The sequence below is a fragment of the Peromyscus leucopus genome, chromosome 17 (genome assembly GCF_004664715.2).
Source record: "Peromyscus leucopus breed LL Stock chromosome 17, UCI_PerLeu_2.1, whole genome shotgun sequence".
NCBI classification, from domain to species: domain Eukaryota; kingdom Metazoa; phylum Chordata; class Mammalia; order Rodentia; family Cricetidae; genus Peromyscus; species Peromyscus leucopus.
In genome coordinates, this window is record NC_051077.1 from 47,126,637 (window position 1) to 47,248,532 (window position 121,896).

The 121,896-nt window shown below is 41.8% G+C and overlaps 1 protein-coding gene across 1 annotated transcript; it reads right to left on the reverse strand.

The window, feature by feature from the left end:
• Positions 1 to 19,331: 19,331 nt before the first annotated feature.
• Cpe (carboxypeptidase E) lies at positions 19,332 to 119,280 on the reverse strand. Its single transcript, XM_028881020.2, has 9 exons — positions 118,608 to 119,280; positions 52,285 to 52,481; positions 50,409 to 50,576; positions 36,168 to 36,285; positions 33,769 to 33,951; positions 31,111 to 31,250; positions 23,977 to 24,076; positions 21,321 to 21,439; positions 19,332 to 20,014 (listed from the first exon to the last, which is right to left on the reverse strand). The coding sequence occupies exons 1-9, from the start codon at positions 118,804 to 118,806 to the stop codon at positions 19,916 to 19,918; spliced, it is 1,323 nt and encodes a 440-aa protein (XP_028736853.2). The 5' UTR covers positions 118,807 to 119,280; the 3' UTR covers positions 19,332 to 19,915.
• Positions 119,281 to 121,896: the final 2,616 nt, after the last annotated feature.

The following is a 121,896-nucleotide window of genomic DNA, read 5'->3' on the forward strand; positions in this document are numbered from 1 at the left end:
TAGAGGGAAAATCCAACCAGTCCCCTTCACTTCTCACACCAACTCCAAGTTCACATTGTTCCCAGTCCCACCCTGGCCTCTGCTCATTCACCAAAACTACTCAGATCCTCACTGAAGGGGCTCTTACTCCTAGTTGTGGTTGATTATAAGGCAACAATACAAAGGTCTCCAACTGGGAAGCTTCCACTGTCTTCAGGTTGTTACCTTCTCAGCTTTCATATATGACAGAATACACAACACATTATCAGCCAGGCAAGCCGACCCAAGTCTCCACAGGCAGAATTTTATTGAGGCCTGACTCCTTAGGCATGAATGACTGATTGATTATCTGCACAATAGAAACTCAACCTCCAGGTTGGCCGCACAAAAGCCCAATCCTCAAACCACATGGCTGGTCTTTCTAGTGTGACTAGATCCCACCCAAAGCTGTGAGCCATAGCCAATCCCCTCCCCAAACAAAGACAATCTTGAATTTTTCCCCACTTATATCCCCTTTCTGCAATTTTTTTATTCAACCCTGGCATTCAGGTACACAAATTAAACATTTATTGATAAAATTAGTCATAAAGAAATTTACTCAAAAACAGTTCTTTGGTACATATAAAATTTTACTACTTACTAGAGATGATAGAAAATTTGCACGCTAACAATTGATATGCTTTTTATTTTTACAAAAAGAATTACCCACCACAGAGAGCTGATGTGGCTGCTTCCAGCCAACCTGGAAATACAAATTATTTCCATTTTGACAAATGACCTTCGTGATGTGATTCCAGATTGCACAGAGGTCGGCATCCTCACCAGTGTGTCGGTGCAGAGGAGAGTGGGTAAGTTCGCAAGGAGAGGACGGCTAAAGCGTACAACAGTTCCTGCAAGAGAAGACTATTCCCCAAGGCCAGTGCTGTTTCACTGAAAAGAAACCCGGACACTAAGCAGAAGGGCAGCTGTGTGTCTTCATGGGTGTGGCCCGGTGCCAACCTGTCGGAAACCTCATCTGCTCACTTAAGAGAGGGGAAACGTGAATGTGAAATACGGTTTTTGTCTGCAATTTAAAGAGACAAACAGACACGTTTCTAAACAAAGGATCCCTTGTGTTTCAGAACTGTATCCATCAAGGCCTAACAAAGAAGAGAGGACACTTGGCTGAGAGACTGAAACAAAGAGGCAGATGGGCTAAAGGAAACAGTGAAGAGGGTGCTCTGTGGCCAGCCCTAGCAGAGCCGTGGCTGGCGGGCAACAGATGCTGCAGGCTTAAACGGAAGAGAACAGCTAATTCACAGAAGCTGGCAGATTAGAAACCCAGGAAAGAAACACTGTCTCACCTCCAGCCTCTAACCTATGCCCTCCATGGACCTCACACACAGAAGTCTAAAGACCAACCAAAGAGGCATAGATGCAACCCAGAACAGAGCAGGTAAATTGGAGAGTAATTACTACAAAGACCTTTCACGTTCACCGTTACGTGGGGATGTACGATATGTCACCGCTGGCTTTGGTCTGGTCTTTTAACCACCCAGGTCTGATCGACCTAGCACAGTGAACTGAGAATCCTTATGCTTTGTGAATATCCATCCTGGATATAATCTAGGTCATCTTTGAGTGGTCGGATATTTTTTTAAATCTTCCTTGTTCAAAAGTTGGAAAGAAATCATTTTGTGAATTTAAATCTACTGAAAATGGAATCTCTTATATCTGACTTACCCATGTGTGATTTCCCTGCAGTTGTTTTTTTTTTTTTTTCCTCTTTAACGAACATCTTGACAACACTGATAAGATCGTGCTCCATCAACACAATTTTGCAGAGAGCCCTGGTAAAATTTAATGAGTCATAAAGCAAAACAACATGAATATAGGAAAGGGACCTGTGAGGATAGGGGTGGACAAGAGTGAAAGAGCCATGAGAGAGGGCAGCATCAAAATCATCAGAATGAAGCGCATACATATATAAAATTGAATAGAACAGATTTAATTAATAAAAAATCATAAAATTCAATTAATTAAATGACTTCAAAATAAATTTGACTTGCTCTATTTCAAGACTACTGACCCCTAAAGCATTTCAAGATATGAACATCTACCCTTTTTTAAAATCACATCACCTCTGTAGTGGGTTAAATGGGGGTCTTCTAAAAAGATGTGCCCATTTTCTAATCCCTGGGACTCAGGGCTGTTACCGTATTTGAAAGGGGTGTTTTTGCAGAGATATTGAAATTTGGAACCTAGATATGAAGAGATTCTCCTGGATTATCCAAGAGTGCCCTAAATCCAGTGATGCAGGTCCTTGTAGAGATGGAAAAAGAGAAGGTACAGACATAGAGAGATGGCACAGGAAATAAGAACAGCATGGCTTCCATGCTGTCTCCACAAGTCCTTGTAGTATTTACCCCATGATAAGTAGAACTGTGTCCCAAAGAAGGATATATTCAAGTGCCAGTCTCTAACGCATGAACTGTGACCTTATTTGGAAATAGGGTCGTTGTAAATGTCATCAATTTCAAGTGATGTCATATTTAATTAGTGTGTCCTCATCCAATGACTGGCATCCTGATAGAAAGAGAGAGATTTAGCCAGACACAGTCAGAGAGAATTCCATGTGACTACAATGGCAGAGGTTAGAGCCATGTGTCTACAAGCCAAGGAAGACCTGGGGATTGCCAGCACCAGAAGTTAGGGGCCTCCCTTTGAGTCTTTGAAGGGTTCACAGCCTGGCCAATGCCTTGACTGCAGACTTCCAGTCTCCAGAAACATAAGAGGATAAATTTCTGCTGTTTCAAGCTTTCCACATCTGTATCAGTTTGTTACAGGTGCCCTGGTATGGTGATATTTTATTTGTACTGAAACGTGATTTTATTTGTATGTTAATAAATAAAGTTGCCTGGTGGTCAGAGCTAATAGCAAGCCATAGCAGAAGTCAGGCAATGGTAGCACAAGCCCTTAATCCTGATTATATGACAGGTGGATCTCTGTGTGTTCAAGGACACCACCAGCATGGAGACACATGCCTTTAATCTCAATACCAACTATAGAAAACCCGGAGGTCTGTATAGATGGGGAGTGATGAGGAGGTCATGTGGTTGGGTTTACAACCAATGAGAAGGCAGAATAGAAAGTCAATAAAAAGGACAAACACACAGGAAGGAGGTCTCTTGTGGAGGGAAGGACAGGAGAGGGCAGTGAAGGGTAAGGTTTTTAGCACTTAGCTATTACTCTGACCTCTTGGGCTTTCATCTCTGTATTGGCTCTGTGTTTCTTATTTAACAATACAGTTACATCTACACCCTGGAAAAATAAAGACTGTGTATACAATACATGTAGAACCTATGTCAGGATCGACATGCAGATGTTACCACGTGTATTACTTCTCTCTCCACTCAGACAAAAAGCAAGTTAGAAGATGAAAAGTTTGTTCTGGATCATGGTTTGCAAGAGTACAGTCTACCACACAGCAGGGAAGGCATAGGTGGGAATCGTGAACACTGGCTGTATTGTGCCACACACAGGAAGCAGGAGATGGATGCCTGTGCCCGACTAGATTTCTCATTTTTTCCATCTTACTGGATCTGGGATTCGGCCAGTGAAAGGTCCCTCCCATATTCAGTGAGTCATCTCAGATAAACCTTTCCAGAAACACCCTCAGAGATACACATAGAGTGTGTCTCCTAGGTGACTCCAAATCCCGCCAAGTCGACAATAAAGAAGAACCGTCACATCATCCCACAAAACAAACACCACACGTGAAAAAAAAAATTCCCTCCAGGTGTTATAATTTCTGTAAGGATGATTTGCCCTTTGAAAAGGACAAGAGACAGTAACACTAAGATCCACTAGTGTTGCCGCTGGAGAGATGGCTCAGAAGCTGTGAGCACCTGCTGCTCTTCCAGAGGTCCCAAGTTTGCTTCTCAGAACCCGTGCCAGGTGGTTCATATTACAGTTCCAAGGAATTCGATTCCTTCTTCTGGTATCTACAGACACATACACCCACACCCACATCACCACATCTCTCTCTCTCTCTTTCTCTCTCTCTCTCTCTCTCTCTCTCTCTCTCTCTCTCTCTCACACACACACACACACACACACACACACACAGAGAGAGAGAGAGAGAGAGAGAGAGAGACTTTCTTAAAATGATCCATTAGTGTCGTTGATAAATGTTATTGGTCTGATGTACTTGGTAATACAATAACAATTCTATCGTTAATTTGTATTTTTTATGATTTTTTTTAGAAACTTTTCTAAAACCAGCTAAACTCTAAAGCAGCAATTCTTAGTCAAAAACTCTTTTGTTTCCCAGTAACCATTTGTCCATGTCTGGGGGCATATTTGATCTCTACAACCCAAAGAAACTACTTGCATGTCACCTGCTGCCGCAGAAATGCTACCAACCATCCTACACAGCACAGAAGAGCAGAGAGGAGAGTTGTCAGTATTATCAAGGATGAAAACCCTAATCTAAAGGACTATCAGCCATCCTACACAGCACAGAAGAGCAGAGAGAGTTGTCAATATTGTCGAGGATGAGAACCCTATCTAAAGGAATTTGTGTAAGAAAAAAAATAACTTGTTGATTATTATGTTGGGGGAATATTTTTACTGATTATTTGGGAGATTCACATGAGACACCCTAATCATATTCACTTTCTAGTCTTCCCAGGTCCACTCCTCAGCTCCCCTTTTGACTTTCCCCAAAAGAAGGAAGAAGAAAAGAAAAAAATATACCAAATTCAATTTGTGTTACCCATATACTCACTGGAGCATGGTGAAACTCCCAGTGGCCAGCCCCTTAAAGAAAACTGAGTCCTTCCCCACCCCCACCCCTGGCAGAAGTCATCAAGTGTGGAAAGCTCTACATCAGGATCCCTATCACAATTTTTATGAATTATCTTCAATGGCTTCCTGTCTAGACTGTTTCTTTGGGGTGTGGGTCGTAGGGGTAGGGGAAAGAGGTTTTCACGGAAATAAGTCTTCTATGTTTCTCATTCTCAACAGTGAGTCTGAAGTCATGGATACCACCGCAAAAGAAACTTCCTTGCACTTTACAGTCAGCAGCAGCATGGATCATGAACTTCCACATGGTTTCTGGAAGCAGTATAGACCACAGACATCCACACAGCCTCTCTCTGTAGCATGGACCGTGGACACCATCATGGCCCTCGGTGGCAATACAGGCCACAGACATCAACATGGCCTTCAGTGGTAACGCGGGCCATGGACATCACTGGCACCAACATGACACTTAATGGCAGCATGGAACACAGACATCAACATGGCCTCATGGGGCAGCACAGGCTATACACATCAACATGGCCCTCAGCAGTAACATGGACTATGTACATCAACATGGCCTCTAGTGGTAACACAGACCACTGGGCATCCACCTGGCTTCTGGTGGTAGCACAGGCCACGGACATAAACATGACCTCCAGCCACCAGCACATCCCTCACTGTAGCAAAGATCACAGATACCAACATGGCCTCCAGGTTATACAGATCCTAGAGGTCTTCTGAGGAGTCCCAATCCAGAAAATGAACCATTCTCCATCTCAGATATCCTGTCATTGCCAGAGCCAGGGCGATTGTGAAGCTGGGAAGCATATTTGGGATCAGAGCCTGCACACGCAAAGTCCTGTTCTTTGACCGCTATGGCCTCACTCTCCCATATCACACCAAATAGCCTGTTGTTAACAAACAGAATTTATAATTGTAACAACAATGAGCTAATCCATGTGAACTGCAATGAAAGTTATTAGTAGAATATGCATGAGGCCACATCTCAGAGATGCTAGATGACGGATTTCACTAGAGACCACATACGAGGACTTCATGGTCTGCCTCAAATTTGTCACATAATAGAGTACCTTTGTCTTTGAACTGAGCATGTGAAATAGCACTAAAGACAGGAAAAGAGAAAAACCTAGCAGGTGAGCACAACACAGTTTCTGCCCACAGTAACTCAGCAGTAAAGTTAACTGTTACCATCAGGTTGTCAATGTGATTGCTGCCAACCAAGTCCTAGGTGAGTCCCATTCATCCCACCTCTGCTTTGCCCCCAAATAACTCATAACCTTTCCGTGTTGGCGTTACCTGATTCCATGAGATCTCTGGGGAAACAAATCTCTTGTCTTAGGCAACAAAATCTAAAAACAACTGAAAAACTATTTTCATAAAAATGTATGAAAATGAAACTAGAAAGAGAATGGAGATCTTATGCTCCTTGAATTGTCAAATATGACCAAGACAGATTTCTATTCTCTGTCTGTCTCTCTGTCTCTATTTCTCTCACTGTCTGTCTTTCTCTCTGTCTCTGTCTCTCTGTCTCTCTGTCTCTCTGTCTCTGTCTCTCTCTCTCTCTCTCTCTCTCTCTCTACACACACACACACACACACACACACACACACACACACACACACATATAGTGCTTTGAATAAAAATGGTTCCCATAGGGAGTGACACTATCAGGAAGTGTGGCCATGCTGGAGGAAGATGTCTCAGTGCTCAAGCCAGGTCAGTGGCCCACTGTCTCTTCCTGCTGCCTGTGAATCCATATGTAGAACTCTCAGCTCCTTCTCTAGCCCCGTGTCTGCCTGTATGCTGCCATGCTTCCCTCCATGACAATGATGTACTAAACCTCTGAAACTGTAAGCCAGCCCAATTAAATGTTTTTCTTTGTAAGAATTGCTATGGTCATGGTTTCTCTTCACACCAATAGAAACTAAGACTATGTAAATAGAGAGATGGACAGATAAATTTATGATAGAGAGATAGAGATATAGATAGAATTATACACACACACACACACACACACACACACACATTTAAGAAAAAGAAAAGGAGATGGAAGATCTCTATGTACTTACTTGGTTTCATCTTTATTTGGCCAGAAAAAGTTTGAATTTCTCACTACCCAACCATGAGTCTGAGAAGCACTTATATTATTTTATATAAAATAAGCTGTTTCCATGATTGTATAAACATACTTAAGTGTGTTTAGCTTATCCTAAGTCTTTTAAAAACACAGACGTCTACTGTCCCTAAACTGTGACTTTGTCCAGGAAAAAGACACTAGTGGATTATGTGTGCCTGATCTCAGGGGAGGGTCTTTCATTTTGTTTTTTGAAACTAAGTACGTCTGCGAGAACTGCTGGTTCATCAGATATCTCTGAGGACTAAGCTAAGAGGCTGAGGTTGGATTTCAGTCCTGGTGTGGCTCTCTCCAAAGCTGATGCCCTTCCCAGGGCAGCCCATGCCCTTCCCAGGGCAGCCCATGCCCTTCCCAGAACTCATCATACTGCCAGTTTGCAGTCTGCTCTTGGCACCTTGGTCTCGACTAGGAAAGGACCGCGGGAGCCATTTCGGAAACTGTAGGTTGCTGGAGTAAGTAATCCTCATAGACTCTGAGGTTCTGCCCAACCCTGCTGGGGCTAAAACCTGAAAAGCCATTTGCTTCTCTCACCAGGATCTTCGTCTCCAGTGACCTTCAAAACAGATTTGAGGTGCAGGAGAGACGGCTCATTCGGTAAAGGAACCCAGAATTCAGTTCCACAGAACCCACATGTGTGGAGCTGGAGGCCCCTCCTCCCCGATGATAGACAGCCTTGGCTTCACAGTACTCCTGTGTGTTTCATACGCACAGCAGTGCATCTTGGGTTTTAAACAAAGAACGCTGTGCCACCTGCCGCTTTAGTCAGACCCCAAATCTCACAGCGGTGATTTAGGAGACCCAGAGAAGTCATCACAACTCAAATACAAAACCCCGATAAGGTTCATTATTTTTCACCATCTCGCTCTTTGAATTTAAGGTTTAAAACCAACCAAGGTGAAAGTGGGAGTGAGGTTTCTAAAGCAGAAGACGCAGTGGGTGACTGATGGGGCTGGCCACCGTGGCCCTGCCCCAGATATCCCCATTGCAAGAGCAGGGAACAGAAGTGGGTCTGGCAGGGTGGCTCTGACTTTTCAGAAATTTCTAGAATAGCTGTAAGCTGATGTAAGAAGAATGAGCAACTGTAGTCAGAGAGTCCACTAGAAAATTCTAAGGAATGTCTTATTATTCAAGTCCGAAATTTGACCCTCAAACCAGTGATGTGGCTGCTCATAAAAGGGCCTACCATTATCCCTGATATGAGCTGTTTTAGGGTAATAAACCAGCGGCTTCTTGGGAATTCACTAAACACAGTGTTAATTGTCAGTTGGTCCATGAATAATTTGAAGCGAGGGAGTTTGCCATGGTTTAACTTTGAAAAAGAGGCACACCGCAAAGACTCAGTTTCTCTCAGTTTTACAGTTATGACTGGCGAACATTCAGTGTCCATAGGTGCTCATGAAGAAAAACAGGGAGAGACAATGTCCATTATTTCTTGGTGATGAAGCTCTGATTTTATTTAAAGTTCACCTTGGAGCGCCTTTGTTTAGATGTGTCCTGCTCATCGCCTGCCATACACTCCTCCAGCATTCTCTCTCTCAGCAAACACCTGCAGGCAGACATCCACATTCCAGGAACCCAGAACATCTGGACAAACTTCCTTGTCTTATACCATTTCGTCTCCGGTGGATGCTTGGGTGACTGTTTTTCAGAAACATCATTATCCAACAAATTTAATCTCTCTCTCTCTCTCTCTCTCTCTCTCTCTCTCTCTCTCTCTCTCTCCATAATATATATTTAATATATATATTATATATATTTCATATATATATATATATGAAACAGGGATATTTAAGTGGAAACAAGAGAGAAAATTGGTTTGTTTTGTTTTGAAGCACGCTCACTCTGTAGCCTAGGCTGGCCTGGAACTCAATGCATAGTCCAGGCTGACCTCAAACCTACAGGGACCAGCCTGCCTGTCTCGGCTTGCCAAGGGCTAGGACCACAGACATGAGCCACCACGCCCAGTTCTCTCTTTTTTCAATTTTTTTCTGTCTTAATATTAAATAGTACACAACTACAGATTAATAAGTAGAAAACATGCATCATATTTTCATGGTGCGTTCAAGTGCGGCTGTGAGTGGCACTCAGGCTTGTGACTAAAGGCTTTTATTCTGCATGAAATCCCACCGGTTTCCTTATGTTGCCCTCCCTGCTGTTCCTTCGAGGCTATTGGCAGACTCGTCAAATGTGGATCCCTGAACTCAAGCTGATCTGAAATGGGGACACTTAAAGGGAACCAAGGACGCTTTATAGCCGACCATTACACCACATCACTTTTCCAGTCAGGAAGCTTTTCACCCCATGTGGAAGCACTCCCACCCGCGGACCTTCAGCTTTCTAGATCAGGCCCAGTTTCTTAGCATCAAGTCCTGTCATTTATTCTGTAACTATAAAAATGATAATGTTCCAGGGAATAATGAAATGGCTCAGCCAGCAGTGTGCTCGGCACACAAGCATTAGGACCTGGATTCAGATTCCCAGCACTGAGAAGGGAGGAAGGGATGGAGGAAGGAGGGAGGGAGGGGAGGAGGAAACCTGGAAGTGGTGCTTGTCTGCAAACCCAGGGCTAAGGGCACAGACAGGCAAATCCCTGGGGCCTGCTCTTCAGCTAGCCTAGCTCAGTCAGGGAGCTCCACATTCAATGAGAGAAATGAGGGGGGCAGTAATTGAGAAAGACACTAAAGTCAACCTCCGGTCTCCACTCATTCTCACACAGAGATGCATACGTGTGCACACACATACACACACACACACACACACACACACACACACGATAGATAATAATATATTAATATATCTGTAAGTGAGAAGCCCATCCTGATAGAGGTGCTAATAATAATAACTTTGATTGCATTTTGAGTACATGTCATAGGCAGTCAGTTTCCACTTACTGATTTATTTAACATGTACTGCACAGCCCAGCCAGCCTGCTTTCTAGACTATACAGTGAGCAGAGCTTCACTGTGCATGGCTGTGAGTGTCTGACTTTGTCTTCAGGTCTTGTTGGGATGATGTAAGTGCCTGGCCTGCCCTGGTAAATCCTAAAACATGTCTGTCTTCAGTAAGTGTAACGTCTGTGTCAAACATCACCATTTCCACAGGGGAAATGGTTGAGCTGATTAGATTCACAGATATTCTCATGGTAAGAAGCAATGATACAAGACATGGCACCTACTTAAATGCTGTTTCTAAAGCATCTTCTTTCAGAATAGGTTATAAGGGTTGCCTGAAACCAGAGTATGCCCATTGGCATCTGTGAAAATGTCAGCTGGATCCATTAAATAGAAAAATAAAATCTCTAGGTCATAATAAGCAAGCCAGGATGAGCTCAAAGTCAGGCTGACAGGACCTTTAATCTTATACTGCTATTCATTTACCAGCTTACTGAGGTGAGGGCCTTCAGTTGAAACTCCTGATTATTTTCTTTATTAGTTACATGAGAATACTGAAAGAGTTCTTTCCATAAAAGGTGGTCTGAAAAGAGTGCATTTCAGTGCTCTATATGGAATGTGGTACAAGATACCTGCTCAGTAATGGTGAAGAACATAAAGATGGTGAGGACAGTGATAGACAGAGGTGGATGCTCATGAGGACGCTCCCAGTTATGAAGATGACAGTGGTTGTTGAGAGGGTGAGGATATTCATGGTGATGATGATAAGGATGACGATAACCATCACAGCTATGGTTGTAATGCCTCAGATCAGGACAAGATGATTTTACAATTCCAGGAAGAGAACTCAGCACCTAATAATTACTGAATAAATCTTCAAAAGCAGAGGGGGGAAGGAAGAAAGGAAATGAAGAAAATACAAAAAGAGCCAAAGTAGTTTAAAATCATAAAGAAGAAAAAAAAAACTACAGGATCCTTCTAAAATTTTAGAGTTTCTGTAGCTCCTGACATCAGGATAGCTTTCAACAGATTTCATCGATGTGATTTTGCTCATCAGAGTCACTGTTACAGACTGTGTCCAACATCAGCTTGTATCACTCTGGTGGCCTTTACCCTAGATAAGCCAGATATTTGCCCTGATTTACAAACACTGATTCCTGGAGAATTTTGAAGTGATATAAATTAGTCACATAAAACTTCACATACACCCTACACTGGAAACTCAAGTCATTATTGAGTCAATTCATACGCACAGCAATCATGTAAAAGGAAGGGGGAGGGGGCAAGTAGGGAGGGACAGAGAGGCAAGGAAGGAACTGGAGCATTTATAAAGACCTAGACTGCCATTTATTTTAAATATATAAATATCTAAACCAGAATGTCGTGTATTTTCAAGGTGAGACATGAAAGTCAGGAAACATTCTATCTTGACATTTTTGAGGCAGAAATACCAAATGCCATCCAATTGTAACCGCAGAAGACAATCCTCATGAGAGCCTTGAAAAGAGAAGCTGAGCAACATGTTGGATTAAATAATTTTTTTTTAGCTTCCCACATGAAATCATGGGAAGATTTCAGAGGCTGTCTGTATAAATAAAATATGAATACCAAAGTTCAGAGTCCCGTCTCTGCAAATAATGTTTCTCTTTGTTTATGTAAAGAACTGGAAATCAGTCTATGTTGCTGTTCCCTGCACAGTGATGTGTCTGGTTCTCATTGTCCATGAGAAAAGGAAGTTCCAAACATGTTGTTGAATTAAACTCAGTTTCCCAGGCCCCTGCCTTTCTGAGTTTTGTTACCTAGAGCAATGTGACTTGGCTGCCTTTAGCCCACATGTGTGTAAACCTTCACTTTGCATCTCCATGTCCTTGACTGCAGCAACCTTCCCTTAAAAACCACATCAAATACCTTAGTTTATTTTTATTGATGCTAAGTTCAGCAACAGTATGGAAAAACATCCCCAAATGACCTATCTTCCAGGTTTATGTTTTTTAGTGAGTTTTTTGTTTTGTTTTATTTTTGTTTTATTGTTATTGATCTGGTTTTTTTTTTTGTTTTTTTTTTTTTTTTTTTTTTTTTTTTTTTTTTTTTTTTTTTTTTTTTTTGACACAGGGTTTCTCTACCTAGCTATAGCTGTCCTGGAACTTTCTATGCTGACCTGGTTGGCCTCAGACTCTCAGCGATCCATTTGCACCTGTCTTCCAAGAGCTAGAATTAAAGGTGTGCATCACCACAACAAACTCATCCAGGATTATAATAAGAGAAGTAAAACATTTGAAAGAGGAAGATAATGTTCACAGTTCACTTCTGTAAAAAAGAGGTAATGCAAAAACTACTAAAGTGTTATGACCCTGAGGAGTTTAGGGGTTCAACATGTAAGATCCATCTCTTCCATTCCTTCATTTAGACCCAGCTGGAAAATAGACTAGGTAGATCCCTCACACAACTTTATTACTGATAAATTATTTAAAGAAATTATAAGCTCTACCAATGACTCTATTAATTCTCTGTGCTCGTCGGTTTGCTTCGCCATGGCAGCACTAGTACCCAAAGCTTATACTAGCTTTCCAGGGGAAGCTTGTATCTAGCTGCTGTGGAATAACCTTTCTGTACACTGTGAATATTTGTTGCTGTGATTGGTTTAATAAAGAAGCTGACTAGCCAATAGCTGGACAGGACAAAGTTACGTGGGAAAGTCAAATTGAAAATGCTAGGAATGCATCTTCAACAAATGGTTCTGGCATAACTGGATGTCAACATGTAGAAGACTGCAAATAGATACATATCTGTCCCATGCACAAAACTTAAGTCCAAGTGGATCAAAGATCTCAACATAAATCCAGTTACTCTGAACCTGATAGAAGAGAAAGTAGGTAGTAGTCTTGAACGCATTGACACTGGAGATCATTTCCTAAATATAACACCAGTAGCATAGATAATAGCAACAATTAATAAATGGGACCTCCTGAAACTGAGAAGCTTTTGTAGGGCAAAGAACACAGTCAATAAGACAAAACAATAGCCTACAGAATGGGAAAAGATCTTCACCAACCCCACATCTGATAGAGGGTTGATCTCCAGAATGTGTAAAGAACTCAAGAAACTAACATCAAAATACCTAACAGTCCAATTAAAAAATGGGCTATAGCACTAAACACAGAATTCTCAACAGAAGAATCTCAAATGGCTGAAAAATATTTAAGGAATTGCTCAACATCCTTAGACATCAGGGAAATGCAAATCAAGATGACTCTGAGATACCGTCTTATGTCCATTAGAATGGCTAAGATTAAAAACAATGAAGACCGCTTATGTTGGAGAGGATGTGGAGCAAGGGGAACACTCCTACACTGTTGGTGGGAATGCAAACTAGTATAGCCACTTTGGAAATCAGTATGATGCTTTCTCAGATAATTGTGAATCAATCTCCCTCAATACCCAGTGATACCACTCTTGGGCATATACCCAAGGAATGTTCAATCTTACCACAAGGACACATGCTCAACCATGTTCATATCAGCATTATTTGTTTTTTGTTTTCTGTTTGTTTGTTTGGTTGGTTTTGGTTTTTTGAGACAGGGTTTCTCTATGTAGCTTTGCGCCTTTCCTGTAACTCACTTGGTAGCCCAGGCTGGCCTCAAACTGACAGAGATCAGCCTGCCTCTGCCTCCCGAGTGCTGGGATTAAAGGCGTGAGCCACCACGCCCAGCCTATTGTTTGTAATAGCCAGAACCTGGAAACAACCTAGATGCCCTTCAACTGAAGAATGGATAAAGAAAATATAGTACATATACACAGTGGAATACTACTCAGCAGAGAAAAACAATGACATCATGAGATTTGCAGGCAAATGGATGGAACTAGAAAAATATCATCCTGAGTGAAGTAACCTAGACTGGGAAAGACAAACATGGTATGTACTCACTCATAGGAGGATACTAGATGTAAAGCAAAGGATAGCCAGACTGCAACTCACAGCTCCAGGGAGGCTAGCTAGTAAAGAGGACCCTAGGAAAGACACAGGGATTACCCAATGATGGAGAAATAGATGAGATCTACATGAGCAAACTGGGTTTGTGGGGGTGGGGGTAATGGAGGGCAAGGGTCAGGGGAAAGAGAACTTAGGGGAATGGGAGGTCCTGGCTGGATCAGGAACAGAATGAGAGAACAAAGAAAGAGATACCATGATAAATGAAGACACTATGGGAATAGAAAGAATCAGAGTGATAGAGAGGTCCCCAGGAATTCACAAGATGACTTCGCTGTAGACTACTGGCAATGGTTAAGAGGGTGCCTGAGCTGACCTACTCTGGTGATCAGATGGCTGAACACCCTAACTGTCATGACAGAATCCTCATCCAGTGACTTATGAAAGCAAATGCAGAGATCCATGGCCAAGCCCCAGGCAGAGCTCCAGGAGTCCAATCGATGAGAGAGAGAGAGGATGGATCATATGAGCAAGAGATATTGAAATCATGATTGGAAAAAGTAGAGACAAGTAGACAAACTCGTGGAAACACATGAACTGTGAACCAATAGCTGAGGAACCCCCGTGGAACTGGACTAGGTTCTCTGTATAAGTGAGACAGTTGTTTAGCTTGAACTGTTTAGGGGGCCCCAGGCAGTGAGACTGGGACCTGTCCTTAGTGCATGAACTGGCTTTTTGGAACCTAATGCCTATGCTGAGACACTTTACTCAGCCTTGGTTCAGGGAGGAGGGGATTGGACCTGCCTCAACTGAATGTACCAGGCTCTGCTGATTCCCCAAGGGAGACCTTCCTTGGAGGAGGTGGGAATGGGGGTGGGTTGGGGGGAGGAGGCTGGGGGATGGGAGAAGGGAGGACAGTGGAATCTGTGGTTGATATGTAAAACAAATAGAAAATATCTTAATAAAAAGAAAAGAAAAAAAAAGAAAATGCTGGGAAGGAGAAAAACAGAGTCAGGAGTCAACAGCCAGTTGCAGAGGGAACAGGAGATAAATGTGCCATGCTAATAAAGGTACCACTACATGGCAGAGTGTAAATAAGGAATATGGGTTAACTTAAAATGTAGGAGCTAGTTAGTAATAAGCCTGAGCTATTGGCAGAGCATTTATTAATATGAGTATCTGTGCGGTAATTTGGAAGCAGATTCCAGGACAGAAGAACTCTGCATGTATATGCCACCCAAATGCTCAGCAAGAATTTCCACATAAAACCTGAGAAAGCTTAAAAAAGGATTCTAGACACACAAGAAAGGAGTCAAGCACACCTTCTTAATAACTACCTTTTCTCAGTAAGCTCTGTTTGCTAGAGGCAAGCAGAGGCACGGATGGCTCCTTTAAGATGCAACTTCCTGACTCAGTGCTAGTGACAAAAATAGGCATGGCTCTTTTAAGACGCCCTGCTAACAAACACTTAAATGGGGCTCATGAGCAGTGGGCGGCACTCTACTTGTTGGTGTCAGGGACGCAAAAGCTCCCTAGACTTGGGGTGGTAAACGTGGCTCCCACCAGTTCCTATGCCATAAAGCTAAGCTCTCACATACCAAGAGGTTTAAAGGCTCTTGGTGGTCAGAAAAAGATAGAGATGTGCAGTAAAGACAGATTCAGATTAAAAAATAAATAAATAAAAACCTCTAAATGGGTTACAGTGTGTTTAAAAGTATACATAAAAAGTATACAGTGTGTTAAAAAGAAAGAACATATGCAGTTATAGGTTAAAATATAGTTTTAAAATAATAAACTCCTTAAAAAGGAGTAAAGTACATAAAAGAAAAAAGTGATGTAAAGATGGAAAATACACAGGGAGTCTGGATACTGTATGTTATTGTGTTGTCTTTTGAATTCTTTGACTGCTGAGGAAGAAGCAATAGCTGCTAAGAGGCATTGATTATGAAAGCTGCTAAATTAATCCAACCTATATATTTTTAAATATCTTAACTTCAAAATGGAAGTAAAAGTTATGTTGCTTTGGGAGAGAGGTTATGCTTTTATTACCACAGAAAGTAAAAGGCTATGGATCCACTGAAAGTTAAAGATGCTGAGGAAGGTTTGATTGAAGATTCCCTGAAAATCCTGGCTACAAACATAAAGAAATAAACCTAAAAGAACTATAAGACATGTGATGTATATTTTACCTGCTCAAATATAAGACAAAAAAAATCATCATTTTTCGTGCTGACTGGTGTACAATGCACAGTCTATACTTGTATTATGCAGATATGTACATTACCTTTAAAATTTTATGCATCTTCAGAGCAAGGGGACCAGACAACAATGAAAAAAGATGGCCCAGGAGATCCAACATTTCAAAATGCCTCTGATACAATCTTCTCAGAATTCTGCATTCAGAACAACTTCAAGGGTGCTGGCTGAGATGATCCAGCTTCACAAAATACTTCAGTCAGGACTTGACCATAATCCTGAATTTTCTCAGGGTCCCCCAAAGTTTACCAGCACCCCAAATCAACAAGAAGTGGTCTAGAAAACTACACTCACATTCCCAAAATATTGGTTATGGGTGTTTGTTATCATTAAGGGGGTGGGGCTGGTTACAAGTTGTTATTTGTAATTGTCAAGAAAAAAGCTGAACAAAGGAGATTAAATTCAAGGATCTCTTTCTGAAAAGAAAAAGGGGTGCTATGAAATGATAGGATAAAAGGGTAGATTATTGAATCTACTTTTAAGCCAAAAAAGCAACTACTATTCTTAATTTTTTTTACATTGGTATGAATTTATGCATATTGATACAAATTTAAAGTTAACTTTGTCTTATTGTATGTATGTTTCTACTCAGGTTACGGTATTATGTTTATCCAGTTCATTTTAAAATGTAACATATAATTTAAAAATACAGATTAATAGTCATCTATAATAGTCAAAGTTATTGTCATTAGATATGTTTTCAAGATCATACAGATATGTTTAGATAGGTAAATGGTCTTAAAACAATCCAAAGACCTACAATAACCTAAGGCTTTTCATGACAGTGATTCACATCTGCTCCTGGCAGCACCAATCTACTTCAGAGAAGATAATGGGCATCGAAGAAACTTTCCCACATACCTCAGGTATTGATGGGGGGGAGTTATTACATTGTATATTCAACATGAAATTTCCAAAGAATAAGTAAATATATGTGTGCAAAGTTTCAGAATTACACAGACTAATAAGTGCAGTACACCTTTTATTCTTCATCACTTTTATGACAGTGTTGCTGGTGTTGTTTGGGTGTGTGTTGTATGTGAGGTATGTAGTCATGCCCAGTTTGTGTGGTGCTGGGGAATGAAAAGATAACTTCATGTGTGCCAGCAAGCACTATACCAACAGAGCTACATTCCCAGCTACAAATTCCAAGTTTTTAGCAATAATATTGGAGGTTGTTTCTTTCTCTAGCACCATCTAGCATGCCCTGTTATATGGAAACCCAAACAGTAGAATTTTGAATTTCCTTAGAGTTCAGCCCTGGTTTTTTTGTTTTGTTCTGTTTTGTTTTGTTTTTTCTAACTCTAAAGGCTCCCCCTGGGAGATTATATGTACTTGAATGGTTTTAGGGATCATCTATATGGTGTTGACTCTAGTCCACAGATTACCGAGAGAGCACTGAACTACTCCAATGGTCCGGACATAATTACCGTGCTCTTGTCATTCTCAAAAGTGTCCCATCGGGATGATTAAGTTATGAACCCACTTTGCCATGTTGCTGGTCATATCCACATCTCTCTGTCCACTCTCAAATCCCTTTTGGAAACTTTTAGCATGGAAAAAAATCCAGCCATCTACTCAGCACCTCCATTTGTCTATCATCACACACTTGACCTTTGCTACATTGAAATAGCTTGCTTCTCACACTTCCCAATATGCTTCTTTACATGAGGCCACATAAGAAGCACCCAAGCGTCAAGCCATCTCTAACAGTAGCTGTCCCTCACCATTCACACCGAATCCTCATTCAGACCTGTCAACTCTACTTATGAAGTACACTGCAAATCCACTCATGTCTTATCTTTACTCTCACAACCTTACCTAAGTCACCTCTTTTGGATCCCTGCAGTAGACTCCTACCTGGTCTCTGTTCTTTCTTCTATATCCAACATAGTAGCCTGAATGGTCTTTAAAGTATAAACTAGGTCATGTTCCTTCCCAGTTAAAGAATATTCAGTTAAGATCAAAATCCTAAATCTTCAGTTCTACTCTATAAGATCACCTGTCCCCTAAGTTCTTCCCACGAACCACAACTCTCTGCTGCTGGCATTGTTCTTGGTAAGTCCTTCAAAAATGGTGTTCTTTCCTATTGTAATGCTCTTTTATCTGTGGGACCCATCCAACTGATAGACTGTTAGATGTTCCCACAGTCTGCATTCTCCTCACCTCTAATACTGCTAGATGACATTTCCCAGGCTCCTTTGCAGTTAGGAATATAATTCTAAGCTTTCTCACCTCTCTGGTTGTACTGCTAGACTAAATTTCCCAAATTCCCTTGCAGTTAGGAATGCAATTCTAGGCCACATTGTTTAATCAGTGTATAGCATCCCCAGGCCTACTGGTGAAACCGTACTCACATGCTCCTCTGGATGTTTCCCCCTTTCCCAGGCTGTGCTGAAGAAGACTACCAATGCAACTTAGGTAGACACCCCAAGATGATGGCATATCTTCCACAAGAATAAGCCATGGACTATGGTCTCAGACAGTGTGGAGAAGAGCCACCTCATTTACGTCTTCTGCTCAGAAGCGTTTTTGCTTCTGCTTATCAGAACTGTTTGATAAGCATTAAGTACACCTTCACTTTATTTAAGCCACTAACTGTTATTACCATAATAGTTGCTGTTATTTTAACACAACTTCTACCTGGAGCATTAGCCAACCCCACCACAATCACCAGCAGCACCACACATGTGCATGCACGTACTCCCATACTCCGTCTCCTCATTGTTCTCACGCATTGTAAGTCCGGGTTTGTGTGCATTCAGAGGCCATTTCTTTCATTCTGTCTCATCTAAGATGCTCTATCATTCCCTCTCTCCACATCCTTTCATTTTCCTCATCACAACCCACAATTACACAATAACTGTGTAAATATGTATTCAAAGTCTGTGTCCACAACTGACCCATTAAGATCCATAGAATCAGGGGGCTCGAGCCATACATAGCTCAGCAGTTAAGAGTGTTTATTGCTCTCAGGAGAAGCAGAGTCGTTTCTCAGCACCTATGTTGGGAGGCCACCAATAACTCTAGCACCAGGGAATCTGTAGCCTCTTCTCGCTGTTGTAAGCCACTCAGGTGCACAAACCCACACAGAGACACACATGTATAGACATAATTAAATATAAAAATAAAATCTTTTTTTGTTAAACTCCATGGAACCAGAACCTCAACACAATAATGCACTCAAAGCCTCCACACCGCTTGGCATGAATTTTTTTCAAGGTAAAAGTTAAACAAACAAGAAGCCAGTGTGAAGAAAATACTTTTTTTTTTTTTTGCCACAAAACCACAGTACTAGATGAAAAAAAAAATCATAGAGAAAATGAACACCATGGTATTTTTTTAAAACCTTTATTCATTCAGAATGCAATTCTGGGCCAATCTGCAATCAAGACAAAACCCCAGACTCTGAAGTGGCATTAACAGGCTGACTAATGAAACAATACCACTCTTTAAAGCACAAGCCGGAAGTAGGTTTTTCACTCCGTTCAAAGCCACTATGAAACACGTACATTTTCTTCCCAGAGGCAGTGCATTAACAGGATCATGCTCAGACAAGCGAACCAGCACAAGCGACACAGGACAACTTATACAGAACTATGCAATTCTGGCAGTACAGTGCTCAAAACTCCAGGCTACTGTTGGCTTTTTTATGGCATCCATTAGGGGACATTGTCACCAATTCCATTAAAAGAGCTATTTTTTTAAAGCTACATGGAGAAGCGAATGCCAGTTAGAGAATGAAGTAGATGAAGACCTTACATTTATGTCTGCGTATATTTAAGTAATATCAATTACTGCTCAAATGATCGAAAACAAATCAGTGTTAAATAGTAACTTCACACGATCTAAAATAAAAGAGCCACGTTGCATCTTACTACGTTTTATAGATAGATTAAAGCAATTAGTTCGAAGCCTTTCTTAAAAATTTAAAGTCTCTGACATCATTTTCCACCACTCCATCAACTCTTCCTTCTCCTCCTCTTTTCTTTCAGAGAAAGACTCCAGCTCAAAGTCAACCTGAGGAGGAAAACCATAACAGATTGCCGTCAAATCGTTTATACAATTAAAAAGGCAGTTCATAGCTTATACAGTGGAATAAATTCAATCTAACCCCCAAATTAAAGGAGTTTTTTTTTTAATCTTTACTAAACATGCTTTTATAGAAACAAAATTCAGAAATCAGTTCTGGTTGGTATGTGCTTAAATCCAATGGCTTCAAAACAGCTACAGTTTCATAAAACCCATACCCATCCTCTTCCCCTTGAGGGAAGTCCTTTGTCTCATGAGCTCTTCCTGTTAGCCTTGAATGTTGTCCTGGCTGGGGTTTGAACTAACAGACTACAGCTCAGTGTGCTGGTGACTTGTCTACAAAGTGCTGTTTCTCAGGTGATGAGTTTGTTAGAGACCCTCAAAAACACAAAACGAAACTGCTATCCTGGTGAACAGAGGGACAGGGTGCTGGGCTCCTTCCAGTCTATGGAGAACCTGCACACATAGAATGCTGATCTGGTCACCGTCCCCACCCAGTCCTCCTCCATTTCCCAACCTACTTGGAACTAAGTGTTTGAAGTTATTTGGGTGTAAGATCACACTCTCTACATCCTTTGGACTATTTGAAAAACTATGGAGGATAAGAGTTGAACCTTTCCCAGCCTGTGCCTAGAGGTACCTGGTTTCCAGCTTTCACTGATCAACTCTGCTTCCTGCCTTTCACAGTCCACAGCCTTAGGTACATATACACACAATCAAATTTAATAAACCATTTTCAAAACTCAAGATCTTTTGTTTGCAAAAATAAGTGTTTGGAGGGGAAGGGGCGTGGATTCCAGGTAGCTGACATGTCTGTGGGACACTCTGGAGTTTGGAGATGCAGCTCTGGTACTCACACTTGGAGGGCAAGTGCATTCCTGCTGAGTTATCTCCCTGACCCTCATCATGTATTCCTAACAGATGCTAGATAATGCCTAAGATTATCTTACTGGCATTTTTCTAATATATAGAGAGTAAAGCATCACGCCGGATGCTACAGATGGAAAGATAATTGGAACAGAATCCCATTTATGTTGAAATCGAAGTTAGAAAACTAAAATTAATATTTTAAGTATTGTTTTGTGTTCTTATGAAACTCTTCAAGAAGCCAGAGACCATGATGAAGTCTTATTAGGTCTCAGCTTTCTCATCTGTTAAATGGGGATAATAATGGCACCTACCTTGTAGGGCTACAGTGAAGATTAGATATAAAGTTTTTAAATATGTTTGACAGTGCTGGGTTCTCATTAGATTAATGATGACTACATTCTCAGCTATTCTCATGACTACTTACCCCAACGGCAGGGCTGAAGGGAACTGCCACTTTCTTCGTTATTGCCAGGTAGCCAGGAGCTGAGGCTGTAAGTTTATAGTTTCCAGGCGCAAGCAATCGCCAGTAATCTCCATCCTTAGCTGCAGGGAGGGAAAGAACATCAAAGCCAGGCACACGTGTGAAAGGGTGGTCTCAAGAACTAAGGATGTTGGTAGTTACACCAACGTCGTTAGCTTGGCTGACTTTCAGCAAATCCCTGGTGAAATTCTAGGGGGAAGAGTGCAAATGTCTTCCCACAAACCTCCTGTCCTAGAGCTGGACCAGAGGCACCCAGGCTAAATATTTAATAAGCCTCATCAAATATGAATCTTCTGGTCACATCAGAAGTGCCATGGGTAAGAAGAAGTATAAAATCTCCACTTGGGCATCGTATTTCCATTCTTACCACGTAAAGAGCTCAGGTCCCAAGAATCTTCTAGATCAATGTTTCACAAAGCATAGCCCCAAGATGACCTCATTAGAATCCTCCAGGTCCTTGTTAGCAATTTCAAGTTTGAAAGATTTGCAAGACATTGGTCTGTCGTGCCATTCAGGAACTACATCTGGAATTCTTAAGCAGAGCTATGATTCAATCTCATTCACTCCCCCAGGTTTCTTCTAAATCTAGACTGGGTCTCATAGGCCCTTACATTGAACTCATGCGTGGACCTTAACCCACCTGTCTTTCTCCCTTGATCTAAGACCCACTGCAAACTATCAGCCTTGGATATTTTCCACTCTGTACTCTGCTTACACCAATACAGCTGTGAGAAGCTTGGGCAAACATGGAGGGTGACCAATTTCCAGTCCCTAAACACCATCCTTGCTCCGGTAGATGGTGGTAGCTTTCTTCTGTGCCTCCCGGACCCATCAATCTCCATTGTCTGCATCAGCTCTGCTCAAGCTCAGGTGCATGTCAATCAAACAGGGAAGTTGAGAAAATACAAGATCTGATTGACTAGCTCCGAGGTGAGGCCTTGGAGTCTGCGTCCCTAACCCGCAGGGTGATGCTGAAGCCTCTAAGGGGTCCACACTTTGAGTAACAAGGGTCCTACTGGGTAGTGCACTCTCCATTTTGCCTCTGCCTCTAAAACATCCCCCTCACCCCCACTCCCAATTGGTGCTGCACATTATTTTATCATTTAAAAAAAAAAAAAGCAGCCAGAAAAAAAAATCCACTAAATCCCCATCATCCTGCATGCCCAGCATCTCCCTTCTGTTAGTAATGCGTTTATCATTTGTGCTTTATAGCAAAATTTCACTAAAATGTCAATATCTTCCACCACTCAAGGCCCTTTCCCTAGTCTTCCCAACTTTACCCTCACACCTCACTGTTGATAGAGATTTTGTCAAGAGTCTCCACGCTGCCAAATCCAATGATTCACTCACAAGGGCAATCTTACTGGGCAGCTTTGATCCCTCTCTCTCCCTCTTGAAGCATCTCTGGGTGCCCAGGACAACACCCCTCACTTTCCACGTTAGAGTTCATTTCTAGTTCCTTTGAATGCCCTTAGCCTCAAAAAGGCAATATTGCTACAGCCCAAACTGTAGGATAAAAGATCCAAGCTCACCTCCAGGTTTGAAAACCCACCCGTCCCTGGGCTTACCTCAAACTCAGGACTTGAAATCTCACCAGTCCCCACCCTGGAAATCTCCATCCTGGAAAAATCCTCCACCCCAAAAACCCTAGCTAAACCTGTCTGCTGCTCAGTTCCCTGCTGTTTCTCACCCAAGCAGAGTCAGCCATCCTCATGTGTCTCTCCCAACAAGTCTCTTGTGTAAGATTTGTCACGAGGGAGGTGTGACTTGGCTCCCGACTACCTGGGTCCCCTTTCCTTCAGAGCTGTGACACCTGGGTTGGGGATTTCCCTCCAGAGCTGCAACACTTTATTGGGGAAAACTTTCCCATCGGAGCTGCAGCGCTTACAAATCCTCTGTCCCATTCCTTACTCCTTAGATTAGATGTCCCCCACAGTTTTGCATCGTGGAATGCAGAGAAAATAGTATTTCTGGAGTTAACAGAACAGACATCTTATGGCCAGAGGGCATCAACCACGCTTGCTAGGGGTGCAGGGGAGTGCGATCCTGGCCTGGCTTCCAGAATGCTTGCTGGAGAAGCATTGTGAGACTTGGTGGCATAGTGATGAATGTTGTTGAATAAATCTATAAACGAATTTTATAGGACAATGGGGCTTGAGGGGGAGTTTAAATAATTCTAAGGACCGAGAAGAGTGTTCTTGTTCCTATCTTTGTTACCTTGTTGAAGGATTCCAGTGGGTGATAAAGTAAAGTGAGCTTAATGGAAATGCATACGGGTTACTCAGACACCCCAAATGCTGGGAGTTTAACCTCCACAGATCCAACACGGCAGGGCCGCTCGGCGACTGCCCCGCTCTGGGGAAAGGGCGCCATCTGCTGGCTCGAGATTTCCGCATGCCGCGGACTTCCTGGGTTCCACTGTTTATTCCCACAGAACAACATGGAATTGGGGGCCAGAGTCGGTAAAAAGGCAGATGAGCCAATTAACTGCTATGCTTAGAATTAGCATATAATTATAATTAGGATAATTGTTATGTTCATTTTCATAGTGCTTGCCTCCAGATCAAGGCAAAATTAAAAAAAAAAAAAAAATACCCACCCGAAGTGATATCGTGGTCTATCCCATCCACGGAGATGGTTGCGTTGGCAATCGGGTTACCTTGAAGATCGCGGACAAATCCTTTAACTCCTCGGTGTATCTGTGAAGGTCAAAAACAGCCAAAAAATTTATAACAGAAATGGCTTTAAAATGGGTTGCATATCAAGCAGCTCCTTGTTTTCTAGAATACATTGTAGATCCTCATTGTTTAAGAAACGGAACAGACACAAACCGCCAGCGAATGTTTGTGTGCGTTCTTTTCTGGGCTTTCCCTCAAACAAATGAGAAGTTACCTTCTGAGAATGGATGTCATGTTCTGTGTCACACAAAGATTTTGAAGGACATTCGGAACAACAAGAAAGCCTGTTGGATTTGTGACATTTTAGCCTCCGCATATTTCAGTATAGTGTCTCTTTTACAAGCAAGGTCGTCTCCACAAACCTTGTATAATGCCAGTTAGTTGACAAGTGTATCACATCCTATTAATGCTAGCTGAGCTGGAAGAAAAGCTGTGAGCTGTGCCTGCCTTTGCATCAAGCTCATTAACAATACAGTTTTGACTGAAAACTAGGGCGTGATAGATCAGGGAACTCAAAGACTGAAAATCGGATAGCAATTAAGGATGGAGAGGAAAGGGCTTCTAGTGAGAATAATCCCTCTTAATTAAGTCAGCAATTAATTGCTGCGATCTGAACTACAAAACATCTTTTATAACCTTTATAAGATGACTTACCTAAGCCTGTATTCTCGTGTATGCATACAGATACATGTGTGCAGACACACCGCCTGTGGAGGCTAGAGGTGTCTATCTACACACCTGTTATCCCAGGTGGAGAGAGATGGAGGCAGGAGGACCAGCTTAGGTCATCTTCAGCTACAAATGGAGTTCAAAGTCCAGCCTGGGATACATGAGACCTTGTCTCAAATAAGCAAAGTGTTTTGTTCCTGAGATAGTTATGCATTTTCCTACGGAGCACAGAATAAATCCCAGGCGTCCCTTTTATCATTGAGAAGTAAACGTGGCCGTCATGCATGCTTTTTCCAGTGAGACGCCCTGGTTCTCTGCAATAATTTTTGCATTTTTTGAATCTCTGAAGCTCTAAAAAATAGTAAGTAATTTTTTTCCTCTAAGGATAATTTCTAACTTTTCTTTTAAAGCTGTGTATGTCAGAAACAATGAATGACTGTTTTGATGGCGACTAGTTTAGCGAGAGGAGAATAAATACATCTTAAATTTTTGTTTAGGGCCTAGAGAATCTCTTACTTTTGTTGTTGTTGTTGTTGTTTGTTTGTTTGTTTGTTTGTTTATTCATTTCTGAACCAGTCAACCAAAACTGAAATACTGAAAACCATTCACTTGGAGCCGGGAAGCATAAAGGGTTAGGTTTCTGAATGGAAAGGAGAGCAAGTCATTCCTGATCAGACAGACAGACAGACAGCAGAGAGGAATATATACACAGATCACATAAAGCAGACATGTTACAAATCTGAAACTTCCTAGCAGGGCTGAGGGATTTCTGTTGAGGACTGATAAACAAAATTCAAAGCAACCCTGGTTTGTAAAAGAGGGATGGCTTGCGCAGAAGCTTGTCCGTCTTGAGATACTGTCATTTTGACATTACAGATTTTTGTGAAGCTTCAAAGAAATGAAACTTTTAATTCCCTTATCATTGAAAAGTAAGTCGTGCGATCACCACAGGCACATGTGATTAGTCTGTGTTCAGCACAGATATGGGGGGGGGGGGTCCAAAACATCTTGACCCCACAGCTGCCATGACAGACTTAGAGGCCCAGACACAACTTCTGTGACTGGCTTACTGGCTGGCAACACCCGAATCCAGGAGTAGCCATGAGCTGACCCCACCTGGGGAGGATCTGCATCTAAGGGGAAAGTATCTGACATTCCAAACATTCCCAGCATCTAGACAAATGTCAGCCAATCAGGATCCTGAAGCCTAGAAATCCCCTCACCCCAACCTTTGCTATGATAAAAACAAAAACACCCTGCCCAGGCTTGGGACTCTTTGCTCTCACCACTGAGTTGGACAGAGAGACCAAGCTTTGAGCTTAAAATAAAGGCTTTTTGCTTTTACATGTGGGATTTGGTCTCTGTGGTGGTCTTTTGGAGGTCTGCACAATCTGGACATAACAATATGCTGAGTTAAAGTTCATGGCTTTTTCTGTTTGTACCAACCACTTGGGACTTAGAATATGCAGTGAAATACATATTTAAATAATAAATGCCTTTCCCCATCTTAGACTTATTGTGTGTGTGTGTGTGTGTGTGTGTGTGTGTGTGTGTGTAAATTTTTGCAGATGTGATCTGCCATGTGGGTACTGAACCTGGGTCCTCTGTAAGAGCAGCAAGTGATCTTAACTGCTGGCTATCTCTCTGACCTCAAGCTGAAGATGATATTGAACCCTTCTGTTTTTCTCTAGACAGAATCTCACTATGTACCCTGTCAGTCCTGGGCAACACTGGACTCCCAGAAAGCCCCCTGCCTCTAAACATCTGCTTATATATCAATTATAAGTAATTTTTCTGAAATGTCAATGTTTTACTATTCTTTAAAGTTTATTTATTTTTTCTGATGTAGAAAATTTTCTGTTTGAAAACTACTGCTGTAGCAATAATAACAGAAATGTCGCAAGTCGTCATAACTGCGTAGACGGGAATTTAGACTGGAAACCGCTATCATTTTACATCTTTTGCAAAGAAAACCACGAAGCTCAGATTTCACTGCGGCTTGAATAATCTGCTTTGCTACTCTGGTCCCCTCCTGTTTTTCGTGTCTCCTCCTGTGGCAATCTCTCCCCAGACTTTAGGACATCTCCATTCCCCATGATACAAAGGCAGATGCTCTGGGGTTCCTAAGGTCTATTTGGATCAGTCGCATTAAACACCTCTGTGGTGTCAATCACCCAAATTGCATGCACACTGCAGATTCTGGAGTCATTCCCTACAGAAAGTGAAAGCCCGGGACAGGACAGGAACTCATTGTTCAACAGGATCCTTAGATGGTTTTGATTCTAGTGCTTTATGAAGCAAGCAGTCGAGAAATTCCTTGAGAATTTTTGAGAAGTCGGCTGTTCCAAAGCTATTGAATGGGGAGCTTTTCTTAGCCAGCCATTGACTCTAATTAGCTTTACAATCCTAGCTCCTGCAAACATCCCTGTTAAAACTCTACAGGAGCTATCCTCTGTAACAACGACAAAACGAGACCTAATCACCTCTTTGGCAGGAGGTGGGAACGGAGGCCTTACTTAGATTCAGGCCCAGCTGTTCAGTCCCCAATCAGCACCATTGTCAAGAAAATGATTACAGCAGAGAACCACTGGCAGCTTTCATGAGCTTTCCTCAGCCCTTGATTCCTAAGCTGGAGCATCCCATGGTACAGCTGAGTGAGTGCTTTTATCATGAAGGCCTCTTCCTGTTTCTACACAGCCTACGCCACAGCGCTGATGCCAGATCGGAGCAAATTCTCCTTCCAAATGTCCTGAAACAGCACCACATGACTCCATTCCTTCTGTTCTCAGTTCACCTCTACCATCAGATGTGTCCACATCATTGAAAGGACAAATACCCTTTCCTAGTAGAATGGGTTTACGATTTATTTAGCTTTGAATTATACTTTTTCTGAAGAGGTGAGTTATGTTATTTATTAAGCGGCGCTGTTTACCACGAGGCACAACAAAACCCACTCTAGGAGTTTATTAAGGCAAGGGAATAGAAAGGGTGTGCATAGGCCTATGGGATGACTGTGCAGGAAGAGAGAGAAGGAATAGGTAGAACCCGCTTTTATAGGTACCCCACACATGCGCATATGGGCTTGCATGGTCATGTGTAGGATCCTTTAAGGCCCTAGGATGACTAAGCACCTTGCCTGACTACTGGACAACAAAGGCATAGTCATGTAGCTGGGGGAGTGGCTAGGAATTCTAACAAGTTAAGTATCAGCAGAACCTGTTTTTTAACTGTTGCTCAAGGTGATGATCTTACTGGTCATAGCCATAGGGAATCTTACATACAGCTCCAAGAGACTTTTTCTAAACCCCTATGACTGAGTTAAGGAGACTTCTGTGCCCACCCATTATAGTTATCCTTGTAGTTAACCTTTATTTCAGCAGTTGCATCCTCTCGTGATTGGGCATTCATGTTTATGACTCTGCTATTTCAGACCCTTCTGAAGGAAGGCCCCAGGGTTCCTGGGATATGAAAGTGGCTTTATACATTTCTGTTGGGAAAAATGGTCAAAAGAGGTATAAATGTTTAATCAAGAAAGCATCCTTTGATATCTAAGTGGAGAACCCAAAGAACCCATCTGACTTCTTCTACCAAAATAAATAAATAAATAAATAATAAAGGAAAATAAAACAGTTCATTTTTTTACCTCAGAGAAACAGCTCTCCTCAAAACATTCTGCAGGCATTCCTACTAGAGTTATTCTAAAGTCAGTATGGCTCACTATTCTCAAATTTTATTTATCTAAAAACATTAATGTTTACATGCAGCAGAAAACTGCTATGTTGATCTCTTTAAAAAATCTTATAGAATAGGTGTTCTTTACTCAAATCCATTATTGATGAATCTATTTTATGAATCCCTTTTGATAAGGTATTGTATGATTATCTGATATGTGTCAAATAATCCCTAAAAATGTTCTCTTTTAAAAACCATTGGTTTTAGAGCATAATGGTGCACACCTTTAATCCTAGCATTTGGGAGACAAATCTCTGAGTTTGAGGCCAGCCTGGTCTAACACAATGAATTTAAGGCTAACCAGAGCTACATAGTAAGATTCTGTTTCAAATAAACAAACAAAAACAAGCATTGGTTTTATGTGTACATTTCCATATGTATTTATAGTCATAAATCACTGATTGTGAGTTTCAATTGTCCACTTGATACAATGCAGTATCACCTGGATTAATGAGTCTTAATGAGAAACTGCCTGGATCAGGGTGGCCTATGGGCACAACTCTGCCAGATTTTCTGGATTGTGTTAATTATATTGATGTAAGAAGTCCCAGCCTAAAAGTGGGAAACACTATCCTGTAGCTTTGGGTCCCAGACTCTGTAAGAGTAGAGAAACCAAGCTGCATACAGATGCATGCATGCATCCCCTCTGCTCTTGACTATGGACATGAGTAGCTTTTACACAATCCTTCAGCCTAACTTTCTCACAATCATATGCCATGACCTGGAATTCTTAGACAAAATAAACCCTTTCTCTCCTAAATTGCTTATATCAGATTATTTAGTCACAACAGCAGAAATGAATCTAGGGGGGTAGCTAAATGTTTGTTTAAGAACATTTGTTTCTATTGACTCAGTTTAATTAGTCTAGACTGTCTGGGGTGTGTGAAATAAACAGCATTCTAGTAGACTGCGGATGAAAATGGCCATATAGAGAATAGAATTTGAAGATAGTTGAGTCACTGAGGGTGAGGAGTGATGTCCTGTGGTCTGTCCACCATTACTTCCTGGTACCTATGGTGTTTTTTTTGTTTGTTTGTTTTTGGTTTTGGTTTTTGGTTTTTGGGGGTTTTTTTGGTTTTTCGAGACAGGGTTTCTCTGTGTAGCTTTGCGCCTTTCCTGGAACTCGATTTGGAGACCAGGCTGGCCTCGAACCCACAGAGATCTGCCTGCCTCTGCCTCCCGAGTGCTGGAATTAAAGGCATGCACCACCACCTCCTGGCAGTGATATTTTATTTGTGCTGAAATGTGATTTTATTTGTATGTTAATAAATAAAGTTGCCTTGAGATCAGAGGTAAAAGCAAGCCATAATCAGAGTCAGGCAGTGGTAGCCCAGGCCCTTACTTAATCTGATCACATGGCAGGCAGAGTCTCTGTGGTCAAGGACACAGCCAAGCATGGTGACCTGAACCTTTAATTCCAGTACTAACCATAGAGACCTGGAGGTCTATATAGACAGGCAGTGACGAGGAAGTCATGTGGTTGGGTTTAGAGCTAATGAGAAGGCAGAACAGAAAGGCAATAAAAAGACAAGTCACACAGGAAGAAGGTCTCTCTCTCTCTTTCTCTGGGGAAGTGATGGTAGCAAGGTGGTCAGATAAGGTAGTCATGGCTCTTGCTCTGATCTCTTTGGCTTTAACTCTGTATTTGGCTCTGTGTTTCTTATTTACTAAGACTGTTTAGAATTTCATCTACGGGTCCCAGCATCTGTATATACCATAGAGGGGACAGCAATGCCACGGCTAGTCCAAGCAGGTAACTAATAACTAATTTCATTTCGACAGACTGTGGGATACCCTGAAATTCTGTACCAACATATTGCAAATGGCCATGGGTTTTTTTTTTTTTTTTTTTTTTTGGTTTTTCAAGACAGGGTTTCTCCGTGTAGCTTTGCGCCTTTTCCTGGAACTCACTTGGTAGCCCAGGCTGGCCTCGAACTCACAGAGATCCACCTGCCTCTGCCTCCGAGTGCTGGAATTAAAGGTGTGTGCCACCACCGCCCGGGCCGCAAATGGCCATGTCTTGAGAGACTGCTACAGCAGGACAATTCTAAGACAAGACTTCCTGGATTCAATCTTTAGGGCATAACCTGGCAAAACTGATCAACCTCTTTGATCTCAGATTCCTTCTTTGTCTAATTGTCAGTTGAGGGTGGTGATTGAGGTGATCTCATGTGATTCATAGAATTACTGCAAGGATCCACTACATAATTATTACACATAAGGCATTCAGAACAATGCCTGAAAAATACTAAGGGCTCAGTCAATCATCACCTGAGATCCAGTTGGGTCTAGTGAGAGGTGAGTGAAGCTTTCAAGGCACAAAAGCCAGGAGACTCACTCAGGCACTAGTCCTACACCTGCTCGTAATCCTGGCTCTGCCTGGGACACTTCAAAGGCCCAAGGCGATCAGCTAAGAGACTGTCTTAAGATTGTCCCTTTGACAGTTCTCCAGTATAGTCAGTTCATACTGAGCAGTCATGAACCATAAAACCTATGGCAAACAAAGTCTAACTGAGACACTACAGACACTTGTTTCCTATGGTGGCATCTCCATTTGGATTGCCCCCACACACACAACAAAACCCCTTTTATGAGTCCAATATACTACAGGGCTAAAGACTGCTCCATCAGCCAATGCCAGATACTGGGTTTACCTGCTCCAGGTAGCTGATGAGGGAGTTTTTGTTGTCTTCCCAATAGCTTTTGAGGGTCTCTTCAGGTGGGAACTTCTCGCAGCTGAGTTCCACAGTGATCTCGAAGCAGTTGCTGCTCAGGTAATTGAAGTCTTGCATTCCTGCCCAAGCACCAAAGGGAGAGTCAGTGTGTACACGCAGTGATGATAACTCTGCATATGCTGTCCTCATCGTCTAAGCACCTAGGTCAAAGACTGACCCTGTAAGACTCTGCATGGAAATTTCCTCCTAGGAGGGAACCAAAAACATGCTCAGAAGACTCTTGTTTTAAAAGCACAAACTCTTGTGTCTTAAACGATCATTTAGTTTAAAGCATCCGTGTCATAGGTGGGAGCAAAAGCTAGATGCCATCCACATTCCACGGTGCTCAACAGACTTCAGGAAAGACAAGCTGAAATACTGTATTCCTTGACCTGGGAAAGAAATGGGCATCCCTCTAAGCTGCCTTCCTATGAGGCAGGAACTGGGAGAGTCTAGTGAGGTGACATGACATGCTATTCTCTCCTAAACCCAACCAAGACCAAAGTGTATTCCTGAAGGATTAGGACTCCTAGTATATGATAAATAAGATATATCATAGTATATGATATATAAAATTATATATTTATTCAATAAACATGGCATATCTACTTTGTCTTAGACATAATGTTAATTATACTGCACTAGACCACAGAGAAGATTTGATACTCAGAATAATTTTATTAGATTATCATTCAGATTCACTGAGGATGTTGTTGCCCATTAGATTGCTTTCCTGGAGTCAGAGTACCACCCTTCAAATTGCTGTGTTGGCTGCTAAGAGCTGATAATTGTCCTCACTCCACCTACTTCCTAGGGAATGGCTGATAAGAGCTACATGGCTTGGGAGATTCTACCTCCAATCCTTCTTGACAGCCCAGAAACAATGGAGCAGCCCAAGATGACCCCCGTCTCTGATGGAGATGACCTTCCTGTCACTTAATCTGGGCTCTTTACAGAGTGCATCTGGCCAAGGCTAGAAGCGTCTCTCTGCTTCTGATTGGGGAAGTGATGCTTTAAGCTCCTGCTTGGACTCTCCACAATGATGGGCTGCAATCTGGAATTGTGAGCCAAATAAACTCTCCTGCTCCTGTGCTGGTTTTGGTCATGGTATTTGTTACAGCAATAGAAATAAAATGATGACAGGGAGCTAAAGATCTTCCAAGCTTTCTTTGGATGTTTACTGGGGGACATAAAGATTGACTAATGTATTGCTATGCTTCACTCTGAGTATTATCAGCACTTTACTAAGACATATTAGTTTATATTATGCAGGTGATACATTGCTTGCTTAGTAAGTTTGCTCCAAAGAAATCACTGAAGAATTCTTTTTTAACCTAATTGATTCCATCCTTGATGCCTGCTGGGTCTCACTTAGTGTTCTCCTGTCTACCTAGATCAGACCTCCCTGTCTTGGGAATAGTACCGCCCACCACAGGCTGGATCTTCCCACATCAACTAACAATCGAGACAATCCCCACAGACTTGCCAAGGGGCCAATGTGATCTAGATAGCCCTTCAATTGAGGCTCTCTTCTCAGGTGATTCTAGGTTATGCCCAACTCTCTATATTGTAAATAAAACCAGCATTATGGGTCAAAGCACAAAATTGCTGTCTAATATAAAATGAAGATATATTACTCTCCACCAGATATATTTGATGTACTCTAAATCTCACATAGACCATACTTCTCAGCTTACGGGGGGTGGAGGGGGAGGAGGAAGAACCAGATCTTATCTGTCCAAATACAAAACATGAGTAAAAACAGAAGAATCAGAATTTAAATTCTCTCTCTCTCTCTCTCTCTCTCTCTCTCTCTCTCTCTCTCTCTCTCTCTCTCCCCTCTCTCCTCCCTCCCTTTTTCTTCTCTCCTCCTTCTTCTTTTTCTCTCTCTCTCTCTCTCTCTCTCTCTCTCTCTCTCTCTCTCTCTCTCTCTCTCTCTCTCTCTTCTCTCTCTGTTTTGTTACCAAGTGAGTCATAGAGAATGTTCCTTAAATTATTAATTACTTTGTATTTATATTTTGCTCTTTATCTCTGGTCGAGGTTACACATCGCTCAGTGGCTGGGGAAATTCGGCAATTACAAGTTCTGCCGAGTGTTCAGCAGTACAGGGGAGGCCCCAGATGCTGCCCCAGCTGTCGGGGAAGATGAGTCCCAACAGCCCCATCAATCAACTGGGGAGCAAGCATTCAAACATATGAGTTTATGGAGGCCATTCTCATTCAAACCACGGCAAGGTCTGCTAAAGACTGTTGTATAGCCTCTAAAGTGTACATTTGCTCACAATGAAAGGCATGCCTTGCCTAATATAAAGGATGCTCTCTTACCGCAGAAGGCTGAGCCTGAAAAGCGGCCAGTTACCAATATTCAGTTTCTAATGTCCCAGTGTACTCCTTCAGATATTAGCACCCCAATTTTTAAGTCAATAAAAACAAAATAATATACAGCAATCCCTTCGCCGAGACAGCTGTAAGTCCGTCCCATCTACTCTGTAACAGCCCAGGAGCAGTGAAAATTCTGTAGATGAAAATCCCTTTCTGAGTCTGCGTGGTAATGAAAGGAAGCCGAGTTCGCACACTCAGAGAGAACCGGGGAACTCACCGCCCGGCACACTGTACCACGCCCCGCCGTTGGTCGTTCCATCCACAAAACTGCTGTCGTCGTCATTCTTCCGACAGGGAGGTCTATTGGGGTTGGACATGACTGGGTTGAAAGAAGAGTACGCTCGGGCCAAGCTTTGGAAAACGGCGTCATCGGGGCAGGAACTGTATTCGTGAGCGGTGCCTAGAAAACGAGTTCACAAGATGGGAGAAAGGGACAGCCACCAAGAACGCTGCTTGTTTTCTGAAGAGTGTTGAACTCCCGCCGATACAGCTTTTAGAAAGGTGAACGTTTTCAGGAAAGATGAAAGTTAAAGTATCGAACAATACACTTAGTGTTTAGGGTGTACGACTTTCATCCCTAACACTAAAACATCGAGATTAGGCAGAATGGCCTATGGCTATACCACCCTAAATGCCCCTGCCTCAGGGGCTAAGCAGGGTGGTGTCTGGTTAGTGCTTGGGTGAGAGATTAGATAGAGTGCATACTCTACTGAAAGCCTCACAGGAATAGATGATGAGGCCACGGTAGGCTGGACCCGAGAAGACAGGAATATTTCCATTAATAAAATTGTTTAATTTAATAAGATGTTGGCTGGTAGGGCACAGTGCCTGTGACACCAGGATTTAGGGGATAATGGCAGAAGGATCATTAGTTCAAGGTCATCCTTGGCAACACAGTGAATTCTGGGCCAACTTGGGCTATGTGAAACTGTCTCAAAAAAATGAAAAATAATTTTAAAAATTCATCAGCAACAATTTTATAAGCATTATGAAGTATTGGCACGTACACGTCCAGCATTTAATTTCAGATGTTTCTAAACTTCCCCTGTGGATGTTCTTTTGATACCCTGTATTCTCACTCATGTGTTATATAAAATGTACCTGGCTGATAAGCTGTCCAGCTAACGGCAAACCACTGAATCTCAACATGTATCTGACAGCGCTGTCTAATCCGACTCTCTTCAAATCTGAGTTTTCAGTCCCTAAAACTACCATCCTGTATGAAGATTTTACCCTTCTGAGTTCTCCAAGAAAAGATCAAAGTGAGAATTTCTCTCTCCCACTTGCTTTGGCTAAAGCTTAACTGGAACACATTAGAGAAAAGTCAAATAGCACTCCACCTTTTTGACACTAGCAGAAGGGGACCCAAGGGCAGAAAGGTGAGAGCACATATGTGTTGGATTCCCACAGCCAGGGTGAAGTGTCAGAGGCTGTTCATGTTGTACATGAACCTAGGTTGTAGAATGTTAATTTAAGATGTGTTACATTTATTTATGCTGTAGAATGTTTGCTTAATGATGCAGAGATGTGTTGCATTCTTTTATGTTGCATTTGTTTAACTCTGTGAAGCTGTGTTACTGTGCCTGTCTAAAACACACGATTGATCTAATAAAGAGCAGAACAACCAATAGCAAAGCAGGAGAAAGGGTGAGCGGGACTGGCAGGCAAAGAGAATAAAAGAGGAGGAGAAATCTGGGAGGAGAAGATCAAGGAATGAGAAAAGAAGGGGCCAGACACCCAGCTACACCGCCAGCCATGGAATAAGAAGGAAAGAAAAGATACAGAAATAGAGAAAGATAAGAAAAGCCAAGCTAAGGCCAGGCATTCAGGAGAAAGAATAAGCCTCTGTCTATATTTATTTGGTAGCTAGATAGCAGGCCCCCAAAAGAGACAAAGAGTTAAAAAAAAAATGGCATTCCAATGTGAGGCTAGAGTAAAAGCAAATCCAACAACAAATCTATCTAATGCCTGTATGCAATGCATTTTACTGAAGGCCAGGACTGACTTTACAGTGATTCTCAACCTTCCTATGCTGTGACCCTTTAATACAGTTCCTTATGTTTTGGTGACCCCTCCTCCAACAAAATAAAATTATTTTGTTGCTACTTCATAACTGTAATTTTGCTATTGTGATTAATCTGATATGCTGGATATCTGATACAGGACCACAAAGGGGTCATGACCCAGAGGTTGAGAACCACTATTCTTGGACTTCCATTTTCCTCCCCTTCTCCTCTCTAAGAGTCAGTTAAGCTCCTGTTTTCCTCCCCCAACCTCCAAAAAAAAAAAAAAAGCATTACAAGCTGCTTCTGCTGCTTACCTCTCTATGCCAGTACCATGTCAAACAGCTGGAGATGCTTATAAATGCAAGCATTTATATGGGCTGGCTCCCTAATAGAGTATGAGGCATAGTGGTACATACCTAGTGTAATGCCAGCACTTGGAAGGCTGAATCAAGAGAATTGCAAGTTCAAAGCCATCTCAGATGGATGAGTAGGATTTTGTTTTAAAGAACAAAACAATAGCAATAAAGAGAATAGTATAGAAATCATGCCGTCACTCTTAACTTGAACCTGCAGGCCTTAAGTCGTTCAGAGAAGAGGGGGAACTACCTACCGCTCCTTGTCTCATCATATGGGTAATTGGCCACAAGGTCTCCTCCATGCAGATTGGCCGAGAGCACAAAGGGAATGTCCATAATCCAGTGGATGACAGCCTTGGTCTCCGGGGCCAGCTGTGTCAAAGAGTAAAGATCACATGAATCAGAAGCTGATAATTGCCATTGGTGACATCACAGGAAAGCCAAACAAAGTACCAGAAATTGCTCGTAATTCAAATATGTTTGGGTTGACTTCATGGGGCAGAGGGGTGGGAGTTTGCCTAGGAGCAACCCTCAACATTCCCAGACTGGTTATGAAAAATGTTTCTGTCAATTTTAAATTTCCTTAAAAGTTCTACTTTGGGGAAATGTATTCTCTCTCTCTCTCTCTCTCTCTCTCTCTCTCTCTCTCTCTCTCTCTCTCTCTCTCTCTTCTCTCTCCCGTTTGAAAACAACATACAAATCACATTGGTGCCCCTTCCTCAGTTTACCGTGGCCCACACAGCCTCATGAACAATACTCAGCAAATCAAGAAAAGCCTGCTGAACCACAAAAATGACGCTTTTCCCCCTTGGTGGTTCAAACACAAAGCAAATTTTATTTCCCGTTATTTCTTACTATTTTTTCCAATTCCCTTCAACTATTTCAGACGTCGTCTTTATGAAAGAAAATAGATGGAGTTCAATTCAGAGCTAACCACAAAAACGTCAGTTTACTTTGGAATGAGCATCTTAAACTTTAAACAGAAGCACAAGTTTCAGGAATTCATGCTGTCTTTTCAATGATTCATGATCTTTCTGGAAGTAAATAAAAAGAAGAAATTTATAACAAAGAATCTGGAGCAAAAAAAAAAAATTCCAACTTGATTTTTTTTTTTATTGTGATGAACCCTTAACAGCAAGTAGACAGACCTCAGAACTCTAAGCACTCTGATGAAAAGGAAAGGTTTTACGGAGATGTGGTCTGTCCTGCTTTTTGGGGACAGAAAATCTAGCTGCATCATGTGTTATATTTTTTTATTGCTGTGCCTGTTGTGGATTATTCCTTTACATTGTGTAAAGATATGTCCCTGTGATTGGTTTAATTAAAAAGCTAAATGGCCAATAGCTAGGCAGGATTTGAGAGGCAGAGAGAACACTGGGAAAAAGAAGGCAGAGTCACCAGCCAGAGGCAGAGGAAGAAAGACCTGCAGGACAAGAGCTAAAAGCCGCAAGCAGCACGCAGATGAATAGAAATGGGTTAATTTAAGTTGTAAGAGCTAGTTAGAAACAAGCCTAAGCTATCAGCCAAGTATTTATAATTAATAATAAGTCTCTGTGCCATGATTTGGGAGCTGGCTGGCAGGACAGAAAAAGACTTCCTACAAATGGTGTCCAATGTTCAGGCACATATTTCTACATAAGACCTGACAAAAACAGCTTCCTCTAAACAGTTTACAGTATGTGAAGGTCTAAAAAAAAGAAAAGAAAAGAAAAAGGATATAGATAGTCATAAAATAAATAAATAAATAGTTTAAAAATAATAAAGTCTTTAAAGAAAGAATAAAATAATTAAAAAATAAGCCACATAAAGATGGGAAATACACAGGGAGTCTGGATTCTATATGTTACTTTGTTGACTTTGAATTTTTTGATTGCTAATGAACAAACAATAGCTGGTGAGAGACACTGGATTATGGAAACTGCTAAATTAAACCAACCTATATATTTTTTTAAAATATCTTAACTTAAAAATGGAAGTCAATGAATATGTTAGGTTGGAGAAGAGGATATGCTTTTGTTTCCACAGAAAATGAAAGGCTGTGGATTGATTCGAGGTTAAAGAGGATCTGGTTTGATTGGGGGAGACCCCCTGAAAATCCTGGCTACAAACATAAAGAAATAAACCTAGAAAAACTACAAGACAGGTGACGTATTGTACCTGCTTAAACATAAAAAAAAAAAAATCATCTTTGGCTGGCTTGTGTACCACACACAGTCTATACTTGTATTAATGCAGATATGTATGTTACCTTTAAAAGTTTATGTATCTTCAGAACAAGGGGACCAGATACCAATGAAAACAGGTGGCCCAGGTGATTCAGCCTCTCAGACTGCCTCTGTTGCAGTTTTCTAAGAGTTCTACATTTACAACAGCTTCAAGGCTACTGGCTGAGATGATCCAGCCTCACAGGCTATTCTAGCCAAGTTTTAACCTTTATCCTAATTTTCTCAGGGTCTCTTAAAGATACCAGCTAATATGAAGCAGTCTAGAGAACACAATGCCCACATTCCTAAGAGGTGGAGTGGGTGGTTTTTGGTCATTTGGTGGGCTATGGGTGTTTGCCATTGTTAAGGAGGTTGGTTACAAATTGTTATAGGTCATGGTCAAAAAATACTAAACAAAGGCGACTAGATTCAGAGGTCTCTTTCTGAAGAGAAAAAAGGGAGGTATAGTATAAAAATGATGAGAAAAGGGGTAGATTGTTGGATCTACTTTTGAATAACCACTAATCTCAAATATTCTACATTGGTATGGATTTTTGGAAATTAATGCAAATTTAAGGTTATTTTATTAGAACATATTATACCTACATGTATACTCTTGTTTAAGATATTGTACCTATGCAGCTCATTTAACAATGTAATGTAAATTTCTAGTCCTTGAAAGTTATTGTTATAAACTATTTAGGATAATAAAGAAATGCACATGTATATGATAGTCAAACTTACAGTCATGTTAGGTGTGTTTTCAAGGTTAAATAGATATACATGGATAGATAGATGGTCTTCAAATACTTCAAAGACTAATAGAATATGGCATTTAAGATGTTTAATAACCTGAAGCTTTCCATGACAGTGAGACATATCTGCTACTGGCAGCACCGATTTACTTCAGATAAGATAATGGGCACTGAAGAAATTCCATGTGAAGTTTGCTTTCAATGTGGCAAAACTAGCCATTTGGGCAAGATCCTGCCATTACCTTGAGTGCTGACAGCATGCTGTACAAACTCAATAAGCAGAACACAAAGGAAAAGGACTGCTGAACTTTACCAAGATAAGGCAAGACAGTCCTTCAAAATACTTGCTTCATAGAAAAGCTTGTAAGACATTCAGCAGGACACACAGGAAAGTGACTGCTGAACTTTGCCAAGACTAGGTGGGGCAGTCCTTCAAATTTTCTGCTTCATAGAAGAATTTGCCAGAGATTCTAAGCCTGTAGGATAAAGATTGGATGCCCCAATGCTGCAGAGGAAACTTGGTGACTGCCCAGGCAGCCAGATGTCTGCCATTTCTGTAGGTTTGGAAATGGGTTGTACTGTACTTCCTGTTTACTCAGGTAATATCTCCTTCTGGGGTCCTTGATGGAGTTGAAGATTAGTTATAGTTGCAGTTTTCCTCAGTTATAATAGAAGTAACTTAGGTACAGAGCTTTGGATTCATCAAGATAGAATGAATAATGGAGCATTTTCTTCGAATATGCCAAATACAAATACACTGGACATTGTATATGCAATTCTTATTTGATGTATCTGATAATTTTTCTTATGGTTTATAGTTTTATTATGTTAGAGTTAAAACCTTTTCTTTTATTTAGACAAAATGGAGAAATGTTGTGGATAATCCTTTACACTGTGTGAAGATATGTCACTGTGGTTGGTTTTATAAGAAGCTAAATGGCCAATACTTAGGCAGGATTTTCAGGGCAGAGAGAATGCTGGGAAGAAGGCAAAGTCACCAGCCAGATGGAGAGGAAGCATGACATGTAGGAACTGAGGTAACAAGCCATGAGCCACATGGCAGCATGTAAATTAACAGAAATGGGTTAATTTATGTTATAAGAGCTACTTAGGAACAAGCCTTATCTATAGTCCTTAACAGCTATTTCATAATTAATTTCATAATTAACTTTCATAATTAATTAATAAGTCTCTGTGTTGTGATTTGGGAGCTGGTAGGGGGGACAGATTAAAAACTCCCTACATGTGCTGTTTATGACCAAAGCTGTTTACACACAGCTTTTTTATTGAGCACTGTACCATTCTCACTAGATAGGCAGAAACCCGTGGCTGTTTCATAGAGCAGAGTGCAAAGGCCAAGTGCCGTTAAGTAACATATACATCCAAATTCATATAGCCAAGGGTTCAAACCCAGGCTACAAAACTTAGGGACCACAATGACTTTAGATTATCAGCTGTTCAGTATTAAATGTATTCTGATTTCCACATAGGCTGTTCATACTTGTGAGAAGTATGAACAATGTAGAAGGTGCCAAAAAACATTTATACAGGACTAAGAAGTTCTGGTGCTCCACACACAGCAGGATAATTCTATCTTACAATTTATTCTGTTCATAAAGACTTAGAAGAGGGCTGGAGAGATGGCTCAGAGGTCAGGAAGAAGCACTTATTGCTCTTTCAGGGAACCTAGGTTTAGTGCCCAGTGCCCATCTTACACTGGGCAGCTTACAACCTCCTGGATTCTGCAGACACTACATGCATGTCACATGCACATGCACACGCACACACACACAATGATAATAGGAATAAACAAAAATTTAAAACAATAAAAGAATTAGAAGACCAATGTTTAAGGATTCTCAATACAAAGAAATAAAGAGGTCTAAGAAGCTGAAAATGTTGATCACCCTCATTGATCATTATACCTTCAAATATGGATGGGTGCATCATTTTCACCCCATAAATGCAAAATTATGTGTCAATCAAAACCAAAAATAGTTGTGCACTATTTTTATTATTTGGCTGTTGATTTTATTCTCTCTATTAATAAATTTGTGATATAGAAAGTATAGTAAAGACATACAAGCTCAAAGAAGAAAATTTAAGTGACTTTATAATTTTGCCACCTAAACACACCTACTGCTAACATTTTGTTCTAGATATGACAACTTGACACAAGCTAAACTCATTTGAGATAAAGGAACCTCAATTAAGAAAACACCTCCATAAGACTCAACTGTAGGGAAGCCTGTAGGGCATTTTCTTAATTAATGGTGGATCGGGGATCCAGCTCATGGTGCTGGGTTCTATAAGTCGGTTTCTAGATTTACTTTTTAAGCCACCTCATATCGGGAAGAGTTGAATTTAGTGTCATGAACTGTTGGTATTTTACTCATAGTAAGTGTTTAACCTCTGAAGTATCTTATACTGTTTACAATGTTTGTAAATAAATGGCTGCCCCCGGGGGGGGGGATGAAAGCAGGTTGAGCAAGCCATGAGGAGCAAGCCAATAAGCAGAACCCTCCATGGCCTCTGCATCAGCTCCTGCCTCCAAGTTCCTGTACTGTCCTGACTTCCTTTTATGGTGTGTAAGCCAAATAAGCCTTTTCTTCCCCAAGTTGCTTTGGTCATAGTGTTTCCTCATAACAATAGTCACCCTAACTAGGATACATTTCATATACCTCCTTTGAGGTTTTCTCACAATCCATTTACTATTTTATTTTTGAGACAGGGTTTCACTCAGGCCAGGAACTCACTCTCGCTGATGATGACTTTGAACTTCTGATCCTCCTACCTCTACTTCCCAAGTGCTGGGCTTACAAGCACGCCAGGTTTGTGCAATGCTGGAGATCAAACCCAAGGCTTACACACACTTGGCAAGTGGTCTATCAACTGTACTACATCTTATACAATATTTACACCTAAGTCATATTTTAAATGTTATCACTTACATGTGTGGGTTTTTTTCTTGCTCGCATACAGATAACAAATGTTTTGTCAATGAATACCTTTCTAAAATAGACTTAGTGGATGAGATTTACCAGAGCATGAACAAGACAAAGGGCTCACGTTCTTCCTCACACATGGATCCTACACAAATTTTAGAATACTGTGTATAGAAATACTTTTAAAGAACACATACCAACATGTGAATAGGGATCACTGGAGACTACAGCACTTGGGTCATTTGCCTTTTTATCTCCACCTGCCTCATCCTTTGTTTATAATAATAGATTCATTTCAAAATTTAAAACTTTAATGAATCTGTTTTGTAACAAGCTCAGATCTAGTCCTGAACACACAAAGTCTCCTGCAGCTGTTAGAGTTTTCCATCAGCTCCATTATTACATATACTTTCCATCAGCTCTATTATTACATATACACTATGGCTAATATGCATGTCACTGTTTTCAACAGCAAGCAAGCAATTCTCATGACTGGTCAAGTTAGAGAGGCGTTCTCTTTGACTTGGAATGGTCTTTCAGCTTGATTAAATGCTGAGAGTTCCAGGGTACTGTGGTTATCTGTCTAACTGATCTTTTCTGTGGAGCACCCTGAAAAGCAAGAGCCTGAAAAATCACACAACTGTTTGTGTCTTCTCTTCAAAAGTCCTATAAATGTGCTAACAATATGGCTCAGAGGGCAAGGGGAGGTGAGCAAGCTTGCTGCTGAGCATCATAATCTGAGTTTATCCAAAGGACACACAAAGCAGAAGGAGAGGACTGCTTTCCAAAGGCATCCTCTGACCTCCATGCACACATGTAAGCCCACACACATACACACACACACACAAATAAGTAAGTAAATATTATTTTTAAAACCTCTGAACCTTTAAAGGTTCCATTTTTAAAGACTTTAAGTAGAGCTCAATGACATGTTCTATAATAAGATGGCTTTGGCATTTAAAATATGCTAAAGCTGTATTTGTCCAGATTCCTTCTCAACTCCAGCCATTAAAGAAAAGCATAACACTAATAAATTATCGGATGTATTTTTAAGCCCTGCTGTTTTCAAGCAATTCAGGCCAAGGCTCACATGCTGAGCTCAAGCAACCACGGAGGCAGCCAAGCAGTGAAGCCCAGGGCCAGATGAGAAATGACTTAGAAGAAGAACTCTGGGAAGCAGGTGGAGACTTTCATTCCCAGAGTCTCAGAAGAATGTGAGAGTGTCCATCTCTGGTGGGTGGACACAGGAACATGGCAGCATCTGTAGGCTTCCTCGGGGAAGAGGGGGCTTTTTTCTGACATTTTACTGTCATACACAGACCCCCCAAAGTTTTTAGGCAGAAAATTCTACATCCTTAAGCCGTGATTTCTGACACACAGAACAAAATCATCCTTGAAAATGAAAGTCTTTTTTAAGGGGCGAAGATAAGATACTATGTTGAAAAAATGGGAACTTGGAAATGAGGACTGTATAAGACCATTAATCAAATACTCACTGAGTCAAATGCTATGTCAATCTTACTGTCAAAAGGGAAGAGGGACAAGAACCAGACACGGGCATTCTGTGTATTAGTTACTTTTCTTTTGCTGTGATGAGACACCATGACCAAGGCAATGTAGAGAAGAAAGAGTTTATTCAGGTCTTATAGTTCCACAGAGTTAGAATCCATGATCAACATGGTAGAGAACACAGCTGCAGACAGGCAGGGCCCCAGTGACACTCTCCTCCAACAAGGGTGCATCTCCTAATCCCCAAACAGTTCCACCAATTGAGGACCAGGTAATCAAATACATGAGCCCATGAGACCTGTTCTCCTTCAAACCACTAAAGATTCACCATTACAAATAAATCTTGCTTATATCGCAGTTAATGAATTAAAGTTGAATTTTTTGCATCGTTCTCTGTAATATAAAAGTGGCATTGAGGTTTTTAAGTGAAAGCTCTCATTTTAAAAGTACATAGGCATGTCTTTTTTTAAGATTTATTTTTATTTGTAATTATGTGTATCTGTGGCTACGCATACATGAGACCAGAAGAGGGTATCATCAGATCCCATCGAGCTGGTGTGACAGATGGTTGTGAGCTGCCCCACATGGAACGTGGGAACCAAACTCAGGTCTTCTGTAAGACCAGCAAGTGCTCTCGACCACTGAACCCTCTCCCCAGGCCCCAGTGGCATTTCTTCATAAGAATGCCCAAAGCAAAAGTATACAAACGCCATATGGCAATCATGCAGGCATGAAACAGGCTTAACTAGAGATAGCAACAGCCAGACTGGCTGGAAACAAGCTCATCTGCACCAAGTTGCCGATCAGACTTCCTGTGAACAGGAGATTCTCACAGTTCTTCTGTGACGGGTAATAGGAATTATTTTACTCCTTTCTCGGAGTTAACAGGCATCTTAATGCACGTACTAGAGAAAATGTGTGGGCAAATATCAGAGCCCAGCATCCACAGTCTCCTTTGGGGCTTACTCCTTATGGCTCATTACACTGGGTTACTCTCTTTCCACCCAGCCTCACTGCCTCCCAGCTCTTCCCGCTCCTGAAAGCAGTTTTCAAGATGAGAAACTATACAGACATCTTTGATTCAGAAGGAAGTTTGTCGCTTAGTACCAGACACTGCCAGAATCCTCCTCCACACATAGCCCTTGTCTCAGACTAGCGCCCCCTGGTGAGCTCAGTCTGTATCCTAAATACAGAATCCTAGCATAGAACTTGGGGTCAAACACCTGGAACTCCCCACCTCCTGGGGCCTCCTCCGGTGTCTCCACACAGGACACATGCCTGTCTGAAGTCCAGTGTGATTTTCATGGGCTCCACTTTTCGGATGTGACAATTCGCTGGTGAGCCTGGTTTGCACTGACTCACATCAGGCCCTCAGCCTACTTCATGTCAAGCTCAGATGTGAATCAAAGCAGGCAATGGACTGTCTGAAGCCAAAGGGTAAGCAATTCTAGAAACAAACAACCGTGGTATCTATACATCCATACAGCTCCATATAAGAAGGCTCACTGCAGCACAGTCACAGAACACAAGGAAAGTCTAGGAGGAGCTGGCTCAGAGCAGAAGCTCACACAGGGAAGGGGGAAGGGACTCGGAGGGAAAGGGACAGTTGGAACAGCAGCCAAATATAAAGACTGTATTATTAGCAAATGGTACATTTGGGGGTATGACTAGAGTAGACAGACCACCAGAGCCAGATTAAGGAGTAAGCCAGCCAGCAGCCTCAGTGTCCACAGGTCATCAGAAGGGTCCTGAAGTTAAGATCTCACTTTCCGAAATCTCACTTAGGAAAGTCCTAAGAAGACACCGATCCGACAGGGCTGACACAGCAGCACTTGGGGATAGAAGCAGGAGGATTTTAAAGGCAAGGCCAGCCTTGGCTACATAGCAAGACCCTACTTCCAAAACCCAAAATAAGTCAATAGAGACAACAAGAAAGAGCAGGAGACCACGGGGCTGAACTAAGCCTGGGAATGGAGGCAGTCAGTGATTTGATCTAACATCTAACATCAAATCACTGGGATATTAGAGTCAATTGCTGATGAGTAGTGATGAGACTGGAAGTCTAAACTTTGATGGCAGGGATGATGGAAAAACAAAAGCTGTTCTGAGGGAAAATATTTGTTTCTAGACCCTAGCTGAGCTTAGGATCCTAGCTACCACCTGATAAGGGGACCCAGTGAACAAGTGAAACAGAAAAGCAGGAGTTCCCTGGAGGTCTGGAAGGAATTGGATGTGTGGAGCTGGAGAATCTTATATAGCAGCTGACCGGACCAATTCGGGGAAGGATGTATGTGCTGAAAGTAGGTAAACATAATGCAGGACTCCGGTGAAGGTTGTGTCTCATCCAAGACAGAGTAAGGAAAGAAACTCAGTGGATTTGAGGAGCAATAGAACTGGTAGGTGATGTGGAATTTTACAGGTATAAATTCCACAAGTCGTGCATGTGAGCCCCTGGTGCTGGGGACGGCATATAAGATGCCTGCCAGCAGAGATTGGAGAAAAGGGGACCTGAGATTGTGGACTGCTGTGGATATCGCTCAGTATAAATAAAATGCTGATTGACCAGTAGCCAGGCAGGAAGTATAGGTGGGACAAGCAGAGAGGAGAATTCTAGGACGTGGAAGGCTGAGGCAGAGAGATGCTGCCAGTTGCCACAATGAGAAGCAGATGTTAAGATACTGGTAAGCCATGAGCCACGTGGCAACATATAGACTAATAGAAATGGGCTAATTTAAGATAGAAGAACTAGATAACAAGAAGCCTGCCATGGCCATACAGTTTATAAGTAATATAAGTCTCTGTGTTTACTTGGTTGGGTCTGAGCAGATGTGGGATTGGCGGGTGAGAGAGATTTGTCCTGACTGTGGGCCAGGCAGAACCAGGAAAACTCTAGCTACAAATGGCACCCAATGAGTTGGCAAGAGTTTCCACCTAAAACCTGAGAAAAAAAGATTCTAAAATGGAGCTAAAAACAGCTTCCTAGTTGTCTCCTCAAGTTAGAGGCAGCTTGTGGGTTCATGGCCTATGTGCAGGCTTGACCTAAGCTATGTTACACAGAGGTGTCTCCAAGCTGTGCACAATGCTGTGTGTTGGATATAGTTTTTGCTAGTTTAAAAAAAAAAAAAAAAAAAAGGTTTCTGGGCTGCACGCTGCTTTGATAAAAGTATAGTCCCACTGTTTCTAAGAGTTGATGGCTCCCAGAACTGGCCATAAATATACCACCACCATGTTGGGAAGCTGAGGTGGGCAGAGCCACCAGCCACAGCGGCCATTTTGGTTGTACAAATGCTTCAGTTTAAAGCAATAGTTAAGATATAAGACAGATTCAGATGAAACAAGACTTTAAATGGTTTACAATGTGTGTAAAAATGTACATAGGCTTGAAGAGAGAGAAAAAATATATACAGTTATATAAAGAAATAGATAGTTTTTAAAAATAAAGTCTTTAAAGAGACAGTAAAGGTAGTATTAAAAAATAAGCCACATAAAGATGGATATTACACAGAGAATCTGGTTTGTGTTGTCTTTGGGATTTTTAACTGCAGAAAAACATTTGATTGTAAAAGCTGTTAAGCCAATATGTATATTTTAAAGATACCTTAACTTCAAAATTTGGATCTAAGGATATGTTGCTTTGGAATGGAGGCTCTGCATTTGTTTCCACAGAAAGCCAGAGGCTATGGATTTGTTCCAGATTAAGATACATCAGATTTGACCAGCTAAGACCCCCTGAAAGGTCCCTGATGACACCATGGCCCAGATCCAACATCCAGAACGGTTTCAAAGCAACTGGCTCACACAATACAGCCTCACAGACTACTCCATAAGCCTAAAATTTTCTTTGTGTCCCCATAAGAATACAGCACCCTCCTCCAGCAGGAAGTAGTAAGAGAAGCTACGCCCAAATTCCCAAATATACCAAGCTGGCTTTGGAGATGGAATTGGCTCACTCTTTCTCTAAACCCAAACATATTGCTTTAAAAAAAAGAAAAAAAAAAAAAAAGGTTGAGAGATTCTTTTGTCCCATATCAGAAGAGCCCTCTGGTGTGGGACAGAGAAAAACCAATATTTTTATTTAAAACAGGTTGATTATAAATGCGACCTCTTTCTAAAGAAAAAAAAAGAGGTATAGTATAGATACGGTAGGATGAAAGGATAGATTAATGAACCTACTTTTAAAGAGCAACAACTTGTTTGAAATGTTTTACATTGCTATGGATTTTAGTTTATTGATACAAATTTAAAGTTAATTTTGTTATACTGTATATATGTGTATATACATATATATATATTTCTACTCTCGTTTAAGGTATTATGTTTATGTAACTCATTTAGATTATAATGAATAATTAAGAAATACAGATTAATAATTAGTCTTCTATGATAGTCAAACTTATAGTCATGTTAAGTTTTCTAGGTATACATAGATATATTTCAGATAGATAATCTTCAAATACTTCAAAGACCTACAGAATATGGCATTTAAATTGTTTTAAAAATTTAGACTTTCTGGACAATGAGACATGTCTGCTCCTGGCAGCACCGATTTACTTCAGAGAGGACGGAGGAACTTTGGATGACTGTCCAGGCTGTCTCTGTCCATTCTCACAAGACTCCTGAAAGTTGCTTGTGCCCTTCTCCCATTTCTCAGGTAACAGTATATCCTTCTGAGGTCTTTGATGTAGTTCAAGACTAGATAGTTGTAATATTCCTTAGTTATAATAAAAGATAAGTTAGATATGAATCCTTAGATTCACAAATATAGGATAGATAGAATATCTTCTTTAATTTTGCCAAATATAAATAGACTAGATATTATAAATAGACTAGATAGTGTAACTGTAATTCTTGCTTGATAATTGTTTTGTTATATGTAATTTTACTATGTGAAAGTTAAAAACTTTTTTTTGAAAAAGAAAAAAAGAAAAGGGAAAATGCTGTGGATATCACTCTGTAAAAATAAAATGCTGACTGGCCAGTAGCCAAGCAGGAAGTATAGGTGGGACAAGCAGAGAGGAGAATTCTGGGAAGTGGAAAGCTGAGGCAAAAAGGACTCTGTCAGCCGCCATGATGAGAGGCAGATGTTAAGATACTGTTAAGCCATGAGCCACGTGGCAACTTATAGACTAATAGAAATGGGTTAATTTAAGGTATAAGAACAGCTAGCAAGAATCCTGAGCCATTAGGCCAAACGGTTTAGATAATATAATCGTCTGTGTGTTTATTTTATAAGTGGGCTGTTGGACTGCCGGGGGTTGGCGGGACTCGGAGGGAAAACTCTAGCTACAGTGGACTATCAACCTCTGTGTGTTCCCCTCTGGATCTTCTTCTTAGCATGCTTTTAGAGGGTCAAGGCAGAAATGCCTACGTGTCCCAAGGTCATGCTTTATGGCATGCACATGTTATGTCCTTCTCCATATAACTACTTCTTGTAATACTAGTCATTTTCTTCTATCTGATCTTTGTGTTCTGTGTTCCTAGATCAATGGTGATTTCTGTGATACAGGAAAGGAGTGAAGTAAATTTCACAGGAAATTATACAGAGATGATCACCCGGGCTGGGGTTAAGGCAGTTATGTAGTTCATGGGAAAGAACCTGCAGCCTGGGGAAGCTTTTCAGGCTTGGATAAACTGTACCGAATGTGTGGTCAACTATAGCACAAGGTATGATGTGTATCAACACACTGTACTCAAATTGGCCATGATGAATAATTCAGTTTCTGAGGATACTCCAAAGGCATTGTGTAAAACTTGAGACCCTAATGGGTATTGGCTGAAGACTGTGGATGGAGTAACATACAGATGAGATGACAAACTAGTGTGGAAACCTAGAATAGGAGGAAAATGGTGGCCTCCACCAAGAAAGGGAGATGACAACTTTAATCCTGATATTTTGATTCTTCCTGGAGGAGTGTGGAGACAATGTGGCAGTGGTTGGAGTGATTGTTACAAGCTTTATTGGGTTCCTAGATTGAAAAGAGCTGCCAGGAAAGGTGAGCTTCCTTTCATGGAAGAACTGAAAATTGGATCAGGTCTTCCTTGAAACTTTTGGGATATAGAAGGACAGAAGTTGCTGACTTGCAGGGACAGATTTCTTGTCTGAGGTCATTGTGGCCCACCAGTCATGGGACTTGGTGTTTGCAGAGGGCTGATGAGGAACCTAGGCGGCTGCAGGGGTCTTGAGGTTGGAGCAGGCTGTGAGAGAAGGAAGTGACTGTCTGCTACATTGACCACTGTTCTTATTTTTACCTTTTTTGCAAAATTGCATGTTGCTAGCCTTTGGGTCAAGTGCTCAAAAGATTGTATAATCATTAATAATAAAAATAGATTATGCTTGCTTTGGTATTAAGTCTGGGATAGTTCCTGTCATTAGTAAAGGATGATGAAGAATATATTGGTGATTTTCTAAGAATAACCTTTGGAATCATGAGAACATTTTGTATTGGGTGATTTCCCCTTTGTTTCTGTTTCCCCTTGCTTATGATAATAAAAGACTGAGGCCACCAGGGCAAAAGCAGAAGCTAAAGGAAGCTAAAAAACTGCAGCAGAGAAGGCTATTTAGCAACTGCAGAAGCCCAAAGTGACCTGTCAGCTTGCAGGAGCACTGTCTCTGAGTCGTTACTGTGCCTTCCAGGTATCCCATCCCTCAGACCCCCGAAATTGCTGAGGCTGGTTCCCGGCACCCAGAAAAGCTGTGCATGTGAGACCCAGGGAAAGCCATGTATGTGAGACCCGAGAAAAGCCGTGCATGTGGGACCTGAGGAAAGCCATGCATGTGAGACCCCGGGAAAGCCGTGCATGTGAGACCCAGGGAAAGCCATGTATGTGAGACCCGGGGAAAGCCGTGCATGTGAGACCCAGATAAAGCCGTGCATGCAGGACCCGAGGAAAGCTGTGCATGTGAGACCCGGGGAAAGTCGTGCATGTGAGACCCGGGGAAAGCCGTGCATGTGAGACCCGGGGAAAGCCGTGCATGCAGGACCCGGGGAAAGCTGTGCATGTGAGACCCGGGGAAAGCCGTGCATGTGAGACCCGGGGAAAGCCGTGCATGTGAGACCCGGGGAAAGCTGTGCATGTGCTACCTTTGCATTTTGATCCACAATTTTCTTCAGATTCTTCAGCAGATGGTTGTTGGGACCGCCTTCTTTCTCATTAACATACACGATCCTGTCCAGGTCCGGAAAGTTCCGGTTCAGGTCTATTCCCTGGGCATTGCTGCGGCCTACGAACCAATCCTTCAGCTCACCTGGCTAAGAGAGACAACAGAGAAGCCATTAGTACATACTCCTACTGTCAATACCTACTTCAGGTCCCCATCATGGCTCTCAAAAATAATTTACTGAGGTTATCTATTACAATCTCCTCCCACACTGCTGTGTTCACTCATGAAGGTGCCCAGTTTAAAATATTTATTATAAACATTTTGAAAAAAAGTATTTCAATGAATGATTTTTAAATTAATAATAATTATGTATAAGAGACGTTTACCAGATTTCAATAAATGTTGGTTCAAACTCACTGATCATAAGTGACCCCTTTAAAATCACACTGTCAACAATTAGAATTGAGTAACATTGCCTCTGTGGTTCACAGCAGCCTGATTTTTAAATATACTAAATAATAAGTAATACTAGGAACTTAAGATGAATTGGACATGAGTCTTTTATGTGTTAATAGCTCTATGCCTCTTACAGGCTTCTTTAAAAAGATGCATTCTGGCCGGGCAGAGGTGGTGGTGCACACCTTTAATCCCAGCACTCGGAGACAGAGCCAGGCGATCTCTGTGAGTTTGAGGCCAGCCTAATCTACAGAGCAAGATTCAGGAGAGGCACCAATACTACACAGAGAAACCCTGTCTCAGAAAAAAAAAATTTTTTTGTTTCAAAATTTAGATAAAACATTCTAAAAGTCTTTAAGATAAAAAAAATCAGCATGAGAGGTGATTAATATGTTTAGAATGTTTAATTGTTATACATGTATCAAAACTTTACACCATAAACGGCATATACAACAACGATGTCCCCCAATCTTGTGCGATCAAAATGGAAGCACACATACACTCTCTTACAAAGCTGTTAGTGCCAGATACAGTGGCGCACGCCTTTCATCCCAGCACTCAGGAGGCAGAAGCAGGAGGATCTCTGTGAGTTCAAGGACAGCCTGTCTACATAGCAAGTTCCAGGACACCTGGGCTACATAGTGAGACCCTGTCTCAAAAAGAACGCCGTTGGTTCTGATCCTGACACTTAAAATGTATAAAAAAAAATTTTATTGTAAACATGAAGAACTTGTTTTGTTTTGTTTTCTGTACTAGTCTTTAATAAAACCAGCAATTAAACCTCGATAAAATACTGATCTAGTCAGGAGTCATTCTTCCTTCCTTCCAGCAGAGAGCGCTATGACACCAGTTCACCCAGCTACAGGCCATGGCAGTAGCCGCTTAGAGTGGTTCTCAGCCTTAGCAATGCTGCGATCCTTTAAAATAGTGCCTCATGCCGTGGTGACCCCCAGCCATAAAATTGTATTCCGTACTACTTCATAACTGTAATTTTGCCGCTGTCCTGAATCATAATGTAAAGATCTCTGTTTTCCGATGGTCTTAGGCCACCCCTGTGCCAGGGTCAGTCAACCTCAAGGGGGTTGCAGCCCACAGGTTGAGAACCACTGCTTTAAAGGCAAATTTACCTGGTCACAACTATAGATAAGTCAATGTTATTTATTTAACAGTCCAACAAAACACAAAGCATTAACTTATTTACAAACTCCCTCAGCAAAGCTTATGCTGAGGAAATGCATCCTTTAGAGTGTTAACTTTTTTCTTACATTTGGGCTATGTCCCTCTCAGACTCTCTGTGATCTCTCTGCTTTATGATGGCGGTATGGATAGACACGTACACGTGTACTAATACATCAGAAAGATGAAGAGGACAGGCCACATCTACCCTGCCCGACACTCACCTGAGATGCCGCCTTCTCAAAGCCGTCGGGGTTCAAGGAGGGCATGATATGAATTCGGGTGCTGTGGATCAGGTTGACGATGGTCTCATTCCCTTTCTGGTACTCGTTACACAGGTACTGGGCCAAGAAAATGAGCAGTTCTCGTCCAACTGCCTCATTACCGTGCATGTTCCCAATGTATTTAAACTCAGGTTCACCTAGAAAACCAAAAACAGATGGGAAGAGATGTTACCTGTGTCAACAAAGAGAAGGCAGATGATACACATGCTGTGCTGGTTGGTTTTTATCAACTTGACACAAACTTAGAGGCATCTGGGAGGAGGGAATCTCAATGGAGAAACTACTGCCATAAGACTGGCTGATAAACAAATCTGCAGAATATTTTCTTGATTAAAGATTGATGTGGGAGGGCCCAGCTCACTGATGTACCACCCCTGGGAAGTTGGTCCTCAATGATACAAGGTTGAGCAAGCCATGGCGCCCAAGCTAGTAAAGCAGCACATCTGCACGGCCTCTGCTTTACTTCCTAACTCCATAGACCTGCCTTGATCTTGCCCTGACTTCCTTTGACGGTGGACTGTAATGATAAAGTGTCAGCACACACACACACACACACACACACACACACACACACACACACACACACGTTGCTTTTGGCCATGATCTTTATCACACCAATAGAAAAAAAAACAAAGACAAAATATATATAGTGTATCTATTAATTTATCATGAATAACCCTCTAGAAAGGAAGTCTAAGGAATCTGCCTGGGATGCTAGAGCTAGCCAGACACCTATGACTCCATCCTTCAGGCCCCTTTGCCTGCTAACTACCTCCTGCAAACTGTGTCCACACACAGTTCCAGTGTGAAGGCCTGACAGCTGGTGTGACTGAATTAGGAAACATGGTCATCAAGGAAGAAATTAAGGTTCAATAGAGTCCCAAGATTCTTGCTGAATTAGATCTGTTGTCCTTACAGGAACATAAGATCCCAGAACTCTCCTCTCTAAGAGAGGCCCTGTAAGGCCCCAGAAGGGGGTGTTGGCCTATATGCCAGGAAGAGAGTCCCAACCACAAACCAATCCTGCCACATCTTGACCTTAGGTTTCTAGCCTCCAAAACCCTGGGAGGGAGTGATCTCTGTTGCTTAGGGCACCAGTGCAGTCTTTTGTGACTGCAGTTTAACCAGGCCCATGGACTAATACTGATAAGATACTCTGTGCCCTAGTAGGCTGTACATTGCACTTTGTTTTCTTACATATTCCTCAGCAAACATCTTAAAGAGAAATATTGTCACCTGTCTCCTATCTGCAGGTGGATGAGCTGAAATCCGCACTGCTTAAGGAACCTGACCATGACTGTACAGCCTATGAGACCAGAATTCAATCCTGGCCTTCTGCAGTAGTTAAAAGTCTATTCTCTCTCTCTCTCTCTCTCTCTCTCTCTCTCTCTCTCTCTCTTCTTTTTTTTTTTTTTTTTTTTTTTTTTTTTTTTTCTCTTCTCTCTCTCTTCTCTTCTCTCTCTCTCTCTCTCTCTCTCTCTCTCTCTCTCTCTCTCTCTCTCAGAAAAGACATGTATTCCACAAATATCCTTTGACTAGGATTTCAGACCATCTGACTGCAGTGACTCCATCTCACCGTGCAAACCTGCTCCGTGTGTCCCCATGTGTTCTCCTCCTGAGTCTATGCTAATCATAATCTAAGGATCAGGTAGGAAATGGGTCAGTGCTATTTATAGCCAGCTCATTCTGTTGTCCTTTGAGGAAGAGTCTATAACTAAACTACCTGCTAGGGACCGGTCTAGGGGCATGGGGGGAGATAAGAAGGATGGAAGATGTTCCCCTTGCTTCTGGCCTTACATAACACCTGTTTTTCTTTCTGTGGAAAGTGTGCACTTGCTACCTTCTCGTACTGTGTGTAACAACTGCATCTGACACCTTTCCTTACTGTGTGTAACATCTGCACCTGACACCTTCCCTTACTGTGTGTAACCTCTGCACCTGACACACCTTCCCTTACTGTGTGTAACATCTGCACCTGACACCTTCCCTTACTGTGTGTAACATCTGCACCTGACACCTTTCCTTACCATGTGTAACATATGCACCTGACACCTTCCCTTACTTTGTAACATCTGGTTGGGGCACACAAGAAACCACTGAAGGGAGAAGGGAGGACAAAAAAGAATAGAGATAAGAGAATGGAGAGAAAGGAGAGGGGAAGAGAGAGAGAGGAGAGGCAAGATGGAAGTAGAGCAGTGAAGGAATGGAGATCAGAAGACAGGAAGGAGAGGAGAAAGAAGATGGAGAACAGGGGAAGAGATGAAATAATACAGACATGGATGGTAGAGAGAGGGGAGAGGCTGGAGAGCAAGAGGAGAAACCGAATTGAAAGAGAAAAGACAATTGGGAGAGACAAGGGGATAGGGGGAGAATGGAGAAGGAGGAAAGGATGAAAAGCTATAAGCTATGTGAGAAGACTGTGGGAGGAAACCTGGTCCTCACCCTAGCACCATCTGAAGCTTCACATCACTGGGAGGGGTGAGCTTGTCCCCCATCTCAAAGAGAGGATGACTACACTGAATCTTTTCAATTCATTCTCTGGGTTTCAGATTTTCATCAGTTAAAGGAGAAATATTAAATTCACATCACTTTGCCAAATTGGCCCCATCTGCTTCAACTGGGCAGTTTATTTTGCAGTTGAACACAAATGCTTTGGTACTGAGCACATGCTCTTCAGTTCTGCCAAGGGCATCACCATTCCCTGTTCCTCACTTGCTTGCATCTCCTAATTTCTTGTTCAAAAAAAAAAAAGAAAAGAAAAGAAATTCACTATGGTTTCTGGTTTTCATCTGTGCAGGAGACTCCTCTCACACCAACTCTCCCCCAAAATGTCTATTATACTTGTGAGTAGATAAAACCACGCTTTGGGTGAGCAGCGTTGTCATAGTGATGAAGATACAGCGCAAGAGAAGGAAAGTTACCTCTGACCCCAGAGACAAATTGGGCCACTACACAATGGCAGCACCGGAATATGAAAAGCTGAATTCTTCGGGAAGCCTGATGACATGACTTATGAGATGGAGAGGAGCCCCGATGCTTAGATAGAACATCTGTTGGATAGTATGTAAGTTTCCTCATAGGAGAGACTACCGGGGACCCAGCAGCAAATCAAAATGGAAATAAAAAAAAAAATCCCTAAATTCAAGGAATGTGGGGTTTGAGGCCACAGCTGTATGTACAAACTATGTCATAGGTGAAGCGATGCTGCAGGAATGTTGGATACACCCTGACCCTGCTTGGAGATTCTAGACCATTCCTCCCGCCTATGTGGCCTCTTCCCAGCTCTGGTCCCACCTAAAGCCAGGGTGAAGCTCTTGTTAAGAAATAACTTTTCATTATTATTGTTGTCCATATGTCTCTGTGTGTATATGACATGTCGGGGCCACAGGAAATGTGTGGACGTCAAAGGACAACTCTGTGGAATGAGTTCTCTCCTTCCACCTTCACACGGGACCAGGGATTGAACCCAGGTCATCAAGCTTGTGAAACAAATGCCTTACCTACAAGGTCATCTTGCTGGACCCAAGTTATCTCATAAAAACCCATCAATAGCTACCCATTTTCTTCTACTGTGAATACCAAAGTTCTCTACATGACCTGACTTGGACCACCTCATCAGTCCTGAGGCATTTTCCTTTCTCTTCCAGTCACACATCCTACAACCAAAGTACCGTTGCCTAGAATTCAGTCTGACACAGGAGGACACAGTATGTCTTCACTGCCTTCTAATCATGAATAACTATCAACTAATACAAATAGCAATGCCCTGGCCTTGTTAATACCTCAATTTAAAATTACACCCACATCACTGGGATTTGACTCCCTCCCATCCCATGCTAAGTCTCCCAGTTCTATTAGAAGTGAAATTGTATCCACTTTAGCTCACTAGCCTGACAGCCACAGTAAGTGCAGAGCCTGTAATAGCAGAAGAGGATAATAAATGATAATCCAGGAAGTGAAATGTCTTGCTTTAAAGCCCCACCTTCCCACACAGCATAGAGAGTAAATGAAAAAAGTGAAGGGATCTTGAGGCGTCATCAAGGCTATACCCCCTTCCAAATATCTAGAAGCCTCCATGGCTTGCTGTGCTAGCCAACATTCCCAAATTGGAATGGAAATTCTTCTTGGTGGGAGTGGAGGCAGCAGGGTTGGAAGCAGCTGATTTCCCAAGAAAGAGATTAATCTCCTTGGTCACCACAAAACCAGGCAAGAGCTCCCTAATCCCTGTTTTTTGTTGTAGAGGCTAAGCAAGGGATTCTGAAGAAACTGCCCTCAGAACCCTTAATCCAGAAACAGAGATTCAGTTGTAGGCTTTGGGGTGGGAATGAATGGTCATCTCAGTGCCAGTGTGTTAATCTGGGGGCAGAGGGGAGCGAAGCTTTCAACACTGCTTAATTCTCTTTTCCACAGTGAGGGCAGGCAGTGGCATTTGTCACCCTCTTTACAGTGTGTACTAGGAAGAACAAGTCCCCAGTTCTCCGGGGCTGAAGCGACCACATGCGTCACTCCTTGCGGATGTAATTGGTGATGTACACACAGCCACAGGGGCTCACTTGCCTCTCTCCTAGCAACAGGAAAGCCAAGGGCATCATGAAGCACAATTCTCCGGACACTTGGGGATAGACGTCTTAACATTCACTGCTTTTCCTCACCCACTATGGAATTCATCTTCATCCTTACATAACAAATCCTGAGCTCCGTCTTTGACAACTGAAGATTAGCACAAGTGCAGACAGATGCCACAGGGGGCGTCTCAGACAGCATTCCTTCCCTCCTCCATCAGTTTCCACAGTTTTGGGGGGTTTTATTGTTCTGTTTTGGTTTGGTTTGGTTTTTTAAGTTATCAGTATTGCAGTTTCTTCACAAGTTTCCTCAAACAAGAATTTGGCTATTAAAAGGCAGGTTATTAAAAGGTTATTAAAAAGAGAACCCTATGTAATAAGATTGGATCAAGTTTCTTGTGTCTTCTATAACATGGAACAGCTAATCTGCCTGATTGGATTTGCATTCTCAGTAGCACAAGATGAACGCAATTTCTCAACTCCAAAAATAAGATTTTTGGGTTTGTTTGTTTGTTTGTTGTTTTGGGTTTGTTTGTTTGTTTTTCAGGTAGAGTCTTTCTTGATAAGTAGCCCAGGCTGTCCCCATACTTAGATGCTCCTGCCTTAGCCACCTCTGTACTTGTACTGTAACAGGCAGATGTTACCACACCTGGCAAGAGCCACCGTTTTGGTAAAGGCAGAAATGACTTCACAAATCCCAAACCAGAGCAGCAAAGGATTTTAAGCCTATCCTTATTTTCTTAATTTGATAAGCTATGTATTAGTAGTACTTGAAATAAATATATCAAAAAAACACACATTTAAAAAACATTTCTATTGCCACAAAGTAAAATGTTAATATATCTAAAAAATATACCCACTAGACTTAATATGTACTGTTTGAAGTGGGAGGCAAGCTAGCAATGCTCACAGATGCAGAAGACATGCTGTAAAATAATCTGTGAGACTAAAACAGAAGCTCAGAAGCCCAAGAGGCTAGTCTGAAAGAAAATGGTCAAATGGAGGCCAGCGAGATGGATCATCTGGTAAACATTCTTGCTGCCAGGCATCAGGATCCAAGTTCGATCCTCCACACAAATATACAAGACATAAATAAAATTTATCTAAAAATGTTTTAAAGAAATGGACAACTAAAAAGATATTATTACCTACTATATATTCTACAAAACATGGGAGGGAGGGAGGGAGGGAGGGAGGGAAGGAGGGAAGGGAGGAGGGATGTTAGTTCATCCCTTCTCCTCTTAGAAATGCTAGTCAGGCTAACTAATCATTGTGCTCAGTGCTGGTTACCAAGCTTGAAGAGCCACAGCACAGAGAAAATTACAGGGACAATTACTGTTGAAAAATGAGATACTGAATTGAAAGCAGGAAGCCAATTGTGAAATTCTACACCATGCACCATCTTCGTTTAGGAAAGATAGAAGTTAAAGGGAAGAGGAGCTTGAGTAAATCGCATCCTCCCATGATTCAATTGAAAACAAATGAAACACTCACCAAGATGAATCTATTTGTCTACTAACATTTTATTAAAAATCCATCCTTGTTCATGGGATGTACACTCACCACTTAGTCACAGAGGGAGGCTGGCTCTAGAACACTACGAAGATAGCAAAATCTGAGGGAGCTCAAGGCCCTCGGTATAATTCATAGAATATATATGTAAGCTGCCCACTTCCTAGTCCATACCTTACCTCACCTGGACTACACGTAATGTGTGACACAGAGAAAATATCATGCGAATAACTGTTTGTGGAGTGCCGCTTAGGGGACCGTGACCAGAAAAAAACAAGTGTTCGGGACATGTGAATTTTTAAAATACTTTTGACAGAAGTAGAGAGATGGCTCAGTGGTTCAGAACACATACTGCTCTTTCAGAGGACCAGGGTTTGGTCCCCACCACCCAGCTCCAAGGAATTGGACCTTGGACCACCATGGACATCGTTAAGCACATGGCACACATACACAGAGACACATAGACATACACATCATTAAAGATAATAAAATAAATCTTTAAAAAATTTTTCAGGGTGGTAGTGTCGCATGCCTTTCATTCCAGCACTCAGAAGGCAGAAGCAGGTCGTTCTTTGTGAGTTTGAAGACAGCCTGGTTGGTCTACAGAGTGAGTTCTCAGATAGGCAGGGCTACACAAAGAAACTGTCTCAAAAAAACAATAATAATTTTCAATAATAAATCAAACTTAAATATAAGATTTTAATACAGAGTTGACTGGATATGCACATATAAGATGAATGACTATGGAGGGCTGATTGTGTGAACGTTTGTGTACAGGGGTGTGTGTGTGTGTGTGTGTGTGTGTGTGTGTGTGTGTGTGTGTGTGTGTGTATTTAAGGCACTAGTACTTTACTCTTAGAACTGGTGATAATTTCAAAGTAGATATTCCCAGTACACGTATTTCACTAAATATACTGCCGAATAGCACAAGTCCGTAAACAAAATGCCATTTCTCGAGGACCCTATAATAGAGCAATGGCTTTGAGAAATGGACAAAGGCTGTGGAAACAAGCCGATCATTAACCTGGTCTGACTCACAAACTGCTTGCAGGTAGTGGAACACCTGTGGAACAGATGGGCCCCTTTAATCTGTGAACAACGTCTCCCCCATGGAAAGTCTGGAGTGAGCACATTAGTTCCACAAATTGCTTCCATTTATCTGACAATCTACACTGTTACAGCTATAAATCATCCTTGCAGGGGCCAAACCCTGTGAGTTAGCTCACTCGAACATCAGTAAAGACGTCACTAATTGGCTTGTGGTTTAGCACAATGTTAGTAGGCTTTGTTTTTTTTTAAAATACTGAGCATATTTCTGCAGGAAATTCAAAATTCCAAGGGTCAGATAAACAATGGAAGAAGTGAGTTAACTCATAAAAAATATATCCATCTTCTATACAATAAGTGATGGGAAAATGAAGAAGGAAAAGAAATTTAAAAAATACAAAAAGAAATTACAGACCTAGGTGCTGTGGGATGTTCTGTATGTCCTGTGGGAGCCCTTCTTGGGTTCTTTGTGGCGTTACCCAGCAGGTCCGTATAGAGGATGATTAGGACCATGGCCTGAGTGCAGGTGTTTGAGATGGTCTGCACTTGGCTGTGCTGGGGGATGGTCTGTATGTCAAGTTGTTCTGATTGGTCAATAAATAAAACCTGATCGGCCATGGCTAGGCAGGAAAGATAGGCGGGACTAACAGAGAGGAGAAATAAAAGGACAGAAAGGCAGAAGGAGAGGCTGCAGCCGCCGCCGCCACACTCTTGCTATGGCTCTAATAGCTCTGACCCCCGGGCAACTTTATTTATTAACATACAATCAAAATCACATTTCAGTATAATTAGATTACCACCACACCTAGGAAGCATTATAGTCTCCCCCTTTGTTTCTTACACCCTTTAAAACCATATTGAAAAGAACAACTCAATTCATGTAATGTCTGAAAGTGAAGTCTTGCTTAATATGATTGTTTTTAATGGCAGTGGAACTAGAATGTATTGTACAACAGATATAGATTTTCTTTAAAGATTTAGTAGGTATTTTCAATTATGTGTACATGACGGGTTTTGTGCCTTGTGGGCGTCAGTGTGCCTGTACAAGTACAAGTGTCCTTGAAGTCCAGAAAAGGACATTGGGTCCCCTGGAACTGGAGTTATCTGTGGTTCTGAGCTGCCACAGATGGGAACCCAGGTCCTCTGAAAATGTTGTATTCCCTACAAACTACTGAGCCATCTCTCCAGCCCCAAGAGGGTTTTTGAAAATATTGATTACAAACCGGGAGTGGTAACACACTCCTTTAATCCCGGCACTTGGGAGGCAGAGGCAGGCGAATCTCTGAGTTTGAGGCCAGCCTGGTCTACACAGTGAGTTCCAGGACAGCCAGGGCTACACAGAGAAACTCTGTCTCAAAAAAACAAACAAACAAAAATGTTAATTATGTATTAGATATTAACATTATTTTATAATTCTCCTACATATGGCATACAGAATGTTTCTGGTTACATCCTCATTGATCAAAGGGGGCTGACCAAAACAACAGACGACCCCCTCCTCTTCAAAAGCTCACAAATAAGCTCAGCATTTCAAACATTAACAGAAATGACCTCAGTCTTCTCAAAGGAAATCATTTGGCGTCTTCACAGAAGATGATGGAGACTCGTTACACATCCATTCATAGTGGTGTGCTGGTACATGTTTAACAATCAGCACTAATTTGTAAGATTGCCTGTTTGTATTGTGTAAATGCTTCCACCCCTGGCCAACTTGTAACTGCCAACATGAGGTCCTTTTACTGAAAAAAAAATTGAAAACTAAAAATTCTCACAAACCAGTCCAAGTAAACCCCCAATACACCATTGCATACACAGAACAATAATTTGAGGTAAATAGCTTCCAAATTTTCTATATTGGTTCTCCACCAAAGAAAATTGAAGCCTAAGAAATCTGAGAAGTGTCAAACATACTATGAAAAGTACAAACAGACTAGGTTCTTCCCTAGTCTTTCATTCTCCTTCCCACAGGAAGGGCTGAGGCTGCAGTTGGATCGAAGAGCACTTGCCTAGCATACACAAGGCTCTAGGTCTGATCCCCAGCACTTTAAAAAAGCTTAAATTATCATGCTGGAAAAATTCAGAGTACTGGTTTTGTGGCATCATCAATTCAACATAGGGCATAAAAAGGCACAAACCTAGGAAATTGATTTTTGTTTTTGACTGAGTTAATTATTCTAACAGTTACTGTTTCATCACATTCTGCTCCCCTTTGCCAAAAATTAGCTACAAGAAATCACAGGGAACATTTAAGTTTAACCTGTTAAAATTTTTTACAATTTGTATTTGCAGTAACATCAGGTGTCCAAAATGTCTCCTGCTCTCCTTACAGTCTCTACCAACAAGATTGTTTTCGTGATGGAAAATGCAGATGGAAATTCCCAGGCATTTATAACATAAGGTGTCTTAGAAATAAGTGCTTAAGTTGTTAATGTAAAACACCTTACGGTTGGTGTCCAAGGAGAAGTGGGTCCTGGGAACCTGCAGAAGCAGAAAACTTAGACTTGTCCAAGAATGTCTTAGACAGACACTTTCTTGAACAAGTCCGGTATGATGTGAGTTGTTTTAATGACAAAGCCTGATGGTTGGAAACTTCTCTGCAGATACCTATCCCACAGAAAGACTGGGAATCATTTAAGTAGTGACAGTTATTGACTACCCCAAGCATGTACCAGAATACCCATGTGAATCGATTTGCTACGAAGCCTTCTGGATCTTGACACATCTTTTAAAACTCTCAATTCCTAGCTCTTTTAGGTAACTCCTGGAAGATTCTGCTGGCCTTTGGTAATTAAAAAAGTGTGTAGGAAAGACATGTGAGTGGACTGTGTCTATGGATATGATTCAGGTCTTCACTGATCTTCTCACTGACATGTTTGGTGTGTGTGTGTGTGTGTGTGTGTGTGTGTGTGTGTGTGTGTGTGTGTGTGTATGTGTGTGTGTGTGTGACTTTAAACATCTACTTTGGAAAATCATTTCATGAGGATTTACCCCATGGCTTGAGATGAGAATCTTGGGTAGTACTATCAATTGTCTGAAGATGAAGGTAATTTGAGCTTTTGAAAGTTGTTAAGTGGCTAAGGATTTGATTCTTGCTGCAGAACCCCAGAGACAAATCTAGAATCGGTAACTAGGAGGTTCAGAAACAGCAGTTAGCACAGCAGAAGAACAAACTTCCTTTCAGTTAGAGCAACTGGAAGGCAGAGGGGATGCTGGGAAGTGATTAATTCCCACAGAGACAGAAAGGTTTCTAGGAAACGTTCTGTGGAGTTTGGACTAAATGACCTTTTAGAGCCTATAAAACTGGACTCTAAATCCATTGTCTGGCTAAGTGTTGGTCGTCAAGCTTCTAATATTGTCCTTTACAAGCCATGGCTGTCCATAAGCATTGTTGATAAATTTGATAGTTTTCCAGAAGAATGAGAAAGCTATAGGTCAGTGTAGTGAATTAAGATGTGGTTCTACAGCGCAATGGAAAAACACTAATCCATTTCCACTCATTGCCTCTCTTTATGCCCATGAATGAACAGCTCATCCACGGAGAAGGGTACAGACAGAAGGATGAGTAAACCTGATGTCATCAGCACCTGTGTGGGTGGCAAACAGTCCCGGCAGACAGGGATAAAGCAGAACAAATCGTTCCATTTGCTGATAACCTGGCAGAGAGGAAGTAGGATTAATCACAGAAATCAACATGTAAAAGCTAGTCTGAACTACTTCTCAGATGATCCTCTGAACATGTTTTGTTTTGTTTCTCTCAGGAAGTAGATAACAGAGACGTCAAATTGATTTGTCAAACTATTTTCAGGACGTTACTTTTTCAACAACATAACTACAAACTGTGTTACATGTCACAATGGTTCCAGAAGCAGTAGGCAATGTAGTAAACGTGTTTAAACTAGGAAAGGGCCACTGGGTATGAGGCTACACACCTGTGATGCGAGCACACGGGAGACTGAGGAAACAGGATCACAAGCAAGGCCAGCCTGGATTTCATAGAGGGACCATAACAGGGGTGGGGAAGGTCAAATGGAGTTCTCTGGGTCACAGTCACGATGGACAGTAACGAGCACCCCTTGGGAATGCTGTGTCTACAGGCCACCTCTCCTCAGGGGATCATTCCCCACCGGGGCAAGTCATTCCACACAAAACATCCCCTTTTGAACTTGTGCAAAATTCAAGGTTAAAATTCTGCTGACAGTACTCAGTTAAAATTGCCTATGCTGATTGTTACACATACAGATTTCCCAGCTCCGCTCCCAAAGACCATTCTTGAGAAGGTCTGAGGAAGGGACCTGAGACCAACACTCTATAAAGGGTCTAGAGGGATCATGAGGGCTGCCAGGGTTGAGAAGGAATTGACATTTGAAATGTGTAGGGATGAGTGGTCCCTAGGCGGCGACCGCTGACAAGTAGGAATTTCAGCATCTGAGAATCGCTGGACTGAAGGCTGAGGAAGATGATGTTTACTGTTCAGAAATTTTCATCTGAACAAAAGTATAAATTCCTTTCCATCATATTTGCTCCCTAAAAGTTACATTATATGAACATTTTACATTTTTAAGGAATCTGTTGTAGATGTTTGCAAGGCAGACTGAAGAAAAAGCCATCATGGCCACCCATTAATATCACAAGCATGGATTATACATGCTTGTTTTCTGTTCTCAAGACAGGAAACTACTCCATGTCATCTCTTATCATAGAAATGAACAAAATATTGGGAGAGCAATATATCACTGTCTGCAAGTCACAGCTCTAGGGAGTTCCCTGGGGGCACAAAACTAAATCCTGCCACCCTGGAGGCAGGAAGATGGGGAGCTCAAGGCACCCTCCTCTAGCCACAAAGTTCAGGGCCAGCCAGGACTTCATAAGAGCCCGTACTCAAAACCAAACAGAAAAATGAGTTCTCAGAGGAGCCTGGGTTGTTACTATCGACTGAAGAAAGGCTATCTGAAGCCTCCAAAATCCAAAGCAGGCAAAACAAAGACCAGGAGAAGCTATAAAAAGAAAGGAAAAGGAGAAAGGTGGGAAGAAGGCAGACAAGGAAAGAGAAACACACAAAACCTAAAAAGTCAAGTATTTGTTGTTGGCTACTCCAACCAACTTGAGCATCCACCCAGACAAAGGCGTTTACTGAAACCCGCAACAGGGCCGCATCCCTGAGCTGTTCGGTTAAGAAAGCGCAACTGTTCTTCCCAGTTTTCAACTCAATGTTTAAATTTTAAACATACATTAAAAAATTATGCATGGCATTCCATTTTTAATGTCCTCGTGAATAAGTTATGAGGAGTCGTGGTTCCTTACAGGAGAGGGACTATCATATTTTCTGCATTCTTCTCTGCATTCTCACTGAAGTACTATCACGATTTTTACTGATCACAGCGATTCCAATTTTATCTCCCACCCAGTATCCATCTTCCACTTCATTTGTTTCTCCAGATGCTAAGACAAGACCTTTAGAGAATTGCTTTCCCAAAGAAGAAGAATTAGTACAATGAGAAACAAAATCTCATGCAAGGTCAAGTATATAACTAAACAGATTCACAGTGACCCCAACAAATCCTTCAGGTTCTTGACGGTGAACACATAAGTTCACATAAGTATTTCACCTATCCCTTCCTAGAAGGCTCTTGTAATACTAAAGCACATCCACAAACAAAAGTAGAAGATATGGAAAGGCTTTGCTAACTGAAACATAACCATGTCAATGAAGAAATAGACAATTACAATTGCTAAATATTCATTGTCTGCAATCTTATGTGTTCCCCTAAATCAATATTATCTGCGGACCTGAAGTGGTAATGTAAAATATCGATTTTTGCTTTAAAAGGTCGCCGCTTTTTAAAGCTACTTAGGGTTCTGTATCGAATGATTTGAGATGTGATGTCAAAACATTCTTATTGAAATGTTTCTTCCCTTTCTCTTTTTATAGGTTCTCTCTATGGAGCACAGGCTTGTTTCCAGCAGCCAGGCCCCTGCTTTCCACCATAAAAGTATTTATTTGTGTACGTGTGTATGTTTGGTGTATGTATATGTAATATGTGTGTATGTATGTGTGTATGTGTGTGTTTGTCTGTCTGTCTCTCTTTCTCTCTGTGTCTGTCTGTCTGTCTGTCTGTCTCTCTCTCTCTCTCTCTCTCTCTCTCTCTGTGTGTGTCTGTGTGTCTGTGTCTGTGTCTGTGTGTGTGTGTGTGTGTGTGTTTGTCTGTCTGTCTGTCTGTCTCTGTCTCTGTCTCTGTCTGTGTGTGTGTGTGTGTGTGTGTGTGTGTGTGTGTGTGTGTGTATAGACATGGACATCAGGTGCCTTTCTCAATCACTCTCCACCCTTATATGCAGAAGATCTCTCACCAAAACTAACCAGGAAGCAAGCCCCAGCTCTTCTCCCATTTCTGCTTCCTTAGAATTTGGATTACAGGCATGGCCACCACAGCCAGCTTTTTGTGTGGGTGCTGGAGGTTGAAGTCCGGTCCCATGCTTGTACAGCAGGACTCTCCTAATGGAGGCATCTCCACAGCACCGTTTAAAGTGTCTCCTTATGAAAAAAGCCAACAGCTTTCCAGTTAATGCTTAATAATAAAAAAAGAATCAAATGGAAATACTGTTTTCATTTCAGACTTCTTTGTTTTAACTTTCTTTTTATTTATTCAGTGTGTCTTTATTATTATTATTAATTAAAGCTTTTCATTTATTTTATACCCCGACCACAGTTTCCCCTCCCTCACCCCCCTTCCCTTCCCCACCTCCCCTCTACCCCACCTAGGTTCAGAAAGGGGCAGGCCTCCCATGGGTTTGAACAAAGTATGGCACATCAAGTTGAGGCAGGACCAAGCTACGTTTTACAGGCGAGAAACTCAAGGACCCTGGGAGAGGCTGGAAGACTAACTTCCTCTGTATCAGAGAGGTTACTTGTGGTAGTAACAGAATTCCATAAGATCTGGACTCACAGAAAAACAACTTGATTCTTTGGTGTGATAAGTTCTGTGTATTGAAACACGGCTTTCTCTGCAGTTCAGGATTAAACTCACCATGTGGCTAACTCAAGGGGTCCTTAAACCCACAACTCCATGGTTTTATTCTCATGAGACAGTCAGTCTCATTCTGGAAGCTCAGTTAGCCAGGAACTCACATTATAGCCCAGGTGGGCCTCAAAATCAAAGGCACCTGCCTCAGCCACCCAAGTGTTAGCCACCATGTCTGGCCTATATTTGTTAATGTTTCATGAAATCTTCTATAGTAAGTACATTATGTTTCTATTTGTCATACAGTCTTCACACGTTTTCTCTAAACTTATTTTTCTTCTGTCGTGCATTTTTCCATATAAAAGCTCATAATTTGTTAATAAAAAACCATCCAACTCGTTTCTTAAATGGCATCTGGTGATCTCTCTCTTTAAAAGAAAAACTTAAGCAAATAAAATGCAAATTTTACTGAAAAAATAATCTGAATACACATTAATAGCTAGTAGGATTCATACTCCATTATAAGTGCCTTTCATCATAATTTTTTCTCCAAAATTCTGTTTTATCATTTCAAATGAACATGAAAATAATTTTTTTCAAATGAAAGCAGATAAGACCAAGTTTTTATTAGGTGACCCTATTAGCAGACCTGAAATTTTCATCCTTCCTGTGAACTTAATTTCCATTTCTTCATATATGTCAATGAAGCATATCACTCTTCACAAAGGACTTGCTTTTCTGTGACAGCTACTCCTTGGAAAATTGTGAAAGAATGCGCTTCCACTTACACATCTAACTCATTATTACCACTATTTTTAAAAGATACTAAAGTTTTTCTTTTCTTCCACCTTTTCAAGTCCAAAGAAAATGCCAAAGTCAGGGGAAAGAGGGTAAGAGTAGAAATTTTCAAAGCTAGATGCATTTTGATGTTTAAAATATTTAAATGAGGTACAAAGGACGGATAACACCACTGAAGTTAAAACAAGAGACTCAACACATTCTATTATGTCGGAGGAGAGAAAACAGATGCACATATTGTTGGCAGAAGGGAAGTAAGACCACAGATTCCAACTCTTCTTTTAAATTAGTTTGTTACTTACTATTGTGCGCATACCTCTGGGGGTTGGCAGGGGGTTAGCACATAGATGGCTACATATGTAGAGGTCAGAGGAGAAATTTAGGTAGACAGTTCTTTCTTTACATTCTGGGCATGGAACTCAGGTTGTCAGGCTTATACAGCAAGCATGTTTACCCACAAGCCATCTTGCCCAGCCACATAAAAAACAAAGCATAGAAATCTGTCCAGCTTTCAGGAAAAAGGAATTTGGTTCTCCGCCGCTTGCCATTGCCCTGCATGGGGCTTGTGCAAACACATACAGCCAGGGGCCAAGATGCTTCAGTCCCTCCACTCACCAGAAGCTGTTTCTCCCCCGGTAAAACCAGGGAGGTGACACAGCCAACTCTTCTAGACCCCTGGTACCTCACTCGGAATCTGGGCTGCCCACCACAATGACATTTGAGGGCAGAAGATGAGTCTAACACATGGAGGACCTGGATTTTGAGTTCCATAGGATTGCAGTTAATTTAAATGTAAATAGCGGAAGAGGCTGCTGTGCTGAACAGTACTTTGGTAGTACCTTATGTTCACACTCCTAGGTGTCATGCTATTGTTGCTATTGCTGTTGTTGCCATTAGAATCCCGAAACTGAATTCAGCTCTTCTATATGATTTCCACCCTTCAACGGACTTCATTTGCATCCCAAGAGGATGGGGCTAAGGGTTTTCAGAGTAAAACCTGGGAGTGGTGCTGTGGACACATATAGAAAAACTCATCCTTTTACTGTAGGAAGAAACTTTACTTAGCAGGCAAAAAAAAAAAAAAACCCAACCACTATTTAAATATTAAGAATTCACAGCATGAGTGATTTCTTCTATACAAAATGTGGAGTGTACTTTATTCCCCTTAGCAGCAGAAAGATGAAGCCTCATAAGAGCCATTTACACAAGTTGTTCACAAACTAGGGCAGCAAGCTAGAACTGGAACAAGTGGTCATTTAGGGTTTGGTCAAAAATGCCCAGTGTGTCTTCATCCATAACTCACAGCTGACAGCTAGGAAGGAAAGTCAAAACCAAAATTTTCAGTAGTACCAGAGCCAATAGAAAACATTTTTTTTTTTTTGAGATCTGTAAAAAAGAAACTCAAATATAATGCAATAAATGTTGAAAGTAGCTGAACCCAAGATTGTGTGGGGAACTCCTACTCTCAACATTAGAGTTCTAGAATGCAGCCTGGGAATGTGACTAGTGAGTCCATGGTCCTGGCTTAAAAGAGAACCCAAAACACAAACAAACAAGGCCTTGAACTCACAAAACCAAACTCTAGTCCCACCACAGGCTACACCAGAGGCAGGCTGCCATAGGGCATTCAGTGGATGGTTGTTTCCTTCTGTGGAAAAGTGGAGCGGTCAGAGGCACCACAATGGCTGATGTCACAGGAAGTCAGGGCATTGGTCGCTTTCCTCACTGCTCTGAAAACGCACCCAACAAAAGTGACTTAAGGAAGAAGGTTTGCTCTGGATGACAGCTGGAGGAGAGGAATACCGCCACCGTGTCAGGGGGTCTATGGCAGCTGGAGCATGAAGTAGCCTGTCACATCTGTCAGCGGTTAGGAAGCAGAGAAGTATGACGGCCTTGGCACTGTTTTCATCATCGTCTTCCCTTTTTCCCCAGCCCATGGTGTGGGGATTCCCATGCTCAGGGTGGGTCTCCCTCCAGTCGGTAGAATGCTGGCCTAATATACACAAGATCCTAGTTCCAATCCCCAGCACCATATAAAGCAAGTATGATGGTGTATACCTGTATCTCAGTGCTCAGACAGTAGAGGCAGGAAGATTAGGTGTTGGCTACATAGTGAGCTCAGAGCCAGCCTGGACTACAGGAGACCCTGTCATCAAATAAAATGTACACTCCGAGGTGTGTCTCCTGGGTGATTCCAAATCTACTGAAGTTGATGATGAAGAGGAACCATCAAGTGTCCATGTCTGCCAAGTGCTGATAACCTGGCCTTTTCAAGAATTAAGGTTATAGAGGAGACGCCTCTTTATATCATCCAGTTCTCCATTCACAATGAACTTGAGTCATAGACAAAAATTCCAGTATTCTTTGATTACAAACCAAACCATGAGTCAACAGGGTGTCAATATTCGGGGGCAGAGAAATAGTGACAAAGTTCACAGATTATATATGAAGACACTCCCTCAACACTCGGTACCTAGCACATGGTCTAGGTAGAGGCCAGGAGACATTTTAGCACCCAAGCCTCCTCACCTTTCCTTATCTTCAGGATAAGCTTGGCACTGGAATGTTTCTATGGCGGGAATCCTGGGGAATGTAAAGCAACAGTTTATATTATTGTTAATAAGGGTAGGCAATTTCCATCCTGTGAACATTTGCTGATGCTGTACATGGAAAAAGAAACACTCCAGCATCTCCAGATCTCTAGGGAATTTTCCAGCACTAATGAGCCAGTGTCTCTCAAGAATGAACATGTTACAGAGGAAGACACTTCAAGGAAAATGTTTTCAACTTTAATAAATAAGACAGAGGCAGTGTTTTCCAGACCACTGCTTGGAATTGTCCCAGCACTGATGCTAATGATAGTTAGGAACTGGGAACTGTTGAGAGGGTACAAGAAAAAAATCCCATAAGGCAGATAGGCTCAAAGCACCTAAATGATTAGATGTTTCTCTTGTTCATACCCCATGATGTTCCTCTGAATTATAAAATCAGTATCACTTCCAAGGACCCTACAAATCCTTCCACTGCCCCAGAAACCATCACCTGAAAGGGGTTCTGCAGTTGTGGAGAGAGACACTGAAGCTGATGTCTGGTCCATTTCTGTTGCAGATGGACCTGGGTAACCCATCTACTTTGTACAGTAGAGCATTGTCTGTACTGTAAAGGGACTTGGCCCAGACTGGGTAGAATTTTAGATAATTAAAAGAGATGGAGTTACATTTAAGGAATTGCTCAACACCCTTAGTCATCAAGAAAATGGAAACCAAAGCAACTCTGAGATACTATCTTACACCTGTCAGAATGGCTAAGATCAAAAACACTGATGAGAGCTTATGTTGGAGAGGATGTGGAGCAAGGGGAACACTCCTCCACTGCTAGTTGGAGTGCAAACTTGTACAGCCACTTTAGAAATCAATATGGTGGTTTCTCAGAAAATTAGGAAATAATCTACCTCAGGACCCAGCTATACCACTCTTGGGCATGTACCCAAGGAATGCTCAATCATACCACAAGAAAACATGCTCAACTATGTTCATAGCAACATTATTTGTAATAGCCAGACCATGGAAATAACCCAGATGCCCCTCAACAGAAGAATGGATAAAGAAAATATGGTGCACATACACAATGGAGTATTACTCAGCAGAGAAAAACAATGACATCATGAAGTTTACAGGCAAATGGATAGAACTAGAAAATATCCTGAGTGAGGTAACCCAGACTGGAAAAGACAAACATGATACGTACTCACTCATAAGTGGATACTAGATGTAAAGCAAAGGATAACCAGACTACAACCCACAGCTCTAGAGAAGCAGCTAACAAGGAGGACTCTAAGAGGAATGCATGCATTGCCCTGGGAAGGGGGAATAGATGAGAGCTCCAGAGTAAACTGAAGGTGAGGGGGGTAATATAGGGGAGGGGGTGGGAAATGAGAACATGAGGGAACAGGATGGTCAAGCTGGGGGAGGGATGGAGTGGGAGAGCAATGAAAGAGATATCTTGATAGAGGGAGACATTATGGGTAAGTGAGAAACCTGGTGCTAGGGAAGCTCCCAGGAATCCACAAGGATGGTCCTAACTTAGACTACTAGTAATAGTGGAGGGGTGCCTGAACTACCCTAACTATCATCATAGAGCCTCCATCCAGTAACTGATGGAAATAGATGCAGAGATTCATAGCCAAGCACCAGGCCAAGCTCCAAGAGTCCAGTCAAAGACAGGGAAGATGGATTATATAAGCAAGGGGGGGTGGTCAAGATCATGATGGAGAAATCTACAGAGACAACTGAACCAAGCTCGTGGGAACTCACGAACTTTAGACCGACAGCTATGGAACCTGCATGGGACTGGACTGGGCCCTCTGCATACAGGAGACACTTGTATAGCTTGGTCTGTTTGAGGGGCCCATGGCAGTGGGATCAAGATCTATCCCTGGTGCATGAACTGGCTTTTTGGAGTCTGTTGCCTATGGTGGGGCACCTTGCTCAGCCTTGATGCAAGGAGTAGGGCCTTGGACCTGCTTCAAATGAATGTACCAGACTTTTCTGACTCCCATGGTAAGTCTTACCCTTTCAGAGGAGGGCATGGAGGAAGGATGGGTGGGGGGAGAATGGGGGAAATAGGAGGAGCGATTTGTGGTTGATATATAAAATGAATTTAAAATATTCTTAAATGAAAACATAAAATTAAAAAAGAAAACAAAACAAAATTTATAAGGAACATCAAGAGAGGAGAGAGAGAGAGAGAGAGAGAGAGATGGAGTGGCTAGGTGTGCTGACCTATAATCCCAGCAGACAGAAGAAGCAACAATTCAAGTCCAGTTCAAGGCCAACCTGGGCTACATGGTAAGACCCTGTCTCCAAATTTAAAAAGGAAATAGAAAACCAAACAAGCAAATAGATGGGGTTACTTTATGTCATGATGAAGGTTAGCATCACAGCCAACGTTCTTCCTGCAGCCCCATGACTCATCACTGTCCACGGACTGCCACAAGCCTTTTGGCTTGAGGCTTCACAGCACAAGGGGCATGGTGAGATCTGGGAAAGGGTGCACACAGAGGAAAAGCAGAAAAACAAATGCACATGCCGTTATCAGTAGATAAAAATCTACACGTCAGGGAAAGCCGAAGTGTGGGTCTTATGTGAAGCTCTATGACAGAATATTGTGTAAAGACGATCTTTGAGTCAAGGGGATAAAATATAAAGAATCCGGGTGGCAGAGAAGTAAACTTCACAAACAACTAAATTCTTTCATTGGGGTGTTAAGTTGACCTGATGAGACTTCTAAGCCCTCAGAGGTGGGTCAAAGCCATGGAAAATTTCAATACCAGAATCTTCCCCTCTTGCCTCTCTCAGGATATACCTTGGAGCTGGCAAGCTTGGACTTCCCTTCCTCAGAGGTAACACTCTATATGACTGTTATTAAGACTGGGCCATTTAACGATTGGTTCTGATCAAATCCATTGATGTGATCCCTGAAAGAAGAAATGCTTTTAGCCTCTAGCTTCACTAGCGATCTTTTATCTAGAATGCTGGTGTCTTCTCAAATGGATTTTTAGTTAGATGGTGGCCGCAATGTCACCATATAGAGAAATGTGCCATGCAACCATAGTACATAGGTCAGCAGTAAACGTGACCCTCTTGGATGATCTGTTTCGGGGGGGGGGGGGATATGTCTCAATGTCAAAAGCACAGATGATCCTCCAATCACACTGAGACCCGGGACATGCCTGAAGTGGAAGTAAATCTTTAAAGAGACATGAGTCACATTTTAAAAGTTGCTCTGTCACTCTTCTGCTGCAACATGCTGTTCCTTTGATGTGGAGAACTGGCACTTGAGAGCCCAGATGGCTCTCCATGAATAATTTATTCCTTACAGTTTCACAAGGAAATGAAACTTCTGTTGACTTATAAATCTCTTGGGACAGTAAACAATAGACTGGCTGCCTCTCCCCTCAAACAATTTCACCTCTCCCCACCTCTTCTCCCTTATCCATTTTTCTGTCATGAGATCCCTGTGTTGCCTTACTGGGTTTTAAAGTTGGCCCAAATGCAAGCCACCTTTGGGGAACTACCAGACAACTGGATTTCAATGTTGTTATTTTTATGCTGATGCTGGTGTTGGTATCACCCGTGGAGCTTGTTGCTCTCAAACATGAAACAAGGCTACCTATCCAGGATCATCTTCAGGGAGCTTGGCGCGTGAAGGGTTTCTCATTATTTCTTTTTCTAAAGCAGAACCACAGGAACCAGTGTCTGGAGCTTTAAGCCTCTTGCTGACTACAAATCGAACACTTCTGAAAACACCACTCAGAACATGCCAGCACACGTTCTAGTCGGAAGAGGCCCTGGCAACAAGTCCACCTTTGTGTCAGGCTACTCCGAGTTAAAAGGACCAGCTTTCGAGCTCTTTACCCATCCTTTTGACCACTGGTTCCCATGCTTCTTGCAATTCTGCAAATTCTTCCACCTCTACTTTCCAAGAAATCCTAGGGTGTTTCCATGGGTGGTCCCAGCACAGCAACTGGCATTAACCTTTACAATCTTCAGCACTTGCTAGCCCTGAAGCCAGGGCAGGCCTTATACCCCTGTCTTCTTTTTCTCCAACCCTTTTTACTCTAGTCAGCTATAACACCCATCATGTCGGACATTACACCTTCAAAGTCATCATTTGTCTCCCTCCAGACACTGTAGGCATGGGGACAGGAGTTGCTTTGTTCTGTTTGTCCTTAGTATCTCAGTCTAGAGACAATAAGACAGTAAGATGTTTGAAAGATACATGCTAATGAAATGAATTGGGGGGAAACTCATTCAGCATAAAAGTGCTTCAGATAAAGGTCAGATGATGCTCACTTGCCTCCCAACGCTTCCTTCAGAGACTTTTGTACTATTTTGCCTAGACCAAAGAACCCTTCTGATGCCATACACTTGTATCCGAGAGAAGCCCTGGGTTACAAAACACTACCACCACACAGTAGATCTCATTTTCAAACTTTGCCAATGTTTCTCAGATCTGTTCTTTTTTCTTCCACTACCTCATTATCTCTCACTAGCTCATAAAATATTCTGCCTCCAGAAGCAGCAGCCAACTCCTCTCCCCTAGGCTTCATAGTGTTATTTTTTTTTTTTCCAAACACAAAGGCAACTAAGTCCTTCTCCTAAGTAACACTCCTCACAGAGCTTTTCTCTCAAAAGTCTGAATCCTTTTGCTTGAACTCATTCATTGGTACGTAGCCTGTGCTGATTTCCAACGTGTGGCCTCATTTACCACCTCTCCCTGATTCACTCTTCACCCTCGTGCCACGGAAAATTATTTAGAGCTCTGCTCACTTCTACATGCATGCTCACTGTCACCTCTGCCTAGATGTCTTATTCCCTACTTAGTGCAGAATGTCTTACTCATCCTGCTCAAGTGTTAGCTCCTTCAGGAAAAAAAAAAAAAAAAACCTTCTTTGAATTCTCCCACATCCCACATCCCACATCCTGCTCCCAGATTGTCAGACTTTTTTCCCACAGTTTCCAGTGAATGAAGTTAACAAATCTAGCATGGTATGGTGTGATATTTACATGTGTACATGTTGTCTGGAGCACAACATACAAGTTACAGAGAGGCAGGCATTCAAGAGCACAGAATATTCAAGAACATCCATCAGGGGGAGGAAGCAACTCACAGTAAACAGATCCGACAACCTAACAGTCTAATGTCACCAATGGATGTCACCAGTTGGAGCCAGAGTTCACTCACAACAGTGGGTAGATGTGCCCCATGCACAGCAGGCCACCATAGTGAGGAAAGGACGGTGAGTAGATACTGTGTCTGTAGCAGATGCTCCTAAGAGCCACGTTCCTTGAGATGGATGAGGCTAGCTGGCCACCCTCAGCTGTGCTTAGCTGGGTTGACCAGGGCACTGGACACTCAACAGTCACCAAGGTCAGAGCCAGGCCAGAAGCAGAGAGCCTGGTGGGAGGTGCCATCACTGGAAGGGTCCCTTGTTGAGGTACATTGGACCAACATCTGCAAAGCTGCCTGGCCAAGGTTCTTGGAGCCCTCCAAAGGCTGATCTCATCTTGTTTCTGATTGGTATGGGCTGCTGGCTCCCAGGGCTTTGCTGGTTATGCGCAGGTGTTCACTTCTGATGCCAGTAAGTTCTGATGTCAGGATGTTGAGCAGGAGTGCCTCCATGATTGTGTTGATTGTATTCTAAGTGTTTACAACATTTGTCCAATATTAGAAAGTGACTTTGAGATCAATCAGTGTCATTTTCCTCTTTATATTTAATTATATCTAGGATCTGACAGACTGTCTAAACTATGATTTACCAGTCATGGTTTAAATGTAAGATGAACTGTGCAATCCATGTCAGAACATTTGATATCAGTTGGTGGCAATGTCAGGGGATGTTACAGAACTTTCAGGAAGGGTAATCTTCCCGGCAGCACTTGGTCATTGGGAATGGCTCTTTGAGGGTCACATCCTGGTCTTTCTCTTCTGCCAGGCCCCATGGCCATATAAGGAGTTCCTACTACATGCTCCTATTTTCATGGGTTCAGCCACTCCTGCTGCCTTTCCCACACTGAAAAACAGAATCCCCTGTGAAACTGTGAGCGGAAATAAATTCATCCCCTGCTTAGGCTGCCTCTGCTGGGTGTATTGTCGCAGGGATGAGAGAACCAGCTCCTCCCCTGCCTTGACTGCTGAAGTTATCAGCTACCAGCATTGCCAGTACAGCCGTATACAGCGAAAGCCAGGCTTTTCTTATCCCGTCAGCGGATCCGAATACATCCTGTCTCAACCTCTGTTTAAAGTGCCTCTGCTTTATAGCAAATGCTATTAAGTCCTTTTCCTGGCTTTTCTCCTAGAAGGAAAACAGCTACATTCCTCTATAATAATATTCGTTCTACTGGCCTAAAATAAGCCTTGTGACTTTTTCTGCATCCCATGGGGTTCTTTGGTTTTCCTGACTATATGCCAAAACAAATGATAATAATTAGTAGTTGCGTGTCAGAAATAAAAGGGATGCCTTGGTGTAGGGCCATAGTAAATGATTTTGTTGTTGTGTGGTCATGTGGCATTTATATTTCAAAGCATTAGTTTGGTATAAAGGATTGCATCTAGACTAGATTTAGGAAAATCAACGTCAGGATCCCAGCACTTCACGCACCTTGCTGGCAAAGCAATCCTGAACAACTTGCTTGATCTTAGTTCTATCCTCTGTCAGATGAGATCATTACCAGCAGGTCTACACAGTGAAGGGCTTTTGATGAAGTAAGGCGATGATCAAGTACCAGAGCAGTGGCTTGAAAACATCTGTAAACTGAAAACCATCAGATGAACGGGCTGTTTCTTCTGTTTCCTTCAACCTCCATGTGCTGCATGCTCAATGCAACAACAACATCTGTATTTCTCTACAGTTTACTAATATGCTAAGAATCATCACTTGCATTGAGTAAAGCCAATTCAAGTATTTTGTTCAATGGGAACATGTTGGGAAGGGTGTGCCTGGTGTTGTCATGTGTGGACACATGTGTGGATATGTAGTTGAGTCTTGACTTTACCCTCTAGCAGGGTCCCCTCTCCTACTTGCTTCCTTGCTACTTGGCATGTTCTTCGGTCTGTCTGTTCTCCAGTTGGAATTTACCCAGCTGGCTACAGATGAACCTCAAGAGTTGGCTTTCCTAAGCTAAAGAAGAGAAGCTCTGCTTTGTTTCCAGCCCAAGCCTTCATCCACCCATGGTTAGTTGGAGGCCACAGAGGAAGGATGCTATGCCAGACGCTCCACAGACCCTGTGAACTCAGGTGCCCACATTTGCAAGCATCATGACTGGACTTAGTATTTGAGAGTTTTATATCAATATGTACCTTTGTTTTTAAAGTTCAGCCATCTAATAGGTTTTCTTTTCAGGTCCCTGAAGTATTTTTAGTTTGTTGAAATGTCCTTAGACATATGGTCAATTTACTGTAAAACCCACTTTGAGAAGAACATTACAATGTATGATTGGGCCAGAGTTTTTCAGAACCCAGCTGTTTCTTATTTAGTCTATTTTAATGATGTAATGTAAAAAGGTTTTTACCAATGTGTGCAATGGTCCTTCATTTGTGCCTTAACACAAGAATTCCAGGATTTACACAAAGAATTCTTCCTCCTCTGATCTGTTGCAAAGCATTTTGCTTATCTTGCTTTTCCCTCACTTTTTCTGGTAGCCTGAAAGATCCTGACATTTTTAATCTCTCAGAAAGCTGTTATGTACAAAGCCATACTCCTTTCATTTCACTGACTCTGTCATGGGTGTGTGGCTATCGCTTTCCCAACAATTGGGGCCAACCAGCTCCAAAGATCTGGCTAACACACACTCAGATATCACATATGCCTGCAGCTTCTCTTCCTATGCACAGCTTCTTCTTCTTTTTTTTTTGAGAAAAAAATGTTTTTAATTAAGAAAATTGCATAAAATATAGCAAAACTCTTAATTTGAAACATCAGAGTGTATTTCAATCTCTTATAGAGTTATCTTGATTTTAAATTTCCTTCAAATATTTCTAACTTAAAGAAACAACAGATTTATTTTTTATTCCTTCTACCTCCTTGAGGTGACCACTCTTACCACCATTGGCTACTTCTTCCACAAGCACCTCCCTGCTCTGTCTTGAGTGGAGGTGAATATCCCACAAATTGGATGATTATCTGTTTTTTGTGATGAGAGTTGAGAGTTGTCTACACACAGCTTCTTGATGGTAGTGTCTCTCTTTCTTATTTCCAGTAGATCATAGCTAGCAAGAGGTCATTAAGTTCAGGATGCAGGGCTGTCAAGATGCATAAGTGGGCCAAAGCGCTCAGTGCACAAGCCTGACAGCCTGAGTTCTCTCCCCAGAACCCACATAAAGAAGGAAGGAGAGAACTGACTCCCCAAAGTTGTCCTCTGACCTCTGCACAGCACACATAACATGCGTGCCCATACACGCACACACATCAAACACACCTACTTATACACAACAATAATAAGTAAGGTTTAAATTCGGAATTCAGAGCATCATGTTCTGGATGGATGCTGTATTCCTTGTCCCATCAAGCTCTTTAGGTACTGGGAATAAGACACTGAAAAAATAGAATCCTCAATATCTAGAGACTAAGCAAATGCCATGGTGTTGTATGTAGGTCACAACTAGTCAATTGTAGACAATTGTGTATTGTTCAGCCTGTCTTTCTTGTGAAATCTTTGTGTCTTCTAGTTGAACCCTACATCTCTATTTTCACCTCGATTCTCCAATTGGAAACTGTTTCTCTCGTATCAATCATTTTTGGTTGAGCACAATTGTTCAGCACAATTGACCCTTTGTCAATTTGACACACAAACACATCACTGTTAAGCCACACTCTTCCCTTTCTTACTCATCACCCAAATCTCACATTAAAAACATAAATTACTTAAGAAAATTCCACAGTCTTTATAAATTCAAACACATTAAAAGTTCAGTCTCTTCAAAATAGTCAATCTCTTTTAAAATCCAAAGTCTCTTAACTGTGGGCTTCTATAAAAAAAAAAAAAACTTCAAGAGAGACAAATCAGAGCACAGTCCAATCCAATCAAATCAAAAACAAACTTCAAAGGTGTAATAACTCAATGTCCAATATCTGGAATCTGCCCATGATCTCTGGGCTCTCCAAGGGTCTTGGGTAACTTCTCCAGCTCTGTCATCTGCAACAGACACAGCTTGTCTTCTAGGCTCTGGCTGGCATCACTCCACTGCTGCTGCTGTTCTTGGTGGTCATCCCACAGTACTGGCCTCTCCAAATTGCTGGAATCTTCTGCTGCAACTTGGCTGTACTTTTGGCAATAGCTTCTCATAGACTTTCTTCATGGTACCAAACTTCAACTACTCTCTATGATCCCTTCAATCCCGGACTTTCAACTGTCAGGGAGCACCTTCACCAATGGCCTCTCCTGGCTTCTCACAGAACCAAATCTCAACTGCTCTCCATGACCCCTCCGTGTCTTGAAAACCAATACCACCTAGGTGACTCTTACACTTTGGCTGCCAGAATGAGGTACAACATTGGCTTCTTCTGGGACACAGCTTCTGTGTATTGACCCTGAGAAAGACTTCCCAGAAGATTTCACCTCAATGATGCTAGTCTCTTCTCAATCTCCACTAATTTCTCAGCTCCAGTCAACCAACATAAAGTATCCCAGCAAGTCTAAGGTTTCACTTTAGTAGTTCTGGTATCTTGTTAATCACAGCTGATTCTTCAGCCCCAGATGACCAGAACCACTTCACAAACTAGGCTCCTATCTTCTGCATTGCCTTCAACATTCTTATCTTCCAAGCACCTACAGAGCAGCTCACTAAGCACGGAACACTCAATGAATTTTCTTTCACAAAGTTCCAAAGTCCTTCCACCATCCTCTCCAATACAACATGATCAGATCTGTCTCAGAAGAACCCCACTCCTGGTACCAATTTGTCTTAGCTAGGGTTTCTGTTGTTGGGATGAAACACCATGATGACCAAAAAGCAATTTGGGAGGAGGAAAGGGTTTATTTGGCTTATGTTTCTATATCACAATTCATCACCAAAGGAAGTCAGGACAGGAGCTCAAGCAGTGCAGGAACCTGGAGGCAAGAGCTCATGTGGAGGCCATGAAGGGGTGCTGCTTATTGGCTTGCTCTCTATGGCCTGTTCTGCCTGCTTCTTATAGAATCTAGCAGTACCAGTCCAGGTATGTCATCATCCACAGTGGGTTTGGCCCTTCCCCATCAATCATCAATTAAGAAAACGCCCTACAAGCTTGCCTACAAGCTGATCTTATGGAAACATTTTCTCAACTGAGGCTGTCTCCTCTCAGATGGCCTGGGCTTGTGTTACATTGACATAAAACTATCCAGAACATCATGGAAGTAAAAGTTACAAGCTGTATGGATAGAGCAGAGAGTACCTAAGTCCGCACAGAGGGACAGAAGACATTTCCCTGAGACGGTGGCATTTCAGCTGAGAACAGACAATTGAGTGGGAGTTAAGTAGGTTTTTCAGGGAGAGGAAAAACAGCCCACTTCAAACAAAAAGGCAGAACATTCAAGGCTCCAAAGGAAATAAGGCCAGCGGACAATGCAGGAAATAAGGACCATGGGCTATGCAGGAAATAAGGACCATGGGCGATGCAGGAAATAAGGACCATGGGCGATGCAGGAAATAAGGACCATGGGCTATGCAGGAAATAAGGACCATGGGCTATACAGGAAATAAGGACCATGGGCTATGCAGGAAATAAGGACCATGGGCTATACAGGAAATAAGGACCATGGGCTATGCAGGAAATAAGGACCATGGGCTATGCAGGAAATAAGGAAACTGGATTTGTGCAACCAGAGCAAAAAACAAGGATCAGGAGAAGCAGGAACAAGGAGTGTCATTCTCCTGCGCAACGTGAAGCAGGTAATTAGCATTAAGCAATAACCCAGCAAGAGCCATTTGTAAATCAGAGGGACCACGAGCTTGAGCGGAGAACAGAGCGCTCTAGCAAACCATGGCGAGAGCACCAAATCGCACCACGGTCAGTTTTGTGAACAGTTTTATTAGAACACAGCCTTGCCTGTTTGTGGTCATCTACGGCCGCTTTGTCTTACCACTAGAAGAGAAGGCCAAGGAAGCTAGAAATCCTGATCTGGCCCTGTACGGAAGACGCTCGATGACTTCTGGATTGATGAATTCATCAGAAGGGCTAATACAGTAACAAGGAGACTAAGACAAAGGTACTGGAAAAGCTCCACGCGGCAGACCCATTGACTTAAGCCGGGATGGAAATGGGGGTTGTGAAGAGTAACTGGTACAATAGAAAATTAAATAGAGTTAACCCAGCCCTGGTGGTGCACACCTTTAACCCCAGCACTCGGGAGCCAGAGGCTGGGGACTCTCTGTGGTTTCCGGGCCAGCCTGGTGTACAGAGTGAGTTCCACAACAGCCAAGGTTACATAATAGTGAGATCCTGTCTCAAAAAAAAAATTATTATTATAATTGTGGAATTGTGGGGCTAGAGAGATGGTTTTCTCGTTATTCTTTGGCAGCTTTCCTACTTACCACATTTTAAATGTCTTCATATTCAAACAAAAATCGTGTTAGCTTTCATACATCACTGCCAACATTTCTCAGTTCCTTTGGGACTTAATTTCAATTACCACCATTGTATCATGTATACAGAAAAAAGACAGATATGTCGGTTTCCTATATTATAAAATTTTGAGGGAGCAGCATGTTAGGGTGGGGAAAGCATGGACTTTTCGTAAACTCTCCCCCACTGTCCACTGAGGCACTACTTAGATGGCACCAACTGCCTCACAGAGAGTCACTGAAACAGGCTTCTGTATGGAGAACCTCTGCTCTGGGGCCTGAATCTGTTTTCTTCCCTCTCCCCTTTCAACTTCCCTCGGTTACTCAGCAAGACAGCTAATCCTGCCAACCTTTTGATGGAAGTATTGTTTTTGTATTAGTAATATACTTACATAGTCGGACTGATATGAGAGACACAGAAACAAGTGCTGTTGCTAACACGTGGTCCAGAGATTTGGACAGTAGAAGCAGGGGACCACATCAGGATGGGGGAGTCTCACTGGAGCAGGCCATGGGAGGCATGGAGATAAATCAACCACAACTCCTGAAACCTTGTGCAATTGTCAAGAGACAACTGAGGCACCACGTCAGGAGGCAGGTAAGAGGCAGGGGCATTGTAAAAGCTGCAAGAGTCAGGCTCAGGCTCCATTCCAGAGCCATCTGCCTCACAGAGAGCTGGGGCAGGTGCCAAAGCGTCCTGTGCAGTGGTCATCAAGTCTCCGTGCATGTGAGGCGAGAGCCTGGAAAAGGCCGGAAAACAGGGTTGTTGGTGAGCAATGTCAGGATGGTTTTTCTGGGAACAGAATGTCCTGGGCCACAGGTAAATTAAATGTCTCTTTGTAACAGATACCATTTACAGAAAACCACAACCAATCAAAATCCAGAATTGTAGAGCCCAGTAGTCCCAGTGGATACATCTACAAATCAACTCCCACACCAAAGGCTGGGGGGAACATTGTGGAAGAGGGGAAAAACGATTGTAAGAGTCAGGGGCTCAAGAGTTTGTTGGGGGAGTGGGTCTCCCAGGATTGTCCGAAGCCACCCTGTAAAGTCTCATCAACAGGACTGTCCAAACGTGAGCTGAACAAGTACAATAACAGACATGCTAACATGGACCATAGAGCAAGACTGCGAGGCCTCAACCCAACACAAAGAGCTACAGGCAACTAAGGAAAGCTGAAAGTGGGAGAAATAGTCTTCCCCAGGGAAGAGCACACCCATTGGCTGTTTAATTCCTAATGGCCAGCCCTGAAAACATACATGCCAGTTTAACATTATTCAGATCGAGCAGGTTATATTTAGGAATGTATATGTGCCTGTGTTTATATGCATACAGCAACAATTAATGAAAAAAGCGGCCATGACTTTGAAAGAAAGCAGAAGGAGAGTTTGGCGAGAGGAGGGAGAAGGGGGAGATGGTGTAACTGTATCAATCTTGAGAATGAAAGAATCAAAGGGGAGAAGAAAAACAAAACCAAACGTTGGCCTCGTCGTAATGCTGCGGCTGCCAGGCCTTGTTTAGAATGCCACTCTCTTCCTGGTTTCCTCTGAATTGTGCCAGTGTTCATCAACTCTAGTGTTTTCAGACAATCCAGAGGTTTAGCTTTAATCATTTCCTGGTGATTATTTTTTGCTTTTTCTGAAATACAACATCATCAGATAATCTCACCCTGAATTTCACTCTCTCTTTATAAGCTTAGAAAGTATGCATCATTTAGTGACGTTTTCAGATTTCCATGGAAAAGGTTCATTTAAATGAAAATTTTTAAATATAAAAAGTAATTCCCTATATATGCAGAGATATGTATATATCTATATATACATATAATTTTTTAGATAGGGTTTCATGTATCCCAGGCTAGCCTTGAACTTGCCATAGACGGCTTTGAATATCTAATCCCCCATCCCAAGTGCTGCCACCTCTCCCAGTTTTATGGGATGCTGGGGATCAAACCCAGAGCTTTGTGCATACTATATAAGTACCCTAGCAACTGAGCTACATCCCCAGCCCCTAGATTTGTATTTTTTTCAAACACAATATGAAATTAAAACTATGTATTCTAATATCAAGAGTTTTTCCACCATCATTATGAGCTCCAGAGAGTTCTTGCTTTCTTCCTGTGGGAATGTACACCAGAAATGATGTAGCTTGCATATTAATTAACACAAGTTCGATGTGTTAACTTCAAAGCATCCCTAAAATAGAATCTTGAGGATGTCGAAATAAACATCATTCTGAAACCCTACATAAGATCTTAGTCAAGCTCCTCCTCCCACAAAAAAAAAAACTTTTATATTATTTTGTTGCACAGTTTGTTTTGTACGACTTTGAGAAACTTTGTGCAAAATTCCCAAAGTGACATTTTCCTTGGAGAACAAGACGCCCTTGTAGCAAGTATGACTAAGATTATTTCTTCCAAAAATTGAGTCAACACATGCAATCAATTTAGCCACAGATGGTAACTTATTACTTACAAGCAGTAATTCTTTTAGGATGAAAGCTGTACTTGAATATGTGATTTCTACAGCTATGAAAAAGTGATTTTTAAAGACAAAGACTCAGGGGTGAAAGATTTAACTTGGTGATAGAATTGCTTAATGAGCTCACAGGCCTGGGTTTTGGTCCTCAACACCAAACAGTATGTGTGTGAAGGGGTTTTTTCCAACCAATCCATTTTAAAGAACCACTCAATAACAATTAAAATACTATATATTTTTCTTTTCTTCCTATTTACATTCAGTTTTCAAATAATCAAAAAAAATTATAAGTTCTTGATAACTATCTACAAACAAGCTCCTAACCCAGCCACGACTGCCCAAACAACGTCATGATTTCCCTAAGGATCAGATGTTTCTTACCTGTCTATTAGTCATGCACAGAGTATGAAAAGCAACCCTTGACTCACAGACACAGGATAAACGAATGCTTAAAGTAACTCTTTCTCTTGACTGGTTATTGTTTATACATTGTGCATTGTTTATTTAAGCTTCATAATTTTAAAACTATGTTGGCAAGAAAAAAGAATCTCTTCATTATGCTTATTGTGGGATTCCTTTTATAACTTTGATTGGCCAAAGTACTGAAAATGGAAGAGGCAGGAAAATGCTGCATTAACAGTCTCCAAAGAGGGCACCTTGCTGAGCCTTGCTGTGTTCATCTGTCAATCAGCAGAGCAAGGAGAAATTCTGGAACTAGCCAGCTTCTAAACAAAGTGCTGAGAGTAACTCCAGAGACACTTGGGGAAGGCATGTGGGCCCAGCGTTAATCCCAGCACTCAGGAGGCAGAAGGAAGATCTCTTTGAGTTTGAAACCAGCCTGGTCTACACAGTGAGTTTTATCTGAGCATATGCGAGTCCTGAACTCCAAATACAAAGAAACTTTTCTCTAAAAAGCCCACTGCTGCCATCTTCAAGTTGCTCATGAAGGCATCTGTTTGCAGAGTTTTTTTGTCAGGACCACCAACGCCCCAATAAATGCTTAGAGACTTAATATTAATCATAAATGGTCAGTCGATAGGTCAGGTTTAATACTAACTAGCTCTTACAACTTGAAGTAACTCATTTCTATTAATCTATGTATTGCCATGTAGCTCATGGTTTTACCTGTCCTCCAGTACATCTTGCTCCCTCTGCATCTCCTGGTAACTCCTCAGACTCCTCCCTTCTTCTTCCAGTCTTCTCTCTCCCCTCAAAATCCTGCCTAGCTGTCGGCCAATCATCTTTTTATTAACAAGGAGAGCAACACATTTTCACTATGTACAGAAGGATTATTCCACAGCAGGTATCTGTGGTAACTCCCAAGCTCAGACAGGCATCACCTTGCTCAGTCGGCATATGGGACCAGGTCATTCTATGTTGCTAGGAAGCTACCCTGTGTATCATATGGTGTTCAGTGGTGTCTTCAACCTCTACCTACTCGAGGCCTCTTCAGTAACCACTGTCTGCATTACCCAGACCTCAGTGTCACAACCAAAACCCTCTTCAGGCACAGTCAATGTCCTGAGTGGGAAAACTCCTACAGTTGAGAACCCCTCTTCTGGAAATATCTTTGATTCAAAACCTCAGTGGGTTTTTGAGGAACCATTTGCCTTGCATGTGGAGCTGACTTTCATCAGCCTAGGGGATTTGCTGTTACCATCTGATAGCTGGTAGATTTTCACTCTAGCTCCTCTTTCACAGATAGCTAAAATGTGCAGTTCTCCAAAACAAGAAGGTGATAAGCTGATTTTATCACATCTTCTCTATGCAAACACCTTGAGAAGACATCTTCAGTGATCTATATAGTCCTTGGTCTAGCCAAGTGTGGTGATGCATGTCTGTAATCCCAGCACTTGGGAAGTAGAAGCAAGACCATCAGGCGTCAGGGACATTCTTAGTGTCACAGGAAGTTCAAGGCCAGCCTGAACTATGTGAGACCTGGGCTGTGTGAGACAATGAAATTAACAAAATATGTAAATAGCAAAATAGTCCTTAGACTCAAGAGATTAAACAAGAATGTTGGAGGGAGTTTCTTTCCCACCAGCCAGCTCCCAAATAACCACACAGAGACTTATTGTTAATTATAATGCTCAGCTGTTAGCTTAGGCTTGTTACTAACTAGCTCTTACAACATAAATTAATCCATATTTGTTAATTTACATGCTGTACTTGCTGCCACATGGCTCATGGCTTGTTACCTCATCTTCGACACCTCCTGCTTCCTCTGTATCTGGCTGGAGACTGTTCTCTTCTTCCCAGCATTCTTTCAGCCTGACTGTCCTACCTAACCTCTTCCTATCTAGCTATTGGCCAGTTAGTTCTTTAATAAACCAATGAAAGCAATACATCTTCACAGTGCACAAAAGGATTATTCCACAACACAAGAACCATAAGATATATTTAAAAAAAATCACTTGTAGTTTTTAAAAAATAAATAAATATACAGAGATTTAAAAATTAGAATTAAAATATCAAATACAAAGAACCATCAAATGTTGAAAAGTATATTCTCATGATAACAAAGTCATAAATTTGTATTATTTTTTATAGTAAGCAACAGTGGAATTAAAAAGTTTGGGTTTGGTGTTTTTTGTTCTTTTGTTTTTGTTTTGGTGCTTTTTTTGTATTTTTTAAAGTAATTACAGAAATCAAAAGTAAAAGAGCAATAGTGAGATGGTTCCATAGGTAGAAGCATTTGCATTCCTGCCTGATGGCCTGTGTTTGATCCCTGGACTTCCCAAGGTAACAGGAGAGAACCTACTCCTGACAGTTATCCTCTGACCTCCACAAGAGAGACATAAGACAAGCACATCTGAATGAAAAGAAAAAGAGCCTAAGATAGTCAGTTTACTGTATCTAATAAATATTACTAAAAAATGGAAAGACAATAGAAATGCAACAGAATATACATACAAAATCAAGAAAACTCAGAAGGGAAAAGAACTATGTAAAAATAGCTATTTTGAGCAAAACAAGAGTAAATCAATGAAAGGGATCGTTTCACATTTGAAAGATACACACTATCTGGTGAGCAAAACTGAGTGACATGGAAAGAAAACACACAGAGCAAAACCCAGCATGCTCTGGTAAGGAGCATTCAGGCACAGACCCGAGGCCAAATGCTGCCACCTGCTTCCAACAGCCTACAAGGGAAAAGAAAACTGATCCGAAACAGGAAAGTCACCTTGTGGCGTGCAAATGAAATGTAATGACAAGTTATATAATCAATTGTAAAAAAAAAATTACATTTAAGAAAAAAATATAAAGCCTAGTTGGATGCTGCACAGCTGTGATCCCAACACTGGTACAGAGGGGCCAAGGGTGTGAGGAGTCCAAGTCTCAAAAAAAGACAACAAAACAAGGTTACAACAATAAAACCCCCTCTTCTCACTAGACCTTCACAGGCAGGGGACGGTAGAGAACGTCTACATGCCAGCACTAGGGAGGAAGAGGCAGGCAGATCTCTGTGAACTAAAGGCCAGTTGGGTCTACGTGATGAATTCCAGGCCAGCCATGGCTACAAAGTAAGAGCCTGTCTCAAAAAGAAAAGAAAGAAAAAAAAGAAGGAAAGAAAATGAAGAATTATATACTGAGAAGAATTTGGAGTTAGACATTTTAATATTTTAAATTTATTTATAATTATTTACTTATTTGGAAAGAAGGCCTGAGAGGGCTGACCTTATACACGCAGGACATGTGGAAGCCAGAGGACAGCTTTGGGGACTCAGGTTTTGCCTTTCACTCTGTGGGTCCCAGGGATTGAACTCAAGTCTCCAGTCTTGGCAGCAAGTACCTTTACTCCCTAAATCATCTCACCAGCCCCACACACACACACACACACACACACACACACACACACACGAGGTGCTCACCTCAGAGGCAGGTAGATTTCTATGAGTTTGAGGCCAGTGTAGTCTACATAGCATGCTCCAGGCTACTCAGTGAGACCCTGTCTCAAAATAAAGCCAAAGAAGCAATTACAGTATTTAATAAAACAGTAGTAATGCCATCTTTCAAAAACACTATGTTTAGGGTGAGTCAAATGTATACTCAAAGAAAATGTCATCGCTTCAACTGTTTTCCCAGATTGAATATAAAAATTAATGAGCCAAACCGCTTTTGTAATATAAATTGATGGGAAAGTTCTTTTTTCAAAGGTAAGTCATGGCTAAAATATATATGGTAATCAATCAGAAGAAAAAAAAAAAAACGATGGCTTGAGTACATAAATTTCAAAACTCCATATTTTAACTAATAAAGAAATAGACCAGCATTCATCAAACTGGTGTTAAAGAAAAAAATCAAAGTCGGTTGGTGATTTCAGCAACTGGAGAAAAGACTCCTCTTCTACACACTAAGTCCTCCCTTTTGAAGTTCTTGGAATCATTAAATCAACTTCAAAAGTTCTTTCCCCTTTCACTTAAAACCTTCTCGGATCTTTTCTTATGCTAATGTGTACTTTGGATCCTCAAGCAGGGTATTTAGTACAATTTCCCAAGCTAATTCGCCCCACTTTTTTAGTATTCTTCAGAGAAAGGCTTGAAAAGTGCTGAACTACATAAACCTCTTACAAGAAGACAGAAAAAAAAAACACCAAAATAATTAATTAGGTTAGAAACAATAAAAGGGAAATCAGGAATAGAGAGAAGTAGTATAAAATGCAGTGCTGCGCAACAGCGCAGACAGTTTTGTGTGGGAGACTGATTCAAGGAAGCAGTGGCTGTCCAGACCAGCGCCCCCATTTACAGAGTGTGCCCCACTTCAGATAGAATATTAAGTGGGATGACAAGGTGAGCGCTTGAAGTTCGACGGCGAAGTCTCCAGATCCTAGCCTGGGAACTGGGCAAGAGAACCTTCCTCCCAGACCCTCAAATGCCATCATGGAGCCCATAAAACAAACCAACCACAGCCAAGTTAGCAGGAGGAATGGAACGGCTGCAGAGTAACCTGCAAATGCGTGGGAATCACAGCAAGTGGGGGCCCAAAGAAGCAGCAGATGGCTGGCACTCAAACAGCATCCTGAGCTACAATAAAAGCTCCGGTTTTTCTGCAGGTCCGTGGTAGAGGATAGAGAGTTGGGGCCATGGGTACAGAGGCTGATAGAACCTCATCGATAACCTAGTTCTTTGCAAATAAACTGTCTCAAGCAGTGGGTCTCAGCGAAGTAAGTGTAGATGGCTGCCTATAGATGGCTGCACAAGGCAACAGAAAACCAAAGCATTCCATCTGGAGAAACTCCTTTCCGTCATCTGGACGTTAAAAATACCTCAGGAGTGGTGAGGCGGTAGACCTCAGTCCTTGAACAACCCAGGAAGGAAGAATGTGAACGGGAGGCAAGCCAATTCAGTCTAAGATACACAGAAGACCCTGTTTCAAAATCAGTTGGGGGAGGGGGTAGTAAGAAAATCCATCCACAGTAGCAATAAAAATTTTATTTGCAGAGGAATGACTGAGACACATTACCGCACTAGCAAACCTGTTATAATCTTATAAAAGAGAAAAATATAAAGTATTTTCATCTTCCCAAACTCATACTTTGGTGTATTTTCACTCAAAATAGAGGGGAAAAAATTGTCCCATGATTAAAGGCGTAAGCCACCATAACTGGCATTCCTGATATCCTATTCTAAAATATCTTTCTGTGGAGGAATGGGACAGGGGTAGAAAGCAAACAATGTGTAAACCATCTATTCCTAGAGTTAGAAACCTCTGCCTTAGAGGCCAAGCAGGATGCTTTATTGCATAACAATGTGTAAGAAGCATGCTTAGTTCAAATCCAATTGCTTTTATGAGCAGCACTGCGGTATACAATTTTGGTCACAATCTCTAAGCAAAGCTTCCATCCTAATGGAATGGTTGGGGCCACGTTTCTCTCTTCAAGCACAAGTACACTGGTACTTCACATTCTGCTGCTGTGTGGTCTTCCTTCCCTGCTGTACTAGCAAACGGTTTTCATTTCTGCACGAAACCTCACACTACAAATAGGTGATTTCACAGTCGATAATTTTGATCAGAACCAGCCTTCACTGAACACTTCCTGCTACCATCTGTCTCTGTGAGGGCCAACATGAACTTTCCTTGGCTTAGTTTTCGCCAGCCTGTTGTCTGGCATTTTCTCTCACCACCTTCTGGCCTTCTGGGACTCTGGAGAGCTGCTCCTGTCTGATTCACCTGAGCTCTTCACCCTCGAGTGTGTTGTAATTTTCCGAGTTGGTCTGGAATGCCAACCAGCAAGCTGGGTTCTCATTCATACGTTTGCAACATCATTAGCTGCTCTCTCTCTCTCTCTCTCTCTCTCTCTCTCTCTCTCTCTCTCTCTCTCTCTCTGTCGGTGGAGTGGGGAGCAAATGTGGAGGCTGGAGGATGACGTCGGGTATTTTGCTCTATCACTCCACACCTTCTTTTTTGGAGACAGTCTCTCACTGAATCTAGAGCTCACCAATTGGTTACACTAGCTGGCCAATGAGCCCCAGCGATTTTCCTGTCTCTGTCTTTCTGATACTAGATTTCTCTGGGTGTTTGGGGGTCCAAACTCAGGTCCTCATATTAGTACAGCAACTGCTTTACCTAACGAGCCACCTCCCCAACCTACTTGTGCTTTGACAACAGCACCTTTACACTATCCGTCACTATGGTTTCCAGTGACCACTTGTGCTGGTGGTCATTGGTTTAAGGAAAGGCTTTTAGAGGATGAGAAACTCTCAGATCCCTTAGAATTCACTTCCAATGCTCCATATAATAGCAGCTCATGAATGTGATCCTTGAAGTCTCTCATAATTTGCTTGTATTTAGGGACATACTCCTTACATGGAAAAATAACCAAAACTGCCAGGTTCTATTTATACTAAACTGTAAAGGACTCACAGTCCTCAACTCTCTCATTTACTGTAAATTATTTCTTAGATAGTTGTGGCATTTGAATGTAATTGGCCCCCATAATCTCATAGGAACCAGCACTATTAGGAGGTGTGACTTTGCTGGAGTGGGTATGGCCTTGTTGGAGGAAGTGTGTCACTGTGGGGGGCGGGCTTTGTGGTTTCCTATGCTCAGAATACCGCCCAGTGTGTCAGTCGACTTCCTGTTGCCTGCAAGATGTAGTACTCTCAGCTACTCCAGCACAATGTCTGCCTGCATGCTGTCATGCTCCCCATCATGATGATAATGGACTGAACCTCTGAAACTGGAAGCACCTCAATTAAATTGTCTTTATAACAGTTACTGTGGTCATGTTGTCTCTTCACATCAATAAAAACCCTAAGACAGTGGTCATCATGTCCTAAGCATGGCCCCAGGAACTGGGAATTCAGTGATTTAGTTAAACAAAAAACGGGCTGGAGAGATGGCTCTGCGGTTAAGAGTGCTCTTTGCTCTTGTCAAGGACTGGGGTTTGGTTTGCAAGATTCACATAGTGGCTCATAACCACTTGTAACTCCAGTTCCAAGAAATCTTAATGCCCCCTTCTGACCTCCGCGGGCAACAGGCATGAATGTGGTGCACATACATACATACAGGCAAAACCCTTATATACATAAAACAAAATAAATAAATCTAAAAAAATTAAAAATACAAATGAGATATTAAAATTCTATTAAAAAAGAACTGGACATAAGGCCTTTACACTTTGTGGGGGGGGCATATGTGAGTCCATGTGTTTGCACCTGTGTGTGCATATTTAGAGGCCAGAGGTCAACATACAATGTCTTCCATAGTTGCTCCCTTTCACTTAAAGTGGAGCTTGTTGATTCAGATAGACCAGCTGGCTGCCAGCTCTGGGATCCCACTGTCTCTATTTCCCCATGTCCTACTGCATGCCTCTATGCCCAGTTTTTCCACTGATGCTGGAGATTGAAATTTGCATGGAAAACACTTTAGCGATGGGGCCATCTCCCTAGCCAAAGCCATTGAAGTATTGAATGAGTAAAATGGTGAAGTTTCCCATTTACACTGAAAGGATCTACTTAATTCTGTATTCTTGCCTACACAGACTTCTCTGTGTTGCCACCAAAAAAAAAAAAAAAAAAAAAAAAAAAAAGCATGGTGAAAAACATTTTACTGCCAGTAAATATTTGAGAAGAAGACTAATGAATGTCTTTTCAGTTCAATTTGTTAGTTTTACAATCCTGAAATTAACTAGTCCCTCTGAGCAGCTTTTATCTATAATGGAAATACAATTCTGTTGTTTGTTCATTTGTTTGTTTGTTTGTTTGTTTTTCAAGCTGTAATCTCTTTTTTTAAAAAAAAAACCCACAGAAATAGCTCAATAATGTGTAGCCCTTTCTCTAAGCCAAATGTTACTTTAGAAAATCAAGGAAGTCACATTTAACTTAACTCAATCTCATGTGGCACATTTGATATCTAAACAGTTCATTAGAGTGAAAAAAAAAAGAACAAGCTAAGGAAAAATGGGCATTTTTCAAATTTTGATAACCAACAGTAACACACCTGCTACCTATTGATTATCCACCACATCCACATATTCCATCTTACATCGCTAAACCATTCTAGATTACTCTCTATGCTGAGAAAATGCCACTTCTGTTTCCTGGGCCTGGCCAGTGGTTAATTTTTGCCTCCGAAGGAAATCTTTCAGGTTGTTGTTGTTGTTGTTTTGAGAACCCAGTCCCAGTCCTCCATGGTTATGTTGAGAGAAGAGTCCTATGGTAATGTCAGAAACATGACTCATCTTTCTGGGATTCCATTCACTCACTAACACATTCGTACATCAGAACTGTTGAGAGCCCACTGTGTGTTTGGCGCTGTCCGGGGTGCTGATAACAGTACTGAAAAGCACAAAGGTCCCCATCACTAACTGTGACAGTTAGCAGATAACCAGCTGCAAAGAAGAAGGATGGAGAGGCACAGCTGGGAACCCTCGACTATGCATGGACAAGCTAATTCAGGCCTGGGGATGTAACAAGGAACAACACAGTGCAATCTAAGGAGTGAGGAAAAGATAGGCAGGCAGTGATACCAAAAGTGGTTCCCTGGAGAAGACAGAGGAAACAGCAGGTGGAGAGCCAGGAACAGAGCAGGATCTGGTGATTCGTAGATCAAGGAATTACACCAAATAGCCCAATGTGTCTGCCTCATGAGCTCCTCTCGCTGGTTTCTCTTTGTGCTGGTTACCACAGAGCCTCCAGCCTCCTTGCAGAAGAGCTTCATCTTGCCATGAACTATGCTTTCAGAAATTTAAAACCGTATCATACCCCCTCCACAAACTGAAGTATATTAAGGGGAATTGTTCCACCCAGCCCCAGCTATGTGGCTGTAGTAATGAAGGCTCCCTAAGACAGGAAATGAAAGGAAAATGGGCAAATGCAGGAACCAGAGGGCAGTTAAACCATTTCCTTCCACTGCCCAGCTGGGAAAGTCTAGCTTAGTTTTATTAACGAGACCAGAACATGTCCTTATGCCTCCATTTAAAGCAAGGATTTAGTTTCATTTAAATTTAAGCTTATGCTGTTACAGGAATATGGAAAATTGCTGAGTTCACAGGAAACTATAGACAGGAACCCTTTGTCTTCTCTGGGGCCTAAATTTCAAAACACAAAAAGCTGCCAAAAACAAAACAAAAAAATATCTGGATCCAGCACTCAAGAACCTAAGGTGGGAGGATGATAAGTCTGAGGCCATTTTGGATTTTATAATGAGATCTTTTCTAAATATCATAGAAGGAGAGGAAGGAAGGAGAAGAGAAGGAAGAGACAGAAGGATAGGGAAGAAAGGAAAGAAAAGGAAAGGATTTGATGCAATGTCTAGAAGTGGAGAACTAAACCTAGCTTCCAGCTCCATGATTTATATTTAATGTTTATCCTTAATGACTATACATCCTTTAAAAAAAAACCTAAACAAATAAAAAGGTCAATGTCATTTGGGAACTGGATGCATTACTACAAAGGATGGAGGACCATAATTGACAAATATAACATGTCACATGTCACTAACTGTGTTGGTGTTAACTTTGATCTGTATGTGTGTACATACTTGAAGATACCCACTCTGGAGTTATGAAGTAATTGGGAAATGATCAGGATTAATAGAGGGATGTGGAATATAAATATTTACCTTTAACTCGAGGTGAAAAGTTATCTACTAGTCATTATTGTTTGTCCCAAAACATACTTTAAGGAAAAATAACACTCAGAAAACATTAATGGTTTCAGTGACAGCTATGCTGAATGATGGTGCTCTCGTTTGCTGCTCTTCATCCAAAATTACCCTCTGCAGCAGCAGTTTCCGAAGACAGTGCAAGTTCTTTCCTACACAATCGGTCCCCAGAGAACAACAGATCCTGCACGTGACAGGAAGGAGAGCGGCCTCTGCTGCCTCGTGTTGGGAAATAAGAAAGATTAACTGCCTACCATGGGAACCTGCAAAGAGCCTTCCCCAGCAGGTTTTGACCAAGTTTGTGAATACCAAGGGTAAACATCAAGTGAACTAAGGATAATCATAATCATTTTAAATTAATGTGGAATAATGTACTTGTGAAAGAAAAAACCCATGTCTGCAGTGTTGATTATATTTTGAAAGAAAGAAAAACCCGGCTTCCTGCTCCTCCATTCCAGCATTTCATAAGTTGTGCAAATATTCACATATTAATTAAACTCACCTTTCTCTGGAACAGATCATTCTATTTCACTGTAGATTCTAAGACATCAAATCTTATTTTTTACCTGTCTTAAAATAAAACTTCCTTTGGAAAAAAAAATGATGTTATCGAAAGATACGGAACTCTTTCAAGATAAATGCAACTTATTCCATTTGATATGTTACGACTCCCTTGCAAATAGTAATTCCTTCAGTTATTTTAATAATTCTGAAGCAGAAAAGCTTGAAACATGATTACACAGCTTTGAAAGTGCTAAATTCTACACAGGCTTTGCTTTTTTTATCATACAGGAGGAGGAAAGAATAAACCCTTGGAGAAAATAACAAAACCAAGCCATTTTCCCAAGTCTTCTATAAGCAAGCTTGGGAAGTGCTGAAAGCTGGGCATTCCTCTTGTTCACAGGGTAGCAGAGTCTTCCTCCAAGACTATAGGAACCATTTCATTCAGATCAGAATTGTAAGTGGACAGACCACCTGACCAATCTTCAGTTCAGAAAGACCTTTGACCCATCACTTCCAGAAAAATCCTCGGCTGCCCAGTTTTCAGGTGTCTCCAGGCACCTCTGTGCCAAGAGACTGAGAAAGACAAAGATGACTTCAGTGGCATCTTCGTGAACCCCTTCAGCTCGGTCAGTTGCCCCTTATTCTGTGTTCTCACAGACCATGAGATCAACTGCATTAGATAAACTAAACAGAACAGGAACCAGGGAAGGAGGGACGTCTATAGGAGGGAGGGGAAAGAGGAGAAGGAGAAATGAAGACAAGAATGGGAAGAACAAGGAAAAACAGTTTTCAAAGGAAATTTCCCTCTTAGATACTGACTCTCAGAAGCAGTGAGCCAGACTTTTGTCTTAAGTAATCCCAGAGTGATAGTGTGGTCAACATCCCTGGGGTAATACTAACATGATCACCCCTGTTTCATTAGGGACTGGAAAGATAAGGTCCCACTCCCGTTTTCTCCCTCCTGGCACACATATTCTCCAGCCTGAGTTTGTTGATCAAGCAATCCAGGAAGTGACAGAATTTCCTCCTTCCCTGATTCCTGTTCTACTTAGTTTCTCTTATATAGTAGAGCTCACTCGAGACCAACCATCTGGTGGGTACAGCTACCTTTGTGCACAGTTGGTTAATCAGTAATTAGTCAAATGATTGGTGAGAACAACTCTAATCTCACCAATGGAAGCATCTTTTGCTCCAGACTTAGTGTTGAATGAAGATAGAAATCAGGCAAAAACAGCTTCTTTCTTGTTTTCGAACTTGGCCACTTCAGTTTCTAATCTTCATAACACACATGGAAACCTTGTGTTGTGCATATGGACATGACAGTCCCTGGGACTGGACTTCCTGCTGTGTGTCCTGAATCATACACAAAATGGAAGTCCCCAAGCACATGTGCCCCCAAGGCTCACACGAACATATGCTCACACACCCTCCCTCCCTAATTCTAGGATGCACAGTAGCACCATAAATGGAAAAAAGAAAACCAGCCAGGAGACAGATGCCCTTATCCACCAAGCCAAACTCAACATGCCTGGGAGATCTTTAAAAAGCCTTCTACTGGATTATTCCGCTTCCATCTGATAAACAGAGAAAACCTAAAGACAAACATCATCCTTCTTCTGTCTTCTTTTTAAAAATAACAAAATTATAAAACTTTTGCCTCTTAAGTATTTATGAGTTTCTATTTCAGTATTTTCAAAGATGAGAAGACTGCAAATGTGTAATAAAAAGAAGTTGCCATTAATAGCTGGGTGTTTTGGCAGCCGAGAGAACTCTGGCCTCTGGTGCTTACTCACCCAGCCTAAGTGTGACTTTCTTCTTTGGGCACAGCTATGAATAAGACCATGGATAATAAAACTGCAAAGAAAGAGGGTGTTCAGAACTCTGGACCTCAGCAGATTGTCTCCTGCCCCTCTACAAACTGGAATTTTTCATGAGAGTGAATGGTACATCTAACAAGAAAACACAGTTTTCAGGGGAGAAAATGAATGAATCTGGGAAGATTTAGGTTGAGTGAAATGACCCAAACCCAGGAAGACAAAAATCACTTTCTCTCTCATATGTGCATCCCGGCTTGTGATGTAGAGATTTATGCACACAGGGAGAAATGTAGTTAAGTCTGAAAATTAGAAAGATGCTCAAAAGAGATTTGGGGGATGGGTAAGACAAAAAGACATGAGATCTGAAGGTGGAAAGAAGAGTCATCATAAGGAAGGACAGGAGGGTGGGGGAGACTAGGAGGGGAAGAATTTACTAAGACACACTTTGAAAATACCATAATGAGCTGGGCAGTGGTGGCTCGCACTTTTAATCCCAGCACTCAGGAGGCAGAGACAGGTGGATCTCCGTGATTTTTAAGGCCAGCCTGGTCTACAGAGGGAATTCTAGGACAACCAGAATTTCTACACAAAGAAACTCTGTCTCAAAAAAAAAGAAAAAGGAAGGAGGAGGGGGGAGGGGAAGGAGGAAACAATCATAATGATACCTTCTACTGTGTATGCTGATTAAGTTCAGTGAATTGGCTCAGAGGTAAAGGCAGTTGCGAATAAGCCTCAAAACCTTAGTTTGAGCCCCAGAACCCACATGCTGGAAGGAGAGAACCATATCCTACAAATTGTCCTCTGACCTCACATGTGTACTGTCATGTACACACAGACAGACAGACACACACACACACACAGGAACACACGAACACACACACACACACACACACACAAAATAGATAAATAAATGTTTAAATTTTTAATTAAATTATATTTTTTGAAGTACTGACCTGTCAAGATCTGTACTGGGGGTGCGGGGGAGGAGTCCTGTGTGACTGATGGACAAGACAACATTGAAAAGAAGAGGAGCTACCGCACAGCCCTGAGATCCCACCCATCTCATGGACACTGGTGCTGCTCACCTCAAATCCCTAAAAAGGGAACAACACTCTAGCATTCCACATTCCAAATTTCAAGGCAATCTAGCTGGGGAGAGAGGCCAGTCCATATCATGTTTGCTATGCTTAAAGACCTGAGTGCTATCCCAAGAGCCCCATAAAAAGCCTTTCCGGGCATGCTGGTGTGTGCGTGTAACCCAGTGCTGAAAGGTGGAGCCCGAAGGAGCCCTGGGGCTCATTGTTCAGCCTGCCTAGCCTAATCATTGCCTCCCCGGTCCCAGTGAAAGGTCTCCCTCTGAAACCAAGGTGAATGGTTCCTGAGGATGACACCCAAATGTCTGGTCTCTCTGTTGCACATATACCTCCACATACACAAGAGCACACATGTATGTACACATACATATCCTCCCCAAAATTAAATGATTTTATTCCAAAAAAAACTTTAAAATGTTTTGACAACTTAATTTTCTCCTTTCTACTCTCCAATTTGCAAATTTCCTTAGGGTTTTATTTGCTGTGTCTTCTTTAGTGGAGAATACATTTTTTTTTTTGTAATATGTTTTACATTTATCAGGCCAGAGTCCACAGAGGCAAAATCATCCCTCAAGAGTGAACTGTACAGAGTGAGGATCCTCTGTAACACTGGGACCAGTCATTTCATAATGCACCCAGAGGTCTGAAGAGGTAAAGGAGCTAAGAATACATTGAGTGAATTGGACAGAAAATGCTTGCCACCATGAGCATTAGCAGATCTTCCCTTCGTATTGCAAATAGACTGACTCAACCGGTAACAGTCATCACAGGCCCCAGCCCTCTCTTGAGATTCCATGATTTCTGTGCTACTGACACATCGTCATCTGTCTTTCTCTGCCTATTCCTCTCTGTCCTCTTCTGACTACTGTAGTCTTTAAGGAGCTGATAAGGCTGACATTTTGTCCTGAAACACCCGTATTTCTCTTTCCTTTAGTGGCAATCCACAATCACCATTTTATCTTCAAAAGATTCTATGCAAAGGATTCCTAGATAGTGTCTTGACTCAAATTAAGATCTTCATTTCAAAGTGATTATCATATTTCTCCTTCCAGGTGGTTGATCTTAGTATCTCCCTAAATCTGCCAAAAGCATGTGTTACCTTCTGCATAACCCAACAACTAGCTTAAATCCTTAGCCTGGCTTTCAAGGACATTCATAACATGAACAAAGTCCATCTTTTGAGGTTGGACACCTCCTTCCTGTACCATGAGCTCTAGGCACAAAACCCTCTCTGTGGCTATCCCCTGAAGAGTCCCTGGTAACCATGCCTACAAAAAATGGAGTACAACCCAGATATGAGCTCTTCTTCCAGAGCTTTCCATCAACACTGGCCACAATTCAACTGAATAGACATCATTTCTTCCACATCACTTCTTCCTCATTGCCCCTATTAAATGTATATCCCTCCATTCTGTAACCTGGAACTTTCAATTACTCTTAGTGCACCTGCCCTGTTTGGTCTTGATTATCATAATAGATACACATGCCTTATCCTCCTAGCTACATAGCAGAAGCTTCTTAAAAATAGGAAGACTGCATATTTTTAAATAGATGCACAGCACACATGTATCATTTATTATTAATAGTTACAACCTTTACAAATCTTACTTAAGGGGCTGGAGAGATGGCTCAGGGGTTAAGAGCACTGGCTGCCCTTCCAGAGGACCTGGGTTCAATTCGAGCAACCACATGGTGGCTCACAACCATCTATAATAAGATCTGGTGCCCTCTTCTGGCCTGCAGGCATACATGCAGACAGAACACTGTATACGTAATAAATAAATCTTTTTAAAAAAATCTTACTTGAAATTCATTTTTATCATTAAAATTAAAAACACTAATAACTATTCATATTCTGATACATTAAGCACCACAGGTAATCATTATCTTAAATATACACAAGTAAACATAATACAATGTGTACATGTGTAAAAATATCTCATATTTCCCCCATTTACACGTACAGACTTTTTTCATATCAGTTTTAAAAAATGATTGGAGCCAAATGTGGTAATACATGCCTATAATCTCAACACTTGGGAGATTGAGGCAGGAAGATCAAGAAGGCTAGCCTGGACTACATACTGAAACATTGTCTCAAAGAGCAAAGCAAAAATAAATTTAATTTAAACATACATGTATAGGCAGGCATAGTGTCAAATGCCTTTAATCACAGCACTCAGAAGGCAGAGGCAGATGGATCTATGTGAGTTTGAGGCCAGTGTGGTCTACAAAATGAGTTCCAGGAAACCAGAGACTAATAGTAAGGCCTGTCTTTTTTTTTAATTTTTAATATTCTTCTCTCATATGATACATCCTGACTGCAGCTTCCACTCCCTCATATCCCCCCATTAAAGAGCAGGGCTCCCAGGGACATCAACCCACACAAGATCATGTCTGGAAAAAAAAGGACATGTATAAACATTTGGCTTATGGACATAAAATGTAGGAGAATGATGTCTAAGTTGGATCTTTTTCTAGGTACATCAAGATTAACGTGATAACATAATGAAGAATATTTAGGCAATTCAATTTTTATAATATTAATATGTGCAAAAGTAAAGCCCTTTAATTCCTAGTGCCAAAGCTGAGGTCCATGAATTAATTAGCTGTAACAATGGTGCAATTACTGACTGATTAAAACACCAAATGTCTGCCAAATCTATGCCTAACAACTAGGTGTATATCTCCCAGGAATCTTTGACAGTAGAACTATATATTTAAATACAACTAATGCCAGATGGTCTCCTCAATTAAAAAAAAAAAAAAAGAGGGAATATACCGATGCTCTGAGCCAACCGTCAACCAATGAGATCCGTCCTCGGTTGCTAGGCTCTTCTGTCACTATGGCAACACTACTTCAGCAAGAATGTCGGTGTTTCAAGACAAACTGCCCATCTAAAAACTTCAGATTACCCAGGCTAGGATCAGCAGATATTTCTGCAGAAATAACAGTCATAAATATGGAAACAGCATCCTTTAAGAAAATGTTGCTGTTACTTTGGAAAATACTCTCAACAATTATGTGATTCTCTTTAGCACAAATAACTTCCTGCCTTTCCATTTACTATGGACATATGAACAGGTCAACACAGTGCTGTTTTCTCAGTGGAAATCCCACCGAATTCGGGTTATTTAGTTTCACTTTCTAACCTCTAACAGCATAGCACATACCTTATTCTGCACTCATCTGAAGCTATCCCCACAGGACCCTTCTCAAAGGGCCTCTCCCATTTTTTGATTTCCCCTGGGACCAGGACTCTACTTTGGAAAACATAAGTCAGGAATCTTTTTAAGAATTATCCTGATAGAAGATAGCCAGCTTCAATTCTTTCAATTCTTCCTCGTAAATTAATTTTATATGTCCATTCTAACAATGAATCTGATCTAGTGGGGATCGAATCATAACTGCGTTATAACTTGTAGTGGTTTCTTATCTTATTGTTGTGACAAAATACCTCGCCAAGCTACTTAAGGAGAAAAAAAAACAGTTTATTTTGGCTCACAGTTTAAGGATACAGTCCATCCTGGTATGTGATGGTGAAGTCATGGCAACAGGAATTTGAAGCATCTGTTCACATTGTATCCACAGTGAGGGAGCAGAGAAAGATGAACACTTGTGTTCAGCTAGTTTTCTCCTTTTATAAAGTCTGGAACACCAGTCCATGAAATGGTGAAATCAGGGTGGGTCTTCCTATCTCAACTAGCTTAATTTTTTTCTAATTTAACTTTATATTGATTCTTTGTGGATTTCACATCATGCATCTCGATCCCATTCATTTCCCCATCCATCACATCCACCCTCTGCCCTTGCAACCTCCCCGCACCCCACCAGATAAAACAAATTAAAATTTAAAAGAAAATTTAAAAAAAGGAAGAAAGAAGAATCTCATTGTGGAAGCTGTAGTGTGACCCAGTGAGTCACACAGTTAAACGCTTTAGCCCATACATCTTTCCTTGCAAGTTGTCATTGCAGTGAGTCATTGGTCTGGTTCAAGGTCTCTGGCTTCTGCTGTATCATCAGAACTGGGTGCTCACTGGGGTTCTTCTTGGATATCCTGTTATTGTCCTATGTCATGGAGATCTTGCAGCTATGGGTCTGCAGGACCAGCCCCTTTGCATGCTCCAGCAAGTCATAGGTGGAGTGGATATTGGGATGAACCAGCTCATAACCCTGGTTCTGGGCCTGGGTGGTTGCTGGGTGGATCAGCCTTGCAGCTTTTCCTCACCCTCACCACCAGGATGAGCTCTCCAGCACCACCCTGGCTAGATCACTCTATGCAGTATACATCAAAGGGTAGGCTGGTTCACCTGCACCCACACTACCAAGGCCAAGACCAGCTCTACTGTGTTGCACAAGCAAGGTGTTGGGGCCACTCTTCCAAGGCTGCAGCTGGTGAGAGGCAGGGCCACAGTTAGCCTAACTTAAATAATCCCTCAAAGGCAAACTGAATCTAGATTATTCCTCACAAGCACGCATAGAGGCTTGTCTTCCTTGGTCATTCTAGATCCTTATGTTGGCAATTCTAGATTATGTTGACAATCAACATAAGCCATCACAACTGGGCAAAATTGAGTTTTGCCAGTGGGTTGTTTTTTTTCTCATTTAGTCTTCTCCTCATACAATACATCCCAACCATAGCTTCTACACTCTACACTCTACACTCCTCCCAGTTTCCTCCACATACCTCCCCTCTCACCCAGGTCCATCCCCTCACCCCAGAAAAGGACAGGCCTCCCAGAGATATCAACCAAACACAGCACAACAACATGCAACAGGACCCAGGGACAAAGTTGGGCAGTCACGGTGCAAACCATCCCAGCACTCAGGAGGTAGAGGCTAGCAGATCTCTATGAGTTCCAGGTCAGCATGGTCTACAGAGTGAGTTCTAGGCTAATGATCACCATTCTGGGCCTAGATTGCTTTGCTCATGATGATTTTTTTCTAGTTCCATTGATTTGCCTTCAAATTTCATGATGTCATTGTTTTTAACAGGTAAGTAATACTCCACTGTGTAAGTGTACCACATTTCTTTATCCATTCTTCGGTTGAGAGACATCTAGGCTGTTTCTAGTTTCTGGCTAATATGAATAAAGCTGCTATGAATATAGTTGAGCAAGTGTCCTTGTGGTAGAATGGAGTGCCATTTGAGTATATGCCCAAGAGTGGTATAGCTGGATTTTGAGATAGGTAGATTCTCAATTTTCTGAGGAACCATAATATTGATTTCCATAGTTGCTGTACAAGTTTCCACTCCCACCAGCAATGGATGGGTGTTCCCCTTGCTCCACATCCTCACCAGCATGAGCTATCACTTGTGTTATTATCTTAGCCATTCAGACAAGTGTAAGGTGAAACCTCAAAGTTGATTTGATTTACATTTCCCTAATAACTAAGGACGTTGAACATTTCTTTAAATGTTTCTCATACATTAGATATTTCTCTATTTAAGATTCTCTGTTTAGATATATCCATTTTCAAATTGGATTATTTAGTTTGTTGATGTCTAGTTTCTTAGGTTCTTTATATATTTTGGATATTAGTCCTCTGTGGGATGTGGGGTTGGTAAAAATCTTTTCTCATTCTGTAGGCTGTTGTTTTGTCCTATTGACAGTGTCCTTTGCCTTAAAAAGCTTTTAAGTCTCATGAAGTCTCATTTATTAATGTTGATCTTAGTGTGTTGATCAATAGTGTTATTGATGTTCTATTCAGGAAACTGTCTCCTGTGCCAATGCATTCAAGACTACTCCCCTAGGCCGGGCAGTGGTGGCGCACGCCTTTAATCCCAGCACTCGGGAGGCAGAGGCAGGCGGATCTCTGTGAGTTCGAGGCCAGCCTGGGCTACCAAGTGAGTTCCAGGAAAGGCGCAAAGCTACACAGAGAAACCCTGTCTCGGAAAATCAAAAAAAAAAAAAAAAAAAAAAGACTACTCCCCACTTTCTCTTCTATAAGATTATTGCTACTTATACTGCTGAGGTACTTGGCATTGAACACAGGGCCTACTATATTCTTTTAAGCACATGCTCTACCACTAAGCTACATCCTCAGCTACTGCCAGTAAATGTATTTTGAAGCAAGATTAAATCCTTCATCCCATCTGCCAAAGTCATCCATTCATAAAGCGTGATATTGTGAATAAAGTAAAGCTGCTAATTCTCAGTATTTTCCTAAATCCTGGCCATCAACTCATTCTCTTCCTCCCTCCCTCCCTCCCTCCATCCCTCCCTCCTCATAGACACCAAGTGTATGCTTCTGCTTTTTGTTTATTTTAGCTCATGTCTGTGCCCTGGAAGCCCAACCCTCCAACAAGTTCAGAGAAGTCTTCCAACAAAAGCTTGTTTCTTTCCAGAGAGTGGATTTCACTGCCAAGAGAAATAACATCTTCTCCGTTTGCTTATGCTGTGCTGGAGTGACGTAGTTCAGTCCTTTCCTGACTTTCTTCTACCCCAAGCCATGCCCATCCATCTTTGGCATACCCCTAAGCTTTCACATCACACAGGGCAGGAAACACTGATAAGTCATGTTCTGGTAAATTCTGCAGACAAGTCCACACCAACAGTTCACAGCCATAAGAAATCGCTTCGTCCTTTCCCCAACTATATCAGAAGATGAGTCCCAGGCACTGTAGGCTTGACAACCTAGCATAGGTTATTTCATTTCTCTCTGAAGCCCAATGCAATCATCTATAAAATGAGAGTTTGCTAGTCAGGGGGAAAAAAGCTATAGTTCTAACGTGTCACAGTTCTAAGGAACACTAATGAAAATTGAGTTCAACATTACGAGTAATTCAAAATAAATTTGCCCTAATCAAAAACCTATAATTGGAAAAATTAGCTAAATGCTAAATATATCCGAGTAGTGAATCTCTCTCTCCAAATCCTCTGACAGACTACAGGATCGTTATTCGAGGTTAGATGCAGCTGGGTGAATGCTCTATAGCAGCTGCCGATTTGGAAAGCAACCCTGCAGGCTGGGCTTTCCCTCAGCTCCTCAGCTGCGTCATCACCTTGGATGTTTCCATTTTGGGTGCTTTGTTTTTAAACATGTTCATTGTGTTATTTTTGAGACCGGGCATAGATGTGTTATCCAGACTGACCTTGAATCCCCAGCCTTAAGACATCCTGTCATCTCCGCACCTTGGATATCTAGACACGAGAACACACCCACTGTGTCCAACACTAAATAAGTTCTTTTTTCTTTTTTTATTGCAGGGTGAAAACAGAATGCTAATCGAGCTATATTTAACTGGTGGAAATTGGTTTAGCAAAATCAAAATTATCTAACATGTTTTTACTCTATGAATTACTAGAAAGTATCTAACAAGCCAGACATGGTAGGCCTACCTTTAATCCCAGCACTTGGGAGGCAGAGGTAGAGAGATGCCTGTGAGTTCAAGGGCAGCCTGCTCTACATAGCAACAAGCCAGCCATGCCTACATAGTCAGACCCTGTCTCAAAAAGAAAAAGTGTCCAATAGCTACTGAGGGAATCATGATCAATTACTGCTTATTATAGTATATTATTACCTAATTATTCTGCTTATAATTGCAAAATATAGAATAAGCTATATAATCACACAACCGTAGTATATGCCTAGTTTTTGCTAAATAAAATTTACTAAATAAAATGTTAGCATACTCTCTACCCCAAATAGTTTTACTTTCCTGATGGAGGAAACAGACTCCAAAGAACAATGGCTCCCAAACTGTATTTGCTGGCGTGATGAAAATGTGACAGTAAGGCCACCACACCAAGGATGAGATGGACAATATGTAAAAAAAATGTAATAAAAAGGGATGGAAAAATGACTCCGTGCTTAAGAGCACTAGCTTCTTTTCCAAAGGACCCGCGTTAGATTCCCAGCACCCACATGGCAGCTCATAACTATCCCTAACTCCAGCTCTTGAAGATTCAATAGGATTCAGCGCCCTCTTCTGGCTTCCTCAGGCACCAGCATGCACTTGGTGAATGCACACATATGAAGGCAAAACATCCATACTCATAAAATAAAAATCATCTTTAAAAACAAGTGTAACAGTTTTTAAAGGTTTTGGAATTAACCATTTCTTCTACTTTTTATTAGGTCACGTGTGATGTGCCTTTAATCCCAGCACTCAGGAGGCAGAAACAAAGGAATCTCTATGAATTAGAGGCCAGCCTGGTCTACATAGTGAGTTCCAGGACAGCCAGAGCTACACAATGAGAAACTTCGTCTCAAAAAAATAAAAAATAAAAAAATAATAATAAACAAAATAAAAAATTTAAATTCATCTTTTAATTCTACTCACCTTGTTCTAAAAATGATCTCCTTCTTTCAAAAAGTCTTGTGTCCATTTTCCCAATTGCTTTAGTTGGTTAGCATACAAAATAATGAGTTTCATTATGACATTTCACACATACATCCTATAAAATAGTGGGTTTCATTATGACATTTCACATATACGTATCACTGAATTTGGCTCGTCTTTCCTCCGGTCCCTGACCCCTGTCCCTCATTTCCCTGATTTCCTTCCTCAGCACAAACAGTTACCCTTCACCTTTAATGTCTGAATGTGTAGTTAGATTCCGCCTAAAGAGAAAACACATGATAGCTGTTTTTCTCACCCACCCACGACCCTGTCTGGCCCTCCTCATCCCCTTTGACCCCTTCTTCCATGCCCAAAATCCTTCTTTAATATATATCAATATATATTATATAGTAGATATAAATACATCTATATCCCTTAACTCCCTTTCTTTCCTTCCATACTTTCCTCTCTCCCTTCAACTCTCTTTTATTAATTACTTAACGATATACTATTGTTTGTTTCATTTCTCATTTCCCTCTTTTGTTCTTATGTGTTTATTGAGACAAGGTCTCCCTAGGTAGCTCAGGCTGGCCTCAATCTCACAGCACTCCTCTACCTCAGCCTCCTGAGTGATGAGTAATGAGCATGAGCCTCCATGCCACCAGGTTCTGTTCGTGTCTTTGGAAGCGTCTCTTTGATTCACTGACTGCCGCTCATATAAGTACCTCATTGTTATTGCTACAATGAATCTGAGGTGGGTCTAGCTACACAGAGATGATGTAGTGCCCTCTGGGACACAGAGTTTGACCTCCAAATGAGAACAGGTTTGAATGTGTTTCTATGTGGCATTTCCAAATACCTCATTAATGAAAGTCATTATTCTCTTCTTGGTGATCTATCCTATTAGGGTGTTTCTACCTGAACGTTGTTAACAGGGCCCTTTGATACCATTGCATATGACCTGGGTCTGAGAACATCATGGAAAATATTACATGGTCTACAAAAAAAGAGCCTTCTCAGTCTTTTGCAAATGTTGGCCGAAGTATGAATATTTTCCTTATGCTACTCTCTTTATAGAGTTCACAAACACACTAACCAATAAATTTTTGAGAAAATACCAGCAAGCCTCACCCTTCTGCACCCTCACTTAAGAAACACATTCCCATTCATTCCCTCCCCCCGAATGCAGAACTCACGGAACTACAGCAACCAGTGAATTCAACTTCAGCGTTAAAGGGGTAACTGCAATAAAATAAAAATTTTAAGTGCTTAGGAAAAGTAGCTCCAGACTCACAATGGCTTACACTCCTGAATGCTGCATGAGATTTTAAAATACAGTTTATACAAACTGAAATAGAGTTAAAGAAGAAAGGAAAGTGTTTTAAAGATTAAAAGTCATTAGGGACAAAACTCCTCTCCAGCAACCCAAATCAATGACTTCTTTCATGTTTTTGTTTACGTGTGTGTGTGTGTGTGTGTGTGTGTGTGTGTGTGTGTGTGTGTGTGTTGGGGGCATATGTATGTTTCAGAGAGAGAGAGACAGATTGTCCAAGGACAATTTCCAACTTGGTTCGTTTCTTCTACCAAATAGTTTCCAAAGATTGAGCCCAGGTTCTCAGGCTTGGTGACAGGCGCGTTTTTTCCACTGAACAGTCTCACCAATTCCCTAAAGCAACTAGTAACAGCATACTCAGAAGCCTAGAAATAATGAAAGAGGCCTCAAGAGCTTTTAAGTAATTATCATAGACCATGGATTTTACTGCTACAATAGAACCTAGAGCAGCCTGAACACTTGCAATATTGTTAAAATTTTTCAAATGAAAAATATCACCAAATTGGATCTCAGCACTTGGGATTCAGAGGTAGGTCTGTGAGTTTGAGGCCAGTCTAGTTTACATTGCAAGTTTCAGGACAGCCAGGGCTACATAACAGAGATCATGTCCACAAAAAAAATAATTAAAAAAAAAAAAAAACAGAAAACTGGCTAGATCATACCTATAATCTCAGGAAGAAAAAAAAATTATCCTAGAGATGCATCTCAATTGGTAGCATGCTTGCCTAGCATGCACAGAGAGCTGGACCAGGCCCTTACTTCCAACATTTGGGAGGTTGAGACAAAGTCATCCTCAACTGCATAGAGAGCTGGAAGCCAGTATGAAATACAGAAGATCCTACCACACACAGAAAAAATTACATGTTTTTTTGCTTGCTTGTTTGTTTTTATCTGAATTAGGTTAGCTTTTAGACACTGCAACGTACCAAATTCCATTAAAAATCATAAGGTTTAAATACATTTAAAATAATGAGCAGACACATATTTTTCCTAAATGTCCTCGAAGCTAAAGGTTCTTCCTCCAAACATACACAGTCTGTCAAGGCACACTGCTTTAGAGGTTATTTATGCATGCATGGAAGGCTGGGAAAAATTAGGAAGAGACCATGTCAATTGACCAAAGTTCTCACCAAATGTGACATCTGAAGCCACAGGCAGGAAAAATTTTCTCCCAGCTTGACAGACACATTGAACCCCCTTTATAGTTTCTATTTCACGAATCTCAAAACCTACATGGGAGCATGTTAGTGACTCAGGCCACATCCGTAGGTTTATGTCCTATGATGACTTAATTTTCAACATGAATTACAATTGCCATTCCCCCCAGGTGACAGTATTTGGTATTGTACTTCCTTGGTTATCAAGTATTGTCCATCTTGTTGCAAAGACTTCCTCCTCATCGTCACACTGTCTAACAAGACCACGTTAGTCTTTTTTATTATGATTAGTTTATATCTTTATTTTTGCTGTGTGAATGTTTTGTCTACATGTAGGTCTTTTCACCATGTAAGTGCCTGGTCCCTGTGGATGTCAGAAGAGGGCATCAGATCTCCTGGAACAGGAGTTACAGGCAGCTGAGCAACTGTATAGGTGCTGGAAATTGAACGAAGGTCCTCTACAAGAGCAGCCTGTGTTCTTAACCTCCCAGTAATCTCTCCAGCGCTCCACATTATTCTTAACAAATATTGAAATGATGTTTACTTGAAAATTAAATGTCACATGTGGCTGCATGTAGTCCTTCCTTCACAGTTTTCAGGGTTGTTCACCAGAGGACTTTGGTTCTGATTTAGCCAGACTGAGGTACTACAACATACAAAGAGGAGCTGCGTTTGGCTTTGTTGTTGTTTTAACATTTGTTTGCTTGTTTTGTGTGCAGGGGCAGGTGGATGTGTGGATATGGCTGCACTATGGAGAACGTGTGTGTGTGTGTGTGTGTGTGTGTGTGTGTGTGTGTGTGTGTGTGTGTGTGTAGGGCAGAGGACATCCATCAGGAGTTGGCTCTCTTCTTCCATCATGTGGGTTCCAGGAACCAACCTCAGGTCCTCAGGCTTGGTGGTGGGCACCTTTACCTGCTGAGCCATCTCACCTGCCCAGAACCATGCCTAAAGAACAACCAGATCTGAAGGCTCATGTATAGTGAGGACTTTATGTACAAAGGCTCAGAATGAGAAATAGTACCAATTTAGGGCTTTAACACAGAACCCTACTGGTGATAAAATTATGTATGACAGACACTATGAATATAACAATAAAGTAGGCCAGGTGGTGGTGGTGCATGCCTTTAATCCCAGCACTTGGAAAACAGAGGCAGACAGATGTCTGTGAGTTTGAGGTCGGCCTGGTCTACAGAGCTAGTTCCAGGGCAGCTAGAACTGTTACACAGAGAAACTCTGTTTTGAAAAATCAAAAACAATAAAGCTCAGAGAGATGGCTCATTTCCCCTCAAGAATATGAGAAGGAAGACAAAACTGTGCGCTGGCGTAACTATTAGCTTGCACACTTACAAGTAATGGACTGGCAAGGTGGGTACATCTAACATGTTTTGTCACTCCTTTTGAAGCATTAATTCCTTCATTAATGCATTGAGAATCTACTACAGACCCAACAGACACCTTGAATAGTCTACCCTCAAAGTGTACAGTCACTATCCTGGGTCCAGAAAATGACAGATCCATTAGAAAACCTGTTTTTAAGAAATGGGAAAGAGCCAGCAAGCTGGTTCAGGAAGTAAAAAATGATTGCCAACAGGCTGGATGGCCTGAGTTCAACCTCCAGAAACCCACGTGGTAGCAGAGAACCAACGATGACGGAAAGTCGTCCTCTGACCTCCCCATGTGTGCCGTGACATGCAGGAGCCCATACATACTCACACGCACACAAATAAATAAATAAGTAAAAAAAAGAGGGGGGGAGGAAGATATACCAATACATAACTTGGCAACGCGAAAACTTAATACTGACATAAAAATGTGTCTTAAGCTCTGAGAGCATGGTTTTCATTAGGTATTTGGACTTGTTCATTTATTATCTTAGTGACATTTTAATCCTGTTTATCTCCCAGACAATTTTAGAAAACTTAATTTATAAGTGGTCCTAAGTCATTCCAGCCTCCTGGCAGCTCTAGTATGTTTGACTAAGAAATTAAAGGAGAGGATGGCCCTCCAGAGAGAAGAAAACTCCAGCACAAGCAATTCTCAAACTGTGGGCTCTCAGAGGATCTTACAGATATGTTCTCGAAGTCTTTTTTCACAGCTCTGATTTCTGTCATAAAGGAATGGGCGGGGGATGCAAGGATGTGGATGAGAATGAATAAGGCTCCTTTGTGTAGCTTGCCACAGGCTATCCTTGTCTAAGGAAAGACAAGCAATACAGACTTAACCAAAATATGCCTATTTTAAGACATGGGTCTCCATAAATCCTCTTTAAATAGCCTGCTGGAAAAATAAACACCCCGAGTTACCTGTCTTTCTTAAAATAAAACTATTAATAATTTTTTAGAGATTTATTGATTGTATTATTTTATGTGAATGAATGTTTTGTCTGCATGTGTGTGTGTGTGTGCATTTAGCTATATAGTGACAACAGGGTACATTCATTTTGTAGGGAATAAGACCATGTGACAGTATCTTTGCAAAGGAGGAAAATTCAGATATTTTCTTCCTCCTCTTTTCCCCAAGTGCTTGGGGTTGGATGCAGACAAGATAAGTGAGTGCCCACCACTGACTGAACTATATCCCCAACCTCTGATTTTTCTCTTCAGCATTTCAACAGAAGAAGGACCCTGCACACTCCAAATCCTATGAAGGCAAGCACTAATTCCTTGTGTGCCACAGACATGAAGATGTTGTTAATTCAGAACCGAACTTGGAGGCATGCCTAGAGAAAGACAGCTATGTACAAATGTGTCCCTGGGCTCATTATGGGGCCGAGCATGGTGATACATGCCTGGGTGTTCATGACTCAAATGAATCAGACCACAACCACAAATTAGGGCCTGGAGAGTTGACTCAGCAGAGAAGAGCATTTGTTGCTCTTGCACAGGACCCAAGTTCTATCCCCTGCACCCAATGGCAGCTCACAGCCATCTGTAACTCCAGTCCCAGGAGATCCAACGCCCTCTTCTAACCTCCAAAGACACCAGACATGCACATTCACACATGCAGGCAAAATACTTATTCACATAAAATAAATAAATCTTTCAATTAATTTTAAGGACAGGACTATTCTTCTCTCTTCTTTTGATAGCCACAGATAAAAGGAAGAAAGAGAAGAGAGCAAGATGGCATGTTAATATTCACTGGCCTCTCCAAGCTGACCTCAAGCTGACCCCAGAGGTACCCAGTAAGCACTCACACAAGAGCAGGGGCAAATGTGGATCAAGCGCTCAGAAGCTGTGGGAGAATATGTGACCGCATTTTAAGAGGACAATAGCCCAAAATTCCTGAAATAAAAGAAACAGCTTACAAATGATTATTCTTTACTTTTTAATTTAGTATACAAAGTATGAGATGTCGATATATATTGAATACCAATCCAAAATTTTAAGTATTTTAAGATGGTGTCTGCTCTAACAATTGTCTTGCCACCATCAAAACTTAGACAAAAATCTACATGTGTGTCGTATTTTAGAGTGTGCTTCTACACAGTACTGGTAGCTATGTATCTATACAGTAAACACATGAGAATTCTTTTGTTGCTGTTTTGTTAGTTTTCACAATGGATTTGAGTCTTGGGAAAAATCCATTTAACCAGCTGATTTTTCTTTGTTGGGAGTGTGGGATGGTCAGTGATTGTGCCAATTTGAAGCTGTTTCCAAAATCATAGCATCTAATCCCCAAGTGCTGGAGAAGTCCAAAATCTGAGTTAACATTTATGGAGTTCCCACAATAATAAGACTGATTTTCTCTAGTAAATGTAAACAAAACCATCTGTGCTAACATCACAAACGAAACTACTTTGTTAGGACCACAGCACTTTTAAACCAGAAACTGGACCCTGCCTCCTCCAACACAAACTGTTCCATTCTGTAAATGCCTTCAGCATTTCTAGTAGCTTCTCCTGTGTCCACTGTCTCCATGTTCGCAGCACCCAGGATAGAATGGGGAAGGCCACAACCATGGAATCGGTATGCAACAGACTTTTTCCAGAATTGAGGCTGTTATCGGAGTTGGACATTGAATTTCATCTTCTGTGAAAGGGCATACCCAAGGCAGGATAAGCAGAGGGCTGGATGCAGGTCTTGTGTCCATAGTCTCAGCACTTGGAAAACTGAGGCGGGATGATCATTGCTATTTTGAGGCCAGCATGAGGTATACACAGTAGGTTAGAGGTCATCCTAGCTTTGTGATGGTACACACCCTGCACTGTCAAAGGAAGGAAGGGGGAGTGGAGGAGAGGAAGGAAGGAAGGGGGAGGGAGGGGTAGAGGAGAGGAAGGAAGGGAAAGAAAGAAAAAAAAGAAAGAAAGAAAGAAAGAAAGAAAGAAAGAAAGAAAGAAAGAAAGAAAGAAAGAAAGAAAGAAAAGACTAAAGGAAGAGACCTGCTAGATGGCTTAATGGGTTAAGGCACTTGCTATCAAGTTTGAAAACCAGTATTCAAGCCTAGAGACCCATAAGGAAAGAGAGAATGTGCAAGCTGACCTCTAATGCTGTGGCACACATCACACACACACACACACACACACAGAGAGAGAGAGAGAGAGAGAGAGAGAGAGAGAGAGAGAGAGAGCAAATGCATACATGTAAAAAATTTTATAAAAATGTGCTAAGGATTTATTTCAAAAGACCTGATAAACATGATAAAACACTATATATATATACATACATATATATATATGAAGAGCATTTATTAAATAATCCCTAAATTAAAGTGGAAGTAGTATTTGCATTATCAGAGATACATTTTCTTTTCATTTTTGAGAAATCTATTTTGGTGTGAAATGACAGTTACAGTCAAAAGTTTAAAAATTAATTCGTGGCGGAAAAAAAAAGAGTTATAGCTCAGTTGTTCTTGCATAGGACCAAAGTTCCCAGCACACACATGGAGGTTACAACCATCTGAAATCCCAGGTCCAGGCGTCACAGCACCCTCTTCTGGCCTCCACTAAGAACAGGCACACACAAGGTGCACATACGTTCATTCAGGCAAAACACACAAACCCATAAAATAAAAACACTTATTTAGTTGTTTAAAAACTATTGGTCAGGATTTTTGCGGCCCTAAACATGGTGAAATATATGATTTGAGTTTAGCTGTACATCCAAGGTGCTTCTTGAGGGGGTCAAATTGCTGTAAATGGCAATATCTGGGTAAAAGTGAAACTTTCTGGATTTATATAGTCGGTGTGATTTAGGCAGAGGAACTAGAGACCTCATTAGGACAGCATCCCTTCTAGACCTGAACATGAGGGAGCTGTCTGCCATGAGCAAGCAAATCAGATAAATTATGGGCTTATCCCAATTCCCCTGACAAGCAAAACCACAGCAAGGCATTTTTTAGCAACCTAAATTTAACTTGAAAGGTTTATTTAGGTTCATTTAAAAAATACCCTTTCTTTAAAAAAGCCTTTACTTGAAATGAAATATCCTTAAATGAAGTTTTTTTAAATGATTGTTGTAGAGCCAGGATGCTTTTTACAATAAACAAGTTTCTATAAAAAGCAAAATATTTACTAGCCTCAGAAAGTTATTCCTGAGTGTACTGTCCAAGGCAACTCTCTGGGTTTTATTTAAGCGTTTGCCCTGTAATATTCTACACACCCCACCTTCGTCTTTTAGGATAACTCATTTGGGGACAGTTTAAGATGTAAGTGGAGCATCTGGAAAGAATTAAAATTTCCCGCAACATAAGCAGTTCTTCTCTTTGGCTAGGTTTTATTCTAAAGAGCCATATCATGAATTTTTAAAGAAATAGAAACATTCACAGATGAATGGATTCATGCAGTTCCAATCATTACTGGGAAGGGAAGAACACACTTAAACACCCTTCCCCTTTGAGCTCATTTGATCTCCCAGCTAGCTTCCGAAGGGTCTTCTCTGTGACATTGTCAAGGGCATGGTTGGGATACCATGTCCTGAGGGATAATAAATTCAGAGCCTGGAGAAGTGCCGCTTCGCTCTTTAAAACAAGCACACATTTCCTCCTGTGCAACACTCATCACTGGCGCGCATTTTACGATTTTTTACATTTATTTGTGTGACAGCATATGAACGTGGCCATGCACGCCGTCACTTTGAGTGTAGCGGTCGGAGGACAGCCAGCCTGAGGGAGTCAGCTCTCTCCCTCTACCATGGAGGCCCTGGAGACTGAATTCATAGCTTCGGGTGGGCTGTAAAAGTCTCTTCGCCCACTAAGCCATCTCAGCAGCCACGCGTGCTGTTTTTGGTTTTGGTTTTTTAAGTCAAAATTCACTACAGAAATTCTTGCTGATTTACATCTGAAATTTTTATTCAACTTTTCTTCTAAAAGGCAATTTAACTATTTAACTGATTCTTTATATTACACTTCTGGCATGCTCATGTGTGTTATGGCATGACCTTCACCATGGCCTCATTTGGTAATGAGCAGTTTTGCCTGTTTGGGAAAGCATGCATTTACTCAACAAGGTACCCATTGAGTGGTCACCATGCCAGAAGCATTTATTCAACAGATACCCACTGAGTGGCCGCCATGCCTGAAGCATTGCTGCGTTAGTTTCTTTGCTGCCTTGGCCACCAGAGCCAGTTAAGGACCCAAGGGTCTCCTGCAGCTTACAGTTGGAGATCTATTCCACTGTGCTGGGGAAGACGCCGTGATGGAGGAAGAAGGCAGGGGGTCACATTTCATTGGCAGTCAAGAACCAGAGAGTGAACAAGAAGTGGGACTGAAGTATAAACCCTCAAGGCATGCCCCTATGATCCTCCTCCAGATCTGGTCCGCCTCCTAAGGGTTTCACAGCCTCCATACCATTACCACCAGTGTCTGGTGTTCAAACACCTGAACCTACAGGGGACGTTTCATATCCAATCCGCAAGAACTGTACGAGACATTTAAGGTTTAAAAAACAAAAAAAGTAAAACCCCTAAGCACTAGTTACTAGAAGAACACACAGGCCAACAAAAGAAATGCCATAGCATAGGGGATATTAACTGTTACTACTCATTAAGAACTCTATATCTATCATCTCATTTATCATGCGGTTGTCATTTCACGGGTGTGAAATGTGACTATGTGACCATAGTGAGAAGGTAATTAATTGGCTTTCCCACTAGCACTCAGCTGAAAACAAAAAGCAGGACTTGAACTCAAGTCCTCTAACATTGAAACTATCATTGTCTTTACCCTGTGCTTTCCAAAGAATCATGGAAACACATAGAAAGAACCCCAGTGCAGAAAAACTTGGGAAGGCATGAAAAATCCAGTTCCAAACACCTTCCACTGATGCTGAGATGGGTAGACAGGTCATGACCTTCAGCAATTTCATCCTAAATTCTTTAGGAAAACAAGTTAGATCGCCAATGAAAATACCCGTTTTGTTCACCTGAAGGAAGAACCATGAAGATACTCTCAAAGAATAAGCACTAAGTTCCTACCGAGTAAATGGTCTGTCAGACTGAAACAAATCAAGACCCCTCACTTTAAAACAAATAAAAGGCAAACATCTGTGAAGAAGAAAATTGTAAGAACTGGAGGAAAGTCAACCAGGCCAGGATACCACCAGCAGTAGGGTAGGCAGTGGTTCTGAGACATCTGATAAAGACACTCCACTGAAGACCTATAAAATCAATCCTTAATAATAAGATAACGAATGCCAATACTGTATTTTATGCACCCAACAGGGCCAGGGGGAATGTAGCTCAGTGAAAGAGTGTTTATTCTTAATTATTAATGATGCTGAGAAATTTTTAAAAGTGCAAACCTGTTTTTCTTATTTATTTAATGCTTGTCAAATCATGCATCACTGAATGAACTTAGGAAATTATGGGACCTTTTACCCTTTTTAAGGTTCCTTTGTATTTCTTATTATCTTTCCAAAGAATGTGAGTGCAAAAGACAAGAGACTTTATCCCTTAGGTCAACCAATGTGGTACATGGTAGAGATGATTCTTCGATATTGTTCATGTCAGTTTCCATAAAAAGCTGCCCCTTTGGTTTGGGAATATGCTGGCCTGCCATACACCAGCCCTAAATTCAACCCCAAGCCTGAGCAGTCTGAGCCTGAAATATAAGGTTATAGCCCAGATCAGTCTCTCCTCCCTTCTGCTGGCCAATCACAAGTCAATCAAGAATGTAACTTCTGGCAAAAGCCCTGTTGACTCATTCAGTCCAAAAATAACTCTTGACCTTGTGTGGTTCGGTTCAGATTCTCCTCCAGAATCTCACATCTATCTTCACTGACTGTCAGCTCCTGCTTGCCTGTAATCGGTTCACACTAATTCATACCAAATTGGCTAGGCAAAAATAAAAACACACACTCCATCAAAATCTCTGTTTGTTTGTTTTATTTTGTTTTGTTTTCAAGCTCTGTAGGTATTTTGTCAGCATAACATGTTTCATCACAATATTTGGCAAATATATATTGGCACTCAGGAACTTTAAATTTTTACAGATTTGGGGGAAATAGGTCAGCTGTGAATCAAGTTCACTTCCCAAAAGCAAGCTTGAACTACATGTAAACAATTATTGTTCCAAACAAATTGATTTTTAACCCTGGACAGAACGGTCTGAGCATTTGGATCCTATTACTTAGATATAAATTAAGAAAGGTTTCTTTCCTGCATATTTTAGCAAGTCAAAAATCAACCTGATTCTTATTGAATCGTCACAGAACGTGTGTAGATATTTTTTTCACTGACGATTTCAAAATGGGATTTCCTGATTGTGCATATATGCATGAATGTGTACATGTGTGCCTTCTGTTTGCTTGCATGTCAGTGGGAGGGTTCAAAACCAACATCGGTACCTTCCTCAATCACTCTTCACCTTCCTCTTTGAAACAAAGTTTCTTGCTGAACTTGGTGCTTGGTGGTTCAGTTGGGTTGACTGGCCAGCAAGCTCCTAGGTTGCATTGCCAGCACAAAGGTTACAGGGGCTCCCTGCTCAGCTTCTTCCGTGAGTTCTGGGGGATCCCATTCAGGCCTTCATACTTGGGTGACAGGCATGTTACTGATTGAACCATCACCCTAGAGACATCTCCGGGGCCTCCTTTCCCTGCAGCAACACTTTGTGGATGTTTTCTAGGACCTGATTTTAGGGTTTTCAGGGCAAATTCATCCACATCCTTTCAATTACCTTATTTGCATTATTTTTCTAAAGGCTTATTATTTGATCAGCCCATACACTCCACATTGAAAGACCCAGATATCTCTATTATCACCTATCGTAATCCTTTCTATACCATGGGAAAACTGCTGGCCACTGGCTAAACTATGCAGGCACCTGAATGCATGGCTCAGCAATAGAGACTTATTAAGCCTTCATAGATTGCATCCTATGACGGGAAAAAAAGAAAGAAAAGAAAGGAGGAGGAAAAGAAAAAAGTCAGGAGTGGTGGGAAACACCCATAATCCCGTTAGGATTTGGAAGCTGGAGGATCAGGAGTTCAAGACCAACCTCGACTACATTTCAAATACAAGGCCAAGCTAAGCGACCAAGAGACCAAGTGAGGAAAGAAAATGGGAGGGGGAGATGGAGGAAGAGAGACTGTCCATGTCCTGCAGTGAGAATTTTCAGACAAGCTTTTGTGCTTTCTTCACCGTTAAAAAAATAAATTTAAAAAAGCATTCCATGCTGATTGTAGCGCTCAGACCACTTTAGCAGGCCTTTAGGATCAACAGAAAGCTCAGGCCTAAATCATTTCTAAAGAGCATAAATATAACCCAAAAGGTCCCAAAACATGGTTTAAAATATCCTTGTAATACTAAGCCCACAGCCTTTAACATAAATCAAAACGTGTTTTAACATACTCTGAAGGAAAAATGCCTAACACGATGGTTCCAGGAGATAAAACCGGGTCATGAACTATTCATCTCAGAGCGGTTAAAGCAGAAGGACAAAATGTAATGTTCTGTTTTCTCTTCGTAAGGCCATCTGCAGTTTCAGAATTTGTATGCCTGTCAGAGATTCCCTTTTCCACCCTGGTAAGAAAGGGCTGCATCTATGCACACGGCGCGACACCTAGATCATCAATATCCTTTTAAAATTTGCCAGCATCCACAGTCTAATGCTCACACATGGGTAGAGGTGGGTGCGCAGAGCCTGCAGCGCCCAATAAGCTGGTCCTTTGGAAATTCTCAAACAAATGATAAATGACTCTTTCCAGTCTCCCCTGAGACCCCGCCTTCTGCACCTTATTTTGCACTCGTGTCTGCGGGGAAGGTGTTCGCAGAAATTCCTGAGAACTCACGATTTCATGCTGTTTAGAGTTTGACCCATCTGTGAGGGTGAACACCCAAGGATCAAGCTCTGGGATTTGCTTGCCTGTTACTCCCGCCCGCATCGCTCCAACCTCCCTCGCCTGTGTTCACCGAAAAGGGAGTGGGAGATACGAACGATGGGGAAGAGGCTGGGCGCTCGGTTCCTTTCCCACTTCCCACCTTCCATCCAAGCATCCTCCACCGGGAATCAGCACCGGGCCCACCTCTCCTCCTTCCCGTCCCTGGGGCCCCTCAGCAGGCAGGGTACTTACCGGGCTCATGGATCCCCGGGTTGTCAGACAGTTCGATGACCAGGAGCTCCCGGCCTTCGAAGCTGCGCCCGACTGTGTAGATCCTGCTGATGGCGGTGCACTGCAGCCAGACGGACACCAGCGCCTCGCGCAGCTCGGGGTAGCGGTGGTACTCGAAGGAGATGCCGTCCTCCTGCTGCAGCCGCCGGCGCCGCCGCATGCCAGCCGCGGGCGCCCCGGGGTCCTGGGCTTCCGCCGCCAGCAGCCACCCGCCGGCCACCAGGGCAGCGCAGAACGCCAGCAGCACTCGTCCTCCGCGCGGGCCATCGCGTCCTCGCGAGCTGCACCGCAGGCCTCTTTTGTCTGCCGGGCCCGGGTGGAGTTGGCGAGCTCAGCACCAGCCTCCTCTCGCCTCACCTTCCAGGGCTGAAAGAGCTGTGGTGCGCGCTGGGGCCACCCAGAGGACAGCGGTGACGCGGCGGCTCTGCGCGCTCCACTACCCGCCCCGGGGAGCGGGAGCCAGGAGGCCCAGCACAGGGCTGGCAGCCGCCAGGGATGCTGGCGTGATTCCTTGGCTCAGACCCACGTCAAAAGCCAAATGGCGCCGGGGACCAGGCAGGTGGAATGACACCTAACGCCTCGGCTCGGGAAGGCTGTTGTCAATGAGAGGGAACCAGGACCCAGGACCATGCCTGTAGAAAACACATTCGTGGGTTGTTAGGAGAGCCTTTTAACGTAGCGTCTCCAGGATTTCCACCTGGGCGCATCAGAATGTAGGGCGGGGTTGAGAAGCAACCAGCTGCTGCCGCCTTCTGTCCCTGAACATCACTGCGTTCAATAGTCCACATTTAAGGGTTGTGATGTCACCAGAGCAAGGTCCGGCTGGAAATCAGAACACTGCATTTTGTTGCAAAGATGCTTTCTACCAGTTAACAGATGCTGTCTTTGACAGTTAACAGATACTGCCTTTAACTGTATTTAGACATATTCCTGTGTCCTTCTAGGAAAAAAAAAATATCCTTTGCCAGCAGATCTATACCAGTTATCTTCTGTGACACCCTGAAAGAACACAAAATAAGATTCTGCTCATGAATTAGACAAAGGATTTAGTTTGGCGTTCCGATTAAATCCTATAATGGAGGAAAGACAGACAGGTGGCATGTCCATTCCTTTCACAATGTGGCCGCAAAAATACAAAAGCATGGGCTTAAATGACCACCCTTGGGTAGGACTGGTATTTGGGGAGCAACATCTGCAAAGGTTGCCATTTGGATCTGAAAACAGCACGGATCTGAATAAATAATCCACGGAGTATGGCCACCAAGAAAAAAGACTGCACACAAGCTGGGCAATGTTTCATGTTGGACTTCTTTTTTTTCTCTCTCTCTCTCTCAAATGCCTCTTTCTCCGCTGTCTAATAATACACTGTCCTGAATAAAACGTGTCACCTGGAAAGGAATCCAGATCTATAAATACTTCATTAGATTTTTTTTTTTTTGAAGTAGAGCATGAAACACCAACTGGACGTACCTTCCCTTCCAGACTCTTTGGTCTCAGAAGCAGTTAGAGAGCAAAGGGAACTCAGTTGCCTGGAAAGTGACGCCAATAAGACTAACGGGTTGTGTGACTCCTGTGGCTCTAAAAAGGCCCACTGCCTTCCACAGTCGACCTGTGGCAGATGTGGCTGCCCTGTCCACAGCCCACACCCCATCCCATCCTCCACCCCTGAGAAATCATAACCTGAGTGCCATAGCTAAGGCACGAAATATTAGTAGCTTTGGTGAGTGAGGCACCGAAAACTTGTCTGTCATGCTCTCAGGGAACAACCCTAAAACAAAGAAGGCAGTCATTGCAAGCATCCATTCCATCTTGAGCATTTCAACAATCAGTCATAAAATAAACTTCACTTTTTCGAGGGCTGGAGCCGTGGCTTCACAGTAAAGAGCACATAATACTCTTGCAGAAGACTCAAGTTCAATTCCCAACAACCACAACAGGGGATCACAGCTGTCTGCATCTCCAGCTCCAGGGGATCTGATGCTAGTTCCGGCCTCCCTGAGTACCCTCACCTACACACAAATAAGTGGGGGTATGCACACATATAAATAAAATTTTACAGGAAGCAAAAGTCAAATCATGATGGTGCACAGCCATAATCCCAGCATTCAAGAGCCTGAAGCAAGAGGATGGATAGAGAATTCAAGGCTAGCTTGAGCTAAATAGTGAGACTCTGTCTCAAGTAAGTAAAGTGAATAAATAAAGGCAGGCATGTAGCTGAAGTTTTCCTGTGTCCCGCCTGGCCCACGGTCGGGACAAATCTCTCCCACTCACATACCCCCAAATAAACACACAGAGGCTTATATTAATTATAACTGCTCAGCCATTAGCTCAGGCTTATTACTTAATTACACTTAAATTAACTCATAGTTTCTATTTATGTTTAGCCACGTGGCTTAGTACCTTGTCTCAGTTCTGTCTTCACATCTTGCTTTCTCTGTGTCTGGCTGGCAACTCCTGACTCAGCTTTCCTCTTTCCAGAATTCTCCTTGTCTGCTCGCCCTGCCTATACTTCCTGCCTGGCTACTGGCCAATCAGCATTTTATCTATCAACCAATCAGAGCAACACATTCACAGCATACAGAGTGACATCACCATAAGACAGCCAGACATTCTACAGGACACAGGAAGAAGCAACTGAGAGATTCTAAGCCTGTAGGTTGAAGATGGATGCCCCAACATTACAGAGAAACTTAGGATGACTGTCCAGGCAGCCAGCTGTCTCTGTCATTCTAGATTTTTTGGAAGTTGCTTACAATGCTCTTCCTGTTTACTTAGGTAATATTATATCCTCCTGAGGTCTTTGATGTAGTTAAAGACTAGATAGTTATAATTTTCCTTGATCATGATAAAAGATAAATTAGATTTGAAACCTTGGACTCACAAATATAGGATAAATCAGTATTTTCTTTGAATTTGCCAAATATAAATGGACTAGATGTTAAAACTGTAATTCTTGCTTGATAACTGTTCTATTATATGCAATTTTACTATGTTAAAGCTAAAACCTTCCTTTTTGATTAGACAGAAAAGGGGAAGTGCTGTGAAATGTTGTTCTGTATACTGTGAATATGTGTTGCTCTGATTGGTTGGTAAATAAAATGCTATTGGCAGTAGCAGACAGAAGTAAGCAGGCAAGCAACAAAGAACTAAAAAGATATCAAAGTGCAGCCAGGCACAGAAGAAGCAAGATGACAAGGCAGAACTGAGAAAACGTACCAAGCCACATGGCTAAACATAAATAAGAATTATG

What these genes read in the sequence shown, in the direction of transcription:
- Cpe (XM_028881020.2), bottom strand. Translation starts at nt 118,806, where the DNA reads ATGCGGCGGCGCCGGCGGCTGCAGCAGGAGGACGGCATCTCCTTCGAG. An exon ending in TTGAGAAGGCGGCATCTCAG is followed by an intron (nt 50,577 to 52,284) that starts GTGAGTGTCGGG and finishes TGTCTCTCTTAG; the next exon opens with CCAGGTGAGCTGAAGGATTG. An exon ending in TTGTGGATCAAAATGCAAAG is followed by an intron (nt 36,286 to 50,408) that starts GTAGCACATGCA and finishes TCTTTGACACAG; the next exon opens with CTGGCCCCGGAGACCAAGGC.